A 144,179-nucleotide genomic window follows, 5' to 3' on the forward strand; every position below is an offset into this window, starting at 1 on the left:
CGTCTGTCAGTCTGTCTGTCATCAGTAACAGCTTTTATAACGACTAAATTAAGTAAGGTTTTGTGAAGCGTTTTACAGAGGAGAAAAAAACTATATCCATTCTCTCTGACTTCCTATGCATGAATGAAAAAAGATCTTGGCCAAACTATACATTCCAACTTATCCTAATATCCCACATACATATGACTTATGGTCACCCTAATTAGAAAGAGATGCAACCGCCCACTTTGACTTCTCATGTGGACACACTTTTTGGCCCGTGTACTCCATCCGGTTTATTAAAATCTAAATCCGTGGTTCGTGCGTATTTTCTTTTCTTCCTGTATGCGATTTACAGCCCTCAATCACACAAGAAATTATCACAAAGGGAACTTAAAACCATTACAAATAAAAACTCAGCACGTTTTCCAACAATCTTTCAGGAATAGCAACAATATAATTAAAATAAACCAAGATGACCGCTGAAACATCCCGAAATATTTCAACTAAAATAATACGACTATGTCAAGTTGTTACAGTTGTCACCTACCTGTGAAATAACGAACATATATTTTATTTGGCTGGATTATATTATAGAACCACATAGGACCATTTGACATTTCCCTCAGTTTATCTTATGACAATACTGAAAAAAACGAAAGAACTTGCGGATTGTTGTCTCACTCACTCATAGACAAAAAGTAATAACGTGTTGTGAATACGATATCTTTTACCAAGCTTTTATTTTTGCCCGGCTTCTTTGCTTTAGTCATTATTCTGAGGCTGGTAGGTATCATATAAATTATTTTTCTCAAAAATGGACGGCAAAGTCGACGTTGCCGGTTAAAAAGTAGGTCGCGAAGTGCGTACTTTATGATCAGTCAAAAATTAAAAAGTTAAAAACATTGCAGTCTCGATTTCGGGACTGCAATGTTGCATACAAATTCCATTATTTGTCGAGTTGCAAACTTTTTAAAAGTTGAAGTGACCATATCAAATGAAGGCATAGGTCCATTAAACAGCCAAACAGATGATCAGTACTTATTATTATAATGTTGGTACCGCGACTATTTAGGTGTCTCAAATAGGTTGGCGTATTTTCAGCAGAAAAATACACTTCCATTTTTAATATAAAATAATTTTTAAGAAAAAAAGCAACCGACTTCAATGGGGGATGCCGCTGAAAGCATTCTTAGATTCCAGACAATGAAATGAAAAAGACAGCATCTTTTGCCTAATTATGTAGAAAAGGTTTTATTTTTTTTTTCGTTGGAAAAATGCTTTATGCATACCCACACCCTCGGGGGAGAAAGTGCGGGTTATGTGGGACTCGGCAAAAGGCGCCACTACCCACTAAAAAACCAACGGTATGCCTGCGCGCCGCCAATGGGGCGTGGCCACGGGTTCTCTTAAGTACGCAACCGTGACCACGCCGGCGCCGCCCGCCACTACCACATGCAGCGGGCCCTTCTCTGGGGGGGGGGGGGGGCTAGGGAGTAACTTCTAACTTCCTCCTCCACGCGCGCCTTCTCTGCGAGGCCTATGTATCTGCCAGACCTCGCTACAGACCTCGCTAGGTGGGGGGGAGGAGATGGGCATACGGCCTCCTCCGAGCCCCTGCGCGCTTGCGGCGGATCGGGTGCGAGGCTGGGTCGGCCTCCCGTTCCCTCTCCGCTGCCTCCTTCTGCGACATTACATCCTCGCAGAAGGAGAGGACCGCTTTCCACGACCTCTCGTCGGCGACCATAGCCTTAACTACGGCCGGCAAGGAGAGGTCGTCCCCCACCACTGCCATGAGGTCACGGCGCTGCCCCGCCCAGGCTGGGCATTCCTCCAGGGTATGCTGCGCCGTGTCCTCGCCGCAGCTGCACTGGTGACACTCGGCCGTCACCTCCCGTCTTGCGAACCGGTGCAGGTAGCTCCCGAAGCAGCCTAACCTAACCTAACCTACTTTTCTGGTAGCATTTCGTTTCTGTAAGGGTCACAGCTCTAACCTAACCTAACCTACTTTTCTGATAGCAGTTCTGTTCTGTGAGAATCGCAGTTCAAAACACACCCACCCACCAAACCCACTTTTCTAGTAGCATTCCTTGGTCCGGGTCTGGGTCCGGATCCGAGTCCGGGTCCGTGTCCGGCTGTCCGGGTCCAGGTTTGGGTCAGAGTTCGGTCCGGGTCCGGGTTCGAGTTGGGGTCCATGTTCAGACCCGGGTCCGGGTCCGAGTCCGGGTCCAAGTTTGGGTCCATAAGGAAGAGAACAAATCGCCAAACGTGAACTATGTGTCATTGAATAGTTCCATTCTGATCATCATCAGCAGTTCCACTTCATCAAATGTCACTTTTTTAAATGTAAATGCTGGATTTGTTGATGAAAATACAAAAATCACTATATGTATGCCTTTCACATTTGAGGAGTTCCCTCGGTTCCTCGTGGGTCTCATCATCAGAACTCGAGCTTGACAAAAATATGTCTTAAAAACTTAAGTTGCTTAACAAACATAAAGAAGTGAACAAATCGCAAAACGTAAACTATGCGTCATTAAAGAGTTCCATTCTGATCATCATCAGCAGTTCCAATTTATCAAATGTCACTTTTTAAAATGGAAATGCTGGATTTGTTGATAAAAATACAAAAACCGCTATATGTATGCCTTTCACATCTGAGGAGTTCCCTCGATTCCTTATGGATCCCATCATCAGAACTCGAGCTTGACAAAAATGTTTCTTGAAAACCTAACTTGCTTAACAAACATAACGAAGAGGACAAATCGCCAAACGTGAACTATGCGTCATTGAAGAGTTCCGTTCTGATCATCATCAGCAGTTCCACTTCATCAAATGTCACTTTTTAAAATGAAAGTGCTGGATTTGTTTATAAACATACAAAAACCACTATATGTATGCCTTTCATATTTGAGGAGTTCCTTCGATTCCTCATGGATCCCATCATCAGAACTCGAGCTTGACAAAAATGTTTCTTGAAAACCTAACTTGCTTAACAAACATAACGAAGAGGACAAATCGCCAAACGTGAACTATGCGTCATTGAAGAGTTCCGTTCTGATCATCATCAGCAGTTCCACTTCATCAAATGTCACTTTTTTAAATGTAAGTGCTTGATTTGTTGATGAAAATACTAAAATCACTATATGTATGCCTTTAACATTTGAGGAGTTCCCTCGATTCCTCATGGATCCCATCATCACAACTGCTTTTTGACAAAAACGGGACCAATCTGTATGTATATACTTACAATCAAAAAAATAATTTTCAAAATCGGTCCAGAAATGACGGAGTTATGGAGAGCCAAACATTAAAAAAAAAAACAAAAAAAAAAACAACCGAATTCAGAACCTCCTCCTTTGAAATCTTGAAGTAACAAACATTGAAAAAAAAAAAAAAAAAACAAAAAAAAAACATACAACCGAATTGAGAACCTCCTCCTTTGAAATCTTGAAGTCGGTTAAAAAACGGCGGCAAAGCAAATCTTTTTACTAGTCATGCGCAAAATGTGTCACTAAAAAGAAAAGATTGATATGCATCTTTCATACACTGTGAAGTACTTCACTCTTTTAGTTCACTAGTTCAGTTTAGTTCAGTAACTCAAAAGATTCATCTATATCAACAGTACTGGTTTTCTATCTCTCATTCGCGGATATATTGAGTTGAATGAAGGATTCGATTGATAATTTCATTCAATATGAATCACTCAAATAAATGAATTTATGAATCAAGGTTTAAACGTGGCGTCCTTGTCACTAAGCGAATGAGCAAGTAAATGAAAAGACAATTAAACTGAACTGCTGAAGTAAAGAACTAAACAAATCCGAACTGAACTAGTGAATGAAAGAGTGTCATCAAGTGAAGTACTTCATTTGAATCTTTCATTCGCGTACTACTCATGTCTACTTTTTACTTTTTTCTGTGAAAATATATACATAAGAACGTTGCTTCTGTAAAATATTTCTATTATATTTGCATTTATTGCGCCATTTTTGAGAAAAGCACTATATATGACTCGGCTGGGGCTACTTGCTGGCGTTGGATTCAATTAAAGGGACTCCCAAGGTCGTCCGTTTAAAACGAATCCCTCAGCCAGCAAGTAGCTACAGCCTCGACAATAATGTACTATTATTTTAATTAGCTCGTTTTAGGGAGAGGTATGTATCTACCTATACCCACACTGATTTCTAGGGACAACTGAGGAAGAAAGGAAAAGGAAAAGGGCAGGTACAATATGTTTAAAAACATTTCCTTAAAATTTATAGAGGGGTCCACCCGCCATCGCTCACCCCAAATACATATTTTTATTACTAACAATGGATTAAAAATCCTGTCACCCAGTTAAGATTTAAGATGCCTTTGGAAACAGCCGGAACCGAGCCGGATACAGTCAGCCTGGACGGATATGTTATATGATACGAACTGTGCAGTGCACACGACAACCAACCCGTGACTCGTGAGTAAAGTGAAAGGTAAGTACTGAACGTAGTTCCGTCAATCCGTTTTAACAGTGTCTTAGACACACCAATTACTTATTATAGATAGTTGTAGATAGATAACCCCATGCCAAAAATCGTGGTAACTATCTAACTACGAGTATTGTAGAGTTACGAGATAGAGATTTAGATTTTTATTCTAGAAAGTTTCTAGACTAGTATTTTTTATACAATTTTGGTGTTTGACGATCCTTTTGTGAATTCTTATTATTAAGTTTGACATATCTATAATAATTCAATGTTTTTAAGAATAATAATAACTGCATCAATAAATTGCTCTGATATTTAGATTAAGGTAATATTTAAAACTTGACAATTTAAAAGTGCTTGTTGCTAGGCCTATTTGAATAAAGATTATATTGACTATTGACTATTGTTGTTAGCTAGCTCTTGCTACTTTTAGTAACTTAAGCAATAGAGGTTTTTAACTTTTTTGTAACTTAAACATTCGATCGTACTATGCATTCCCTAGTACCTAATACCTATAGCAACGGGGTGAATATATAGGTCATACTGAACAACTTTTACTATGGGATCAATCCCGAAATCGCGAAATATTAGTATAAGATTAATTTTACTTGAAAAATAAGAAAAAAATAACTAATTATCTTTACACATCTAAGAAAATAAAATAAAATTATAATATTACAAAATTAAAACTAAAGTTAAACCTAGAAATAGAATAAAAACAAACTATAAAATATATATATCGTTTACAGTCAGAAAAAGTGGTTTTTGATCACGACCCAGAAATCATCCTGTATACAGGAGGAACACTTTGTTTTTCTATTCGTGATGACGGATTTTTATAATGGTCGAAATGTTATTTTTTTAATATGTATACTTATCTATAGGATTGAAAGGTCGGTCGGAACCAAAACGGAACCTAGTGAGTAGAGACCGTAGAATTCAAGTCAAAATAAGTGACGAAACATAATTGTAATAAATGGTAAGGTAAGTATAATAAATTATTCATTATTCATTATTTTTTATTATACAATAGTTATTGTAGGACATCGTATCAGAATTTTGTTTATCTGGTACAAAGATGGATATAACTCCGTAATAGATGGATACAGTCTAAGGAAAAAACGTGCCTCGAAAATCAAGAAAATTTGATTCTCGTTCAGAGGGCGCTACTAGCTTTGGCCTACAGTCGTATAGATGGCGTTGACGGTTTCGTTTGTTATTTAACAATTTTAACGCATATCAGTGAAAGAACATGGGTCAAAATCATAAAAATAATTAATGCAAATAAAAAAAATCATTTATCCATATTTAAATACATTTTATCGTATTTTTATAAATCTTCATTTTTAGTTTTAAAGTGTGTCGACAGATGGCAATGAATTTACTGGGGTTACAAAATTTACTATGACAGTACCGCTCTAGTATAAGTTACTCTATGTCTGGTATAATCCAAACCCAAGTTATGAGGGTGCAAAAAAACGACGAAGCGCTTCGAGAAAAGGTAGGTCGTGCCCTTGCGCTTCGCTTTGCTCGTTTTGGCGGGGGCACTGCCGTGCCCCCAGATTAGTATGGATTATTTGCTTAAGTACGTTTCCGGGAATTTAGTCCCGGAAAAAATGTGTTATCGCAAGGCAGTCTCCACTTTATGACTTTGTTTTACCAAGTTTAGGTATTTATACTCTGCCTATTCCGATAACTGATAATTTGTTAACTCGTGCGAAGCCGGGGCGCGTGACGTGTCGCTACTCGCTAGTAGGTATATAATTATACCCAGTAGGACTAGGAATATATATATTTTGGTATTGGGGTTTGTGGTAGGTATTTATTCTTGCTGTCGTGGGTCGAGCAGAGAGCCGCCGCGCGTCCGCGTGCAGTGCTCTGCTCTCGCCGTGCGCGATATTGATCGTGACCCGACCGCCGGTGGCGCCGCGGCACGGCCGCCGCCCGCGTCTCCGCCTGATGCGCCAGCTGTCAAAGCGCGTGACGTAACGAATAGGGCTGCGCGCACACGGCAGCCGCCAGCCGTCCGCTTCGTACGTTCGTGCGCATCGCCCCCGTTCGCTCCGCGCGCCTTGTTGCACTCGCCGCCTTCCTACTGCTGCCCCGCGAGAGTGCATACGTTTACCATTCGCGCAGCAGGTGAGGTTGGGGCCGACGAGGCCCCGGCCGCTCGAAGTACGCTCGACGTGGTATTGATCGCATTCCGTCCCGTTGGACTATCCAATGTTTATAAACAGCCGGCCGCATCCAATCGCTCCTTGTTTTCGGTACGATTGTCTGACAGCGAGTGATCCGGACTGCCGGTCCAGAATGCGCTAAGGTTGCAACTCCAAACAACCGCCTGCCAAAGTTTAGTCATGTATGTATGCTCTATACCTATCTAGGTACTTACCTATTTCTTATTTATTTGTCAATTTTTCAGTAACGAAACATTAACGAAACTAACGAAACATTATGACGACATGGTAGTTATACCTACTTACATACCTTACCTATCTTTAGCTACATTAGACGCAAAAACAGAATAGAAGCAATGATGGAGGCAAGAAAGGTGGGCTTATTGAGTGTAATTGATACATCGGTGTTGTTTGGTGTGAGAGTGAGCCGACGCAGGGCGCAGCGCCGGCAGCCGCGGCGCGCAGGTGAATCGCTGGTGCATTCTTGCAACGGAAATGCAGCCTTCCGTCTGCTTCTCTGCCTAAATACGAAATCGACCTATTCTCTGAACACCACACACTGTACAACAGGATTCGCGTCACGAACGAACTAATTGGTACGTAATAAAATAACAAATACAAAACTAGAATTTTAACTACGCAACAAATCGTAATCAATGAATATTCAAATCATCATCATAATCGAACCATTTTGTAGGTATGAAAATCGAACAACAACAAAAATCGACGAGTGCGTATCGGTCTGGAACTGACTTGATACCAAAAACGTATTGCCAAATGGGGTAAATCGGGCGATATGGGATAACATTAGACAAGGGAAATACCCCATTAATATCAATGCGGCTAGCAGCGATTGTAGGTATTGTTTACAATCTTTACAATTTAAATCTTGAACTAATAAGAGGCGCTCCCAGAAAATCCGAAATAAGTAAGAGCTATAAAGAAGCAAATAACGAAATTTCGATTTTCTTTTTTCGCGGTAGGTCCTCACTTGTACTAAATATGGTCCGAGAGCTGGCAGAAATTTGGTTCAGTAGTTTCGGAGAAAATAGGCTGTGACAGACGGACAGACAGACAGACGCACGAGTGATCCTATAAGGGTTCCGTTTTTTTCCTTTTGAGGTACGGAACCCTAAAAACACAAAAAAAAAACAACAAAAAAAGTTATAGGGCTGTATCTCCTAAACCGTGCGTCGTAGCGCAAAAATAACCAAATAAAAAAAAATAAAAAAAAAATATGGCTGTAGCTTCTAAACCGTGCGTTGTAGCGGAAAAATAATAAAATTCTCGCCCCCTTTTAACATCCCACGCACTGAATAACCTTTCACATCAGGACATGAAACAATCATCATCATCATCATATTTGTATTATTATTTGTATTATTCAAGCATATTATACTAATTACAACACATTACTATTCTGTATTTAAATTGTATTATTTTACATATCAATTATATATTACGCGAGGCCGATTTTTGTTCATCCCATCAGATCTATAGTTATGGTCCGATTTTGATAAATGATATGTCATTAGATTCGTCTCAAGCTGGAGAGTTGTATAAAACTCCTGGATTTTTAATTTTTTTCTGAAAAAGTACTGAAAAATTAATTGGAAAATGTTAATTTGTGAGTTTGACCACGTGACATGTCACGTTACCAATTTTGACTCAAGATGTCAAGATGAACAAATAATAATAAACATGAATTGCACTTAAACCTGTAGTAAGTTGTTCAGCATGATGAAATATTATTTTTCTACTCGTCGAGTATAATCTGTGTATTACAACTTCATATGCAACACTACAACCTTACTCTTTTCAACGTTGTATAGTCTATGGCACTTCCGACTCAAGCATAAGAACTTTATCGATACGGTTTAGTCAAATATAAAAATTTTGAAAATAGAACTTCATACATTTAGATAAAATATTTCTTGTTTAAGGAGACACGATTCAATGCAAATGCGTCGCATCTGCTTTGTGATTGGTTGACCAACAAAAACATTTTATTTTATGTTGTAGTAGAAACAATAGCTTCATAAGTCAGAAACGCGCATGTGACACCCTTCATATAGCAACAACCATACCCTACGAAAACAGCTTACCGTTGCTTGTTAGTCTCCATAGGCTACGGTGGCCAAAATCGAGAAAAAACTGTCTTAAAATTGAATTTAGCAAGGAGCAAGTACCAGGGCCTCATAAGTTACGAGGAGGTGTCGTTGACCAACCCGCCGGGGGCGCCGGGCCCGCGGCGGCCGGGACGCGTACGAGTATGAAGGTATCGCAGGCTGCGGCAGCTCGCGTATCTTAGCTGTATACTTTTGGTTTGTTTACCTATATGATTCTACTAGTTGAAAGCATTATTTTTTGTCTCGTAGAAAAAGGATTGTATACAATAGTGATATAATCAAGCTTTTCAATCTCGTACCTTAACTTAAGCAACTCAGCAAGCTTCGTTGCTTAAACACAGGTCTCGACTGAAAAGCTCTCTATTATATTACGATTGTATAAAATACTATTTTGAGGGCAACATGATATCCGCAACACTTAAAACATGTACGAAAATACAAAAATGATTTTACAATTTGTTGACAATGAATGACAGTAAACATATTGTGTCAACTTTTAAGGGGACTATTATGTCAATACTCTAAATTGCCAGGTTGTTTTCATTTTAAAAATGTTGATATATGCAAACTTTTTTCGCATACCTATTTAAAATGTGGGGAACGGTCAAGTGCGAGTTGGACTCGTGTTCATAAGGTTCCGTGTCACTATAGCATTTTGATAAATGTAAAAAAACCGGCCAAGTGCGAGTCGGACTCGCGCACGTAGGGTGCCGTACCATTATTATCTTTAAAAACGGCAAAAAAATCTAAACGACCGACCATTGACGGCTGTTATGGCTATCAGATCTACAGTTATGGTTCGATTTTAATAAATTATATGTCATTGGATTCGTCTCATGCTACAGATTTGCAATAAGCTCTTAGTTTTTTGATTTTTTCCCGATAAAGTACTAAAAAGTTAATTTGAAAAAATTTACCACGACCTTTGTTCTGACTTGAGATTGAATTGAACTCGAACCTGTATCCAATGTATGTAAGGTATCCAATCCATTCAAATATTTGTTTGAAAGACTGTAACATGCATACACCACACTAAAAATTATATTAAAACAACATAAAATTTTATTATTGTGTTTGACAAACATGTCAGACATGTGTCATCCACATCGTACTCATCAAGATGACACATATTTATTTTACTGTTGCTTTGGCACATAGAAGGTAGGATTCTACAGTATGTTTCTGACCATGGGGCTTTAAATTCAGGGTTCGATTCTACTCGCTAAACTGAGCTACTTTTATTATGGGACCAACCCTAATATCGCGAATTTTTTTCTGGCTTTTCCATAGAAAACGTCGACATCTGATCAGCCAAAATGTATGAAAAAGCCAAGTTTTATATTTATTTCAAAAAGCACGTACGGCGAGAATTGTTAAAATAAATGATGTCGGATCTTTAAGGTAAACGGTCAGCCAATTTTCCGCATCGGGCCGCGACCTTGGTGCGGTGCGGCATATGTGCGATCGTGTGTAAATGCCGTAACAGACTACCGAACATCGCGCCACACCCATAAGTGAGAGCGAGAAAGAGAATATCTCGAAAAGCCGTAGTGGTGCGGTCAAAATATCTCTTTCTTGCTCTAACTTATAGCTGCGTCCTTAACGTACGTACGGTGACCACGGTGCACACTATCAATACGTGCGCCGCACCGCACCAAGGCCGCGGTGAGGTGTGGTAGTCTCTAACGGCTTTTACGATAGTCTGTTAAATACGGCTATAATATTTCTTTCTCGCTCTAACTTATAGCTGCGTCCTTAACGTAGGTACGGTGACCACCTTGCGCACTATCTCTTTCTCGCGCTTTAGGTGCATCGCACAATGACCTTGGTGCGGTGCGGTAATGTGTTAGGCGCTTAAGGTGGGCCGCCGTATGCTGAGAGCGAGAAAGAGATATTTTGACGGTACCAAGGTCGCGGTCCAGTCGTTGTACAGACTTACCGAAAAGTAAATTTAAAAAAAACTAAATTAGGTCCAAAGGCCTGACACTCTCTGATAGAGAAAGATAGTCTTATTGCGATTCCTATAAGAGGAAAGAGAAAATAGTGCCATGCTTTTGTCTTTATCACCGACCGGGCATTTTGTCATGGTCGGGTTATGGCATCATACAAAGATAAATATAACTCCGTAATAGATGGATACAGTCTAAGGAAAAAACGTGCCTCGAAAATCCACGAAAATTTGATTCTCGATCAGAGGGTGCCACTAGTTTTGGCCTACACTCGTATAGAGGGCGTTGACGGTTTCGTTTGTTATTTATAATTTTAACGCATATCAGTGAAAGAACATGGGTCAAAATCATAAAAATAATTAATGCAAATAAAAAAAACATTTATCCATATTTAAATACATTTTATCGTATTTTTATAAATATTTATTTTTAGTTTTAAAGTGTGTCGACAGATGGCAGTGAATTTACTGGGGTTACAAAATTTACTATGACAGTACCGCTCTAGTATAAGTTACTCTATGATCATAGCAAGGAAGCGAAGGCGAAATACCGAAATTTATAAGAGTGAAAGAGAAAAAGGATTATGCTGCCATACACGAAACTGTCAATACATGAATATGTCTTTCTCTTACCCCCGGTCGCTCGGTTTCATGTCTATAGTATTATTAAGTATTATAGACTATAACTACGTGTATATAGGTATATACTATGTCTATTATGGTCTACCGCGAGAACCGAAATTCGCAAATTGCGGGGATCTTCTCTTTTACTCCAATGAAGGTGTAAATAGAGTGACAGAGAAAGATGCCCGCAATTTGAACTTCGATTTTCGTTGTTATAGCCCAGACACGGAATGTCACGGAATGTTTGTAAAATGTTTGTAAACTTCAGTGTCATGAACTCGCGCACCGAGGGTTCCGTACTTTTTAGTATTTGTTGTTTTTGCAAATTTTTAGCTTGCCTCAAGGACCTACTCCAAATTTTTGCCAGCTCTCCGTCTAATAGGTCGTTCTTTCAACACACAATAATAGACATAATTTCATTAGACGTTTGACGTTTAAAATAATACTAGCACTGCGTATGCACAGAACTATATCAAGATAGAAGTAAAGAGCTCGGCAAATTGTAGGGAGACCGAGCGTGTAACATTTTGCGTAGGTACTTTGATGTCACGAGCGTAATTTAGTGATGAGAAACATAAGCCGCGCGAAACGATTTTAAAACATATATTGACAGATCGATTAGAACACGGCATCGATTCTAAAATATCGATAAGAACCGACAGAAGAAATGATAATTATTTTCGACAGAGGAAATGATAATTCACGTTGACGATTCAACGGAGCCACGACGTTCTATTACCAAAATAGTGTTTAGTTTTTAAGTTTATGAAATTTATATGTATGTCAGTCTATAAGGTATATGTAATATAGGCCTTGTTGCCTGAATTAAATTATAAAATAAAAATCACAGAACTATATCAAGATAGAAGGAAAGAGTTCAGCAATTTGTAGAGAGACCGAGCGTGTAACATTTTGCGTAGGAAACCATTTTTTACGACCAGTTGCTTCAATCTATTTATTTTTAATATTAGGATCATTCGGAAAACTTAAACAAAATTGCAATATAGCGGTAACCATAACCTGTTTGTTAATAATATTTGCTTTTCACTACGTACATTATATAGCTGCATAATAATATAAGAACGTAATTATCATTTCGTCTGTTTTCAAAATCGATTTTAATAATCGAGTAAGAAAATCGCAGTGTACAGCACTATTCTTACTTTTGACAGAAAAAATGAGAAATCGACCTTGAACGTGACTCGACAGTGCTCGACAGTTTGAATAGCTTATTTTTACATCGCTGGTTTTGAACGCACGCCAAGTCTGGCTCGTCAAATTTAAGCCGCAATGGAAAGCTAGCGTTGGCACACAATCGCCCGCTACTGTTTTGATGAAAATATTAAAATAAATAGTTTTTTAATCAATAACAGGTATTTAAGGACAAATTGTACTTACCATTGAAAGGAAATACCTCCATTAACAGCTCCAACTTTATTGGTAGTGTTTGAACAGTTAATTATTGCGCAAGAAACCATTTTGTTTTTAAAACCTGACGTCGCAAGCAGACATCGATCGGGAGCAGACTGAAGTTCGCGGCGAGCAATTGAGCCACCGGGTCGTAGTTTCGACACGCGAGGTACATACACTCTTTTCTTCTATCTTGATATAGTTCTGTGCGTGCGTATGCTATCAAAATCGCTGCAGACTTTTCTTGGTCTAACTCTACACAAGTTAATACTCCTAGTGAAAATTAAAATTGCTATCTAACGGAGCGATAATATACCAAAAGATATAGCAAAGCAAGGCATCTTAAGATATATTTTACGTACTATTTATTTGACAGAGTCCACACGGCACACACGAAGCTATAATATATATTTAGGTAAGTATATTATATAAGATATTTTAAAGCAAGGCATCTTAAGATACCGTAAGATAAACGAAATAAATATCATATACAAAGGAAAAAACCGGCCAAGTGCGAGTCGGACTCGCGTTCCAAGGGTTCCGTACATTACACAATAAAACAATGTATTTTTTATGTGAAATGTAAGTGAAATGTCTAAAAACCCGTAGGGGTCGGATCAAAAACTAAGTAATTAAGTCCGACTCACGCTTGACTACACATTTCTAATAGGTTTTCCTGTGATCTATAGGTAAAGAACTATTTTGTGTATTTTTTCATTTACCCCCCAAAGGTGGCCCCCGTGTTTAAAATTCATTTGTTTATGTTACATGTCCGTCTTTGGGTCACAAACTTACATATGTATACCAAATTTCAACTTAATGGGTCCAGTAGTTTCGGAGAAAATAGGCTGTGACAGACAGACAGACAGACGCACGAGTGATCCTATAAGGGTTCCGTTTTTTCCTTTTGAGGTACGGAACCCTAAAATTGACCAAGGCCTCCAGTGCCCGGGGCTGGAATCGAACCAGCGTCCTCCGTTTACGCGACAGATGCCTCAACGGCTCAGATGCTTTTTAATATTTGTAATTTTAATATTAATACAGTGCCAGAGTCACCGTTAGGTTTAGGTACTGTAAAACATGTATATGGACAAAGTGCTCAAAAATATGTATACGAAAGTCAAATTGGTTACCCTTTCGTATACCTCAACCTAAATATATTTTGGTATATATTTCGTCTCTCTCACATTGTAGGTGCTAGACAGAGCGATATATATTTTGGTATCGTTGTTGTGTGGTACTTAGCACCACAGAGGACCGACGACTTTGACGTATATCGACACAGAACTATATCAAGATAGAAGAAAAGAATGTATGTACCTCGCGTGGCGAAACTACGACCCAGTGGCTCAATTGCTCGTCGTGAACTTCAGTCTGCTCCCGATCGATGTCTGCTTGCGACGTCAGGTTTTAAAAACAAAATGGTTTCTTGCGCAATAATTAACTGTTCAAACACTACCAATAAAGTTGGAGCTGTTAATGGAGGTATTTTCTTTCAATTGTAAGTACAATTTGTCCTTAATTATCTGTTATTGATTAAAAAACTATTTATTTTATTGTTTTAATCAAAAGAGTAGCGGGCGATTGTGTGCCAACGCTAGCTTTCCATTGCGGCTTAAATTTGACGAGCCAGACTTGGCGTGCGTTCAAAACCAGCGATGTAAAAATAAGCTATTCAAACTGTCGAGCACTGTCGAGTCACGTTCAAGGTCGATTTCTCATTTTTTCTGTCAAAAGTAAGAACAGTGCTGTACACTGCGATTTTCTTACTCGATTATTAAAATCGATTTTGAAAACAGACGAAATGATAATTACGTTCTTATATTATTATGCAGCTATATAATGTACGTAGTGCAAAGCAAATATTATTAACAAACAGGTTATGGTTACTTCTATATTGCAATTTTGTTTAAGTTTTCCGAATGATCCTAATATTAAAAATAAATAGATTGAAGCAACTGGTCGTAAAAAATGGTTTCCTACGCAAAATGTTACACGCTCGGTCTCTCTACAAATTGCTGAACTCTTTCCTTCTATCTTGATATAGTTCTGTGATTTTTATTTTATAATATAATTCAGGCAACAAGGCCTATATTACATGTACCTTATAGACTAACATACATATAAATTTCATAAACTTAAAAACTAAACACTATTTTGGCAATAGAACGTCGTGGCTCCGATGAATCGTCAACGTGAATTATTATTTCCTCTGTCGAAAATAATTATCATTTCTTCTGTCGGTTCTTATCGATATTTTGAGAATCGATGCCGTGTTCTAATCGATCTGTGAATCGATGCTTTTGAATCGTTTCGCGCGGCTTATGTTTCTCATCACTAAATTACGCTCGTGACGTCAAAGTACCTACGCAAAATGTTACACGCTCGGTCTCCCTACAATTTGCCGAGCCCTTTACTTCTATCTTGATATAGTTCTGTGTGTACCGAGCTATGGCGAATATATTATCGCCCCTTCTGTGACGGGCTTCAATCAGAATCACTACGAAAACGCGCAACAATTTCTTTAAAGTGACTGGTAACGAATTTAGGTATGAAAAAACTATAAAGGTCACGACACGGCCGGCCATGGCGATTTTCGAAGCGATAAATTAACACGAGATTGAATCACGAGATCAATGACATTATGAAATTACGTGAACCATTTCTATTGGAAACTTAAGGCATGCCGGGCGTTAATATTTCCTTGAAAGAACTGAATGAAATGAGAACTATTTCCTTGCATCCACATATTTACGTGGGGTAAGCTATTTTTAGCTGTCTCATATGGTGAGGTCATGTCGTAACGATTTCTAGGTCAGTGATGGCAGGATGCGTGAATTTTCTTTGGCCGCGGTGTCCAGATCCAGACAGACGGTAAATGTAGGACGTCCTGCGTTGCGGGGCCCGGAGTCCGTGGACCGTCCCGTGTCTGTGCAGGCATGGCGATAGCGATACCGGAAACTGATCGATGCAAGGAGTTGTTCGAAGGCCATTTATTTTGAGACACGTGTACTTATTTTTTTGTTATCTAAATATGTAAGTCGCTATTCATAAATATTGTGCCTTCTGATAAAACATATTTTATTACAAGCACGTTTGTTATACCTGCCTGGCAGTTTCTTTTGTTCCCCATATCAATATTATCAATCACTTAAAGAGAGCGCATCACCGCGGACTGCCCATAAAATACAAGTGTGATCTGATGAACTACGATTGCGCGCAGCGCTGTAAGATATGTAAGGTAAGATAGTTATGTACAATATGTACTCATAATAGTACCTTACGATACAAGTGCTAAAAGTAGGAAATTACCTATTCGCACGTGTACATTAGTCTGTGCGGAAATGGGAACCAGTACATTTTACGGCACCTCTTTTTTACAATGTTTTACAGTTCCTACATATGGTCCTTTAAATCTTCGACATCGGCACGTAAATTGCTATTTACTGCACTAGTGCGGTAAAGTAGCACCTGTACTGTAAAATGCGCTTGATCAACCAGACAATTAACAATGGATATAACGGTCCTGTAATCCAATTTCACCCGAGAAAGTGACAGAAGGTGACGGTAGCACAATATGGCACTTTTGCGATAAGTAATCTGATAATTTGATACGGCTGATGCCGTTATAGTTAGGTACTTACCTATTTAATTTCTTAATGGGGTTGGCAACTGTCAAAGGTTTGCATAGATGGTGCCATCATGCCCCTTTTTCTATGAGATTTGGCTTAAAAGACTTGGCCATAGTTTCATTAAAAAAACAAAAATTTGACACAATTCTAGGGATTGACAGGGCAAGCTAAATACTTCGACCGGTCAACCCCATTTCGTTACCAAAATATCGTAAAAAACGTTAGCGATAACAGCGTAGGGCTAAGTAGAGACACTAGAGACACAAGACAATAGGGTATTTGACAACATTAAAAATACATAACGAATTGCTGTCATCCTGAAAGATAATAAACTAATACAGTATATTTCACTATATTTGAATGTAAATTATCTTTAGTTTTTGGAAAATAAACGAAGGAAAATTTAATATTTTTTGAATTTCATCAGGGACGTAAACGCTCTGTGATTGGTCAACGCTCGGATGACGTCACACGCGGGTAAACATTCTTGATTGTCTTGGGTGTTTTAGCAGTTTTATTTGTATTTAGTTAATTTTAGTTATTGTTCCACAGTTTTCTGATATATTCCTATTTATCCGTACATCTAGTGGCACAATATTCATAAGAATCTCAAAATGGAGCCGAAATATGTGAAAGCTGATAGCGGCAACCTACCAGACATAGACGCATTAATAGTTGCACTTTTCTTTAAAGATAATCCGGATTACTATGCTGCGGAACTTAGAAATGTAAAAACAGCTGTGTGGGTATACGTAGAAATTGTCTATTTACGAACATTTCGATTTCGATGATACGAATACGACGACGATCTCCATACTGCACTTTAGTTTGAAAGAAAAAGTATGCTACTAACTACCTACTAATGCTAAAAGAGCTATGTTATGAGGTTATGTAGTAATACAATTAATACGTAGATCTTGTTTCGTTAAATAACAAAATCCGCTGCTTTAATTACCATATTTATTTACAGTTAAATATTACTTACATGGAAGTGGTCTTCACACATAAAAACATTTGTATGCGCTAAAATGCTCTTTGGGGTCTCTTCGCGCTAGTTTTAAACACATTTTTCTTTTTTTGGGATTCGTTGGAATGGAAACAAACGATTTGTCTGGATTTTATATAGTCGTACTTGAACATTGCGGCACTATACACCATTTATATACCATTTTACAGTGAAATAATGAATTCAATGCACATAAACCATAAGATTAACTAAGGTCATTGACTGAGTTTACTTGCACGTGACGTCACACGTGTCACGTGATTAGCCCCTTTGCGAAAACAGCGGTTAAGGCGCGTTCAAAATAAATAAACTAACATTTTTTTTTATATATTTAATACAGGAAATTTCACGGAAATATCGATGTAGTGTAATTATTAAGTCCTAAACAATGAATTAAAACCATTTTCAAAAATTAGTCAAATAGCCTATAAGGGGCGTAGTCATTTTTTTTCTATGGATACCCCCTTTATGCATAAAACTTTACAAGCCACAATAAGTTAATTTTTGTTTTATCCCTCTCTTACAAATAATATTAGTCAACATTTTATTTATTTAGTCGTATGGCACAAGTACATAAAATATAGGCAATCATTCAGAATTTTCAGAGGGATTGTGTCTTCAGGGGATTACCACCCTACCTTTGTTCAAGCCCTCTGTCCTCCACGTATAAGGAGGTCATCCCAAGGTGACATGCACATTTGATCTGTGGACCCATGGTGGTGGGAAAAGTGGAAGCAGTTTGAGTCCTTCAGAATTCTCCATTCGAGTGAGTACAAATAAAGTTAGTTGTGATCAACTCCATAATGGCGCGAAACATTGTGGGTTTGTTCTTAACCATGCATTTGGTTCTTTGCAGGGTTGACTCCTGCTTGGGGGATGGGAGCGTTCCGCTGGTACCCATATTGCTATAGTAAGAAAAAAAATAATCCCCCCCCCTCCCTTTTTTCATTAGCGGGCGCCATTTTCAAAATTTATAGTATAGCCCATATGAGATGTGGTTGAATTCGTCAGAATTGTGTTAGTGACATAGGCTATATACATTTTGAAAATGGCGCCCGCTAATGAAAAAGGGTGTACCCAAAGGGTAAAAACGGGACCCTATTACCAAAGATAGATATAACTCCGTAATAGATGGATACAGTCTAAGGAAAAAACGTGCCTCGAAAATCACGAAAATTTGACTCTCGATCAGATGGCGCCACTAGTTTTGGCCTACACTCGTATAGAGGGCGTTGACTGTTTCGTTTGTTATTTATAATTTTAACGCATACCAGTGAAAGAACATGGGTCAAAATCTTATAAAAATAATTAATGCAAATAAAAAAATAATTTATCCATATTTAAATACATTTTAACGTATTTTTTAAATCTTCAATTTTAGTTTTAAAGTATGTCGATAGATGGCAGTGAATTTACAGTGGTTACAAAATTTACTATGACAGTACCGCTCTATCTTATTATATAGTCATTGCTATTACTAAGACTCCGCTGTCCGTCTGTCCGTATGTGTCTATCACCAGGCTGTATGTCTTGAACCGTAAGTATAAATTAATTTTAGTTTGTAGATTACCAGTTTAGTTTGTAGTCCATGTAGAATTTGAATTGGGCACAGGTAAAAGACCGATTCAGGACAAATTATGAAGTAGTTAGTTATTAAGATTATCTTGCTATACCCTATTCAGGTGGACCCTGTGCTGTTACAATTAAAATGATTATAACACCTATATGACCTATATGTACCATGGATTGCAGTAAATAAATGAAATGAAATGAAATTATTCAAAATGGAAAGGAATGACAGGATAGACGATTCAAAATCAACTTACCTGCGTACTTCGATAAACCTAGTTACCTAAATAGCATAGCATAGTGCATAATATAATGGGTTTGCGGCTCTATGACATTTAACTGTAGACTGTAGGTACCCAGAGTGTCCCAGCTCCCAGCGACGAACTCGAGACATAGACAGACATACATAGACATCATTTATTGGTAATTGTAATATTACAGGTCACAACTTACATTTCTGTATTATGTATGAAACAATAATATATGGAGCGTTCTGTTTAAAGTGTATCAATAATTACATGTATGTATACTAGTGGCAGAGCGTCCATATAACTATATAACTAGATTAATTCCCACCGGCTTGGCGCATACCTATTCAGACAATAGAGCAATCTTCGAGTTGAGCTCATGAAGGAAAGGCAAGCCAAAGTTTGGCTACGTGGTATTGAATATAACATACTTATTACTTACTTACTCCGTTGGCTTAGCGACCCAAAATGATACTTGGCCTCCGACACAAGACAGCGCCACTTTTCTCGATCCTGTGCGACCTCTCTCCAATTGGTGACTCGAAGTTCGCGCAGATCCGCCTCCACCCTGTCGCACCATCGATACCTGGGGCGTCCAATACATACACATACGGGTGAATTGCAGAAAATATGTACCTTTTGGATTTCGTTACTAAACTGAGAAATAAACGAAACTAATAATTGATGTATCGAAACTGATAACGTAAGGCGTGGGACACATGGAAAAAAATATGTTGCTGGGTTTCATAAAAACAGAAAATAATTATTCATGAAACATTATAATTCCAATCAACAATATTTATTATAAATTTACAACTTTAATCGTATTTTGTTTGAAATTAAGTAGGTAGGTAAGACACAAAGTTTTACTGTATGGACTAAGCCTTATATTTTATCAGTTTCGTTACGTAACGAAAAATAACGAAACTGAGAAGGATATATGAGAAATCATACCCTCAAAAAATATTTATCGTCATATATTGTTTTAAGACCTTGTAAATTTGTAGCAAGCAGAGTAAAAACAATCGTTTATGAATAAAACTGTGGACGATAATCAAAGTATTACCAGGGAAACTTGCCGTTAATCACCCTGAGATTTTTAAACCACTGACACCACGCATCCATCCATGAGCCACTTTGTTGGAAAAACAAAATGGCTGTCGCTGTGTTTAACGTTTTGACAGTTGTGCCACTGTGTTGCCCGAATAATGTGAAGTAATTCTATTAATATTTTAAACAATCTTTGGGATTAATCCTCCGTAACTAACCCTGAGTAACGAAAGTTCTATAAGTTGGGACAATATGTATTAATTCCAAAATGACATATAATTCCTAATAAAAGGAAATATATTCGTACTGAACATAAAGAAGAACTTATAAGGACTAAATAATTTACAATTAAGAATCGTAACAAACTTCCTCGATAGAAATACGCTCGACATTGGGACATGATTATATTGTTCTGAAGTTACTGCATGCATCACAGAAAAAAAAACTAAAAAATAAAGAAAAGCTATAATATAAAGCTATAATATATAAAGCTATAATATAAAGGATTACTTTAATTAGATTAACTTATTATTAACTCCGATGTGTCTTAATCTCAAAATATATTTTTAAATCCTCCGTGTTTTCACGGGACACTAAATACGCCAAAAGGTACATATTTTCTGCAATTCACCCATACATACTTATTATGATTAAAAACTTATTAATAGTTATTAATGTTCCTATAAAGAACTTTTTCGATCATTTGGACGGTACTAATAAATTAATGATGCAGCTATCCGCCAGACGGGGCCTGTTTGACTCGACAGAATGATAGATGTGACGTGGCACTTGAAATCCCCTGTACATATTGTAGGTACATACTTATACCTACAGGCCTGACAAAGTGAGCAAGAAAAATAGGTCAGAATGATCTGAATAATATGTCCGAAACTATAAGACCCAGGGCCCAGTAGTTTCGTCATAAGGTCCTCCCTGGGTCTTATTATGTAGGTAGTATGGCTTAGGCCTTTTAGTCTTGGTGCGAGCTTGGGAGGCCTATAAGTCGTCACGATTGCCATTACCTTGGATAAAACATCATTCGAATGCTAACGCCAAATAAAATATAAATAAACCTTATATGTAACGTTATTTAAAATCGGCATAGACCAGAAATCTGTTGGCAATTGATATAGCCACACTGCGCTGCGCGTAAATAGTTCACTTTCCGATTCATGCACGATCATCGGATATTAATAGTACAGGTACATATACCTATATACATACTGACTAGCTAGTCTAGCTACTGATACAGTTACAGATGCAGCGATGTGACCTTGCCGCTGCCGTGTGACGTCATGTGGACAAACAAAATAAACATTAGATGAACAACAATTGTGCCCAGCCCACGCCGTGGGCGCGTCGAATCATTTCCACCAGTACCTACAAATCTGAATGTTAGCTAGCTTGATGACCACTAGGTGAGGCCAACGCGTATTGTCATTCACGCGGTTGAGATTCGCGAGGTACTTCTTCAAAGGGTTACATTTTCCGCGTCCAGGGGGAAAAGTACACAAGTTATTAGGTACACTAATTGATCGCAATTTTTTTTTCATTCTTTGCCACATACACTAACTGGGGCACGACTTATTTTTTGTTAACATAATATAATAGCAATTAGATATTAAAAAATAAAGACTTGATTACCTTTTTGCGTGTCCATTTCAATTATCATAAAAATGTTAGAAAAAAAAACTAAGTTAGAAAACCCCCATGTCCTAAATAGATCATTTGTTTTAACATATATAATTACATAATTGCCTCACATAATTGTTTTAAAGAAGTATTATTTATTAACATAATAAATTTAACAATATTGACGAATTGGTCGAGCGGGCGGCCGTTGATAGGATAATTATTCAACCGGTATTCGGCTGCTGCTGTTAGCCAGGCCAGGCAAATTAAGCCGAAATGTCGGGCCCTGCTGAGTGTAGGGTTCCGTAGTTACCCTTCCCTTCCGTCACAATAGGCTAAACTGGAGCTATTAGTATACAATATTGTTAACAAAGGGATAAAATGAAGCTTGGTGCCTTTCTACCGAGTTAAAAATAGTTATTTGTTATACAAGGGTGCAAAGTTGTATTTTACCCGCGAGTGTGGAATTGAAACGCGAGTAAGCGAAAGGATTATATAGTTGAACCACGAGCGAAGCGAGTTGTTCTAAAATAGAATCCTGAGCGTAGCGGGTGTTTCAACACACGAGAAGTAAAATACATTTGCACCCGTGTGTAACACAAAACTTTTCCCCTCGCTATAGCGAGGAAAGTGCAACATCCACAGGCGTTAAATCATTTTCATCAAGGGAATCACTATTTTTTTACGATAATACGTTATTATAACAGAAAACTCTGGAAGTTGTGTATTTTTACGGGATTCGGTGAGAAAACTTTAAAGTAAAATTTTTGTTGACATTTAACAATGTTGACATTTGTGAGGATGCGTTTTGAAATTGCATCAACTCAACTTGTGCGTTCAACATCATTATAAAAAAAACAAATGTTTCTTATGGAATTTTATGGTTATAACTTAAAATCATTAAATAAAGCTAAATTTGGTATTTTTTATTAAATTCACAAACCATTTATCTAATGATAAATAATATCGAACGAACCATTATTATGAGCGTTTTACGTTTTGTTATCTGTCAAAAGTTACTTAAACACGCTCCATCCAAGGTCAAATTACTTTCCCCACTAGTGGATAAAATGCGTTTTTCCCCGCTTGTTTTAAAGGATAAAAGACGGCTTTCTGAGCTAGTGAGGGGAAAATATATTTTTCAATTTCAATTTCAAAAAAGACAATCAAATTTGTATAATCAGTAATTAAAATTAAAGTAATAGATGTATTGCCACGATTTGTTCTTTAAAACTTACTTTCAATCGGAGACTGCATGTCTTGTCATAATATAAGCTGAAACAAAACAAGTTGCCTCAACAGTCACAGAAAATCTCGCGTGTGCGTTCTGCGCATTGAACTATTATCACAATATTACTTACGTATAGAACCGGCACAGAGAACCAGCATTTTGCGCCATGCGTTGCTGCCGTTTTGGCATCAAACCAAAGAAACGGAGAGTGAATCTCGCGACCTAAACACGTAAGCGCCATGAAATTTACGGCCCTTACGAGATTTTGGTCGCGTGGTACAGGTTGTGATTGCGACAATTTTATTGTTTGGTATGTCGCCTCCAATGCCGGCCCGAGTCCTTGATCAGGGTAGAGCGAAATCGGGTTTTGGCGCTCTTCGTTGAAGCTTTTTACCCAAAAGAAAAACGAACCGTATTTTGGGCACGCGTCACACGCGCGTCTTTTAAAACTTTTTTTTTCTCATTTGCCATTTTGGCGCTCCCCTTGCCATCCGGCGCCTAGAGCGGCCGCTCCACTCGCTCTACCCTAGATCCGGCCCTGGTCGATCGCCTCTATAGTAATAATAACTCAATGATTCTATAACTCAATGATTCTGCGTCGTCTATCTTAAAAACGGTTGAGGGTATACCTATTATACTTACTTTACTCTTTGAGCGTACCTATGAACAAATGTATGGGATATACGAGTACTTGTCACAAATGTTATGCTTTACAATTCTTACCTATTAAAACATATTATACAAGGTGGTTACGAGGAAACCGAAAGATTCGTTACCAACTGATATGTTTGACGTCGGTGCCAAGCCAAATTTTGAACCATATATTCATAGTGATTTTGGTACAATTCGATAAGGATGCGGCTATATAAGTATGTACGTTGGATTGCCTAACGCAGCGTACTATGTAGGCGAACGACACGCGAACGCGAAGCGGCGCGGCACGGCGCCTTAATTAATCCTTTGATACCTATAGAAGTGTCCTACGTGGGCGATCTCGTTGCGAACGCGAACGCCTTGGGCCGGCCGCGCCGCGCCGCGTCGCTTCTCTTCGCGTTCGCGAGTGTTCGCCCCCTCACACTAATACCCTCTACCTTCACCTCTCACACCTACCCCTCACCTCTAGTCTCTTTGGTTGTTTCCAACACTACCTACATCAAAAATCATAATTCATAATACACATACGAGGGAAGTTCCACATTTCGTCCGTGGTCTTCATCATCAGTAGCCTTACCACGAGTTTGACATTGATATAATCGTTATCGCGTGCTTACTATTTATGCATCTCGCTCGTACTGGCATATTAGTGTACAAAGTAAGTTATGAAGACGCTAGCGAATATTTAATGTCAAACTCGTGGTTAGGCTACAGTTGCGCCACATCAAATTGATGGTTTTTGTGAGGAAATGCTTGAGTTACTTTAGAAAACACCGAAATCACCATACACGTGCCTTTAAAAATTGAGGAGTTCCCTCAATTCCTCACGGATTCCATCATCAGATCAGAACCAGATTAATATGGGACCAACTTGAAAGTAGTTCCTTTCGAACAAATAAAGAATTACTCAAATTGGACCACGGGTCTCGGAGTAATCGGTGAACATACATAAAAAAAATAGCCCAAACCGAATACAGAACCTCCTCCTTCTATGAAATTGAAGTCGGTTAAAATAGACTTTTACTTTTTTTCGTAAAACGTAGTTTTTACAAAGTTTTACCACAGATTAATAAATAGTTACTACGTAACAGATACATCATTCCCATACTAAAGCGAAAATACCTACGCTATAATAGCCTACAAAATCTTAATAATAATACCTGCTGCTCAGGACGAGAAGAAATGTACCATAAGTACGCGCACAAAGAGTCGAGACTGCCTTGCTCGCCGTGCGAGTCACGTGCCAACGCGTCATCGTAAAGAATGCGCTAGGGTTGTACTGTTACTTATGTTATTATTGTAATAAAACGAATGTTGCGAATAAACCATATTTTTTATTAGTCAATCAAATATAAAAACAACCTGACTCAAAAAACTCCTTAATTTACGATTTACCTACTTATGTTCAAAGAAATAAATGGTGACAAAATTCATAAAGATAGATTTAAAACACAACTCACCTTTCTTCGTCTCTCGGAAATGAAAAGACGACAAATTTTCCATTGTTTTTTGACTTTTACACCCATCTACTGCACAATAATTACGTGGTTTCGGCATTTCGAAGCGTAGGCGCGGGAAACGTGCGGTGCGAGCGCTCAGGCGGGCGTTCGACGGCCCTCTGTCGGTTGTATCATCGACGATACGCCGAGCGGTAGGCATATAGCGCGTGGCCTTGAGCGAGTGAAGAAGGCCTGGTTTTACTTGTCACTTTTTGACATCTATCAATATAGTACATTTCGATGCTAGTGCGGAAAGTATGTCATTAATTCACGAGTACCGAGATAGCAAGACTCGGGATGAGTGAAGAATGACATTTCCGCACGTGTATCGAACGACGTTTTTTAATACAGTTGCGAAAAAATAAGAAAAGCAACGTTTATATAATAAGCAATAAGGAATGGAATTCGAAACTTTTATGTTATTAATTCTGTGACATCATTGACATTGACATTGACATTATGAAGAAGTGTTTTTCTAGCTTTTATTCGACTAGAATAGATTTTGTTATTATTATTGAACCCACTTCAATGAAAGTTTTTTTTTCTAATGCATGTTCTTTCTATAAGACAGAAACAATTGTAAATATTAAAACATTGTACCATTATTACCTAAATATCAGGATTTATGATTATTTGTGTATCGTATATTTATACCTAAAGAAAGCCTAGGTACCGGTGGATCGACGAGGTCCAGAAGGACCTATGTGACATCCAGGCGGCTGAATGGCGTCAGATCGCACAGGATAGGAACGAATGGTGGTTTCGGCATTTCGAAGCGTAGGCGCGGGAAACGTGCGGTGCGAGCGCTCAGGCGGGCGTTCGACGGCCCTCTGTCGGTTGTATCATCGACGATACGCCGAGCGGTAGGCATATAGCGCGTGGCCTTGAGCGAGTGAAGAAGGCCTGGTTTTACTTGTCACTTTTTGACATCTATCAATATAGTACATTTCGATGCTAGTGCGGAAAGTATGTCATTAATTCACGAGTACCGAGATAGCAAGACTCGGGATGAGTGAAGAATGACATTTCCGCACGTGTATCGAACGACGTTTTTTAATACAGTTGCGAAAAAATAAGAAAAGCAACGTTTATATAATAAGCAATAAGGAATGGAATTCGAAACTTTTATGTTATTAATTCTGTGACATCATTGACATTGACATTGACATTATGAAGAAGTGTTTTTCTAGCTTTTATTCGACTAGAATAGATTTTGTTATTATTATTGAACCCACTTCAATGAAAGTTTTTTTTTCTAATGCATGTTCTTTCTATAAGACAGAAACAATTGTAAATATTAAAACATTGTACCATTATTACCTAAATATCAGGATTTATGATTATTTGTGTATCGTATATTTATACCTAAAGAAAGCCTAGGTACCGGTGGATCGACGAGGTCCAGAAGGACCTATGTGACATCCAGGCGGCTGAATGGCGTCAGATCGCACAGGATAGGAACGAATGGCGAAACCTAGTATCGGAGGCCAAGATCCACTTCGGGTCGCTGAGCCAGCGAAGTAAGTAAGTAAGTATATTTATAAAAACAATATCGAATGTTGCCTTTGGAAACTATAAAACATTCTTGCAGTAAGAAAATACGCCTCTTCTTTGACAGGCGTTCCGTTCCATTCAGACAACTTATTAAGAACGGTTTTTCAACATTAAAAAATAAACGTGTTATAATACTTATAATGATGAAGAGGTAAGTAATAAAATATGAAATATGCATATTTTTCGTATTCTTACATTAACAGTAGGTTTTTATGTTGATTACGACGTTAAAAGGAAACTAATATTAACACTCATCAATAAGTAGTCATGAATTGGAACAAGTAAAAATTTTAAAAAATTGGAAAAGTAAAAAGCACTAGTTCGCGAAAACCAACTTTCCGCACGCTAAACAGCCACGAAAAGTAGCACTTTCTGAGCAACTGTATTAAAAAATAAGTTATAATATGACTGTGTTCAAAAGGCGAAACAAACAACATTGGAGCTATAGCAACCTGAATATCCGCGAAAAACCGTTTTTTATGACATTTGACCTGAAATAACTTCTGACGTGCAAAACAGAACTCCATAATGAATGAATGATAATAGTAGATTGTAAAACCAAGGGCTGAACGGCACCCATTCCTGTCGAGTTAGTTTGGCGCTCGAACGCAGTGAGAACGCCAATAGTCCGAGACGGAAATGGTGCCTTTTATCTGAGTTAAACACTTTATTTTTCATATCGAATGCGAGGAAACAAAACAAGACGAGGCAATTTTGCAAAACAGTAAATAAAGTACCTAATAGACCTACGGCCATGATTTTGTTTTGCTTAGGACTTACTTGCAATCGGAGACTTTTCATGTGTGAAGATAAATAACCCCTAGCGAAAAACATTTAGTTTGCAATATTTACGAAAACACATATTTTAACAAACTGCAATTTTAACTGATTTGTTCATTATAACACGAAAATCAGTGGGATTGCCTCTTAATTTTGAATTTTTTACTTTTTCGTTCTAAAACTCCCAAATAGTCAATGGCAATGGCATCCCAGTCATTTAGCCAACATAATAAAAGTATTTAAAAAAAGTAAATATTAAATTACAATTTAATGAATAAAATAAGCAAACTATCTTTTATTTTATTTTTATGAATATAGTGCTAAATAACTTTCAAACCCATTTAATATCGTACAAACGTTTAACTGTGGCTGTATAAGATTCTGTCTTTGCTCATTTACGCAAGTATAAGGTTTAAAAAAATATTTTTGGTGTATTCCTTTTGGTTCCCTCTTATGAAATCGAGTATTTATTTATCGTATGGCTTCGTTACATGTCACTGGATACAAAACTTTAGAGAATACTAACAACTTAAAATTAAAATTTCGCCCTACTCAGGTAAGCAGCCGCTTCTTCAGCCAGGATATTAAAGTCATCCACATGGCCCGTGTATTTTGTGAGGGGACATTCCAGCACTATGTGTTCGATGGTCTGGTCTGGGTGCCCACACTCGCAGGCAGGAGAGGCGCTCCAACCCCATTTGTGCCAGTGGTGTGCACAGTTACCAATTCCGGTTCAAAAGCGGTTAAGGGCGGACCATACGCGGCGGGGCTCTTTGAAGCCGGTAGGAGGTGTTCGAAGTGTGAGATGGATGAGAGGGTTTATTTGGTCCACATGGTGCTCCCATTCTGCTTGCCACGCCTCCACCAAGCTCCAAGTGGTTTGTTGATTGGGCATCTGTAGAGCAGGAGGGTTTCTGGACTTTAACCTTTTATTGCTCATCTCGTTGAAGTCTCGGTGGATGGGAAGGTTAGAGCAACTGTGCATTTTGATGGCTTCTTGGTGAAGGCTTTTGTTCCTACGGAGGTGTGCAGGAGCTATGTTGCCCAGAATAGGGAGCCAGTGGGCTGGCGTAGGCTTTAAGCATCCGGTAATTAGGCGGAGTGTCTGGTTTAGTAAGTATGTGCACTGTTCATCCAGACTGGGGCGCAGTACTCAGCCGTTGAGTAAACCAGAGCCAGAGCAGTAGTTCGAAGGCAGGATGCAGTGGCTCCCCAAGTCGTTCCCGTGAGTTTTTGGATTATGTTATTCCTGGTCTTGAGTTTGCTTGCAGCTTTCTGTAGGTGAACTTTGTATGTTAGGCTTCTGTCTAGCGTAACTCCCAAGTATTTGGGGTTCGGGTTGTGCTTCAAGGTTGCACCTTTGAACCTGATGCTGAGTTGTTGTTCAGGTGGAAACAACACACTTCCGTTTTAGTTGGGTTCAGGCACAGGCGCCATCGGCTGAAGTAGTCATCCAGTGCAGCCAGGTCCTTCTCGAGGATTGGTTTAGACGCATCTATGCTTGGGTGTTGTGTGATAAGAGCCAGATCGTCGGCGTATCCAAACTTCCGGGAGGAGGTATCAGGCAGGTCATGCAGCCCTGTGGAAGGCCGTTATTTAAAACTCTAACACTGCCACTTTCTTTTCCGTGGAAGACTTGGACTGGCCTATTAGTTAGAATATTTCGATAAGCCGGTATATCTTTATGCAAGGAATAATATTTAGCAACTTGTAGAGCAATCCCTGGCGCCAGACTGTGTCGTAAGCGGCCATTAGGTCGATGAAGGCCGCTGACGATTTGAGTTGTTTGTTAAACCCGTTCTCTATATGAGTTGTGAGTGCCAATACTTGGTCGCAGCAATTTCGGTTCGGCCTGAAGCCAGCTTGATCGTCCGGAATGATTGCATTTATGGTGTCGTGGATCCTGTGGTACACCAATCTCTCCAGAAGCTTATAGACAACGCTGAGGAGGGCAATCGGTCTGTAGCTGTCTGCTCTATCGTTAGGTTTACCAGGTTTAAGAATAGCAATAACCTTAGACCGTTTGAGTGTAGGAGGCATCATACCAGAGTCCATAATAGCCGTGTAGAATTTTGCCATCCATGCACGGGTCTTTGGTCCACTATGTATCATGAACTCGGGAAAGACTCCGTCCTCGCCGCAGGCTTTCCCAGCAGAAATGTGGCTCAATGCCCGGGTAACTTTATCTGCGGAGAAAGGTCGACTGTAATCACTCTCAGGCGCGGCGCTGGATTTGAGTGCCGAAAGTTCCAGCCGTATCTTCCTGGAGTGGGCCTTGTGGTTGGGTGCCTTAGACAGCTTGACCATCCTGTCAGCGATAGCGTTGGGGCTTACAGTAGGTTTAGCCTTTGTCGTGGTAGAGCCATCGGTCAGCTTTCTTACCAAGTGCCATGCTTTTTTGCTAGAGTGCGTGAAGTTCATTTTCTGGACGGTTTCTTCCCATTTATCTCTTCGTGCCTGGTCAAGTGATGCGATGACTTCGTGTGCTGTGTCGCGATTTCCAGTAGCTTGGAAGTCTTGCCAGAGTGCTTCCGTGTTCTCGTTCCAGCAGGGGCAGCATCTTCGACGGAATCCTCTAGGAATAAATTCCATCGCAGTAGCTAGGATGAGTTTTCTGAAACGGTCGTAGTTGTCTGGAATTGGTGTAATCCATCTGACACTACTGTCCAGTTTATTTTTGAACTTTTCCCAGCTCGCCTTCTGGAAGTTCCATCTGGGGGCAGGGTAGGATGGTACGATGGGAACTTTAAGACCAATGTCAAGTAAAACTGGACGATGCTGGCTGTGGGGAAATTCTCCGAGGACAGTTCTGCGAATTGGCACTGGGTTGTCTAGGGCATCTTTTGTGATGAAGACCAGGCCGGGATTGTATTCCTTTTTCCAGCGCGCGGATCTGAAAGTCCCCCTACTCTTGCTGTCGAACACGAGAAATGTATTTGCGGCGTCAGCCCATTCTGTGATTTTATCACCGTTACTGTCGTTTTTCTTGTACCCCCAACTTGTGTGGTGGCTGTTGAAGTCTCCGACGTAAAGGGCAGGGTGGGCGCGTTTAGGGAGAGCTGGGTCTGGCCATTTACTATTTGGTGGTTTGTAGATATTGCAGATCTGCATGTCGTTAAGTTTTATGATAGTTGTGGCGATGTTGTCTGTACTTATGTAGTTTGTTATTATGGAGCAAGTAGGTGCGAGCATTTGTCGGACATAAATAGCCGTGCCGTATTGACCATGGTATGTGGCAGCGATCATATCATAGCCCTGGAGTGCTCCTCTGCGTGACAACTCAGTGGCATCTTTGGCGTGGGTTTCCTGAATAAAGGCAACGTCGATATCCTGGTCGAACAGGATTTTTGCATGCACTCTGTTTTTGATAAATTTATCCCTTCTATGTTCAAGGAACAGACTCGGACAGAGGGTCCTATATCCATTGTCGACTGGTTAGCGGCTTTAATTGACATCTTCTCGGAGGGTAATAGTAGTGGGAAAGCATATGAAGGAATCCAGTGAGCGCTGCGAGGTCCTGATGGGACAGTGCAGCTGCCAAGTTTGTTACTCTTTTAGCACCACCCGGGGATCACGTGTAGGGTTATCTAAGGTATGAAATCGAGTAAATACAATTCAACAAAAGAAATCAATTCTTGATTTATTTTAACAATTTATTTACATCATTTTTGATAAAAAACGATTCAATGCGGGATTAGTAAAATTAGAACAATTACCAATTGTTCCAGGCGGGGAAATAAGGACACTACTTTTCAATTTTGTTTCCACCCAGTTGCTCGTGGGTCGGGGACGCAGAGGAGTAAACCACTTTTCTGCACTAGAGCAGAAACGTATCACTTTCTGCGCACTTTTTAGAACAACAATGACCCACTTTCAGAGCATGAGATATGAAAACTTTATTTCAGACACATTAGGTATCCATAATGCCAATAGATACCAATTAAATTAATACGTTTTCGATATCATGTCGATACCTAGCTACGTCGAATGCTGCAGACACGGAATAAGGCCGCTATATTTACACGGCGAAGTGGAAGCTCTAGCCGGTAGGAATAGGAAATGATTGTGAACTTGTAATTATTTGTTGCCAATCATGAGCGTGTCCAGAGCACGGCGGCGCGTGAGTTCACTGCGGGCGACTGACCTTTCCTTGCCTCAGGAATGCTATTATATTGTCATTCCCACACAGAGGTTGAACATAACATTATCAAAAATAGGGTGCATTGGGGTAATTGCGAAATTGGGTATATTCCGAAAGTTAAAAAACTACCAAACGCAGCGATATTTTCTTACTAGCAACATTACTTTAGACGCCATTGTTATCGGCTTTGACGCTGCAGTCGCCGTTCGTCGCTGGCGTCGCTGCTAGCGTAAGTGAGTGAGCAACGTGTCGTCTCGACAGACAAGTGATTTTCGCGCCTTTTTGGGTGATTCGCAATAACCCCAACAATCTTTTCTCGGAACCCAGGGAACTTATTAAAATAATTGTTTTTTAGTATTATAGGTTATTGTCTTTTACTATTGATTGAGGGGAACACGCAGTCCACGTGTTGTTTTTTATTTTGTTTCGGAAATACCCCTCTGGGTTTATTACGATACACGTATGCATTCGCAATAATCACACCTCACACTTTCATAGAAATGGCCAGTGGTTCTCAAACTAGGTACATAGTTAGGATAAAGAAATATTTAAATATGTGAGGTTTATATTTTCTTGCAATATTCTATCGAAAGTATTGTTTGGAATCTGTAAATGTAAATCCGAAGTAATCAATCCGAAATGACCGTATAAGCGAAACTATTAACAAAGTTTACAATATTATAACTAAGGGGCAATTACAAATGAGAAATAAATATAAACCATCAGTCTATGAGTAGTAAGATCTACTTTTCAATTATTTCGGGCATATTTCGTATTTCCCTCAAATGTCCAAAAAAGTGAGACATGACAATAAATATGCATAAAAAAGAAACAACAGTGTATTTTTGTATGTAATGTCCACAAATCATAAGTCTGATTCATCAATGTTCAAGAGATACGAAAATATAGGCAGTACAATTTAAAAATAAAATATTTTTTTACTGAAATGCTGTTGTTTACTCAACTCGTCAAAATTTCTATCGTAATTACCCCAATGCACTCTACATATAATAACGAGTATTCTTAATTTGTGTCTAGTCTGAAAGACATGCTCATTTTAATTAAGCAAGCCCAATATCTGTGCGTGCCGTACATGTGACTAAGTTGTCCATATAATGGCAGCGGTTCTCGATGTCGATTTGGCCGGTAAATAATTTCTGTGTCATGTCAGGAATAAGAAAGGAAAACCAAAATATTTAGTACACACCCTTATATCTTCTACTTAGATATTTTTAAGTACCTACCTATTGTCTTTTTCAGATTGACCAGGAGACAGTAATACCTAGTCATTAAGTAAGAAATGGTCACGTGGACTGGGCCACGTTGCGAAGATAATAATAATAGGTAAGCAATAACTTCTAAGCATGTTGTTTACGCGTAGCGTAACTATACCGATGCCGGTGTCAGCATATTATATAATGGCTACACAATGTACCTATGTAAGTAGGTACGTATAGTACAATGTTACACTATGAAACCATGATTTTAGCAATCAATACAACTTGACCATCTGGACATATGGATAAGAACAGATATAAGGGAAGACCGTCTACAAGCTCTTAATTATTACGTTTGTACACATACCTACTCCACTAACCACTTACAGAAGGTCGTTAGAGTGAACACTTCCTTTCTGCCTATGAGCGACGTAACGTAGTACGTACTACGTAGGTACCTATACAAATACGAGAGTTCTTGCGCTGTGACTGTGACGTCTGTGACGGTCTTATTCCCAGCAATAAATATCCCATCAAAAACATTACATGTAAAAAGATGCAAGTCTCGCAACGCAATTCTTCTACTACAATTTTTTTTTAGATGTAATGCGAAACCAACTCGGTTATTTTAGTCAGTGTCACGGGGTATTAAAATTAAAACCGTATCAATATTATATAGATATCTTTAATTTGTAATACATATAATGACTTGGCAATCGCACATAAATCACATAATGCTTTACTCGTATCGTACTAGTTCGTAAATATGTGTAATGCTCAAACTGCATATGATTAGCGTTATGTTAAATTAGAATTGTTTTTAATAGTTGACGATGATCCTTATATAGTTATTTGTTATACAAGGGTGCAAAGTTGTATTTTACCCGCGAGTGTTTCAACACACGAGAAGTAAAATACATTTGCGCCCGTGTGTAACACAAAACTTTTCACCTCACTATAGCGAGGAAAGTGCAACAACCATAGGCGTTAGATCATCTTCATCACTGGAATCACTCATTTCTTTACGATATTATAACAGAAAACTCTGGAAGTTGTGTATTTTTACGCGAGTCGGTGAGAAAAGGTTTTAAGTAAAAAAATTGTTGACAATGTTGACATTTCTGATGTATGAAATGTCAACGATGCGTTTTGAAATTGCATCGATTCAACTTGTGCGTTCAGAATTATATTTAACATCATTATAAAAAAACAAACGTTTCTTATGGAATTTTAAGGTTTATGACTTAAAATTATTAAATAAAGCTAAATTTGGTATTTTTTATTAGATTCTCAAACCATTTATTTAATGATAATTAATATCGAACGAACCATTATTATGAGCGTTTTACGTTTTGTTATCTGTCAAGCTACTTAAACATGCTCCATTCAAGGTCAAATTACTTTCCCCACTAGTGGATAAAATGCGTTTTTCCCCGCTTGTTTTAAAGGATAAAAGACGGCTTTCCGAGCTAGTGAGGGGAAAATGTCATTACATCATGCAGCCGTGCGATGGCCAAGTCATTATACGTATTAAAAATTAAAGATCTAATATTGATACGATTTCAATTTTAATACCCCGTGACACTGAATAAAATAACCGACTTGGTTTCGCATTACATCTCAAAACTTTTTTGTAGTGGAAGAATTGCGTTGCGAGACTTTCAACTTTTTAACCGACTTCAAGATTTCAAAAGGAGGAGGTTATCAATTCGGTTGTATGTATTTTTTTTTAAATGTTTGTTACTCCATAACTCCGTCATTTCTGGACCGATTTTGAAAATTCTTTTTTTGATTGTAACTATTGTAAGTATATACATACAGATTGGTCCCGTGATCCATGAGGAATCGAGGGAACTCCTCAAATGTTAAAGGCTTACATATAGTGATTTTTGTATTTTCATCAACAAATCCAGCATTTACATTTAAAAAAGTGACATTTGATTAAGTGGAACTGCTGATGATGATCAGAATGGAACTCTTCAATGACACATAGTTCACGTTTGGCGATTTGTTCTCTTCCTTATGGACTCAGACCCAAACTTGGACCCGGACTCGGACCCGGACCCGGATCTGGACATGGACCCCAACTCGGATTCGGACCCGGACCGAACTCTGACCCAAACTTGGACCCGGACAGCCGGACACGGACCCGGACTCGGATCCGGACCCAGACCCGAAATGCTACTAGAAAAGTGGGTTAGGTTAGGTTAGAATTGTGACCCTTACAGAATCGAAATGCTATCAGAAAAGTAGGTTAGGTTAGGTTAGAATTGTGACCCTTACAAAAACGAAATGCTACTAGAAAAGTGGGTGGTTTTACCTCCTTTTCTACATTATTAGGCAATATTATAATAATTAGGCAATTAGGCAAAATTAGTCAAAAGATGGATTAGGATAATTACGCAAAATATGCTGTCTATTTCATTTCATTGTCTGGAATCTAAGAGTGCACCATCAACAATAAGTAAACTTTCAGCGGCATCCCCCATTGAAGTCGGTTTTTTTCTTAAAAATTATTACATGTAATGTTTTTGATGGGATCTCATCTCTGTTTGTAGGTAGTCTTTCTTTTCGGGTACTACTTTTTGTACGTCAGCTACCACTTTTCTCAAAGCTCATACTCATCTCACACTATACTCGTACTCATACCTATACAAAACTCAAAGCCATACCAAACTATACTTCTACTCATACCCAAGTACCTACCCATAACGCACCATACCATTCATATCTTTACCATAGCCATACCATACTCATACTATATACATATTATAACTATACACACCTTTATACTCACATCGTTCAACTTAGACCTTTATTGTCTACTATTTGTAGGAACTGCAAAAGTAACTTTTACTTTGTAATTTATAAAGGACTACAAACTTACTTAATGCAGTTCTTACATCTTTGGCTTGGTAAGCTAAAAACTACTTATGTGGTCTGCTAGAAGTACCTTAGAATTATGATGATCTTAAGTGAGTGTGTCAGTGACAAAACTAAGGAACTGACGTGCAATAATTCTTAAACTACAGGTTCAAATTGAATGATCTTGGGAATATATCTAAGCCATATTATGCCCTATATGTCACTGAAAATTCAGGGTTCTAGCTTTAGCCAGCAGAAAATCACAGGACGTCGAAAATGGCCTGAATGGCTTCGAGAAAAGGATGGTACGGCCGTGCCTCTTTGTTTTGCTCGACTTGGCTGGCACTGCCGTGCCCCCAGATTATATGCCGGTCTTCACCGTATTGAGGTATTGACCTTACTAACCTCGCTGATACCTATAGAAATCGACTGCACATCCCGCCTATGTGTATGCATTACGAGTAGGTATACTTATATGTATACGTCTGTTTATACACGGTGTAACATGAAGATACCTACCGAATAATTTTAACAGCGTATTCCTGAGGTCGTAGCACGGTACGCTTATCACACGCTTATCACCATGCCTGTCATGTTCTAACAAGTATGTGAGTGCGAAAGTGACGGACTTAGTGATAGGGGAACCATGCTGCGCGGGCTGATCATATTTATAGACTAAAATGTCCTATAAACTTTTCTGTAATTTCCTTAGTTTCAGTTAATACCAATTAAAAAAACAAGTTTTTATTGTTACATAGTGCAAAACGCATTTTTGATGTCGATATTGCCACTGTGGGACGTAGTCTAAGTAACCTTATTGATAGATGTCAAAAAGTGACAAGTAACACTGTAAAAACTACGTTTTACGAGTCGTGTATATTGCCTATTTACCAAATGGCAAGCGTAAAAAAAACCCATAAATCGTTTTCCAGTAGAAAATCGTTTTAGGCCAGGAAATAAATGCCCAAAAAAAGGTATAGAGGGAAATGCTTGGAACACAATTTTTTACTTCGTAGCTTTGTTTGGACTAGTTAGGAGGTTAACATATCAAAAGTCCCCGGCCATAACCCTGGTGCTGGGAGGGAGAGGGGGGTTTGAAGGTTCCATTTTTCGGTTTTTTGATTATATCTCGGAAACTATGCGTCTGAGCGACCTGGCCACTTATACAAAATGAAAAGATTTAATTTGTTACAAGTTTTATTCAGTCAAGTTTTTCGATATCTTGTATAGTTTTTGAGATATCCGCTCTTAAAGGTTTATTTAGGGCTCTCATTTTTATTTTATTTATTTATTTAAACTTTATTGCACAAGCAAAAAAAAATGTACAAATGGCGGACTTAATGCCAAAAGGCATTCTCTACCAGTCAACCATTAGGTCAAACAGAGACATAAATGTTGGTGCAGGATAGATTCATAAATTATAACGAAAAATAGAACCAAAAAAAAGTCAAATATTATGTATATATATATATAAACATAATAACGTAAACTAACAAAATTATCTATTTTTTTTATATTAATTTATCTATTTATATATATTTTTTTATCTTGATTATCTACATCAGTGAAGCTGCTAGGCCGGGTTTGGGATCGTTTTCGTATAAATCTGGGGTGCTGAATTCATTTATGGTATCAACATTGACACCATTCCTAAGTAAAAACAAAATTTAAAAAAATGTTTTTTTTTATAAAACTCCTCTTTACGCTTAAACCGCCGAACCGATTTCGTTGAAATTTGGTATAGAGATGGTTTGAGTCCCGGGACAGTACATAGGACAGTTTTTATAACCAAAATCATCTTTTAAGGGTGTGAAAAGTGGGGTGGAAATTTGTATGGGGAATCAATAACCGCTGAACCTATTTAAATAATATTTGTGATGGTCTACATGTTTGATTTAGTTGATAATGATACCAAACATGACTTCAAACCTAAATTTAAACACTATTAACCTAAGGAATTCAACTTCGGCGAAGAAGCTGAATTCCCCTCGCACCAAATTTGACACCTTCAAAGTATGATTTTTCAGATAAAAACTATATTATATCCTGTCTTGGGACTTAAAACACCTATTTACCAAATTTCAACTAAATCGATTCAGCGGTTTAAGCGTGAAGAGGAGTTAAAAAAAAGATATTTGTTTAAAGTTTATACGTTTTTACTTCGGAACGGTGTCAATGTTGATACCATAAATGAATTCAGCACCCCCGATTTATACGAAAACGTTACCAAACCCGGCCTAACAGCTTTACTGATGTAGATAATCAAGATAAAAATGAGAGCCCTAAATAAACCTTCAAGAGCGGATATCTCAAAAACTATACAAGATATCGAAAAACTTGACTGAATAAAACTTGTAACAAATTAAATCTTTTTTCATTTTGTATAAGTGACCAAGGCGCTCAGACGCATAGTTTCCGAGATATAATCGAAAAACCGAAAAATAGAACCTTCAAACCCCCCTCTCCCCCCCAGCACCAGGGTTGCGGCAGGGGAATTTTGATATGTTCATCTCCTAACTAGTCCAAACAAAGCTACGAAGTAAAAAATTGTGTTCCTATCATTTTCCTCTATACCTTCTTATTGCTTGGCCTATTTAATTTTGTATGAACTTGTACATAAGGGTTTTTTAAATCGTTGCATAAAATAAACGCGAAATTTTAAAGGATGTCTTTGGCAACAATTTGAGGCTTAATATATTTACCTAAATAAAAATTCAATCCAACATGTAAGAGTCATTTGCCTGCGATCGAAGAGTATGATTTTGAAAATAATTTTTGTATGGTGAAAATTTCGGGTGCCTATAGTAGATTGTTAACCAAGGTTTGAAATGATGCCTTTCATCTGAGTTAAACACTCTACTTTTCATTTCGAATACGAGGAAAGTAAAATGCATGTGCTTTTTTTAAAACATGACTAATTATACATTTTTATAGTATTTCTTGAGGGTACTTTCAATTAACAATTCAGGCAAAAGTATCGTTATTTATGGAATGGAGTCAAATATCAGAATGGAAAATGTATAACAAATCCATTTAAACTCAAATTTCAATTGCGTACCGTAAAAAAAAAAAAAAAATCGTACTTCGAACGTAAAATGCTCTAGTGCAGACACGTATCATTTTCTGCACACCTTTTAGAACAACAATGACCCTTTTTCAGAGCATGAGAAATTAAAATTACTTTTGAGCGGTAGTGTATGTACATGTATCTATGTATCACTTTTAAATGTGTATTTAGAAATTCTACCGTAAACTCCAGATAATTTAAAAAATATCCCTAAAATGGTTTCTTTGTTTCAGATCTCAATAGCGTACGAAAAAATTCGATTTTTAACTAGTGAGTGAAGTGATAATTAAGACTGATAAGGATATGAATTCGATAGATGGATTATTAAAGGGAAACGCGTGAAATGTCAGGAGATAATTAGAGAGACAGCGATGCTGTCGTATATGGTGCCAGTGGAGCAGAAGCCGCCGGTGGCGCCGGTAGCGCCGTCAGGCAAGTCGCGGCTGGCGTTGGAGCTGGCGGCGGCGCCCGGCAGCCCCGAGTCGGCGGCGCGGCGCGCGCTTAAGACCGCCATCTCCAAGGACTCGTCCACCAGCTCGTTCGCCAGCGACCTCACGTTGTCCTCCTCCACGCCCACGGGTGCGCACGACAAGCCCAAACACAAGCTGCTCTCCAATGGCACCAAACACACCTCTTTGAAGCGGTAAGTCGCTCACTACTTTTGACCATTCAGGGGATTTTATGTCACTGCCGTAAGGCTACTGAAACAGTGTGGAGGATACCCAGTAGACATTTTGTTTTATCACACATATATCTGCACAAAATTGCCGGCAGAGAGCCAACTGAGGAGTGCCACGAATGCGGCGCGGCAGTCGATACCGCACAACACACCTTGGAAGAGTGCCCAGTGTGGGGGCCAGAGCGGGCTGACATGATAGCCATAGTGGGGCCGGACCTGTCGCTGCCGGCCGTGGTCAAGTCCATGGTCGACAGTGACAGGTCGTGGCAAGCTGTAAAGACCTTCTGCGAGGACGTAATACAGCAGAAGGAAATGGCGGAACGGGCCAGGGAGATCGACCCAACGGCCGACCCACGGCCACCCATGCTCGACGCAGACGGGTCGCACCGCACATGACCGCCGCCTGCCTCCGTAGGTTGACCTCAGGAATCTCAGGATGACAGGCAAGGGGGCGTCGGGAGCGTTCCTACGGCCCACCGCTACAGCACAATGGCGGCAGACGGGGGGGTTGTTTAGTAGGTAGACTTGGGGCCCCATTAGCCCAAAACAAGGAGTCCCACATAACCACTCGGGCTCGTCCCCGTGCCCTGTGGTATGCGTAATTGCATTTTTCCCCTCCTAAAAAAAAAAGGTTAGCTAAGCTCCATACTTGACATATATAAAACTTGCCGAGGTTTGAGTCTAGTACATTTTTCACCTGTTTTAATGTTGTTACTGTTTAAATTTATATATTTTTTAGATATCTATCACGTTTTGTATCTCTTGATTAAATTATGTGTAGCTTTAGGAATAGCAGCCTTGAATCGGACTCACAACTAATACTTAACAAGTACTTGTAGGTAGTTACAAAAATAAAACACCAAAGGTCGCACAAGTACTTATAGGTAGAATATCTAAGACTATATCTAAGTACCTTTATTTTTCTTAACGTTACCTTTTCGGTATATGAAGTTAGTTACAGTCCGTTAACTCTCAGAATTACCTTCGGATTTTAGAAAGATACATCGGGTATCCGCGGTAACACACGAAGGTGATACTGCTGTTCTGCTTTCTTATTAACTCACAAAAAGTTTTAAACTTATCGCAAAAAGTTAAGGATACCTATTGTCTCAATGTAAAATAAGCCCTAATTTAATGACATTATGCTTAATATTCGGTTGATGACTATATTGCGATTTGACTTTTTGTCATAATCTAAATAAAATAGAATCAGAATTTGAAATACGAAAACAAATTTGAAATTCTATAGAGTTGATAATACCAGTCACATATTTAAATTCATATGGTAAAATTATACAATTGGAAAATTGTGATATAATTGTTATGGTGGTATTAACTACTCTTATATAGTTTAAGGCTCAAAAGACGACTGCACTCTTTGGGTGTTGGATTGCAACTAAATCAGTAAGTAAAAGGCTGTCATTTTCTATTACGCGATTACGTCCGATTTCACCCGAAAAACGAATGTCATTCTGAGAGCTAACGGACTGTATTTACCTGTATTATAAATAGTCACTGGGCGACCATAGTAACTCTAGGTTCTCTATAAAAATGCGGTGATACTGATATTTCTGAATAAAATAATAATAGATCCTTACCTAGACAATCTATACTCGTAGTAATATTTTTTTCATCACACTTGCTCGAAAAAGATCTTATTTCATGCAGGTGTACTAAAGGGTAAAGGCCTATATTGTTCCCGCGGGAGTTATGTATTATAAAAAAAGCTATAACTCCCTAGGGAGGGAGTAATAGCTTTCTTATTTTAATTATGTCACTAATTCATACGAACCAAGTATAATCCGCGCGCGAATTTCGTGCATGAATGAGGAATGTTAATAGGAATGTTGGACGTCATGACCGAGTGGTTTGATTTTGTCGATATTACGTTATCGATAATAGGCAACTTGTACTTGTACTGCTGCCGCGCGCAAGTTAACTAGGTACATAATTGTGTAAATAATGATTAACTACTTAGTATTGTTTTTGATAAAACAAGAATAAATACACTTTTTACTAAATTCTATATAATTTGTATAATGAAATGAAAATAATTGAAATATATTTATTGTCAGGCAATCATTGCCCTGTAGACAAATACATTAAAACTAGAATACCTACATATTAAAAATAACTTAAAAACAAACAACACACATTGCAGTAACAAACGTGCAGATGGTGCGTAACAAACAGTAAACTATACAATTTAATTGAAATTAAGAGTAGGTACAATCTAGATTTGGTCTATTGTAGCATTGAAGCTACAAGCAAATTTACACTAAAATAATGAATCGACAAGACTCGATAAACTTGCATTGTTATCGTTGTTAATGCTAACACTGGTTCCGGGCGAGTTCGGGGTGTGATGCGACGTACGGGCGCGGCGCACACCCTCCCACTTCCTCGACCTCCGAATGCACGGAATTGGCGCGCGGACAGTAGGTTGTACTTAATTTGTAAGTAAAATACTTAGTCAAGGTATAAGGGAGTTTTACTTTTAAAATAAAATACTGACGTTTATAATTTAATGTTTTTGCTTGTTTAAAAATATTTATTTGATTAATTTAATACCCGATTACAATATTTTTACACAATTTTCAATCGTGGCTGAATGCCGAAGGTCTATGCCTTCGGTGCCTAACCTGTCAAGAAATGACAACAATTATGGCGGTCCAAAAGCTCACCGTATTTAGTAATTATTTCGTTTAAAATTTAGGTTTTTCTTCGCAAGTGTGATGAAAAACGTTTGTAACTCCGGGAGTAAGAATATTGTAAACTCCAGTCTTTAATTATAGACCTCGTTTACAAAACCTCGCTTACCCCCCTGGTTGCACAATGTACTATTAACGGTAAATCTGCTGTAGTAGTTTTTGGTAATATACTTAAATTATTATTAAAAATTTCATCTAAAAATAAGTAAGTAAGTAGGACTGTATATCGACGACCGGTCTGGCCTAGTGCGTAGTGAGGTAGTGACCCTGCCTATGAAGCCGATGATCCGGATTCGAATCCCGGTAAGGGCACTTATTTGTGTGACAAACACAGATTATTTGTTCCTGAGTAGTCATGGGTGTTTTCTATGTAAGTATATAAGTATGTATTTATCTACATATCTACGTATGTAATTGTATATCGTCGCCTAGTACCCATAGTATGTACAAGATTTTATTTGCTTAGTTTGGGGCAATGTCGATCTGTGTAAGGTTGTCCCCAAATATTTATTTATTTATAGTTTTGTCAAAGGACTGTCTCATTTCAAACATAGACAGAGAGAATCATACTATATTTGTCTTACACTAGTACTAGCACCAAGAAAAGGATGAGTATAGTTTTTTTTTTGTTTTTATTTACTGACAATTTTGTTTGACCAACTATATATATATATATATAGGTAGGTGCGTAAAAATCAATCAAAATGTTTGAAAACTTCTGATAGTTGTGATGACTTGTTATAACACTCAGTGAAATCGATCCGTCTTGAAATAAGAGTAGGTATTGGTACATACGTAGGTAAGCTACCTACCTACTCGTAGAAGAAATAAAACGATGTTATCGGTCAGGCAATCGCTGTGCGGCTAAATTGGATGAAAGATAGAGCTAAAGCTAAAGCAACGAGTCAGCTGTAAAGTGGATCAATCAATTAAACGAAAGTTTTCTTTATAGCCACAGCTGTTGTATTGACCAATATTTAAGTCAGTATATAAATAAATGAAAGCATTACCGAGGTAGAAAAGTACGTAGAGACTGAGTGTCAAGCTACACTCGTATTAATGTTTAGCGATTTTCGGTCCAATGTAGTTTTTATCTTCCCAGGCATCAGGAAGTCTTAGAGGAGGTTTCGAGAGCCACGAAGTGTAAATTTCTAACTGACAGTCGGGCCTGAAATATATCAATCTGCGTTATTACACTTATTACGTCATCTCTACTACTAGTGATGTAACGTACTTGTGGGTAGGTGTACTTATACATACACCTACATATATCGTCTCGACCTTATCACAGTTATCATGGTATTACTTAGAGAATCTAAGAGATTGAATAAAAGTAATAAGGGCTGACTAACTAGCATTTGTTACAACAACATCACAATTAAGAACACGTTCGTCTAAATCACTAGGTTGGAAATTTCTAACTAGTGGATAATGAAAACTGTAATAGATGTCATATATTAAAGAAAAAGTGACGAAGCCCTCCAGTGGTGAAGGCCGGATTTGACCCGTGATTATTAGCAGTCACATTGCGGTGTTCTAACGTATTTGTTGGTGATATTTATCCGTTTTGGTGGTACTTTGAGAGTATTATAGGTGTAAAATGGAAGATATTAGCTACTAGAAAAGTGTGTTATGTTAGGTTAGAACTGCGACCTTCACAGAAAACAACTGCTACTAGAAAAGTGGGTTGTTAGGTTAGAACTGCAACATTCACAGAAACAAACTGCTACTAGAAAAGTAGGTTAGGTTAGGTTAGAACTGCGACCTTTACAGAAACCAAGTGCTACTAGAAAAGTGGGTTAGGTTAGGTTAGAACTGATTTTGAAATCAGTCAAAGTCAAAGTCAAAGTCAATATAATCTTTATTCAAATAGGCCTAGCAACAAGCACTTTTAAATTGTCAAGTTTTAAATATTACCTTAATCTAAATATCAGAACAATTTATTGATGCAGTTTTTATTATTCTTAAAAACATTGAATTATTATAGATATGTCACTTAATAATAAGAATTCACAAAAGGATCGTCAAACACCAAAATTGTATAAAAATACTAGTCTAGAAACTTTCTAGAATAAAAATCTAAATGTCAAAAAATACAGATTACCTAATATAGGTATTCATTGAATTATCAATTTCATCATTAGTAGCACAATACTTGCTAACCTTAAGTTGCTGATCAAATACACATTTTGGCTGACCAACTATATATTTTTGTTCATCAAAATAGGAATATTTTGCAGATCCATTAAATAACACCCAATTATTTTTAGCCATCTCAAATAGCTGTAAGTAGGTATTTGTTTCTTTTTTCTATGTCCACAGTGTGTTAAAAACCCTCATTTTGTCTCATTTAGTTTTTATTTCAAAAATACATACCTACCTAGTTTTAATCGTTTTAAGTAGCTCACAAGAACTCCGGCTTGCCAAAATTTTCTAGTTTTTAGGGTTCCGTACCTCAAAAGGAAATAACGGAACCCCTATAGGATCACTCGTGCGTCTGTCTGTCCGTCTGTCACAGCCTATTTTCTCCGAAACTACTGGACCAATTAAGTTGAAATTTAGTATACATATGTAAGTTTGTGACCCAAAGACGGACATGTAACGTAAACAAATGAGTTTTAACATGGGGGCCACATCGTGTTACATATCAAATAAAAGAGCTCATTGTTTAAATCTCAAATATATATTTTTTTATAATTTTAGGAAAAGCAATTTAGAGATTATTCAAGAAAATAGGCAAAAAATGACCATTCCCCCCCTTTATCTCCGAAACTACTGGGTCTAAAATATTGAAAAAAATACACAAAATAGATATTAACCTATAGATTACAGGAAACCTATTAGAAATGTGCAGTCAAGCGTGAGTCGGACTTAATTACTTAGTTTTTGATCCGACCCCTACTGGTTTTTTAAAGACATTTCACTCACGTTTCACATAAAAAATACATTGTTTAAATTGTGTAATGTACGGAACCCTTAGAACGCGAGTCCGACTCGCACTTGGCCGGTTTTTTTATATTATCAGATGTCAAAGTTGAAAGTTGTTATAGTTGAAGAAAATTGAAAAATAATTAATTGTCATAAAAAAAGCGGCCTATTTTATTTTATTTAATACACAAGTATTGTAAATGACATTGTAAACTTTCGTTACTAGACCGTGAACAGTTTAGGTGTATTGCTTTTCATGATCTTTTTTTTACTCCGTAATTCCGCCGTATTAGTAAAATATATTATTTTCGCGATTCCAATACAAAAGGATTTATTAAACATGTCTTTATTTACAGAATTAATATCACGATTTAATTCCCTGGAATCCAGAAGTAATAAGTATTTTAAATTAAGCCGGACTTTTCGGCTCTAGGGTTGTCACGTTTTAAAATCGACCCGGGTGTATGTTTTAAATACTAATTTTACTTTTTAATCCGATTAAAATATTTCGGGCATCCGGATATACGTAAACTATCAGTCCGCCGGACGATATCGGCCTGTCAGTTGTTCGGAACTGTCAAAAACTGACAGGCCGGTATCGTCCGGCGGACTGATAGTAAGTGAGCCCCTTAAGTGACAACTGTTTTGTAATATCTATACCGGGTCAACTTTAACATCTGATGATACAAAAACCGGCCAAGTGCGAGTCGGACTCGCGCACGAAGGGTTTCGTATCATTACGGAAAAAAACAGCAAAAAAATCACGTTTGTTGTATGGGAGCCCCATTTAAATATTTATATTATTATGTTTTTAGTATTTGTTGTTATAGCGGTAACAGAAATACATCATCTGTGAAAATTTCAACTGTCTAGCTACCACGGTTCATGAGATACATCCTGGTGACAGACAGACAGACGGACAGACGGACAGACGGACAGACGGACGGACAGACGGACAGCGGAGTCTTAGTAATAGGGTCCCGTTTTTACCCTTTGGGTACGGAACCCTAAAAACTATCGTTTGTCAAAGAACTGTCTCATTTCAGACATAGACAGAGACAATCATAATATATTTGTCTTACACTAGTACTAGCACCCAAAAGACAAGATGAGTAGGTATAGTTTTTTATTCTTATTTACTGACAATTTGGTTTGACCAACTATAGAAAGTTTTGGCAAGCCGGAGTTCTTATGAGCTACTAAAAACGATTAGAACTATGCATTTTTCAAATAAAAACTGAATGAGACAAAATGAGGGTTTTTAAAACACTGCAGTCTTCACAAGGAATAGAATTTCAGCTCCGTCTATTTAACGTTGGCACACGGAACTCATTTCGCATCTAATCTTAGCCTCGATGCAAAATGTCCTCTCCGTAAAGTAGAGGCTTGGATAGGGTAAGTACACATTCGTGTCGTGTCGTGATGCCGGGCGAGATGTTTTTTAAAAGGACGCTTTTATGTGAAACTTGAAAGCGTGCCTTACTTTGACAGACATCGATTAAAAACCTCGTTGGCACTGCAAAACTGAATTCAGTTTAAATTTTGCGAGCTCTTCAAAACTGAGCTACTTTGTTTGATATGTTAATGCATTAAAGTACCTATTGCGAATGGATAACTCATTAAATAATATCAAAACTGAGTAAATAAATGATAATGACGAACTTGGACGCGAGCCAGCCGATGGTGCCTGTGGAAGTGACTGGCACTGGTTTCAGGGTCTTGATCGTTTCTTCTTTCGACGCGACGTGGGGCAGGGCGGCCTCTACTTCCTTTTTAGCGATCTCCGCTTCTGCCTGGGCTTGGCTACAGTTTGACAGAAGCTGCAGTTAGGTACACATTGTTTTACAAAAACAGATTAATATAAATTTACCAAGTTCCATTATGTCAGCTCTTGTGAATCAATCTGTGTAATCGTAAATTTAAATTTTAAAAAAGGAGGTTTTTACATAAAAGGCAGGTACCTACATTTTCTCAGAACATTTAGCAAATCTATATTAGAAGTAGGTACCTTTACAGAGAAAATACTAACAAATGTCTGGCTTTCCAGACGACTCGTAATGAGGCGTTTTGATTGTGGAGCAAATAATTTCTTATTTTTACCCACACCTAAAAACAGGTGTTACTTAATCCAACTATTTACTATGTATTTCTTTTTGCTGTTGAGTGATAGCTGTGATAGAATAAGAATAAAGATCATTTATTTCAGCTAAAGGTTACAGACATACCAGGGGTCTCTGCACTAGGCAATGCTTGTATCGCGGGGAACCAATTTAGTAAGAAACTACTTACGTGTTTTTTCTAAACTGAATAGTTTGCGCGAGAGACACTTCCAAAGTGGTAAAATGTTGCCCGTGTGGTGCCGGGTAAGAATAGCACCACCCCCCCTCTCTTTCCGTGGGCAGCAGCGTCCTCCGAGAACTACCTCTATCAAACTGCGGTCGCCAACCCGCCTGCCAAGCGTGGCGAGGCCCTTGGGGGGGCCCAAGGGATAAAAACAAAAAAAATGTAGACACAATAAAACCCAGACCCCTAGTCCCCGGCAGCCCCGCTATTCCTGGCTCCGGTAGCGGCCAGGGTAATGGCGGGGCAGGGAGTGCTACAGTGAATCACCGGCAGAGGCCCGGCTACCATAACCGACGACCCTTGGCCCTGGCAACATACAACTGCCGTACGCTGCGGACCGACGAAAAGTTATTAGAACTGGAGGAAGAATTAAGCAGGTTACGTTGGGGAATCATAGGGTTATCGGAAGTCCGTAGAGAGGGGGAGGACATGATAACTCTGAATTCCGGCAACTTGCTCTATTTCCGGGAGGGCGAACAACGGTCCCAGGGAGGTGTCGGGTTTATCGTCCACAAGTCCCTCGTAAACAACGTGCTGAAGATCGAGAGTGTGTCGGACAGGGTAGCGTGCCTTGTACTCAGAATGACCCAACGTTATTCGTTGAAGGTCATACAGGTCTACGCACCGACCTCGACACACTCCGACGATGAGGTGGAGGCTATGTATGAGGATATCTCCAGAGCCATGCATAGCTCCAAAACTCACTTCACAGTTGTTATGGGGGACTTCAACGCTAAGCTGGGCAAAGGAGACGGTGAAGAGCTGAGAGTGGGGCAATTTGAAGTGGGGCGTAGGAATCACCGGGGCCACCTACTGGCTGGTTTCATGGAGAAGGAAGGACTATATGATGAACTCCTTCTTCAGGAAACGTGAGCACAGGAAGTGGACCTGGGTGAGCCCTGACGGTGCAACAAGGAATGAGATCGACTTTATCATGTCGACGAAGAAGCAAATATTCAGTGATGTTTCTGTGATCAATTCGGTCAAAACCGGGAGCGATCACCGTATGGTAAGAGGCACACTGAATATCCAATTTAGGCTTGAGAGATCTCGACTGATAAAGTCTACGCTCCGCCCGGCACCGGCCCAGCTCCAAAACCCCGAGAGCTTTCAGCTCGAACTTCAAAACCGGTTCGACTGCCTAGCTAGCGACCTGGACGATTACAACGACGGGTTTGTGGAAGCTGTTCATACGGTCGGGTCCAAGTTCTTCAAGACTCGTCGTACAAGAACCAAGAAACTCTCGAACTCCACTCTCAAGCTCATGGAGGTGAGGTGAGATGATTCTGCAGTCGTTAGATGACGTTTGTCGTTATAGGCAGCTCAACAGACAGATCTCGAAGTCTCTGAAGCGAGATATACGCCGATTCAATACTAACAGTATTGAAGAAGCTATCAAGCGCAACAGAGGCTCGAAGGTGTTTGCCAGAGATCTGTCTATTGGCCAAAGCCAACTGACAAAACTGAAGACCGACGACGGCAGGATCGTCTCATCCAAACCTGAGCTCTTGGGAGAAGTCGAGAAGTTCTATGGACAGTTATACACAACAACCCGAGCACCCGTCATGGATCTAGCTAGAGACCCTAGAGCTAGACTAACTCGACACTATACCGAAGATATCCCGGACGTCAGCCTGTACGAGATTAGTATGGCTCTCAAACAGCTTAAGAATGGCAAAGCCCCAGGTGATGACGGAATTACGGCCGAACTCCTGAAGGCGGGTGGTAAACCAGTCCTTAAGGCCCTTCAGACGCTGTTTAGTTCCGTCATGCGCGAAGGAAAAACGCCGCAAGCGTGGAACAGAAGTGTGGTGGTGCTCTTCTTCAAAAAAAGGTGATAACACCTTGCTGAAGAATTATAGACCCATCTCACTTCTGAGCCATGTTTACAAGCTGTTTTCGAGAGTCATCACGAACCGTCTCGCACGCAGGTTTGACGACTTCCAGCCTCCCGAACAAGCAGGTTTCCGTAAAGGCTATAGTACCGTAGACCACATACATGCGTTGCGGCAGGTTATACAGAAGACTGAGGAGTATAACCTCCCCCTTTGCCTTGCATTTGTGGACTACGAGAAAGTCTCCGATTCGATCGAGACTTGGGCTGTGCTGCAGTCTCTCTAAAGGTGCCAAATTGACTACCGGTATATCGAAGTGCTGAAGTGTTTGTATGAAAACGCCACCATGTCCGTCCGACTACAGGGCCAGAGCTCGAAGCCATTGCAGTCATTGCAGCGGGGAGTCAGACAAGGAGATGTAATCTCCCCAAAGCTGTTCACCGCTGCATTGGAGGATGCCTTCAAGGTTCTGGACTGGAAAGGACGAGGCATCAATGTAAATGGCGAGTACATCACTCACCTTCGGTTTGCCGATGATATCGTAGTCATGGCTGAGACCATGGAGGACCTCAGTGCGTTGCTCGCTGATCTCAGCAGAGTATCTGAACGAGTTGGTCTGAAAATGAACATGGACAAGACGAAGATCATGTCTAACGTCCATGTTGTGCCAACTCCCGTATTAATCGGAGACTCTGCGCTCGAAGTTGTTGACGATTATGTATACCTAGGACAAACAGTCCAGTTAGGTAGGTCCAACTTCGAGAAAGAGGTCACTCGTCGAATCCGACTCGGTTGGGCAGCGTTCGGGAAGCTCCACAGTATCTTTTCGTCCAAATTGCCGCAGTGTCTTAAGTCAAAAGTCTTTGACCAGTGTGTGTTGCCAGTGATGACATACGGATCTGAGACGTGGGCGCTAACAATGGGCCTCATAAGAAGGCTCAAGGTCACGCAAAGGGCAATGGAGAGAGCTATGCTCGGGGTTTCTCTGCGTGATAGTCAGAAATGATGATATCCGCAGTAGAACTAGGGTCACCGACATAGCTCGCAGAATTGCAAACCTTAAGTGGCAGTGGGCGGGGCACATTGCTCGCAGAACTGATGGCCGGTGGGGCCGGAAGGTTCTGGAGTGGCGTCCGCGTACCGGAAGACGAACTGCCGGTAGGCCTCCAACGAAATGGAGCGACGACCTGGTGAAGGTCGCGGGAATTCGGTGGTTGCGAGCGGCACAGGATCGGTCGGAGTGGCGAGCCTTGGGGGAGGCCTATGTCCAGCAGTGGACGTCTATCGGCTGACATGATGATGATGATGATGATGAAAATGTTCCCCCCCCTGTAACTTCTAAAATAGGAGAATGATAAAACTGAAAAAAATATATGATGTACATTACCATGCAAACTTCCACCGAAAATTGGTTTAAACGAGATCTAGTAAGTAGTTTTTTTTAATACGTCATAAATCGTAAACCGCAATTTACATTTCACTCACGTTTCACATAAAAAATACATTGTTAAAATTATGTAATGTACGGAACCCTCGGTGCGCGAGTCCGACTCGCACTTGGCCGGTTTTTGATCCGTGGCCTTGGTTTTCTGGGTGCATTGGTATATCTAATTAGACGTTAAAATCTCATGATCATAATTCACGAGATCCTACCTCATTCACACATCGTTTTACACGCCATAGCGATTTGCCATTGACATTGAATCTCCAATAACATTGTCAGCTACCTACCTACTACCTAGGTATGTTTATGATAGTCAATTTAATTTCCGTACTGAACACTCCCACTTAGATGTCGCCCCCCTCGCGGCGCAGCGTAGGCGGATAAATAGATGCACCTAGACAACTATGTCTACTTAAATGAACAGCTACATAGCTAATCTTATTCCTGCTAATACAAGCGAAGAAGACTTATGCACATGGTAATAGGGTTAAGTCGCCGATCATGTCGCCAGTTCAACTGGTCAGTTCGCCTCATAAGTGGACTGTGTGCTATGACTGCAGCTATGTGTGCATCGAGAGTTGACGAAGCGTACATGGCTTGACATCTAGTTGGAATATGGCCAGTAGAATGATCTAACGTTAGACATTGCCATTAACCATCTTCTATCTATACATATAATAAAGCTGAAGAGGGTGGAAAGTCTGTACGTGGAAGATACACAAAAAAAAATTGGCTGGGAATACTTAGAATCGATAACAGAACACGTTCCAACAGTTTTTAGAATTTTTAGTCTGTTTATCTGTTTGCCTGGTTATTTGACCGCGCATCACGTGAAAACGGCTGAACGGATTTTGATGCAAACTTTATTAATCTGTTGTGAAAATCCCCGGCCAGGTTATAAGGCTATAAAAATTCAAACCCTAAAAGGGCGGGGGGGGGAGCCACTCCACTACACTCGACAGAATGAGACAGTGACTGACGACTTGACGAGACGTGACAAGTGAGACATAGACTGTGAGACCTTAGTGTTGGATGATGTTGGACATTCTGAGTATAATATGTTTTGAAAAAAGATGTGTCCCGCCGAGTTTGTTGCCGGTCCCATATTGGGATACCCTCCTACAATTTAGGAGGGAATTAAATCTTCTCGGGTCCGTGGTGTAGGGTTGGAGCCGGCGTAGTTTTTATCGCGTATATATAGATATCTTTACTTGAAAATAATTGTACAACCAGCCTTAAAGTTTATAGTCTATGATTGTTCATTATTTTTATTATGTGGGTATTTTTGCACTTTGTAATTTTTCCTCAGTCACCCGTTGACCACGAACGCTGTAAAGGGTTCGAAACGTCGGGATGTATTATAAATTCAATATACGCGATATAATCCGTTTTCATAGTTTTATTTCGTACCTACCTTATTTTTTATCTCACCGGTAATTCGCCGGCTGGGACAACAAGCGCCACAGCGTTATGAAGTGTGTTTATTCCTATAAATAGAAGGTCATTTTTGTTTCGTTTACATATTTTTTCCAGTCGTAAATATTTTTTTCTTAAAAGTGCATTTTTCATTAAAAAAGGTTTTTCACCCCAGGTTGGAACATATATGTCACAGTTACCCCGTATTATATTTTATCATTTTCAAATTAAATGATAAAATAAAATATAAATTTTAATAATCATAAATGATGATAACTATCTAAATAAATAGTATAGATCAAAATTTATAAATTATCATCGTTTAGTATCATGGTTACTGCGGTTTAATATTAAAAAAGCGTTTCGTACATAACATAATTTTAACAAAGTATTTTTATGTGAAACGTGAGTGAAAGGTAAATTGCGGTTTACGATTTATGACGTATTAAAAAAAACTACTTACTAGATCCCGTTCAAACCAATTTTCGGTGGAAGTTTGCATGGTAATGTACATCATATATTTTTTTCAGTTTTATCATTCTCTTATTTTAGAAGTTACAGGGGGGGGGGGGACACACACATTTTACCACTTTGGAAGTGTCTCTCGCGCAAACTATTCAGTTATATCATTTTTGAAGACCTATCCATAGATACCCCACACGTATGGGTTTGATGAAAAAAAATTTTTTGAGTTTCAGTTCCAAGTATGGGGAACCCCCAAAATGTATTGTTTTTTTCTTCTATTTTTGTATGAAAATCTTAATGCGGTTCACAGAATACATCTACTTACCAAGTTTCAACAGTATAGTTCTTATAGTTTTAGAGAAAAGTGGCTGTGACATACGGACGGACGGACAGACTGCAGACAGACAGACAGACATGACGAATCTATAAGGGTTCCGTTTTTTGCTATTTAGCTACGGAACCCTAAAATTGTTGTCTAGCGTGCACTAACAAAGTAGTTACAGTAGTCACACTTACCTCATTTTGCTGGGGAAGTGTGACCCTGACTCTACTTTCATTAAAGAGCTTAAATCATCAAACGAACATAAAACACATTGATTTTAGCTAAAGTTGAACCATGCCATATTGTACCTTAGGGCACAGTTCGAAATCCAACTTTATGATATTGATTTATGTGTTCAAAGTAAACTTTTACAAAAGTATGTCACACTTACCCATATTGACCTTACCAAATTAATATTTTTTGGCAAGTACCTATATTATTATTGTCAATTTACATCAAATAGTTACGTGTGGCAAAAAAAATCATCTAACAATGGTTTATTGAAATTATGAAAAAATAATTCTTGACGGGCAAGTTTTTCTTTAACAAACTTATACCTACAGTAAGTTTGTAAACCACATTTAGATTGGAACCCGCGGCTTGGTTCTGTCGATTCGGCGCGCCCCAAATGTCTCGCCCCACGCTAATAAGGGCTCTCTGCCCCACTTTACTCGTCGGTATAGTACCTATAGTATAGTAGATGTGCCGATGATAATGTAATGTACACTGCGTTGTGCATTGTGAGGGGCCCTTAATGTGATGCCTAACAATATTAGCAATTCTTTGGCAAGCAGCATTTGCTACAGAATTGACTTAGGTTACTTACCGTTCATTTATTTAGGTTCATTTTTAAATAGGCAAGTAACATCTCTCTTCTTTACTCTACTATTAAGAGTTAAAAAAATAGAAATACATAATCAACTGAATCTGAATTTTAATGAATTTATCTTTTTTTTCTGAGCAACAAAAAACTAACATAAGTACCTGCTTTCATATTTATAAAAATGGTGGTGATTGCGGTGGGGGGGAGTTCATAAAAACTGTGTTTTGTAGTAAAATATAAATTTAATGACCTATGAATAGTTTAATTTCAGAATTGAACAGCTGCTTGAAGAAAAGTGTGCAATTAGAAGATTAATTAGTAATTACACTATATTATACACATAGAAGTTTTAACTATTCAACCCGCAAAAATAAATAAGATAAGTACCTACCTACCAAACCATCATTTGAAGAGTTGATTCCACTTCTATATTTTTACGGTTCTGTAGCCAAAATGGCAAAAACTGAACCTTTATACTTTTCTCATGTCCGTCTGTCCGTCCGTATGTCACAGCCATTTTACTCGAAAACTATAAACTATATTTTAATAAAATTAGGAATATAGGTGTTTTGCGATTTGAGAACCGCTACTTAGTTTAAAAGATAAAATTAAATTAAATGTAGTTTTATGGGGCACTCCATACATAAACTACAGGTATTATTTTTTTGTAAAAATCAACGTGAGGCACAACATTTGATAGGTCTTTAAAAACAACCTTATTAAGGTTGGTTAGTTAAATAAGATTGTTTACTTTGTTTTTTTTTTTATTTAATAAATTATACTAAATTACATTAAATTAAATCAAATATACAATTATACATCACAATAACAAATTACTCTTACTCTGAACTATACTATCCTAGAAACTATCACTAATAATAATAAGTCACATTTCAGCCGTCCCGTAAATCGTCCCGCGACCCCCCGATGCAAAGGTGCCCATCACGCTCGCCGCGTTGCCACGTTGAACCGCGATGGACAATCTTTGCATCAGGAAGGACCCAGAGCGAGGATCCAAACCTCTCTCCCGCATGCGTCTTCCCACTTCCCCGAAAAAGGCCTTGGCCTCCGTACACCAGCACCCCGTAATTTCCACTGCAAGAGGGACAAATAAATAGTTCGCCAGGACCTCATATTTCTCCCGCTTGCGAACTGCAGCTAACTCGGCTGCTGCCTCTGCCGTTCTCACAGTACGGCCAATATGCGACGCCGCGAAAGTGCGGACGCACGTTGCGTTCCACACTAAACATTTCCCTCTCTCCCAGGAAACCAAAGTCAACCCATCCGGTCTCTTCCCGTCAGAGCGACTGAGACCCGGAGGTTCCAGGACGCACGGGACGTTTGCAGAAACCAGCGCCCTTCGCACGATATCATTAAGCGCGTGGTGCCGTGGGAACCTCCCCGCACACCGACCATAACTCAACGCGTGATGACCGTTGCTCTCCAGTACCGCAGATGCAAACGTGGGGTTCACACACCGCACAGCCCAGGCGAAGAGCAACTGCAATCCGCGTCGAGTCGTTGTCAAGCAGTGTACCCAAGAAGCGCGTGAAGCCACGCTCCAGATTTCGGCTTAGACACTGCGATTACCCTCGCCCTGTCCACACCTACCGCACTCTCCACCAAGCCCCCCAGCAACCGCTTAACCCCCTGACGCTGACGATCCGGTCTCTCCGGCGCCGCTGCCTCCAGGTTGAGAGCCAGCCAAGCCTCCGTAGCTTCTGCAGCGAAAGGTATGGATACCCTGTCACCATATGGAGATAAAATTTGAGTGACAAGGTCCACGACCCCCGCCGCCGACGCCAGAAAGGCCGGCAAGCTCACGTCCCTTGCGCGCCTTACACCTAGCCCACCCGATCGAATGGGAAGGGAGGCCAGATCCCACTGGTCCGCATTGAGGGGTCTTCAGCAGTGTCTCTGCCGAGGCCGTTACTTTGTTTAGAACATCGATTAGTTTTTGTAAAAAAAATCTTTTTATTAAAAGTACCGAAAGTACGTAAGTGACGCGAAGGTAAGCTTTGCTTGGCTTTTTCTTATCTTATGGGGATACGGAACCCTCCATTATGCATAGCCTTTACTTACACGTACTTGATCGGTTTTTTATCTTATCGTATCAGAATTATTTCACGTACCTATACATTTTACATATAATATCAGTTGTATCTCTTTCTTTAATAATATATTATATAGAATCGTAAGTGACGCAACTTGTCTCGGCTGGAAAGAACTGGAAGTAGCTGTTCAAGATCGCGACAAATAGAGAATTGTCCCTAATGAGGGATAACAGGCACGCATCATCATCATCATCATCATCAAGTGACGCAGTGAATTGCTGGCATACCTAATATCATAACTATTATACTACGTACTAAAAAATAAGTAAGTGCATTCATTCCCGTTTCTAGGATTGTATTGAGCAACTTTTACTATGGGACCAACCACGAAATCCCAAAAAAAATCACCCTTCCATAGAAAATGGACCAGCCAAAATGTATGCAACAGCCAAATTTATTTTCGCGATTTCGTGGTTGGTCCCATAGTAAAAGTTGATCAGTATAATCCCAAAACCTCCCTGGCAACGGGAATACACTTATTTTTTAGCCACCGTGTATACGGTCGTGCTTACATCCTTTCGTCGAGCAGCCAAGCCCAGCGCTGGAACCACTGCTTGCGGCACATGTCCTGCTTCTTCCACTGCGCCCGCATCTGGAACGCCTCCGTGTTGGGGTCGAACTTCAAAGAGCGGGAGCCTTCTTTCGCCATTTTGATGCTTCTTATAAATCAAACAAATATACTGAAAATAATAATTAATAAGTCATTAATATTTCCAATACTTTTGCTTTTTTTCTATGGCATAATTAGATATTTCTTTTATAGGGTTACGTACCCAAAAACGGAACCCTATCATTAAGACTCCGCTGTCCGTCTGTCTGTCACCAGGCTGTATCTCATGAACCGTGATAGCTAGACAGTTGGAATTTTTACAGATGATGTATTTCTGTTGCCGCTATAACAACAAATACTAAAAAGTGAGGAACCCTCGGTGGGTGAGTTCAACTCGCACTTGTCCGGTTTTTTTAATGCTACGCAATAAAAAAACATTGACATTTCTTATATGAAAAAAAAAATTAAAAGGTAATTTCTCAAATTAAAAGGTAATGTGCAAAAAATATAGTAAACGCTCAATTACCGACTGCACATTGCTCTGATTATCAATGAGCGTAATGTCCCTAAGGCCGAAACTATAAATACCTACCTACCTGCATATAAACATAACGCATAACGTCATTGAATTCCCGTGAGAAAAATATGCCTACTCTCTTCATTGAAGTACCGTTTGTTGAAAGGTACCTTATATGGAAAAACCTTGTAAAAAATCTTATATTCCTAAATAAATTTCTATAATTGTTTCTTCCTAGTGAATCATCTGGCTTATTTCCAAGTTGCTTGCGCAGAAGAAGCCACTTACTCCACACGCTTTTGTTAGAAAGGTTCACCACAGCACATTGTCTGTCTCTCACGGTCAAAATCAAGACGCACGTACAAAATTAATAGTACTAGGTAATAATGTACTAAATGTAGTGCATAAAGCTTTACCATCGTCGCACTTAAACTATCGTGAGACATATTTCAAAATATTTATCAGTAGGTACGGTTTTTACTCACTATTATTTTTAGCCGCTTTTGGCGACATGTTTCTTTACCATCGTAGATATTATGACAGAAACGCACGAACGTGTTATGATATTTCAGTCAGTCTCTGTACAAAAAAAACCGGCCAAGTGTGAGTCGGACTCGCGTTCCAATTTTTTATGTGAAACGTGCATGAAATCTATATATATAAACGTAAAAGTCCTGACTAACTGACTGACTCACTTAAATCAACGCCCAGCCCAAACCGTTGGACCTAGAGAGCTGAATTTTTCACAATAGATAGCTTTTATGACGTTAGTATCCACTAAGAAGGGGTTTCTCAAAATTCATCCCCTAAGGTGGTGAAAAAGGGGTTGAAAGTTTGTATGGAGATCATAATTTTTTTTGAGTGCGGGACTTGAAACTTTGTATAAAGGCATATTATTAAAATACTAGAAAAGTAATTTCAGCGTTTTTGAAAATTCATCCCTTAAGGTGGTGAAAAAGGGGTAGAAAGTATGTATGGAGGTCAAACATTTTTTTAAGTGCGCGACTTGAATCTTTGCATAAAGGCATGTTATTAGAATACAAGAAAAGTGATTTCAGCGTGTTTAAAAATTCATCCCCTAAAGTGGTTAAAAAGGGGATGAAAGTTTGTATAGGGTTCAAATTTTATTTTAAGCTAGGAATTAGAAACTTCGTAAAAAGGTATATGATATACCTTTTTACGAAGTTTCTAATAATATAATAAAAAAAGAGTAGGAAACTGATTATAGCGTTTTTGAAAATTCATCCCCCAAGGTGATAAAAAAGGGGGCTGAAAGTTTGTATGGAGATCAAACCTTTCTTTGGGTGCGGGACTTGTATCTTTGTATAAAGGCATATTATTAGAATACAAGAAAAGTATTTCAGCGTTTTTAAAAATTCATCCCGTAAAGTGGTTAAAAAGGGGTAGAAAATTTGTAGGGGTCCCAATTTTATTTTAAGCTAGGTACTTAAAACTTCGTAGAAAGGTATTTAATTAAAAGGGAAGAAAACTTATTTCAGCATTTTTCAAAATTCATCCCCCAAGGTGGTAAAAAAGTGGTTGAAAGTTTCTATGGAGATCAAACCTTTTTTCGAGTACAGGACTTCAGTCTTTGTATAAAGGCATATTATTAGAATACAAGAAAAGTAATTATAGCGTTTTTAAATATTCATCCCCTAAAAGGGTTAAAAAGGGGTTGAAAGTTTGTATTCATTACAAATGCTTATTGAAACTTCTTAGAAAGGCATTGTATAATATTACAAAAAAGTTATTTCAACGTTCTTAATAATTATACCCTTAAGGGTGTTAAAAAGGAGATGTAAGTTTATATGTAGTACAAGTTTTCGTTTTAGCTAGGAACATGAAACTTGGTAAAAGGGCATTATATTAAAATAGACGAAAACTGATTGCACCGTGTTTGAAAGTTTGTATTAATAAAGTTTGCAGCGGGAGCGAACATTTTTTTTAAATTGTGGACTTGAAAATCTAAGTGTTGAGAGGGATTATATCGAGAACAATTTTTTTCAGTTAGGGGCTTGAAACTTGAAACTTTGTGAAACACAAATTTCATGCGCTGTATAATTATTAACAAATGATTTACCGTCCCTACTGATATATTTTGCTGCATAATGTTCTATGCTCATTTAAAATATATAACCACCATCATACAAATCCACGCGTACGAAGTCGCGGGCAACAGCTAGTCTATATACGAGTATATAAACGTAAAAGTCCTGACTGACTGACTCACTTAAATCAACGCCCAGCCCAAACCGTTGGACCTAGAGAGCTGAATTTTTCACAATAGGTAGCTTTTATGACGTTAGTATCCACTAAGAAGGGGTTTTTTAAAATTCATCCCCTAAGGTAGTGAAAGAGGGGTTGAAAGTTTGTATGGAGATCAAATATTTTTGTGAGTGTGGGACTTGAATCTTTGTATAAAGGCACATTAGTAGAATACAAGAAAAGTAATTTCAGCGTTTTTAAAAATTCATTCCTTAAAAGGGTTAAAAAGGGGTTGAAAGTTTGTATAGGGTCCAAATTATATTTTAAGCTAAGAGTTTGAAACTTCGAAAAAAGGTATTTCATTAAAAGAGAAGAAAGCTAATTTCAGCGTTTATGAAAATTCATCCCTTAAGGTGGTGAAAAAGGGGTAGAAAATTTGTATGGAGGTCAAACATTTTTTTAAGTGCGCGACTTGAATCTTTGCATAAAGGCATGTTATTAGAATACAAGAAAAGTGATTGCAGCGTTTTCAAAAATACATCCCCTAAAGTGGTTAAAAAGGGGTTGAAAGTTTGTCGTGGTCCTAATTTTATTTTAAGCTAGGTAATTGAAACTTCATAGAAAGATATATGATTAAAATAGAAAAAAACTTATTTCAGCATTATTGAAAATTCATCCCCCAAGGTGGTAAAAATGGAGTTGAAAGTTTGTATGGAGATCAAATATTTTTTTGAGTGCGGGAATTGAATCTTTGTATAAAGGCATATTATTAGAATACAAGAAAAGTAATTTAAGCGTTTTTAAATATTCATCCCCTAAAAGGGTTAAAAAGGGGTTGAAAGTGAATCTATTACAAATGCTTTGAAACTTCTTAGAATAATTGTATAAGATTCCAAAAAAGTTATTTCAACGTTCTTAAAAATTCAACCCCTAAAGGGGTTAAAAAGGGGATATAAGTTTATATGTGGTACAAATTTTCTTTTAAGCTAGGAACTTGAAACTTGGTAAAAATGGCATTATACATATTAAAATAGACGAAAACTGATTACTTACACCGTTTTTGAAAAGTTTGTATTAATAGTTTCGGGAGCGAATATTTTTTCAAATAGTGGACTTGTAAATCTTCTAAGAGGGTCGAGAGGGATTATATCGGGAACAATTTTTTTCAGTTAGGGTCTTGAAACTTCGTAGTTTGTGAAAGACAAATTTCATGCGTTGTATAATTATTAACAAATGATTAACCGTCCCTACTGATATCTTTTGCTGCATAATGTTCTTTCTATATTATGCTCATGTAGAATATATTACCACCAACATACAAATCCACGCGTACGAAGTCGCGGGCAACAGCTAGTGTCTTTAATAAACCCGTAGGGGTTGGATCAAAAACTAAATAATTAAGTCCGACTCACGCTTGACTGCACATTTCTAATAGGTTTTCCTGTGATCTATAGGTAAAGATCTATTTTGTGTATTTTTTTCAAAATTTTAGACCCAGTAGTTTCGGAGATAAAGGGGGGGTGCTCATTTTTTGCATGTTTTCTTGAATAACTTCTAAACTGTTTATCATAAAATTATAATGAAAATATATTTGAGATTCTTACAATGAGCTCTTCATTTGATATGTAACACGATTTACACGATATAGTTTGAAAAACTATATTTTTTTAATTTTCTCATTTACCCCCCCAAAGTGGTCCCCATGTTTAAAATTAATTTGTTTACGTTACATGTCCGTCTTTGGGTCACAAACTTACATATGTATACCAAATTTCAACTTAATTGGTCCAGTAGTTTCGGAGAAAATAGGCTGTGACAGACGGACAGACAGACAGACAGACGCACGAGTGATCCTATAAGGGTTCCGTTTTTTCCTAATACAGTAAAGCAAGAAATAAATTCTGGGTTAAATCGTTGTGCTTTGCCCCCTACCTCGGTACTGTGCATTTGTAAATTTCGAAATAATTTTAAGTAAGTTCATTATTTAAAACACACTACTACTTTATCTAGCCTCTCAAGCCTCTGATAAATTACCCCACCCGGCCGGTTTAGAGGAGTACCTACCCGAACTAGAGTGAAATATAAAAAGTTTGATATATTCCTAATAATCATATTAATATCGCCCTTTTCTGCGTGATTCAATTCAATCACAAACATTATAAGTATCCAAAGATACACACTTTCACATTAACATTTATTCGCATGAGTTGTCTTCGGTAAAGGCGCTCCATGTGTACCAGCCTTTGTCAATGTAGGCAGCGCATAACAAACATTAAGTATTACGTAGCGGCTATCGTCGACGTCGTAGCCATCAGTCGTCATCACTCTGTTACGGACAAAAGTTAGTGTTAAAAATTACGTGACCGCCGTAAAAGGCTGGATTCAACTATTAGAAAGTAATGAAAGTTAACTGCACTCTGTACGAGTCTTACAACGATAAACGCTATTCATCATCATCACAAGTATCACAACAGAATACTTCGTAAGAAAAGAATTTCCTCTATCTTTAAAAAAAACACTATTAAATTTGTCCGCAGAGATTCCCTGAATCCCTAACGCATAAGACTTTCTTTTAGGAACACTAAAAATACTTCCATATTTTGTTCTTTACCTAGATAGCAGTGTTGGGCGCAGTTAACTACTTTTTGTAATCTAACTACTAATTACGACTAAAAGTAGTTAACTACAAGTAGTTATAACTACATGTAGTCATAACTACATGTAACCTACCTACAATAATCAGGTTACATAAAGTAGTCGTTAATCTGAATACTGTAATCGAGTAGTTATAACTACTGACTATTTTAGTTCTAAGAATATTTTGTTTTGTGCCTAAATATGTAAAAGTGTTAATATTCCAGACTAAATTACATTACTGTATGAAAATTGGACCCGGTTATGTCCTCAAACTACGTCCAAAAGAGAGGTATGGGCACTGTGAGTCGGCAACGCGCATGTAACTCCTCTGGAGTTGCAGGCGTACATAGGCTACGGAGACTGCTTAACATCAGGCGGGCCGTATGCTTGTTTGCCACCGACGTAGTATAAAAAAATAGTAGATTAACCAAGGGATGAAAGGCACTCATCCCTGCCGAGGTGTTTTAATAGTCCGAGGCTGAAATGATGCCTTTCACCCGAGTTAAACACTCTACTTTTCATTTCGAATGCGAGGAAACTAAAATGCATTTTTTTTTTAAACATGATAAGGATAATTTTCTACGTATAGTGTCGTTATTTATGGAATGGGGAGTCAAATATCAGAATGGAAATTGTATAACAAATCCATTTAGTCAAAATTTAATTGCTTATCGTAAACAAATTAAAAAATCGTACTTCGAACGTAAAATGCTCTAGTGCAGACACGTATCATTTTTTGTACACTTTTTAGAACAACAATGACCCTCTTTCAGAGCATGAGAAATAAAAAAGTCCTTGACAGTATTTTGTCAGGAGGCAACAAAGTGCGCGCCTTCAATGCCTGGGTAATGCCCCTACTCACATACTCCTTTGGCATACTAAGGTGGACTCAGACCGAGCTGGATGCCCTGGATCGGAGGGTCCGACAGCTGCTCACCACACACCGTATGGTACACCCGCGCTCGTCTGTTATGAGATTGTACATCCCACGGAAATGTGGAGGTCGCGGCTTCCTAAACGCATAAAATCCCACAACCGTGAGGTGTACAATCTCAGGAATTATTTCCTTTCCCCAATAACGGGTGTAGGATATGCATCGTGATGTGGTGGCGGCAGACAGGGGCCTCAAGCCGCTCTCCTTGGCAAACGAGAACTGGCACAAACCTGTAGTAGTAAGCACCGAGGACCGCAAGGCGGTATGGAAGGATAAAGCAGCTACACGGGCGGTTCTACAAGGCCCTCGTGGGACCCGATGTAGACCTGCCCGCGTCGGTTAACTGGCTACGATTCGGGGACCTCTTCGGAGAAACCGAGGGTTTATTTGCCTGTGCAATTGCGGACGAAGTTATCATGACGAATAACTACCGAAGATACATTCTGAAGGACGGTGCGGTCGACATTTGTCGGGCATGCCGCCGTCCCGGAGAGTCACTCAGGCATATTATCTCCGATCCGATTGTTCTCATCTTGCCAACGGCGATTACTTGCACAGACATAATCTAGTAGCCAGAATTATTCATCAGCAGCTTGCTCTCCTATACGGCCTTGTGGACCGCGAAATGCCTTACTAAAGGTACTCACCTGCGGCTGCGCCAGTTCTCAAAAATGGTCGTGCATACCACGCTCTATTGGGATCGATCTATCAACACTGACAGGACTATTGTTGCCAATAAGCCTGACATCGTGCTGATAGACCGATCACCATCCCCCATGATGAGAATCTCGTGAAAGCCGAGAAGGACAAATCCAGCAAGTAAATAGTACCTAGACTTCGGCAGCTTGGGCCTTGCCCCGTATCACCCTATGTCAGGTTTTTTATAATATTTATGTTTTTTTTTGTATTGTTTTGTAAGTGTTTTTTATATTTTACTTTTATATTCATGTTATAAATGACCTAGCTTAAGAAGGAAAATAAATAAAGAGAATAATCAAGACATCAAGCGAATGCAAAACTGGTTCACCCTCAATGGCCTAGTCCTTAACCTTGTAAAAACACAAGTAATGCACATTAACTTAGGTGGTAAACCTCCTCCCCCGCGGGTTGCTCACCTTGTCGTGGTGGAGGGGCTTAGTAACCGTGGCTTGGTCACCCACGGTGAAGCGAAGAGGCAACCAGGGCCGGCCTGTTTGGGTCGCGGGCTGGCCCGAGGAGGACGCTCCAAGTGGGCTGGTTAAGCCCGCTTGTGATGCGCCGAAGGTGGACCGTCGAGGAAGAGGAGTGTCGGTATTGCGGTAAGCCGTTCTCCCTATCCTCGGCGGCCGAGGTGGGATCGCAGGGGAAGAGGAGTGATGGTATTTCGATGCGCCACTCTCCCTATCCCCTGCGAACTTGGCGGGGCCGTTCCGCTGTAGCGGCGTTGGTGGGGCTGCAGAGGAAGAGGAAAGTCGGTGTTACGTTGTGCCATTCTCCCTGTCCTCTGCAGCCGAGTTGTGGTTTTGCGGCAGAACCATAGACCTGATCTGTCGCCGGGCGCCAGGGAAATTCCTGGCGCCCGTGGCTTCCTTGTGGCGGGCTCGGGGGGGTCCGCTACAATACAGAATGGAAGCCGAGGAGGAAGGCGCGTCTTACCATCTGGCGCGCCTAGCGTGAAGGGCCTTCGGGCATCCGCGAAGGAGCCGCGCTCGTGGGCGGCTGCCGCCGGTGGGGTCGCAGATGACAAGCGCAAGCGTTCCTGTAACCCCACCAAAAGGGCGGCGAGGCGGCATATGGGGGGTTTTTTAGTGGGTACACCGTGGGCCTCATTAGCCTAGACGGGAGTCCCACATCACCACTCGGGTCACCCCCCGCACCCGGGTGGTATGCGTAATGCATTTTTCCCTCCTAACAAAAAAAAAAAAAGGTGGTAAACCTCCTAGGCCTTTATCAATTCACATTGACCACACACCCATAGAACAAATTCAACACGCAAAATTCCTGGGGCTAGCCCTCCGCCCTCAAATGGGACCAACAATACCAACATATAGACACCCTTTGTAAAAAGCTCTCTGGTGCATGCTTTGCTTTGGGAAAGCTTGCTCACGTACTACCTTACAAGGAACTACGACCAACCTACTTCTCACTTTTCCATTCTAAAATGTGCTACGGCCTGGAACTATGGGGCACAGCGGCAGAGTGGCATCGAGTTTTCGTACTTCAGAAACGTGCCCTAAGAATAATAGCTAGAGCTCCACCAGGTGTACGTCAGCCAAACTTTTAGTCGCTCCCAAGTTAACATGCAGTGTGCGACTTCGATTATGATGTACATTATGAAAATAAAACCGGCCAAGTGCGAGTCGGACTCGCGCACCGACGGTTCCGCACTTTTTAGTATTTGTTGTTATAGCGGCAACAGAATCAACCGTCTAGCTATCACGGTTCATGAGATACAGCCTGGTGACGGACAGACGGGTAGACGGACAGCGGAGTCTTTGTTATAGGGTCCCGTTTTTACCCTTTGGGTACGGAACCCTATAAATGATGATAATTACGATACATGGGCATGTTTTAATCTTTAGCTTACTCTCTTACGTAATCCATACTAAACAGAAAAGTAGGTATATGAAAGTCTCAGCTTACATGCGAATATTATGTACGTATTAGAATCAATATGTACGTATATAAACAACAGTTTTATCACAAATTTGTCGAATAGAATAATTTTAAAATGAATACCACACGAATACAGCTAAAACTGACCAAAAATTGACAATCACATATTTTTTTTTTTATAAGTACTCTTTGATTGACATACCTATTATACCTAACCTATAGAAGTCAAAACATAGATTTGTAAGGCATAGATTCCTAGTCCGTACATCCCTAGTGAAGCCATTTCAAGTGCGACGACACGTCGCACTCTCGCAGTACTCAAGGTCAAATCAGTTTGTGTACACCTCCCGTTTAAAAATCAAAAACACAGGAAAGACGATTGTTTGTGCAGTGAATGGGTACTACGCATCAAATCATAAAAACAAAACGCCTTATATTACATTTCAGTATCGAGTTTAATGTTATATTTTTACGTAATCGTAAATACAAAAATCAGCAAAAATCCAAATTTTCGTCAGCCGCCATTTCTTATAAATGTTGCCAGTGTAGTGAAAATTTTTTATTTTTTCTCCAAATGGGACGAACTTACATTTTAAAATGAATACGCTTAATAGGGGATATTACTGCAATGTTCTGCCACCAGAGTGCAGGACTAGCCTTTTTAGTAAACCATAGAGTAACTTATAAATACTGTACCTTTAACAGGTTTTTGACAAGTTTTCAGCAGAGATAATAAAATATGACATTGATGCATCAAGGCAATGCTTACAGAGGACCTAACGGGAACCGGGAATCCGGAAATTCGCTATCTGCCTCTTAATCGCTCGAATATGCAAGTGACAGAGATGTTACATAAATAAATTTTCTTGTTTCACGATAGACCCTCAGATTGTGGTAGTGGCGCCCTGGCGCCCCCTACGCAGTTTCGCGTAATATTCCTTATTGAAATTCCTTGTATAATTATAGAAAATTATATATTTTAACATTTTTCATTATTTTATTTTAAAAATTAATGTTTTTTAATCAAATAAGATTAATTATGTATTTAGTTTTTTTTTCTTATTTTTATTTTGTGTAATGTTCGTTTTAGATTTAAATTTCGAAAAAATTCAATTAAATGCCTACAATACGAAAAAAGTTTCACTTGAATCGTGGTTTCCTAAAGCAACACAAGTTTTTTATTATGTTATGCGCATTTGTTAAATAAAAAAATAGTATAAACGTATTAGCTTATTTATTAAAACCATATTTCACAAAGTACAGAAATACAATAAATCCCTAAAAGAAACATAAAAAGCTTTTTCTACAAAATCAAATCTACATATAGTTTGTCAAAGGACTGTCTCATTTCAAACATAGACAGAGAGAATCATACTATCTTTGTCTTACACTAGTACTAGCACCCAAAAGAAAAGGATGAGAATAATTTTCCTGGTTGTTACTGACTGAAAAATTTGTTTGACCAACTATACTTATAAATTATTAATAACCAAGTGTAAGGATGATGTTAAAATTTTCCTACGTCGAGCCTCGAGGGAAATAAATATATACTGGCAACATATTTTTGTTTTATGTGTGTGTTGCTGAGTGTCAAAATGACATAATATACAAAAATTATGTTTACTACACAGAAAACCACTAGGTTAACAGTTTAACCGGTTAACCCCGGGTTAGTGGGATGTTGCAAGTGGCGCTTATTGAGATGTGTAAGGATGGTATTCCACCTGTCCAATATTTGATCAAATGTGCATTGCATCTCACTCTCTCACTAAGCAACACATTTTGCTTAGCGAGATAGTGAGACGCAAAATACAAGTTTGATCAAATATTGGACAGCTGGAATACCGCCCCTAAAGGAGTTGTTCATGTCATGACCTGATTGGTGTTCTGTAGGGTCTCATTCGGGAGTTCTAAGGGGTCTATGGTGGAGACTCTGATCTACGAGAGCCCCCTTCAAGAGGAGCCCGAGTGCAGTCCCCCGCCAAAGTTGCAGGAGACTGCGTTTCCTTACACCCCCGTGGAGGACGAGTAAGTACCATAATAATTAATCAATAGGGAAGTAAGCGTTACATTTCATAGACATTTATTGGTTTAGCAAGCTACTTGTGATTGTAGCAAGCGTAGCCGTTATTTACAATAGTATATTCCCTTTTTACAAAAAAGCACGCTAAGATCATTTATTTAGCTAAGATAATTTACAAATTATGCTTTTTACAATAAGATAATTTATTTATTAGTAATTTTAATTCTATGATTTAAATCATAAAATCATAGAAAAGATTTAAACCATAGAATTAAAATTGCCAATAAATAAATTATCTTAGCGTGCTTTTTTGTAAAAAGGGAATATACTATTGTACAAATATTTTATTGCAGTGGCAACATTGTCGGCAAGCTCGGCCGAATTGCACCTTCGCATACAAATGTAGTTCCGCTCTCATTTTAAAACTACGTGTTGGATTGTAATGAAACTTTGCACATACAATGACATGAGGTATATCTAGGTCTGTAATAATAATAAGTTTTGTATGAAAAACTTATATTCGCTGTATTTTTTAACTATTAGTACTATGCCTTATGGGAAACGGTCGAAGAGATAGTTCAGATCCGGAAACCGCTGCCAAATTTTAGTATGTTGTTGGGCACGGTACTGGGTCTCCAAAACTGCCAGGAGACAGCGGCGCCGACCATCTACTTCAGCGGAATGACGTCATCAAAATGACTCCCGACTCGGCGCGAATATTGCATTTTGCACCCAAACTGCATTGCATATACACGTGTGGGGTAGTAAACGAAAGCCAATAAAATATTATATATTTCACTAATACACTATGTACCAAAATATACAATAGTTTAAGGGAAATTTAAAAATAAATAAAAATGATGAAAAAATATTTCGATTATTTGGGTTTTTCAACCAAACCAAAAGTCGGACGTTAAAGCAATGTACTACAAAATTAAAGCTGATGTCTCAAGCCATACACTGATATCAAAATAATCGCACTTAAACTATCGTGAGGCATATTTCAAAATATTTATCAGTACGGTTTTTACTCACCATTATGTTTAGTCGCTTTTGGCGACATGTTTCGGATTCTTTGGGAATCCATCCTCAGGATAAAAAACCGTACTTATAAATATTTTGATATCAAAATAATCAAAATCAGATCAAAAATGTGAAAATTATGCATCAAAATGTAGGTATTTGCTAGAACAAATGCATTAAAGTAAAAAAAATCGAAATTGGTCATTTTCAGGATAACTCGCATAAGCTTCTAGTATGTTATTAGCAATATAAAAAGGATCATAAAACTGCTGGGAGACAATCTCTATAGTGCCTGAGTGACAAATAATGGCGTCATACATGTGACCGCTGCCGAAATTTGCAAAATCTAAATTATAACTATACCATGAGTCATACATACACGTGTGCTATATCAAACGAAAGGTTATTAAATATATTATGATTCGTTTATACATTATTTATAAAAACAATGTATATTTTAGGAGCTACAATCAAAGAAAAACCACTTTTTTGAGAAAAGTTCTTGTATATATATTTTATAGCTCAACTAAAAACGTTATAACAATGTTGCGTCTAATATAAAAGAAACCAGTTATTCAACTATACGTCACAGCTTAAATTTTTAATTTCTGATAAAATGATGATGATTTTTGGTCTGATTTTGATTATTTTGATATCAGTGTATGTCTCAGAGACATCAACTTTAATTTTGTAGTACATTGCTTTAACGTCCGACTTTTGGTTTGGTTGAAAAACCCAAATAATCGATTTTTTTTATCATTTTTTTTTTTAATTTCTCTTAAACTATTGTATATTTTGGTACATAGTGTATTAATGAAATATATAATATTTTATTGGCTTTCGTTTAATACCCCACACGTGTATGTGCAATGCATAGTTTGGGTGCAAAATGCAATATTCGCAACGAGGCGGGAGTCATTTTGATGACGTCATTCCGCTGAAGTAGATGGCCGGCGCCGCTGTCTCCCGGCAGTTTTGGAGACCCAGTACCATGCCCAACAACATACTAAAATTTGGTAGCGGTTTTCGGATCTGAACTATATTCCCATAAGGCAGTGCACTATATGGTATCTGAAGCTACATAAACTAATTTCAGACATAGATATACCTTATCCTATTGTAAGTACAAAGTTTCAAAACAAACTAGCTAGTCGTTTTAAAATAAGAGCGGAACTACGTTTGTATGGAGAATCGAGCTTGTCGGGGACTCTTATGCCCCATTCGCACGAGAGCTTTTTCAACGCTTCTTCTTCTTCTTGATAAAAAGCGCTACCGCCATCGTGTGAACAAATACACACGTTTCCACATGTGTCATTCAAACGCTTTTTTAACGCGCGTTAAAAAAGCTATTGCTTATGGGGCCTTAAGTGGGGCTCCCATACAACAAACGTGATTAGTTTGCCGTTTTTTGTGTAATGGTACGGAACCCTTCGTGCGCGAGTCCGACTCGCACTTGGCCGGTTTTATGTTGCATTCCTTTAAGGTTTTATGGCGCTAAACATAGAGCGAGAAAAAGATATCGCTTTCTCGCTCTTGGTGCGTCGCACAATGACCTTGGTGCGGTGCGATGGTGTGTTACGGCCTTTAGTTTAAGCGTCGAGTTTCGATGAAATTATGACGTTTAAATAACACTTGCACGTCTTTGCTATAAAAATCACTGCAGTTATCTTGGTCTGTCTCTACAGCTTAATTTTGAAACGACATCAAGTAAAAGTATTTAATTTTACTTACTTTATATAATTCAAAATCACATTCTTATCGCAAATCATATTTTCAATGTATGTACTTAACTTATAGTAACGAGATTAACGAGTTATATAACGTTTCGTTCTCCATGAATTTCGTCACTAGCCGACCAAGTGAACGAACGATTAGAGTTGCTCCGTTCCATCCATTCGTATTGCGAGCTAGCAACTTTCGAGATCGATGCTTGTTGGGTTGGGTTGGTTGAAGTTGGAAACACTGACTGAGCGTCGAGCGAAAAGCGTCTACTAGCGAGCCAAACCCCGTGTAGCGCATATTGCGCTTTTGTTTATAAATTTATAATTCTATGTGTCAGTATATGTAATTGCGATTGATAACAAGTGGCCAGTTGTTGAAGTATTGTGATATTGATCAGGTAAGTGACCATTTTAACGTCATTCTTTGCGATCTTGGGTGTTAACTCGCCGTGTTCGCCGATGATATTTTGATTGTTTAAGGTATTACAAAATATTAATTTATTACATTTAAACCTTTATTTACTACACTAATCGGCCTATTAGACGTTAATGTTAATAAGAGATGTAACGTAGATAAACTTAAACAAATTTTCACGAGATTCCGTCATCATGACGTCACGAGGACTGATTTATAAACATTAAAACGACTTTTCGTTCCTTTGCCATCAAGAACACAAGGTCACTACTCGGCGTGTTATGTTCAAATCGTAAACATGAATTGGCAGACGTTTCGAAATCATAAGCTCTATTTTTATAATATTGGTATCAGTGATCGGCTTCCTTTATTGAGGAGCCGCACAGCCCGCCTGTGCTGTGCGAGGCGCGAGTAACTTTATTGAGGAGCCGCCCTGCCCTGCCCGCCTGTGCTGTGCGAGGCGCGAGTAACCTTCGCCGCCGTCGCGGCCGCGTCCTGTGCACGACCAATAATTCATATCACACCGGTTGCTACTATTACTAAATTTTCCATATCCATCACCATCACCAATCAAAAACATCACTTAGGTACTGGTTTTACTGTAAAGCTTACAGCTAGAAAATGTATTGAAATATACATTGGTGTCAAAATGTACTCCTAAAGAGCCCTCTGACTAGTCTATCAGTCCACCGGACGATATCGGCCTGTCAGTTGTTCGGAACTGTCAAATTTTTTGTTCTAACTGACAGGCTGATATCGTCCTGCGGACTGATGGTCAGTGGGCCCCTTAAGTGAGGAATATAGGGTAGTTGACTGACTAGTCTAGTAGTTATTTGAACTGTCAAAACAATTAGCCACTATGGAATCATGATGGAATCTATATGAAAAACGAAACAATGACATGACTTGTTCATAGATGACAGCACCGGTCTCTCTCGCTATAACGCAATTCCGTAAGGAATTCGTTTTGGTGCAAGCCTGCACTGATTGCCCTTACAACTGGTCAAAGACGCCTAGTCTTACTAAGATAGCATATAGTAGTGCTTAATTGGGACGGGTACCGCCAACGCAAGGTGGCCTAGGGGTTCATGGCGTTAGCCGTGATAGCTAAAGACGCCGGTTCGAATCCGGCCTTTACCACTGGAGGGCTTCATCACTTTTTCTTTAATATATGACATCTACTACAGTTTCTAATGACATCACAGTAAATTTCTCTTTATATTTCTTTCGGTTATATTAAATACTAGCAGCCCGCCCCGGCTTCGCATGCGTGCAATGCTGATGAATTATACATATAAACCCCTTGAATCCTCTATCTATTAAAAAAAAACTGGATCAAAATCCGTTGAATAGTTTTAAAGATTAAGCATACATAGGGACAGACAGCAGGAAGCGAGTTTGTTTTATACTATATAGTGAAGAAATTGTGTCTGAATATAACTGCAGTCTAGGTTTACCTAATATGCTTCTAGTGCTTTATTGTGTGCATGGTGTGAAATAATTTAATTTAAACAGGCAACATCCCTATTGTCAGCAATTTTCTCAAAACCATGTTGGTAAAAATATGTAACTACAACTGTGGCTGTTCACAATATACTAATTTCTTGTTGGACATGACCAAATATAATAATTATTCTGAATAGCAATATGACATCCGGGACAACCACCGGGACACTATGTGTGTTAGTCTAAAAGGCAACCCTTTATTAGAGTCCGGTAGTTAGGAGTCACCACTTAGACTAGCCTAGCAGTAATACTTCATGTTACATTGGCAAAGTTCTCTCTGTGTCTTAACTCTCTTTAACATAAATGTACCACCCAGTGGTAAAACAAGTGCAAGTCGGACTCGCGCACTAAGGGTTCCGTACCATTACGCAAAAAAAAGGCAAAATGGGAGCCCCACTTAAATATTTATTTTATTCTGTTTTTAGTCATTGTTGTTTTATAACAAATGGCAACAGACATACATCATCTGTTAAAATTTCAACTGTCAAGCTATACGGTTCATGAGAAACAGCCTGGTGATAGACGGACGGACAGACAGACAGACAGTTGAGTCTTAATAATAGGGTCCCGTTTTTACCCTTTGGGTACGGAACCCTAATAAAATAAAAATATATTAACTATACCTACTATTAAATAACATATTAAATGCTTCAATATACCTTGACTCACTGTCTCGCTTTAAAAAATAACAATTATCTTGTATGAAGAGTCCAAATTTTCAAAACTCAATAGCGACCGCTAAAACGTAAATAAAAAATGCACATTTGGTATTTATTGGGATGGAAGAGACTATATTAAGCGGGTGAGAAGTATACAATGTTAACTTCGACGAAATAACCAACACCCTATTACATACTATCAAAATACAAAATACAAATACAAATAGTTTATTATCATAAAAGTTGTTTACATGTGTATCGATATATCCGTCAGACTCCAAACTAGGCTGAGCCTGTATCTTGGAAGTCTGCGAGAGTGATTGACAATTATGTCCACGTTATTAATGTTATTATACATATATTAATACTAAAAGTAATTACTACAATACAAGCTAAAGAATACAGAAACTAAACTAAAAGATCTAAACATGATATTCAAGTTTGGGTGTGAGCGTGTGTTTGTGTGGGTGGTGGTGAGTGTGCCAAAAAGGAGTGTGTGCATGTTTGCAGGTTTGTATTATGTGGGTAGGTTAAGCCTTCGTTGTCAGTTTTTCCGTCTCAGCATAAGATAAAGTATTCAACCATCTTGTCACTTTAACTTTGACATTGTGAACCGACAATGATTTTATATCTAGAGCCCTACAAATATTGTTATAGGTGTACGGATGTGCGAAGTCTGGAGACTTTCTGGACAACGCAGACCTAACTGGGGGTAGACGGGCTTTGAAGGTGTTCTCTTTGGTAGCATCTCCTTATATGACGAAGAGTTAAGTAAGGATCGGTGGGTACGCGTGACTGCTTTTAGGATGTAGAGCTGACGCACCCTTAGTAACTTGGTCTCAGAGTACAGCCGATTCGTAGGGAAACGATAGCGTTTTTTGTACATAACTTTTATCACGGCTCTTTGTGCGCGTTCAAGTATTATCATGTGGCTTTTTGCTGTGCTACCCCAGACAGCCACTCCATATTGTATAACGGACTGGCACAGTGCAAGATATACGATGCGTAGCACTTCACGAGGCGCGCAATCCCGGAGTCTTTTTACGACGTAAATTAGTTTCCTCACTCTTGCGGCAAGGGTGGTAATATGCTGGTTGAAAGTGAGATGCTGATCAAATAGTAGCCCCAGATACTTGACAAATACGCGCCTCTCAATTGCTTGACATGAGCAAGGTTGTTCTGGTGAGATAGATGCGGCGACAGGGTTTGATAGACACGTGTGGTATTTAATGACACGATCTGCCGAGGGAGTGGAAGTTCGCGTTTTTGAAAATGTGACGAAGTTAGTTTTGTCTACATTCAGTGTGAGCAAGTTATTACTTAGCCATGAGGCGACTTTAATAAGTGCATTTTCCGCTTGACAGAAGGTTTTGTCCCATGTTTCGTCGTGAACCAGGATCACAGTGTCATCAGCGTAGCATAAAATATCTGTGTTTTTAAGTTTTATGTCGAAAATGTCATTGATATATATAATGAAAAGAGTTGGACCCAGGATGCTCCCCTGTGGGACTCCAAATAGAACAAATAGAATATATCAATGAGGATATAATAAGATAGAGCGGTACTGTCATAGTAAATTTTGTAACCACTGTAAATTCACTGACATCTATCGACATACTTTAAAACTAAAAATGAAGATTTAAAAAAATACGTTAAAATGTATTTAAATATGGATAAATTAATTTTTTATTTGCATTAATTATTTTTATATGATTTTGACCCATGTTCTTTCACTGGTATGCGTTAAAATTATAAATAACAAACGAAACAGTCAACGCCCTCTATACGAGTGTAGGCCAAAACTAGTGGCGCCATCTGATATTACGGAGTTACATCTACCTTTGATACTATCCATAAACTGAACTCTGTTAATCTAATTGATTTCAATATTAGTTTTAATTGGGTACTCATAAATAGAATAAGTGGCCCGGGAGTTGGGCTGTAGTAAACAGTGTGACCTTGCAGTCACAATTAAGCTGTGCAACATCCATTTTACCTTAAATAGGTATTGAATCATGACATGTAATGGCTAGCTAGAATGATGTCAGATGTTCACACTGTGGAGCCTGACTCAGGGACATTTCATACTAATAGGTCATGTGTGGGTGGAGGACCAATTTGTTGATTTTGCTTGTGTGATGTAACAACTAGTCTAGTTTTTGATAACTAGGATTTTTGATATCAATTAGGTTAGGTTTTGATGAGCTGTCGTACTGAATTATAACTATTATGACATTAGATTTACCTAGAGTAGTAATACACCAACTGATCCATCAGCTCTGCTTTTGTTAATAGATACTTATGAGATTTTTTTTTCATCATTTTTATTTATTTTTAAATTTCTCTTAAACTATTGTATATTTTGGTACATAGTGTATTAATGAATTATGACTATTATGACATTAGATTTACCTAGAGTAGTAATACACCAACTGATCCATCAGCTCTGCTTTTGTTAATAGATACTTATGAGTAAAATGCACTCATTTATCAGCACAGTTTCAGGAATGAAAGCAGTATCTATGATATCTCAGTCTGTGTGACCCAGCTCTTTATACAGGGTACATATCAGCACAGTTTCAGGAATGAAAGCAGTATCTATGATATCTCAGTCTGTGTGACCCAGATCTTTATACAGGGTACATATCAGCACAGTTTCAGGAATGAAAACAGTATCTATGATATCTCAGTCTGTGTGACCCAGCTCTTTATACAGGGTACATATCAGCACAATTTCAGGAATGAAAGCAGTATCTATGATATCTCAGTCTGTGTGACCCAGCTCTTTATACAGGGTACATATCAGCACAGTTTCAGGAATGAAAGCAGTATCTATATATGATATCTCAGTGTGTGTGAATCAGCTCTTTATTGTTATTGTAAGTTTATTACATATTGATGTCTGTATGTGTCATGTGGAACACCTACCTACTTGATGTGGTACAGTCACCCGAAATGAAAACCTACCTTCCCAGCATAGATAATATCTTTGCTGGATAGAAACATTTATATAGACATATAACTACAATACATATATGTAGCTGTTGTAGCACCTCACCATTAGAACTGTTTGTTGTTCACACATACATACATTCAAACAAGCAAATGCAAGGCTGAGCTCTCGCTGCATATTATATATGTATGTACCTATATATTATATTTGCATCAAACAATTGGGTGTTGGGTTTAGTTGACCTTTTAATAAAAACGTCACCAATTAAAATTAGCTTTGCTGCTTTTGTGCTCTAGCTTAAATAATAAGTCTAATGCAATGCCGCAAAGCGAAATATTTTGTTAAATTTCATATGTATATTCTCATCGTCTTCAATTGTTTTAGCTGAGCCGAGTTTATCGTTTATCGGAAATAATCTAATTAGTGTTCCGTGCAAAACTTTGTTTTGACAAACGGAACACTTATGGGATCACTTCGGTCTTGCAAATCAGTTAAATGTGTTTTTTTTTTTTCATTTGTAATACAGAGTAGTACAGAGTATTTGTAGTACAGATATATGTTTTTAAAGGCCCATTACATACATATAATTATTTAAAAAAACTCAATACCTACACCCTTTTTGTACTAATTACGAGGCAAATATTATGGCAATGAGTACCACCAGATACTTAAAAAATCAAATGTCTTAATTGCAACTTTTTTTCCCCGTAATTAGTATACGCGTGAACTAAGAATTTGATAGTATGTTCTGTAGCCGCGTCAGTGTACCTATTAGCGACGACATTGCCGTTTTCATGGATGTCGTTCGATACTTGAACATAATAGCCGAACTACTGTGACCAATTATGGATTTATGGAGCCAGGAATAACATTTATAAGTGTAATGCATTTCAGTTCGGAGCGCGCCAAGGTCCGCGTTTCGTTCTACCAGGGCGCGCGCCCGCAGTGCCTGTCCCCGCCGCCGCCCGCCTCGCACGAGTTGTACGCGGCCCTGCTCGCGGCACACACCGACATGGCGGACCACGCCGCCTACAACCGACAGATCAGGTAATGTTCCAGCTCCAGCTGGGAGCTATAGTCAGTCTTACTACTAGCACTCGCGTCCGCCTCGCTCGCACGAGTTCAGGACTCAATGCCACTACGATCGTGCGCGTTCGTTGAGTCATTCGCGTTCATTATGTACTTTATTATTAATTGATTACTTCAAACAATTAGGGTTCCTTAAATTATGAGCCTACATTTCTTATGGCTTTATATTAACGAGTTAAGTTAAATAGCCTATTTCAAATGACCTTGCAGTACAATAATACTGGAGACACTTGCATCCTTTTAGATCTAGGCCCGTTGCTTGAGCGCTTTGTTCGGCGCCAACACCGCAACTAATTTCATACTGATGCTTACCGTTTTTTACCACGAAATCGAACTCTGTAAAGTAAGTCATGTTTTAACGTTGTTCGAACGTTTTTAAGCAACAAAAAGTAGGGCCTGTACCCGTACCACGAGTCACTGAGAGCAAAGATAGATATAACTCCGTAATAGATGGATACAGTCTAAGGAAAAAACGTGCCTCGAAAATCACGAAAATTTGACTCTCGATCAGATGGCGCCACTAGTTTTGGCCTACACTCGTATAGAGGGCGTTGACTGTTTCGTTTGTTATTTATAATTTTAACGCATACCAGTGAAAGAACATGAGTCAAAATTATATAAAAATAATTAATGCAAATAAAAAAATAATTTATCCATATTTAAATACATTTTAACGTATTTTTTTTAAATCTTCATTTTTAGTTTTAAAGTATGTCGATAGATGGCAGTGAATTTACAGTGGTTACAAAATTTACTATGACAGTACCGCTCTATCTTATTATATCCTCATTGCTGACAGTGTCAACACTGACATATATATATATACGCTAACGTCTCGTCTACGTAATTTAAATATTTCTATACACGCTCGCTCGTACTAATATGCCAGTACGAGCGAGATACATATATAGAACGTAAGTTACGTTCATGCTAGTGTTTATGACAGTGCCAAATTGGTCATAGCTGTACAGTCTGGCACATAGATCTAGCATATTTTCTATAGATGCGGCCTACCGCGTGCGCCCGTAAGGGATAGACATAGATGACGTCATAAACGTGGGGATACCATATTGGTAAAAATTACCCCAATATTTGATATCACGTTGGGGCGATTACCCCGGAGCAGTGCCGGCCCGAGTCCTTGATCAGGTTAGAGCGAAATCGGGTTTTGGCGCCCTTCGTTGAAGCTTTTTACCCAAAAGCAAAACGAACCGTATTTTGGGCCCGCGTCACACTCGCGTCTTTTAAAACCTTTTTTTTTTTTCTCATTTTCCATTTTGGCGCTCCCCTTGCCATCCGGCGCCTAGAGCGGCCGCTCCACTCGTTCTACCCTAGATCCGGCCCTGCCCTGGAAGCAAAGTTAGCTTATTGTTTGACGGTATTAAAATTGTTGAATAAAATGTCAATGGGCCGTTCTTTTTGGGCGTATGAACAAAGAAATACCTCCTATAATTCGCGCAGGTGGTACAAAACTAAACATGTTGAGTAAATAAAATGTATTATGAGTTTTAATTTTAAGAAATCACAAATCGCAATCACATTATCCAATTAATGTACACCACATTTAATCTTCACAACATTTGTTTTTTTTTTGTGATTAGAAGTACGAAAAAATTCGAGGTCAAAATTAACCATAAAATTATGATATTTTCTTCTGGTATCCCTCTAACATGATTGTTATGCAGCTAAATTAAGAAGAAGTTTAAAAATGGCTGACCTCAGACTCCTACCTACCTACGTAATTTGGGCGGATAATTTTACAAATAATGTTTTGTTAATTTGCGTCAATAATTGTGATATTTTTATTGAAATCGTTTGATTCTACATTGCTTTGAGTGTACTCGTAACGTAATTTACGATGTTATTCTCACATATTGCGTTGAGAGGAAGGTGTAAAATACCGTACTTACGTGTGAAAGGTTATGTTCTCATATTTTTGCTCAGAGCGGCTATTACAGCCGATTACAGAACAATTCACCATTATTTTATCAATTCAAAACGCTAACCATCACTATGTTTTATAAGAGAAAGCACAATTTCATAGAAAACAACAATAATTAAACAAGCATGACATGTCACGTACTTATTTGTTTGCCACAAATTCGGTTGTGGCAGCGGTGGAAAAGTGAAACTATGACAAAGACAAAAAGTAATATATTGCTCTCTGTCACTACTACTGAGAGATACATAAGACTATCCCATTCGCTCATTTCGCCCCACCTAGGGTTGCCAACTTTTTTCTTTACACAAAGTATTTTTGTCAAAATATTGAAATAATATAGTATTTACTGGGAAAAATAAAATAAAAATAGGACGCCGATTTGAGGCGAATTAAATCCAATTCGCATACGATGTGATGTCGGTGACATTTGTATAAGTAACCCTTTCTTGAGTTATGAAAATATAGTATTTTTCGTACTACGAGTATATTGTTTTTGTATAATATATAGTACAGTTGACTAAAATATAATACGATACTATATGTATTATAGTATGGGTGGCAACCCTAGCTCCACCCCTCATGACCGATCCAGAGTTAATACCAGGGGGGTGTCACTTCGCAGTTTAGGTACATTTGACCGGCGCGCCTCCCGGGCAAGCGTATGACAATGGGCTGCCGCTCGACTCGCGCAAAATTGAAAATACATAATGCCTTCGAAACCTAAATCTATAGATATTGTTCTGTTTACGAATGTCTGAATAAGCGGAAGAACAAGGAAGCAGAAATTACATTTTTTTAAATTCCGGACTATACCTATATTGACCGATATATTTTCAAAGGAATAAGTACTTCTGTGGCATACTTACTTCCGTGAGAACCAGACATACTATCTCCGGATAAAAAAATTATGTTTACAGAATCAACGTTTGTAATTCCTACATATTTATCTTAAAAATAATAAATCAGTAGGTATAGGTACAAAAACTTGTCAAGTGACAACCCCCTGCCGACACTCACAGCTCGGTCATAAAACTGCGGCGCGCAAAGAAGTTCGTGCGCGGTTATAAATTTCAATTTTGCTTGCAGGCGGCGAGTAAAGGTGTAATTTTATACCTAAATCTGACTTTTGTGAAGGAGTGGACTTTCTGTACGGTAGTACTGTTAGTTATTCTGTGTTAATACTAGATTCATGGTCTGGCAAAAAAGAGTAGAAATTAAAAAGTGCCAAAAAAATTAAAAATAAAGTTTCAAATCAATCTAAGAAAAACGAGACGACACTACAGTGTTGCCACTTTTTAACCGACTTCAATTTCACAGAAGGAGGAGGTTCTGTATTTGGTTGTGGCTCTTGTTTTTTTTTGTATGTTCACCGATTACTCCGAGACCCGTGGTCCGATTTGAGTAATTCTTTTTTTGTTCGAAAGGAGCTACAATATTCGCTAGCGTCTTCGTAAATTTGTATACTAATATGCCAGTACGAGCGAGATGCATAGACAGTAAGTTACGCACACGATAGCGAATATATCAATGTCAAATTCGTGGTAAGGCTTACTGATGATGAAGACCACGGACCAAATGTGGAACTTCCCTCGTATGTGTATTATGATTTTTGATGTAGGTAGTAGACCTGTACCGCTGGCTATATTTTGACCCCTAGGTTATAAAAATATTAAAATCAATTCTGTTTTCGCTTATGAATACTTTCTTAAGATGTAAATCTTACATTTTGTTTTGTGTCATATATATAATTAGCTTTTTTAGTAATTTGTTAATTTGTGGTAATTATTTTTTATTTTGAATTATTTTGGAGAAAAACCATGTGGTGTACCAAATGAAAGGGCTTTGTGAGTAGATTACAAATATATAACATACTCTAACATTTTCACTAGTTGGTCTAACAAATTATTAGAAAATGATCAAAAATTTCACAATTCAGAGTTGACTTTGAACTGCTCTAATTTGAATATGGCTGAATGGATTAGTCCAAATATTATACAATATGACTGTAAATATCCTTTATATCATGTTTAAAAATAATTAACCAGATATATCCAAAAATAAGAAAAGTACATCAAGTTGAATAACACTATAATTTTCTGTTATACTATACCAAAATAAATACATACATTAGACCAGAAAATTATACTGTTATTCAACTTTATATACTTTTCTTATTTTTGGATATATCTGTTCAATTATTTTGAGATATAATATAGAGGATATTCACAGTCATTGTATATCCATTCAGCCATTTTCAATTTAGAGCAGTTCAAAATCAACTCAGGATTGTGAAATTTTTGAGCGTTTTCTAATAATTTGTTAGACCAAGTAGTAAAAATCTTAAACTATGTTATATATTTGTAATCTACTCACAATGCCCTTTCATTTGGTAAAAAGGTAAAAACTTTGTACTGCCGATTTTGTGACGTCACAGTTATCCCCCCCACACTCTTAGAAAGTGACAAGTTGTTATTTTGTACTCAGTAGAGTCTACCGAACACAACGATACCACTTGTCGGTAGTATACTGTCCAGTCACATCGAATGGTGTTTTAGGCCACCTGGCCGCTGTACTAATAGTTATATCGTTCTATTGCGGTTTGTAGGCTTAGAGCATCTAGAACGGGACGGAAAAGCAAGCCCGGTTGCAAGCCGACGAGAGCGAGCAGGATAGCTTTCGCGCGGAAGAGGCGCCACGGCAAAAATGTGCAACGCTCGCGCCGCGGTCTGAGCGCTGTGGCTTCATAGACCTAGCATTACATAGACCAGCTATACGCGTGCGCCCGTAAGGGATAGACATAGATGACGTCATAAACGTGGGGATACCATATTGGTAAAAATTACCCCAATATTTGATATCACGTTGGGGCGATTACCCTGGAGGCAAAGTTATCTTGTTTGACGGTATTAAAAAATTGTTAAATAAAATGTCAATGGGCCGTTCTTTTTAGGCGTATAAACAATGAAATACCTCCTATAATTCGCGCAGGTGGTACAAAACTAAACATGTTTAGTAAATAAAACGTAAAATAAAATGTATTATGGGTTTTAATTTAAAGAAATCACAAATCGCAATCACACCAATTAATGTACACCACATTTAATCTTCACAACATTTGTTTATTTATTTTTTGGAATTAGAAGTACGAAAAAACTTCGAGGTCAAAATTACCCATAAAATTATGATATTTTCATCTGGTATCCCTAACATGATTGTTATGCAGCTAAATTAAGAAGAAGTTTAAAAATGGCTGAACTCAGACTCCTACCTACCTACGTAATTTGGGCGGATAATTTTACAAATAATGTTTTGTTAATTTGCGTAAATAATTGTGATATTTTTATTGAAATTGTTTGATTCTACATTGCTTTGAGTGTAACGTAATTTTACGATGTTATTCTCACATATTGCGTTAAGAGGAAGGTGTAAAATACCGTACTTACGTGTGAAAGGTTATGATCTCATATTTTTGCTCAGAGCGGCTACAGACGATTACAGAACAATTCACCAGTATTCTATCAAAGTTCAAGCATTCAAACCGCTAACCATCACTATATTTCATAAGAGAAAGCACAATTTCATACAAAACAACGATAATTAAACAAGCAACGAACAAACATGACATGTCACGTACTTATTTGTTTGCCACAACCTCGGTTGTGGCAGCGGTGGAAAAGTGAAACTATGACAAGGACAAACAATAACAGCGCTTTCTCTGCTACTCCTACTGAAAGATACATAAGACTATCCCGTTCGGTCATTTTCCCCCACTCCTCATGACCGATCCAGTTATACTAGATTCATGTGTGGCTTGAATTTAATAATACGGGCATTACGAGTTATTTTGGCGCGCGGTTTAAAAATATATTGATCTTATCACTACGTAAGTTCGGTAAGGTAACTAAGGCAAGCCCGGCTTTTGGGCTTGTATGGAAGTACCGCCACTGGGCCCTTGGAGAGCTTTAATGTCATGTATAGAATGCCTGCTGGAACCCGTTCACAGGCGCAACAATAGACACCCAAGAACCGGTCGCAGCAGGCATTGGGACTATTGTAGAAAAAGTGAACAGTATACCGGTCTATGTATTGAAGTTTGGGTGGACAATGCGACTGGGCTATTGGAGAGTCCTGCGGGTCCCCTTGGGGTCCACTCCCACCGACGAAGACACGCCGGAGACGGAGACCCTGACCGACTCTCGGGAGCACTCGGGTCCGTGGGGTCGTTACTCCCCAACAGCTAGCCAAAAGCTGCCCTGCGGGCTTATTATTATTAATCTCTGGAACAATTTTTACGCTAAGTACGCTAACTTACGCCCGCATACTCGTAGGTTTGTAAACGTGGATTAAGACGTAGCTGGACAAACGATGGGTAACGCTAAATACTTTTACGGTTTAGAGACTACCTTGTTTTTAGTCACTCGCACGACATTAAAAACAAGTTTGTTCTAATGTTGTTTTGTGGAATTAATTTAATAAAATATATAGCGTCTAAACCGTAAAAGTATTTAATGTTTAGTATGTCTCACAACAGTATAATTCGATGATGGGCAACGCTCTCTCATTTTAAACTAGTATGGGAGATATTCTTGGAGAGCGTTTGGGCAGGTAAAGTTTTTTGAAGATAGGCAAATTATATTTTTATCCGATAATATTCGTCATAACGATTCCGGAAATGCAGCTCTTTTATTATTATTTCGTATTATTTATTAAATATATTTTTTAAGTGGCCGAGATGACGTTTGTGAAATTTAATAGCAGATCAGGCACTAATGCCTGTGCACGTGATTTAATTAATGAGATAGAAAAAAAAAACGATGTCAACTGTCAGTGTCACTTAGCTGTCATTGCCGAAAAATGTTATCAATAAAATGTTTAATGTATGTATTTTACGGATACGTACAGGAGGGCCTTCGCTCCTCTAATTTCGGCGGCATTGTGCTTATCACTGTTATGATAATAATTTAAAATCATAACTAGGTCCATGTGGGGCAAGTTTGTAGAATCTGCTCGCATAAACTCGCTCATCCTTCCTGCAAAACTCAGTCCAAAATGTGTTAATATGCGCTCAGTGCAAACGGTGTCGGATTGTTGTAATATAAATAATAGATTACTTAAATTGAGCATGTTATGAACTTTCCTATGTTGTTGTTATATTTTATTATTGTATTAAATCTACTGCGGATGGTGTACCGAGACAAACCTTACTGGTTTAACGGTACTTTTGTAATTAAGTTGCATATTATGTGTATTTACCTGATTAAAATAAAATAATAAAATAAATAAATTTAATAGCAGATCAGGCACTAATGCCCGTGCACGTGATTTAATTGATGAGATAGAAAAAAAAAACGATGCCAACTGTCAGTGTCACTTAGCTGTCATTGCCGAAAAATAACAGACATAACGGCCCAACCCTTTCTGTTACCTTGCGATTTAGTGTTATCATATGGTTATCATTGAGATTTTTGACGACCTCAGCACGACCCAAGGACTTCTGAATCCCCACGACATCTGCGAGTATTTGGACAAAGATTGAATCTACTTTCGACAACTTGGCACTGCTTATTAGACTTTTTCTTCCCTTACGACGACCCGACCCCTGCGCTGACCCTTGGACTGAGTTTTGTAGGAAGAATGAGCGAGTTTATGCGAGTAGATTCTACAAACTTGCCCCACATGGACCTAGTTATGATTTTAAATTATTATCATAACAGTGATAAGCACAATGCCGCAGAAATTAGAGGAGCGAAGGCCCTCCTGTACGTATCCGTGAAATACATACATTAAACATTTTATTAATAACATTTTTCGGCAATGACAGCTAAGTGACACTGACAGTTGACATCGTTTTTTTTCTATCTCATCAATTAAATCACGTGCACAGGCATTAGTGCCTGATCTGCTATTAAATTTTACAAACGTCATCTCGGTCACTTAAAAAAATATATTTAATAAATAATACGAAATAAAAATAAAAGAGCTGCATTTCCGTGATCGTTATGACGAATACTATCGGATAAAAATATAATTTGCCTATCTTCAAAAAACTTTACCTACCCAATTTTGTATTTGGTCAATAAGTGTAAGGCCTGAGTGGACGCTCGAAGCGGAGCGTTCGGCGGGCCGTGAAGCGTGGCGTCGGGGCCGTCGGGCTCACAAGTGATTTGAGCAGCGTGCACTAAGGCCGCTTCTAAACGTTTGCATTTGTTTAACATGCACGCCGCACGACCACGCTCAACTCGAGCGTCCTCTCAGGCCTTACACTAAGTGCCAGTTGTACCATCCGCACTTGACAGACTGATCAACGTCACCCGGCGCGCCGCGGCGTTTTACTATGAAACTTTCCATACAATAAAATTTAGCGAACTCTTTAACGATGGCAAACAGTTTGGTGCAACCGACCCTAAGTGTAACGCTCGAAGCGGAGCGTTCGGCGGGCCGTGAAGCGTGGCGTCGGGGCCGTCGGGCTCACAAGTGATTTGAGCAGCGTGCACTAAGGCCGCTTCTATACGATTGCATTTGTTTAACATGCACGCCGCACGACCACGCTCACTCCAGCCAGCGTCCACTCAGGCCTTACACTAAGGGTTCCATGCTGTCAAGTGGTTACATAGTTCTGTGTGTTGCAGCACGGAGAGCGGTTGGGACAACCCGTTCCGGCCGGACGGCGACTTGAGCCGCGAGGCGGACGAGATCGTGTCGCTGATCAAGGGCGGGAAGCCCATCACGCCCACACCCACTGCGCTGCCGCAGCTCGCGCCGTGCGAGGAGGAGGAGAAGCAGCACGCTAACAACCTCAGCGTGAGTACCGACAGATTTAAGCAAGCCATTACTGATCTGACTAGGGCATAACGTCCATCTTCATACATATGTGTAGGTATACTTCATTCCAGATAACATTCGATTCTGGAAGATCATAGACTCAGAAATTCGAAACCTTTTCTGTGAAGTTGTACAGCAAACGACTTCGATTTCGATACAACGTGAACAAATACAAAAACAAATTCTAGTAATGAAATGACACCTGACATCGAGCGTTGTTGACCTCTGCTTCTTTAGGTGTTGTATAGAGGCCGTGCGCGTTGGAGGGTCTGCCGCCTTGTGACCTGAAGGGGAAACATAAACTGTACATTGACACTATACACGCCAAAGCAAGTGCTGCCCTCTATAAGCTCTACTTGCATTGTAGGTTCTGCCATCTTGTGGGTTATATTGTAGACCAAAGAGTAAAGTAAGTATGATGTAGACTTAAACTTGACATTTACACTTCGCGCCAATAAATACGCTCCTGCCCCCTATACCTATAGTTCATGATCATTCCCTTATAAACTGCAATTAAATTATTGTATTATTTACAAATTATGACTTGAAAGTCGCTTATATGACTAATAATACATAAATTAAGTACGTATGTATGTCTATTGTCTGTGTGTTTACGAAAAAAAATCTATTCTATTCTAAGTAGACATATTTTTTTCTTCGAAATTTTATTTTGACCTACATTTGAAGCGTAGGCATAATTGAGACATGTTATTTATTGAATGACATCCTAATAATTGCAATACGAAGAAACATTAAATTTTTCCTTCTGTCTAATCCTATCTTGAAAGGAGTATAGACGTAAGCATTACCAGGTGCGCGGCACCTATATGACATGATAATGTACTAAAGCGAAGTGATAGCGCAACGTCTTTTAATAGCGTTTTTTTAGCACAACTTTTTTTAGTTTTTTTTGTAGTTCACACTCTTGTGCGAAAGCTATTTCTCGGTAATAAAAATATAGACGCGGTGTAAGAAGCGTTCGATTTCATGTTCCTCTATAAATGAGATGCTATTGTACTATATTAAAATAATGTGGATGTTATTATCGTTGTAGGCAAAGCCCTCTTCGCCCCAGACGAAAGTATCGAGTCCGGTGGTTTCGAGCACCCCGAAGGCGAACGGCACTAAGAACGGCGCGGCGGGCGAGCCGCGCGTGGGCGCCGTGGAGGTGAGCCGCGCGCCGCCGCCCGAGGCACAGCAGCCCGAGCACGTCACCATCAAGAAGAAGCCCAAGTGCAAGTGCTGCGTGCTGCAGTAACCGCGCCCCGCGCCCCGCGACCCGCGCCCCGCGCCCCGCGCCCCGCGCCCCGCGCCCCGCGCCCCGCGCCCCGCGCCCCGCGCCCCGCGCCCCGCGCCCCGCGCCCGCTGCACTTCGCACCACCCACGCGCACCGTACGTTCGCTTCTCTATTCTCGACCTTGATGTTTAGACGGTGCTATTTCATTTTTACCCATGTTCACAATTTTAACGTTTCGCGATGGATTTCTATAATTACGTTATTTCCGACTATCAATATATTATTTGTGATATTTTACTATTATTACAAGTTTACAAATATTTGTCTGCTACTTATGTAATGTTAGTTAGGGTTCCGTACCAAAAACCTATTGGTACAACTAAGTATAATCTATCACTAACAATTAAAACAAATAAATAAAATCCCGCATTTACCGACTACAACACCTAAAATTATTAGTAAAAAAAACTTTCTTCTACAAAACTTCTAATAAAATGTATGCTTGAAAGTTTATAAACCCTAATTCAAACTTTACTTAAGACCCACTTCCTTTGATTGAGTTGTATGTAAATAATTATGATATACAATGTTTCTTAATAAATACTATTTACAGCATATAGCGATGACTACAAAGTACGGAATCCTAACCGAGCGAGTGTAACTCGTAAGAATATGTTTTACTTTAATTTAGAACCTTATTTTTAACTGCATTTTTTAAATACTTTCATTTGTTAATTAATGTAATGACGTTATACATATATATATATCAAATTAAGGTACAAAGAAAAGTATTTATTTTATTTAGCTAGTTTCACTGAAAACGTACGATTTTAATTTATTATTGATTATACCGATAAATCTGTTCGTAAATCCAGTGATATGCCGCACTTGTACAGTACTTGATGTCGCTAATCGCTATCCGAATTAATAAAAATATGAATCTCAGGATTATTACTTTTAAGTAAATAACAGAAGAGAGAACATTAAAGCGGTTAACATGTCAAATTGTTACTAATATTGTGCAGAATACATATACATTAAATTTACTGGCTCATTTCAAATTGTAAAAGAATATAGTGTAATAATCGTGTTACAATGAATGTCATAATATTGGAATACATAATTTATTTTAGAACTGTTACTTTAGAGTTGAATGTGTTAAATAATATTTAGACGTAATCTTAATGTATATTTTTTATATGTTTATTTAAAAAGTATTATGAAACATACAGAAATTGAAATGTTTGTATATTTAAGTCGCGGGCCGCACCAATGGCAATGGCACCTCATCCGCTACTTAGAGCCACAACTCACTGAATGGAACTTTCTTTCGACATAAATATGCTCTAAATATAATAAATTTATCAATTAATGTTACGATTGTTGTTACGATATTAATGTATTCCTCTTAAATAATTTACGCTTGCGTCCACTAGTGTTTTGTAAACATACATGCTTTTTACAATGATGTGACACGAATTAGGTTTTTACCTATTTTTTAAGATAATATTAGATGCATTTCGATGCTCAAATTCAATTCTGACTGACAATCAATATCATCAATATCATTTGAAAGGTCTTTGCAATATATTTGTGCTCAAAATATGTTTATTCAAATCTGTAACATATGAATATGTAATATATTTGAGCATTTGATCTAAGGCAGCGACATGAGCAACGTAACCTGTTCCAATTTTGTAGTAGAAATGCCGCAGTTTTACTCTAGACGCAAACACTTTTCTTGGATTTCTTGGTCTGAAATAACACATGCCTACAAGGAATGACTTTGTTTTTAAAACATCATAGTCACTTTTTTTTATATAGGAGTTTTTTTTATTGGGAGTTTGCAACATATAATTGAACTTATTAATTGTAAGAAGCAAATAATGTTGCTAGTCGATGTAAGAATACGACTTGGAAGTGTTCTTCCTTGTAGATGTAGACTATCGACATCGCTACGACCTGTTAAATTATATCACATATTCTCGAGCACCGTGCTGACATTAATGAAATAATGAATTGAATGATATTTAGCATTAGATTGTTTTAGTACAAGATACTCGTATTTTATTAGATGCATAATTAAATGATTGCATTTCATGATACACTTCTGTGCTACGATACATATTTTTACCATGTTTTATGTCGAATACACGTTTACTTGGGCACACGTAAATGATCTAACTTTATATATTACACTGTCTTTTATTTAAAATTAATTGTGAAAAGGCGGCTATTCAATATTGGATTACGAAATTATGATTTTAGAAACAAAATTATATTTTTATTACATTAGTTACAATAGTACTTATTGTAAGTCAATTAATCCACTATTGCAAATAGTCGCCTTTATAATGTTTGATAAAATCTGTATATAACATACATTAAGGAAGAATTGAGGGGTAAAATGAGGTCTCTTTGTGTTGTCGAGTTGGTAGCCGCCGCCGCTGACAGAGAGCTAGGCTACTGACGCTAGACAAGGGGTGCCGAGAGTATGAGGCGGTCGATTGGTTTATACTTTTTGTACCATTGCTCTCGGATTATTATTGTTAATATCTAAATCTAAATAGATACATATGTAGATTATTTATAATTAGCACGACCTAGCTACATTATTGTAATAATATTGAAGAAATAGGATACCTGCCTTTGTTATAATTGCTTAATTCATTTACATGAATAAGTTATTGATATTATGATAAAATCATAAAATCAGAATGAAAAGTAATAATTTGTTTTCTTTTTAGTCTGGCAAACAAAAAGCATAGATGGAACCGAAATGTAAAATAATGTTGGATGTCGTAACTTATTTATCTGCTTGGCGTGATAATGGTACTTGGGAAATGTGGAATAGCAGCTCAAAGTGCACTCTCAGAGCTGCGACACAAATGTAGAATAGCAGCTCGAAACGCACTCTCAGAGCTGCTACACAAATGTGGAATAGCAGCTCTAAGGGCACTCTCAGATCTGCTGCACACATGTGGAATAGCAGCTTGAAGCGCACTCTCAGAGCTGCTACACAAATGTGGAATAGCAGCTCAAAGCGCACACTCAGAGCTGCTACACAAATGTGGAATAGCAGCTCGAAGAGCACTCTCAGAGCTGCTACACAAATGTGGAATAGCAGCTCGAAGCGCACTCTCGGAGCTGCTACACACATGTGGAATAGCAGCTCGGAGCGCACTCTCAGAGCTGCTACACACGTGTTCACATGATTTTATAATTTAAAGGCGCGGTTAGACGGTTATGAAAGAATACTATTGGCGCAATCAGATAGATGTTGTTAACAATTAAGTTATTATGATGGGTGTCAAGTATTATTATTTATTCTCACTAGTAGCTCGGCAAAATGAATAATAAAATACGGTCGAATTGATAACCTCCTCCTTTTTTTTAAGTCGGTTAAAAAATCGCAGATCAGTCCATTTAAATAAATTAATATTATAGGACATTCTTACACAGATTGACTAAGTCCCACGGTAAGCCCAAGGAGTCTTGTGTTATGGGTACTCAGACAACGATATATATAATATACAAATACTTAAATACATAGAAAACACCCATGACTCAGGAACAAATATCTGTGCTCATCACACAAATAAATGCCCTTACCGGGATTCGAACCACCATTTGTTGTCTGTATATGGATTGTTGCTGTGGAATTGCACACTATACACTCAAAAATGTATATATCTCATGGTAACGTTCATTAATTAATACAGAAACAAGTAATCGCATCCATCAGATAAGGTAACTCAGACCAAGATTTAAGTTTCAGTTAAGAGTTTAAAAGTTCGTAAATTTTATTAGGATTTACATTATATTTATTTCATAAAACAATAAAATAACAATGTGGAATAAGCTCGTCAATTTGACCGAATCAATATTTTTTCTTTATTTACGTAATTACACTTAATACTTGTAGGCCACGGTGTTAGTGATGCGGAATTTAGCCTTAGCACTCCGCTTTTGTATAATAACTTGACGAAATTTTATTCGTACACGTAGGTACGTACTGCAGAAAACTACAAATTGCCTACACGACACTGATTTGGTCAACGCCGGTCCATTAATTTTGCATAAACAATGTCAGTTAATCAATCATAAGTATCATAATCATCAATAGTTAAGCTTTGCTTTATTAGTGGAGAGTCAACGCAGCGATTAACTAAAGAGTAGTAGCGTAAAACCACGTAAAATTTACAGAATATACGTATCAATTCTAACAGTCTTCTATCAGGATTGCAATAGGTGGTATTATATATGAAATTTTAATGGATAACATTTTACATCGCAGCCTGATAGCGAAAGATCCGAGATGTCGCGTCGAGCCCTATCATTTGAAATTTGAGTATGTTGTAGGTCACCGAGAGTGACGACGGCTGGAGTCAGTTCGCGGTTAGGCTGCCGTATAATATTCATCCAGTGTAAACTCTAAGCCCTTATCACCTGTACGAAACATTTCCTTGGAAACTTATCATCACATACCGTGGGTCCTTAGAGCGTTTTCACATTGCCAGATCCGATATCGGATGTAGGATCCTACATTCGAGTAATCGAGGCGCCCGGGCGCCGTCTTTAGCGGTCACGCACACTACAAGCATTATGCCTACACATACGCACACAAACAAATATTATCGGTCCGACAGCTGACGAGGAGCTCCCGACATGGCTGAATTTATCGGAAGCACCTTTCCGATATCGGGTGTCGGAAGGCGCCTATGACAAAAACAACTGCAGGAGAGTGCCATTGGCATTAAGTTCGCCTTTTTGCGTTATTTATCGTTTTTTTAGTAATAATGATTTATTAAACGCATAAATAAATACAAGGAAACACATATCTTACATTTTACTTCCTTCCGACATCCAATATCGGATCGGACAATGTGAAAACGCTCTTAGGGATCCATAGATTTATTTAATATCAACAGGACGTTTGCTTGTTGCTACAATTATTCTGTACGATTAAATGATTTTATAATAAGTCGATGCTTTCAATTTGAGATATCCCGAGGGGAACACCCCAATTTGTGGTTGTATTTAGTTTATCATAACATACTTACTTTATATCAGTAGTTCAGTAAGTGTTAGTTTTGTTTTGGGTGTTTTGAGCTCAACAATAATAATTGATATTTATAAAAATAACTTAGTTGGCTTATTGCAAAGGAACTAATGGGAGATATCTAAATTATCATATGGGCAAATAATCATTTTATAACTACTTATTTTTTTTTGTATATATGGTGCTGATATTATGGGTCTCTATTTTTTATTTATTTTATTTATAAGGAAAACTTACAGCTGAAGTAACACGTTAGGTAATAACATAGAAGCAGTGAGCCAATTACAAGTTTCCACAGATAGAAACTGCGTAAAGTGCATGGTGTGCGAAATTACAACTAATAATACTTACTAACTTATAAATATACTTTACTTATCTTACTAGAGAGGGAAAATTGGTTTAAACAGTTAACAAGAAGAACAAAAGAGAGTAAGATATTGTTTGACATAATTATTAAAGTAATGTAATGATTGTCATATTAGCGTTAGTCATAATTTGGATTTTCTCAGAAACGCGTAATTTTGCAGGATTGCCATTAAACAAACCTAACCTAACCTATCTATAATAACGAGGAAAATCCTGAAAAGTTAACGGTTTCAGAATTATGACTAATGATAATATGACAGTCATTACATTATGACTTTCAATAATTATGTCAAGCAAAGGGACCCCTGATATTATATACATCGCATTATCACCACCACCATATGATGTGACTGAGCAAACCATGGTTAAAGTATGCTGCCCCATTCAATATGTATTTGCCACATAGTGGAAAGCATTTATTATACTTAAATAAGTAGGTACCTATAGGGGCCTGTTTCTCAAAAGCTAGTAACTTGTAATACAAGTGGAAGTCCCTTTCTAACAAAAGCTGTAAAAAGTGACATCCGATTGTATTACAATTACAAGTTACAAGCTTTTGAGAAACGGGCCCCTGGTACCAGAGTACGTAATAAATAATAATTTATTATAATAAAACTATAATAATTTTCACAGTTCATCTGGTGCTCCATTACGACACCCTACGTCAAAAACATAATGGGCCATTATGTACTGTAAAAGGTACGATACACGTGCGAATAGGTAATTCGCCACTCGTTGCGAATTTCCTATTTTTCGCACTTGTTTCGTAAATAACTTGTAGTATGATATACTTATACCAGTTAGGTATACATATTAGGTACTTATTTTCTATCTTGTGCATTGTTTTATACTAATATCACCGGTTATGATCTGCAGGGTGTGTAATTTATTTATATTAAATATTTCAATAAGTGTTGCAAGTTTTCATGGTAGTTTATTAGCATTAAATCAAAGTAAATGTATAAAGGATAACATTGTCGGCTATAAAACTCCCTAGGGTCGAAAAGTGTCGATTTCAGCCCGTTTCATAAATAAACAACGAGCCTGCAATGATCAGAGCATGAGAAATAAAAAAACCGACCAAGTGCGAGTCGAACTCGCGCACGAAGTGTTCTGTACCATTACGCAAAAAAAATCACGTTTGTTGTATGGGAGCCCCACTTAAATATTTATTTTATTCTGTTTTTAGTATTTGTTGTTATAGCGGCAACAGAAATACATCATCTGTGAAAATTTCAACTGTCTATAGCTATCACGGTTCATGAGATACAGCCTGGTGACAGACAGACAGCGAAGTCTTGTAATAGGGTCCCGTTTTTACCCATTGGGTACGGAACCCTAAAAAGGTAACTGTCAAAAATGTTTTTTTCCCCTCACTGGCTCGGAAAGCCGTCTTTTATCCTTTAAAACAAGCAGGGAAAAACGCATTTTATCCACTAGTGCATGGAGATTATATAAAGGAGCCAAATCTCTATGTATGAAAAGTGTCCATCAAAAAACAGTAATTAGGCGGCGCCACCATACACCGAAATACTACCAAAAACAACCTACGTAATTTGGTCGGGTTATTTGTTGCCTTATATGGTTCATGTTATACTCATGTCCCAGAGCCTAACTAGCGCCACCGGAGAGATTAGGAACTATTATTTAAAGCTGAAAGCGGTCACTTTTGCAACAATTCTGCCATAAGAAGAGATTGGCATCCTTTCTATACCATCCATACACTAGTGGGGAAAGTAATTTGACCTTTGATGGAGCGTGTTTAAGTAGCTTGACAGATAACAAAACGTAAAACGCTTATAATAATGGTTCGTTCGATATTAATTATTATTGAATAAATGGTTTGAGAATTTAATAAAAAAGACCAAATTTAGCTTTATTTAATAATAATTTTAAGTCATAAACCTTAAATTTCCATAAGAAACGTTAGATTTTTTATTTATATAAATATAATTCTGAACGCACAAGTTGAGTCGATGCAATTTCAAAACGCATCGTTGACATTTCATACGTCAGAACAGAAATGACAACATTGTCAACAAATTTTTTACTTAAAAATTTCTTCCTGACTATATTCAACGGACAGGACTTCCGGTTCGAGCGCCATCTTGATAGTTAGCATCGTGATTAATTACTTTGTTTTTTGCTTATTAATATTGTTTAAAGTGTAATATCGATAGCTTATTATACAGTAAACTAATGTGGTAGTGTGCAGTGAATGGAGAATTAATTTTGAAGCGCGTTTAACCACCATCTTGGAGTCAACGGCCGGTAGTCCACGTGCTTCTTGTAAAGACTAGCTATCGATTTACAAGAGCTAACAAATCACCGTACACTGTCTTGTACAACCGTACAATTTTTGTCGTTTGTAAACCTCTCAATACCTTGATACTGGCGAAATAGTCCCACTGGGCTGAAGCCATAATTTTAAAAGAAGAAGAAGAAGAAGAGATATTCAACGTCCTGTTAACATAAACCATATCCTTACTTTGGTTAACACTACCTTTGTTTATGTCCTTGCTAAGTTTATGAAAGATTTTAATATCAAGCTTTAGCTCCTTTTAAAAGTTTTTACCTGTTTGTTTACCCAAACTTTCCTGTAATGTTCCTTTAAAAAAAAAAAAAAACTATCCTGGCAGTTGGCTCATTACTTTCTATAGTTTCTATTGGTTTTTCTGGCCGTCCATTTTTTCTATTTTTATTCCTATAGTAGTTTAGATTCTTCAACCGATCAAGCATCTACACGGACTGAATCAAGTTCTGATACTGAAATTCTGCTCCCACAACCTTGATGCTGGCAGAATTGTCCCAATGGACAGATGCCATTAGAACCAAAAACTGAACTGAACTGAACACTTCTCGCCGACTCACGTAAAAATCAGAATTTCCAGTGTTTTCTGTTATAATATCGTAAAAAAATAAGTGATTCCAGTGATGAAGATGATCTAGCCTGTGGATGTTGCACTTTCCTCGCTATAGTGAGGGGAAAAGTTTTGTGTTACACACGGGTGCAAATGTATTTTACTTCTCGTGTGTTGAAACACTCGCGGGTAAAATACAACCTTGCACCCTTGTATAACAAATAACTATTGATACACACTTTTATTGCTAAGTGTACTTCCTCTCTGCATGTCTGTCAAGTGCTCTTCGAGACCTTAATTTCTAATGAGAGTACAATGCGTTTGTGTGTTTATCAGGGAGTTCCTTTGGCTCAATATTAGCGTAATGATCAAAATTGTCACCGAAATAACGTCAAATTTGAATTCACTCGGAAACCGGAGGCGATTAATTTTTTTCAATTCAATCGGAAACCGGGAAGGGGTATCAAATATACGTAGGTATAGTTGGTCAAACCAAATTGTCAGTAAATAAGGACAAAAAAACTACTCATCCTTTTCATTTGGGTGCTAGTACTAGTGTAAAACAAAGATAGTATGATTATCTGTCTATGTTTGAAATGAGACAGTCCTTTGACAAACTATATATGCATATATATACGGAGGGAAGCTAGTGTGTGACATTAGCGGTGAAACGTTAAAAATTGAAACAAAGATAATTTCTCCTTCGGGTCAGGGCTCATCCATTAATTACGTCACGCGTTTAAGGGGTGGGAGGAGGTCAATAAAATGTGACAAGGGGGAGGGGGAGTCACAAACTTTGTGACGTCACTTTAACTTCAACTGTAACCGGCCTATGGAACTCCGCGCGAGCTATACCTACGACTCGCTTCCCACCGGCGGTAGGCGGTACCAAAGCTAGCCAGTTGGTAGCCACACGCACGCACGTCACCGCGCGCTATGCCTAAGTAATGTCTTCATAACGAACAAATAACACAGCTTGTAGTGTGGATGGATGCAGAAACAACAAAACAAATAAAGAATATAGTTTTTTCCTCTTTCGACAGATGAGGGTAAGCAGACATTCTTAATATAGGTAGGTATTACACTACTGTTATTATTTTGACGATAGTTACAAGCTACGTAGGTACTATTAAATTGTTTTAAAGATGTAGAGGTAATGTTTTTTTACGACACATTTATAATTAGACATCTACCTAAGACACCTAAGTGTTTGAAAGCAGCGTCGGCATTCGGCAACCCTAGCGTTGTGTCGGCGCGCGCGGTGCGGGAAGCGGCGCATCTCCATTGTTTTTTTGTGTAGGTATCAAAACGGTAGGTATTTGCGTTTTCTTTGAGAGATAAGTATCTGTTCGTAAGAACTATTATATAATCTGTGCCGAAAATTATTTTGATTTTTTTGTTCGCTGTACAGCTAAATAACAACTCTGCAATGATAATCGTTTATATTCATGCCAGTTTTATTCGTAATCTGTTTCGTATTATAAAATTCCTAACATGCTTGCTTGCCACAATGCTTTCTTCAAAAAAGTTTTTTAATCAAATAATGATAGGTACCTATAATTCGAATTACCGATTTTGTTGAAAACTAAATTGCCAAATATGTGACGTCACACCAGGGGGGGAGGGGTTTGCCAAATGTGACAAGGAGGGGGAGAGGGGTAAAAAAAATCATGAAATTCGTGACGTAATTAATGAATGACCCCTCATGAGGAGCATGGCTTTAGTTTACAGTAGTTATTACGGCAGATTTTTGGCAATGACTATAGAGATAGATCGCTGCAAGCCCGGCGTCGGCGATTGCTGTGCCGTGAATCCACGCAGGACCGAGAAATATGGTGTCGGAGGCTCTGTCGTCGAAGACTGTAGTAGGTAAGTACATAGTTATTTTTATGTAAGTAAGTAAATACTAGCTTAGGGAGGTAAGGTATGGCACAGCGAAATGTCATCATCCTACTTCGTATCTGGAGCAGCTCAACTAGCGAAGTAGGTAGGTACATCCTAGTCAGTTTCAGCCCATAGTATAAAAGCTGATTTTTTTTCTATAAATGGCCCCTTAATAGGTAAAACGATCCCTTTACCTATCCCTTTATCTTCAGTTTTAATGAGGAAACTTGTTGGAGCTCATTGTACATATTGACGCCGAGCGTTCTGCTGTTCTCTTTAGCTGTCAACGCAGTGAATCCTATTGTGCTGGCAACGCTCAAGTGACTAGGCGCGTGGAAGAACTATTATATAATCTGTGGCGTGGAGCCTGATCCCCGGCATGCATACTGTAACAACCCTAGGGGTCCATAGGGTACGGTGATAGCTTACCCGTCACCAACGGTTTGTTTCTTTGACTCCGCACCAGACGTTCGTGTCTTAATAGACGAAGATAAGTCTGCAACGATTTTGATAGCACACGCAGTGTAAGTGTTACCTATATACGTCATATCATTTTATGAGAATTTTATAGACACCCGCCCTATCAAACCGCTCAAAACCTGACGCAAGGTGGCTTCAATATGACGCTCAAAAAAGGTGAGTGGCAATCCAACCTGCCTAACCCCAGCCTAAATACCTACGACCCTACCAAAAAGCCGTGGGTACACTACATAAATCCGAAATATGTCGAATAGGCTATTTGACTAATTTTTGAAAATGGTTTTAATTGATTGTTTATGACTTAATAATTACACTACATTGATATTTCCGTGAAATTTCCTGTATTAAATATAAAAAAACAATGTTAAAGTTTATTTATTTTGAACGCGCCTTAAACGCTGTTTTTGCAAAGGGGCTAATCACGTGACACGTGTGACGTCACACGCGAGTAAACTCAGTCCATTGTCTTAGTAAATCTTATGGTTTATGTGCATTTAATTGATTATTTCACTGTAAAATGGTATATAAATGGTGTATAGTGCCGCAATGTTCAAGTACGACTATAAAAAATCCAGATAAATTGTTTGTTTCCGTTCCAACGAATCCCAAAAAAAGAAAAATGTGGTTAAAACTAGCGCGAAGAGACCCAAAGAGCATTTTAGCCCATACAAATGTTTTTATGTGTGAAGACCACTTCGATGTAAGTTATATTTAACTGTAAATAAATATGGTAGTTAAAGCAGCGGATTTTGTTGTATTTAACGAAACAAGATCTAGGTATTTAATGTATTACTACATAACCTCATAACATAGCTCTTTCAGCATTAGTAGGTAGTTAGTAGCATACTTTTTCTTTCAAACTAAAGTGCAGTATGGAGATACTATTCTCGTCATCGTATTCTATATATATATCGTCGTCGTATTCGTATCATCGAAATCGAAATATTCGTAAATAAACAATTTCTACGTATACTCACACAGCTTTTTTTACATTTCTAAGTTCCGCAGCAGAGTAATCCGGATTATCTTTAAAGAAAAGTGCAACCATTAATGCGTCTGTGTCTGGTAAGTTGCCGCTATCAGCTTTCACATATTTCGGCTCCATTTTGAGATTCTTATGAATATTGTGATGTACGGATAAATCGGAATATATCAGAAAACTGTGGAACAATAACTAAAATTAACTAAATACAAATAAAACAGTTAAAACACTCAAGGCAATCAAAATGTTTACCCGCGTGTGACGTCATCCGAGCGTTGACCAATCACAGAGCGTTCACGTCCCTGATGAAATTTCAAAAAATATTAAATTTTCTTTCGTTTATTTTCCAAAAACTAAACATAATTTACATTCAAATATAGTGAAATATACTTTATTAGTTTATTATCTTTCAGGATGACAGCAATTCGTTATATATTTTTAATGTTGTCAAATACCCTATTTTATCATTCTGATTTTTAAATGCTCGACCCATCAATATTCCGATTGTCGCAATTATGAATGATGAAAATTGTATGAATATTCTTTCAAACGACACCTCACACCCGATCGGTTCCATTATAGGAATCAAGATGTGAACAATTATCAATGATGGTCAGCCGTCATCTTTACCCCCTTTTTTTGACCCCTCCCCCTCCATAAACTAAAACAGGTCAATTCGTATTCTAGGGACCACGAGGAACACATCCATACCAGATTTAGGTATTTAGAAGAGATATCGACGACTTTTTTCAAAACAGGCCTGTTTCCTCCATATTATGAAAGTCGGGAATAGTATAGATTGTTAACCAAGGCATGAAAGGCACTCATTTCTGCCGAGGTATTTTGGCGCGCTCGCAACGCAGTGAGAGCGCCAATAGTCCGAGGCTGAAATGATGCCTTTCACCCGAGTTAAACACTCTACTTTTCATTTCGAATACGAGGAAAGTAAAATGAATGTTTTTTTTAAAACATGACTAAGTATACATTTTTATAGTATTTATTGAGGGTACTTTTAATTAACAATTCAGGCAAAAGTATCGTTATTTATGGAATGGAGTCAAATATCAGAATGGAAATTGTATAAAAAATCCATTTAAACTCAAATTTCAATTGCTTATTGTAAAAAAATTAAAACAATCGTACTTCGAATGTAAAATGCTCTAGTGCAGACACGTATCATTTCCTGCACACCTTTTAGAACAACAATGACCCGTTCAGAGTATGTGAAATGGAAAACATATTTCGGAATATTTGGGTGTTCCCATGCCGGGGTGCTTTGCTGCATGGCTACTTGTAATTAAAATAAAAGATAATAATCACACTGAAAATATAGTTATATTTCTTTCGTAAGTATACCTTATTTACAATTAGTCGTTAAACGTAAGATAATATTGTCTTTAAAGAGTATTCTAAACAATTATCTATAGCGTTAAAATTGCTCTTGTTATAAATTTCCAACAGACTTAATTTTAATACATTTTTTAATACAGTTGCTCAAAAAGTGCTACTTTTCGTGGCTGTTTAGCGTGCGAAAAGTTGGTTTTCGCGAACTAGTGCTTTTTACTTTTCCAATTTTTTTAAATTTATACTTGTTCCAATTCATGACTACTTATTGATGAGTGTTAATATTAGTTTCCTTTAAACGTCGTAATCAACATAAAAACTTACTGTTAATGTAAGAATACGAAAAATATGCATATTTCATATTTTATTACTTACCTCTTCATCATTACACCGATTACACGTTTATTTTTTAATGTAGAAAAACCGTTCTTAATAAGTTGTCTGAATGGAACCATAGAGTAACTTATACTAGAGCGGTACTGTCATAGTAAATTTTGTAACCCCAATAAATTCACTGCCATCTGTCGACACACTTTAAAACTAAAGATGAAGATTTATAAAAATACGATAAAATGTATTTAAATATGGATAAATGATTTTTTTTTACTAGCCCATTATGGTGTCCCACTGCTGGGCAATGGCCTCTCCCCTTGTTTTCCACGACTCCCGATATAGTGCCTCCGGCCAGTTGTTGAGAAAGGTGTCTAGGTCGTCCCGCCATCTCCGTCTGGGCCTGCCGGGTCCGCGCCCCTCTTCTGGCATCCATTTGGTGGCTATGCTAGCCCATCTGTCTGGATGCATGCGGCAGACGTGACCGGCCCAGTCCTATTTGAGCCTAGCAGTCTTCTCACCGACGTCAGCAATGCGGGTTTTTGCGCGCAGCGTTGTGTTCCGGATACGATCGGTCCTCTTCACACCTAAAATGCTGCGCTCAATAGCCCGTTGGCATACCTTCAACTTGAACTTCTGACTCTCTGTGAGTGACCATGTTTGAGCACCGTAGGTTAGGACGGGCAGGATACACATGTCGACGAGTTTTCGCTTCAGTGACAGTGGAAGGCTACCCTTCATCAGCTCTTTCATGGACCAGTAGCTCTTCCAGGCGTTTCGACACGGCGCTCGATTTCTTTGTCTTGCCTGTTGCTGAAAGAGACTAACTGGCCCAAGTAAATACACTCGTCAACATAGTGTATAGTCTGCCCGTCTGCCGTAACCGTACGTTTCCTGCTGTTGGTCATCACTTGAGTTTTAGTTCGATTCATTTGAAGTCCAACTTGAAGGCTTGCATTGCTCAGGTCTTGGAGCATTACCTGAAGTTCTGCAGCGGAATGGGCAAAGAGAACGATGTCATCGGCGAAGCGAAGGTTTGATAACTTCCTGTCACCGATGACCACTCCTCTATCCTGCCAGGAAGCTGCTAGGCTCTTGAAGATTTCTTCCAGGGTGCTTGTAAATAATTTCGGAGACAACGGGTCACCCTGCTTAACACCTCGCTGTATTTGGAACGATGGACCGGATGACTGTAGCTTAACGTCCGCTGTACTATTGTTGTATATGGCTTTAATGAGATTTATATAGGTGGAATTAATACCTTGATTTTCGAGTGCAGTTACTATGGCGGAATGTGTAACGCTGTCAAAAGCTTTGGTGTAGTCCACAAATGCTAAGTATAGGGGAATCTTGTATTCAGTAACTTTTTCTATGATCTGGTTAAGGGTGTGTAAATGGTCAGTGGTGGAAAATCCAGGGCGGAAGCCAGCTTGATTTGGGGGTTGGTGTCGGTCGAGTTGTCCAGCAATGCGACTCTCAATAATTTTAATGAATGTCTTATAGACATGAGACACCAGGCTGATAGGTCGATAATTGCTAATGTCGCCTTTATCGCCTTTCTTGTATAGCAGTACGATATTAGAATGAAGTAGCTTTTGTGGAATCTTACTTGTTTTTAATATGTTATTGAATAGTTTTGTCAAGGGGAGTAAAAGACTAGTTTTGCCAAAAACGAGCGCTTCTGAACTAACACCATCTGCTCCAGGGCTTTTTTCGAATTTTAGAGTAGATAGGGCTTTAGCTACTTCATCGGTTGTAATTGGGGTGACACTGACTGTGTCGGCGCAGAAGTGTTGCTCATTGATGTGTGTTTTGTACGGATCTGAATATAGGGACGTGTAAAATTGTGTACATATATCCATTAGTTTGGTTCTGTCGCTGTATTTCTTGCCATCTGTGTCTTTTAGGGATTTTTTTATTTGCATTAATTATTTTTATATGATTTTGACCCATATTCTTTCACTGGTATGCGTTAAAATTATAAATAACAAACGAAACAGTCAACGCCCTCTATACGAGTGTAGGCCAAAACTAGTGGCGCCATCTGAACGAGAATCAAATTTTCGTGATTTTCGAGGCACGTTTTTTCCTTAGACTGTATTCATCTATTACGGAGTTATATCTATCTTTGATGGAACGGAACGCCTGTCAAAGAAGAGGCGTATTTTCTTACTGCAAGAATGTTTTAAGTTTCCAAAGGCAACATTCGATATTGTTTTTATAAATATACGATACACAAATCGTAAATAACGATATTTAGGTAATAATAGTACAATGTTTTAATATTTACAATTGTTTATGTCTTATAAAACATGCATTTGAAAAAAAAAACATTCATTGAAGTGGGTTCAATAAAAATCTATTCTAGTCGAATAAAAGCTAGAAAAACACCTCTTCATAATGTGAATGTCAATGATGTCACAAAATTAATAATATAAAAGTTTTGAATTCCATTCCTTACTTGTTGCTTTTCTTATTTTTTCGCAACTGTATTAAAAAACGTCGTTCGATACACGTGCGGAAATGTCATACTTTCCGCACTAGCATCGAAATGTACTATTAAAGTTCTTAAATAAGATAACTAGTTGCAAATATTTTATGAATTTTATGTGTTGTGTAAGAAAGTTGCATTTTATTCACATGTGAGGCAAAGTACCTGTAGCACTTGGAAAATAGGTAGGTTAAAGAAAGTTGTCTTAATTACTATTACTTAACATCAAAAATTTAAGTCCATTGTGTTCTATCAAGATGTAAAAAATATACGTAATAATTAAAGTTACTAATTACTTAGGTAGGTAGAGGTAGGTAATGTACCTACTATGTTTTGGTAGTTATTTATTTAATTTTAAATTGTATAATAAATATCTTGACAATTAATATATAACATTAAGACCTGTGCCGAAAAGAAAACCTGTAAATTTCAAAGGGCTGTAATTTTATTTCTAAGCAAGATGACGACGGCTTTCTTACCGCAGTTAAAAGTCCTATTATTAAATTATATATTTAAATACAAAAATAATCTGGTTTTACTTAATTTTATTTCTGGTTATCACTGAAATTTGGTCTTTTAAATCTAAATAGCAAGAAAATGTTCAACATCCTCCATGCTTGCTTTCGATACACTTAGAATTACCTCGAAGTTTCGTGCATTTCATTAGTACATTGTGCATCATGGGGTGTAAGTCAAACATTGCAAACGAGAGTATAGTTAAATCGCGACGGCTTGCCGGAGCGATTTATAGACTCGAGTTTGCAATATTATTACGCCCCGAGTTACACACAATGTTTTTCATCACAGTTGCGATACAAAAATGAAGTATAAAGACAAAAAACTAGGAAAAACGCTTTTTCTATAGTTCCCGCTAAGCCTGCGTGCAATTCCACATTTATTGAGCGAGTGTGATGAAAAATAAATAACTAATTTAGTACGTTTTTACAGCCACATTTTTAAGTCCTAAACAGTTTTCCTCCATTTATTTTAGTAAATATGTATTGCATAGCACTCGTGTACTAATTATGGATCTACTGATGTATATTTTATTGAAATCCACTCAATAGTTAAGGCGCTAGAAGTAAAAATATGATTTACTATTCGGCGTCCTCTTAAGGCGGCTGTATTGATTTTTCTTTAATAAAACAGGTGTAAACAGGTTGTGAAGGTAAAGAGGAATCTACCGATATGTCATTTAAAAAAATCCGTCCTGTATCCTGAGCTACAGAATGCACTGATTTTCAGTATTTAAACCCATAACCCTACTTTCTGTTTAAGTCGCAGTCGAGTAAAATGTTGATATTGGGGTAGAACGTGTACAAATGTATAGACAAAAGTGAAATTCATATTCCTCCAAGTTTCAAATTAAGAGAATATCCCCTGAAAGTGTATAAGCGCTAAATCTGGATTTAGCTATTATTTTCAACAAGATGTATTTTATCCGCAAAGATATCTAGGACTTTTTTGTGTAGAATTTATTAAGCTTTAATGTTGCCTTACACCATACATAGAGAACGTATATTTAGAGTAGTCCCCAAATGTCAAATAGTGTGGACATGAAAAAGAGACCTTTCATTAACATACATACCAAAATTCATCTCTTTGGAAGGATTTCGAGGTGAGACTTAATCCGATTGTGCTATAAAGTAACCGAAAAATTGCGTTATTAATTTCTAGGCCAATTCGAAATACAATTTCCTTCGCACAAAAAGTAGCATTTTGTAGTAGACGTTGAGCAAAGTAAGACTACCATACGTCCTGCAGTGGTTCATGGGCTCAAATCAAGTGTATTAAAAGAGAAGGATAAAAGAGCCAAAAAACTTTAACAACTCCAGCAGGTGTTGGGATGGTGCAGGCAAATATGGAAAACAGCTTCGTAAAAAGCTCCCACTGAATGCGCTAGGAAAAAGCTGCTCACTCCTACAGAAAATGTAATAATAAAAAAACTGATAACTATTGTATTGTATTTAAATTAAAAGTAGCTTCATATTCTAGTAATCGTAAAATCATCTTATCAATTGCATCAGTTTTTTCATATGAAGTTTAAAGAATTTTTTTTCGGTACACCTTTACAATCTACGTATACATATAATAAAGCGGAAGAGGGTCGAAAGTCTGTACATGGAAGATATTCGAATAAAAAAATTGGTTGCGGATACTTAGAATCGATAACAGAACACGTTCCAACAGTTTTTAGAATTTAGAATTTGGCGTTGCGTGAACAAAATATTTCCTTTGGCAAGATTGGTCCTTAGGACCCAAGCATGGATTTAAGAAGTGGAGCCACCAAGATATTTTATGTAAATTTTTACCGCTGAACCAATTTAGTTTTGGTATATAGGTAGAGATAGTTTGAGTCCCAGGGAAGAGCATGGGATAGTTTTAATCTCAAAAATCACCCCTTAAGGGTGTGAAAAGGGAGGTGGAAATTTTTATTGAACTGAAGACTGAGCTGAACCGATTTAGATAAAATTTGGTATAGAGATAGTTTGAGTACCGTAGAAGAACAGGATAGCTTTTATCCCAAAAAAAAACCTTTAAAACTGAAAAGGAAGGTGTAATATTGTATAGGGAATCAATAACGGCTGAACCGACTTAGGTACATGAAATCTACGTCTACGTCTTCTGATTTACTTGAAAATGATATAAATTTGACTTAGAACCAAATCTTAAACACCCCCACCCCCAACTGCATCAAAAATCTGGGTGGTTCCACTTCTTAAATACATCTTAGGAACACAAAGATTAATTCTGCCAAAGGAAATGTTTTATTCAGAGAACGCCGTGTTCGACGTTTTTATCGCATGAGCACACTCGACTAATTAAGTTTGCACCTGAATCTTATTAATCTTAATCTCGCTACTTAGGAAGGTGCAAACTTTTTTTTAAATTTCAAAGTACCCTGCCAAACTAACAGATGGCGCTGAAATGAATACGTTGTTATATGAATAACTCACCGAGGAAGGATTTTGCCAAATTAACTCTAATTTTAGAATAGGGGGTACGGATATCAAGATATTTTTTTTATTGAACAATAAATGAATTGCCACACATTGCACAGTGCCATCTTTTGGGGAACAAAGTAAACATTAAGTAATCAAGTAAACTAAAAATGACATAGTTACGTAGTGGTAAAATCAACACACATATCAACACGCGTTTAATTGCATAGGTAATTATTTAAAATTATTAATTTTCTCCATCATGAATTATACCTAATCGTAATTATATTATATTATATCGCATCCATATTCATACGTATCGCCTCTTTTAAGCACAAGACGAAAGTGGAGGACCCGCGCGAAATCACCTTTTCATACAAATTATCCATACTTAATATTATAAATGCGAAAGTGTGTCTGTCTGTCTGTCTGTTACCTCTTCACGCTTAAACCGTTGAACCGATTTAGTTGAAATTTGGTAAAGAGATAGTTCGAGTTCCGGGCAAGGACATAGGGTAGTTTTTATCCCAAAAGTCATCCTTTAAGGGAGTGGAAAAGGGGGGTGGAAATTTGTATAGGGAATTAATAAAAAGCAGATTGGATAAAAAATAAGCTACCCAAATTACTAATTCCACGCAGACGAAGTCGCGGGCAAAAGCTAGTAACTAATAAATGAATAAATATACACCTAAAAACATCTAAATCGCGCATATTGTAATTAATTGTTGTCTAGTTTTCCTACCAAAATGTATTAATTGAAAAGCAACATGCAAAGTAGGGTAGAGTACTCGTATGGAAGATGTATTGTATTGTAATGGAAGCTTTGCGGCAGTGTAATACAATTAATAATCACGTGGAATTACTTTGTATGGAAACTTGGAACCGTTAGGTAATTGTGTTGTGTCAGTCAGGGTAATATAATAACAGCGCGTCAACATCATTTTGGGCAGTCGCAATCATCTTGTATATACTTAAATAGTGGACGGCGCACGACACGAGCCCAAATCCAATGAAAAATCGCAAATCGATGTACAGTTTAGCCATTTGGCAATCGCAAACTAGAGGCCAAAACAAAAATTTTGACCCGCAGTTCTTAAAAAAATGACCCCTCCATTTTTTTTTGGAAACCTATCGCGTGTGGTATCCTATGAAAGGGCATTTTGAGGTGATTTTAAAAATATACCACATCATTATATTCCAGCCTTTTTAGGGTTCCGTACCCAAAGGGTGAAAACGGGACCCTATTACTAAGACTTCGCTGTCCGTCTGTCACCAGGCTGTATCTCGTGATCTGTGATAGCTAGACAGCTAAAATTTTCACAGATGATGTATTTCGGTTGCCGCTATAACAACAAATACTAAAAACAGAATAAAATAGAGATTTAAGTGGGGCTCTCATACAACAAACGTGATTTTTGACCGAAGTTAAGCAACGTCGGGCGGGGTCAGTACTTGGATGGGTGACCGTTTTTATAGATAATGGTACGGAACGGAACCCTTCGTGTGCAAGTCCGACTCGCACTTGGCCGGTTTTTTTTTAATTATATAAAAATAATTTTCAAAACATACCAAGTTTGGGCTCCTGCTCCTCCAGATACGATATGGGTGTTTTTTTTCTCTACAATATACCACGAAGGCACGAATGATACGTGCTATCCTCATATCTAACCCCAAGAAAGCAATTTTGAAAATAATTTCATTTTCAGTATTTTATTTTTATTTGTAGGGTTTCATACCTCAAAAGGAAAAAACGGAACCCTTATAGGATCACCCGTGCGTCTGTCTGTCCGTCTATGACAGCCTATTTTTTCCGAAACTACTGGACCAATTAATTTGAAATTTGGTACACATATGTAAGTATGTTTCCTTTATTTATGTGTCGTATCAGGCTGTCAAAGAGAGGGCAGAGGACCGCGAAACATGGAAACTGCTCCACCGAAAAGAGACTTACTCTTAAATATATGATGATGATGATGTAAATATGTGACCCAAAGACGGACATGAAACGTAAACAAATTAATTTTAAACACGGGGGCCACTTTAGGAGGCCAAATGAGATAATTAAAAAATAAAGTTTTTTAAACTATATCGTTTTACATATCAAATGAAAGAGCTCATTATGAGAATATCAAATATATTTTTTCTGTAATTTTAAAATAAATAGTTTAGAAGTTATTTAAGAAAATAGCCAAAAAATTACCACCCCCCCCCCCCCCCCCCCCCCGCTTGATCTCCGACACTACTGGGTCTAAAATTAAAAAAATATACACAAAATAGTTATTTACCTATAGATCACAGGAAAACCTGTTAAAAATATGCAGTCAAGCGTGAGTCGGACTTAATTACTCAGTTTTTGATCCGACCTCTACGGATTTTTTAAAGACATTTCACTCACGTTTCACATAAAAAATACATTCATAATTTTAAAAGTAACGGGACTTAATCGCGTACAAACTTACGTTTATTTATGGCCTGACGTTTCGAACGTGACGTTACGTTCGTGGTCACAGGCAGACTGGCGAGGAATTTTATTTGGCACTTGATCTTGATTATTAACTTATACGCTAGGGTTGTCACTTTGCCTACACACAACACTCACGACATCCGATGGTATGTGGTTGGATGTTTTTTCCCCCTTACATTTGCTAATCACTGGATTCCACGAAGACGAAATCCCCTACAGAAATCCGAAATTATGAGTGAAAATCGTGTTAGTTTAAATCAGTATATAAAAAATACATTGTTAAAAATTGTGTAATGTACGGAACCCTTGGAACGCGAGTCCGACTCGCACTTGGCCGGCTTTATTCAATATTACAGTGACACAGTTCTACTACAGTACCTATTTTACGAGACTTATGAAACTGTACTGTAGATACGGTACATATTAATCATAAATTGACACGTCATATCCATATATCCAACGGGGAATACCTCTTTAACCCTTTAACTACGGCTTTTCATCAGTTGGTACAGTTTTTGAAAATAGTTTCATTTAGTTTTTTTTATGTTTTATGTGTATACTTTTTCAATATTACAAAGTAAATAACTCAAGTCGAATGAATATTGTACCTGCTTTTTTCACTCATTATTACATTGAAAGTTTGTACTCGTAGATATTTATTGTATATTTTTACGGCAGTACTGTATTGAACTTTGTTATTTTGTTTATTATTGGTGTTAATCTAAGTAATAATACATACATATAATCATTTCCCGGATGGGTAGGCAGAGACCACGGATTTCCACTTGCTACGATCCTGACATACCTCTTTCGCTTCCTTCACTTTCATAACATTCCTCATACACGCTTGCCGGTTTAGGGTGCTCTTGACCTAGCCTTTCTTCAGGATTTCCCCGATCTGATCAGAGAAAGTCCGCCGAGGACTGCCCCTTCCAACTCCTTTCTACCTCTTCCTTATACACTCTCTTTGTTAGCCTTATTTCACTCATTCTTTCCACGTGTCCAAACCATCTCAACATACCTAAGCAATAGTAAATATTAGATAAAATAATTTTTAAGAAAAAAAAACCGACTTCAATGGGGGATGCCGCTGAAAGTTCACTTATTGTTGATGGTGCACTCTTAGATTCCAGACAATGAAATGAAAAAGACAGCACCTTTTGCCTAATTATGCAGAAAAGGAGGTAAAACCACCCACTTTTCTAGTAGCATTTCGTTTTTGTAAGGGTCGCAGTTCTAACCTAACCTACTTTTCTGATAGCATTTCGTTTTTGTAAGAGTCACAGCTCTAACCTAACCTACTTTTTTGATAGCAGTTCTGTTCTGTGAGAATCGCAGTTCAAAACCCACCCACGCACCTAACCCACTTTTCTAGTAGCATTTCTGGGTCCGGGTCTGGGTCCGGATACGAGTTCGGGTCCGTGTCGGCTGTTCGGGTCCAAGTTTGGTTCAGAGTTCGGTCCGGGTCCGGGTCAGAGTTGGGGTCCATGGCCAGACCCGGGTCCGGGTCCGAGTCCGGGTTAAAGTTTGGGTCTGGGTCCATAAGGAAGAGAACAAATCGCCAAATGTGAACTATGTGTCATTGAAGAGTTCCATTCTGATCATCATCAGCAGTTCCACTTCATCAAATGTCACTTTTTTCAATGTAAATGCTGGATTTGTTGATAAAAATACAAAAATCACTATATGTATGCCTTTCACATTTGAGGAGTTCCCTCGGTTCCTCGTGGGTCTCATCATCAGAACTCGAGCTTGACAAAAATATGTCTTTAAAACTTAAGTTGCTTAAGACAATCAACAATTATAAAGAATTTACAATCATAAAGAAGAGGACAAATCGCCAAACGTAAACTATGCGTCATTAAAGAATTCCATTCTGATCATCATCAGCAGTTCCACTTCATCAAATAACACTCTTTAAAATGGAAATGCTGCATTTGTTGATAAAAATACAAAAATCACTATATGTATGCCTTTCACATTTGAGGAGTTCCCTCGATTCCACATGGTTCCCATCATCAGAACTCGAGCTTGACAAAAATGTTTCTTGAAAACCTAACTTGCTTAACAAACATAACGAAGAGGACAAATCGCCAAACGTGAACTATGCGTCATTGAAGAGTTCCGTTCTGATCATCATCAGCAGTTCCACTTCATCAAATGTCACTTTTTTAAATGTAAGTGCTTGATTTGTTGATGAAAATACTAAAATCACTATATGTATGCCTTTAACATTTGAGGAGTTCCCTCGATTCCTCATGGATCCCATCATCAGAACTGCTTTTTGATAAAAACGGGACCAATCTGTATGTATATACTTACAATCAAAAAAAGAATTTTCGAAATCGGTCCAGAAATGACGGAGTTATGGAGTAACGAACATAAAAAAAAAAAAACATACAACCGAATTGAGAACCTCCTCCTTTGAAATCTTAAAGTAGGTTAAAAAACAGGAATAAACATCTTTCATTCAACTTTGAGCCCCTTTTTTAAGTCAGTATCAACCACAAAAACTAAACAATCTATACCAAGTGATGAAAAGGTGCAGTACCCTTAATTAAGGGTTAAAGAGGTATTCCCCGTTGGATATATGGATATTACGTATCATTAATATGTACTGTATCCACAGTACAGTTCCATAAGTCTTGTAAAATAGGCACCAGTAGAACTGTGTCACTTTGTAATAAAAAATAATAAAAAAGAAACAATGAAATTATTTTCATAATTGCTTTATTGGGGTTGGAAATGAGGATATCACGTATCATTTGTAGTATTTTGTACAAAAAAAAAATAGCCATATCGTATCTGGACGAGTCCAAACTTGGCATGTTTTGAAAAATATTTTTGTTTTAATAAAAAAAATGGCTGAAACGTAATGATGTGGTATATTTTTAGAACCGCCTCAAAAAGCCCTTTCATATGATAATTTCCTTTTAAGTAAAATGATAACTGGAGTTAGGTACCTACATAATAAGTTTCTGCAAAATTTATTACTGATTTTACTTTTAGGCTCTGCTCGTCAAAAGGAATCGTATGAGCCCAAACTCGAGGGGTCTACTAGTAGAGTAAACACTGAAGAGTTCTACTCTATCTTATACTTGTAAGTTTTTATTACATTATTTGAAGTTAATAAAAGTGTGTTAATAAAAATGGGTTGACATTTATTATTTTTGTACATTTAACTACGAGTAGTTAACATTTATTACCCACTTGTTTTAGAAATTAACGTGAGTAAAATGATTTTATGTTTATATACCAGTTAAAAATAAGAGTAAAATAATTAAATTAACTTCTAGTAACTTCGCAAAATAAATAAAAAGAGTCACTTTTCACAATCCACCTTCGTCCTACGGGTCTGATAATTATTATTTAGAAACAATATAATTTATTGCTTTATTTTTATTACAGTTTATTATTATCAGGGAGACGAAGTGAAACGTAAATTACGTATGCTTGGTTATGGCGTTCTACTTGACAGGGCTTTGCCTAATTAATTATTAGACGCAGATTCTGTTAAGACGAAAGTGGAGGATGGAGGACCCGCGCGCTATTTCTGTTGCCGCTATAACAAAACAACAAATACTAAAAACAGACTTAAATTAATATTTAAGTGAGGCTCCCATACAACAAACGTGATTTTTTTGCCTTTATTGCGTAATGGTACGGAACCCTTCGTGCGCGAGTCCGACTCGCACTTGGCCGGTTTTTTATTGTCTTTCTGATATGAAGGTGATATGTTACTACGAGGGTTGATCCGTATGCACCACCCCTGACCTCTTTGCTGTCACTTGGTTATTAAAACCTTTTTGCTGTAGGTTTATAGACATTTAGAGGTTATTAAAAAAATACAACATTTTTAAATGTCGAACTATTATTGAGTTACAGCTTACTGTAATTGTTGAGTCGTGTTTTTTTTGTATGAAAATGGATTTTGTTGAGCAGAGGGCGGTAATAAAATATCTACAAAAAAAATATTTTACATCAACTCAAATCCATCAAGATATTGTGGCAACTGTAGGGGAGTGTGCAGTATCCTATTACATAGTGAAACGTTGGTGTCGAGAGTTTAAGTGCGGAAGATCAAGTTGTAAAAACCAACATGGCGGTGGACCACCTGTAACGGTCACTCCAGACGAAAACATTAATAAAGTTCACGATATGGTGTTACAAAACCGGCGAATACGTATCAGGCAAATTGTTGAAGAGACTGGCTTGTCATATCATGTAGTGCAACAGATACTTACTAAAGAATTGGGTATGAACAAGATCAGTGCAAGATGGGTGCCACGAATGTTGACCATTGATCAGAAAAGACATAGAGTATTGATTTGCCAGCGTCTGTTGGATATGTACCAAGCTAATAAAGATAATTTTCTCCATAGATACGTAATCATGGACGAGTCTTGGGTACATCACTATGATCCCGAAAATAAAATTCAAAGTAAGCAGTGGAAACACAGTGGTTCTCCGCCACCACGTAAATTTAAAGTGGCATCGTCTGCAGGAAAGGTTATGCTGTCTGTATTCTGGGATGCTCAAGGAATAATCCTGGCTGACTATTTGAAAAAGGGAGAGACTATTACAGGGGCCTATTATGCAAACTTAATTCTAAAATTGCGAGAGGCTATTAAAGAGAAACGCCGGGGCAAGTTGACAAGTGGCGTACTCTTCCACCAAGACAATGCTACCGTCCATACGTCCTGTGTCGCTAAGGCTGCCATACACCAAGCAGGCTTGGAATTGGTGGAGCACCCACCGTATTCGCCTGACTTGGCCCCCAGCGGCTACAGGCTATTCCCAAAATTAAAGGAATTTTTACGTGGAAATTTTTTTTTGGATAATCAAGAGGTGATATCTGTTGTGGAGGAGTGGTTTTCAGAGGTCGGACATTTTTTTTTTCAGGAGGCTATTGAAATGCTGGAGCACCGATGGAATAAGTGTATTAGTGTTGAGAGAGACTATGTAGAAAAATAAAAAATAAATCTTGAATGTAGTTTCATTGTAAGAGGGTTAGGGGTGGTGCATATGGATCAACCCTCGTATAGTGGACATTTACTAAGATCACATATATAAATATCTACGAGTACAATACAAACTTTCAATGTAATAAAGAGTGAAAAAGTAGGTACAATACAATATTCATTCGACTATTTATAAAATGTAGCAACATCTTACAAACTTCTTTTAAATTTTGTCTCTTTCTAACAAACAGAAATGTCAAAATAACGATTGTCAACGGTTTGTTAGATTTGGCATAGGTACGTTTATGAATGACGCCATTAGTTTCGAGTTTGATGGACAACCCACATACCGCGAGCCAGGCGCAAATTTCCTCAGTCATCGCCTCCCGGGCGAAAACACGTATAGCGGTTAACGGCTATGTATGATGAACCCTCGTGAACGTCAGCTGCCGCTCCGTTGGTGGGTTGAGGAATAGCAGCCACCGAAACGCGTAACACGGTCTTTCCACCGCGATACAACCGGCTGACGATTTGTTTTATTAACAATAGCCTCGAAACTATCATCTGACAAAGTATCAAACGGGAGGCCATGACGCCGATGACTGAAAATAATTTTCTTTTTTACATGTTCATGTGACCAGCTGACGGTCTTTCCACAACGATACAATCGGCTGACGATTTTGTTTATTTACAATAGCATCTAAACTGTAATCTGACAAAGTATCAAGCGGGAGGCGATGACTAACATTTTTTTATAGACTTTATTTGCTGCCATTCCTCAACCCACCAACGGAGCGGCAGCTGACGTTCACATAGCCGTTAACCACTATACGAGTTTTCGCCCGGGAGGCGATTGGTCATGGAAATCTGTTCCTGGCCCGCGGTCTAAAAGGCATTATTACACCTGTAGGCCGAGCACATGATTGACGCAACAGTATCTCGCCGCGAGATACCCGTCTTTTACTAACTGTATGAATTAAAGGGGGACAGGTAGTCTATGTCGCGGCGAGATACTCTCGCGCCAATCATGTGCTAGCCCGGCTGGGGCGCGAATTTACGTCAATGCTTTAATGTCTATGGCTCAAAAAAATGCAATGGTAACTTCTTTCATTTACGAGATATATTCGTTCTTCGGAGTAAGTCCACATATTTCTCATATTAAATATTTCGATTAACAACTAAAATTGTCCCGGCCGTCTATATCACTTGGTACTTGGTAGGCCTAAGACCCCTTTCGTGCTTCTAACCGATAGTTATGTATAGCTACATTATTTTCTTAAATTTAAATAAACGCAAGATTTTAAAATAAATTCTCCAAACTTACGTATTAAATTGTCAATGTAAAATCTTGTAAAATAGGTATCAAATACACTGTTCACAGAGAGAGAGAGAGAGAGAGAGAGAGTTATTAATTATCTCTGCGATATTTCAACAGCCTTGTTAAGTATAAGAGAGACGTCCATGGGCGGGAAGTTTTGGAGTAGTTTGACGTTGTAGGCGAAATCACCGTTGAGCAAACTGTCTTCCACGAGTCTGTAATTAATTTTATTTAATTAATTAATTTTCCGTAATTTAATTAGGCCAAAATAAATAAATACTTATTGAAATATACTAATGAATTAAGTATTTGAATTTATTTTCCACGTACAGACAGATCTACTAAACAATATTTAATTTTCCTGAAATACAGTCAACTAACGAAGTTTAAATAGCAAATGAACGCAGTTATAACCGAAATATAAACCAATTATACGATTATCCCACAACTAATGGGTGAGGCAAAATGATAAGTTAATAGAATAAAAATAAATAAAATATGTATATGTACTCACAAAATCATGGCACAGCAAATGTATATAAGAAAATCAAATCTCATCGTGTCTGCGAATAAAGAATCCCACAGCCTTTCTACATCTGGCAGAGAAAACTCTTGAGACAGCAGTAAGGTTATCCACCTGAAAACAAGTAATTGTGAGTAGGATGTTTTTGTTTATTAATAAAGAATGTGTCATTCACTCAAGTAGTTTACCGGAAGCTATAGTATTGAGGTTTAAGCTCCAGCACTTCCATTCGATGCCAAACTAGGGGCCCATTCTTCTTCACACAGTCACAGAGCCGGTCCATCATGTAGTTAATGCCACTTTCAGTCTCATCCAGGGTGCGAATGAAAAAGTCACGTATTTCGGACATCAAGTTGGTAAAGCAAAAGAAGCAGTCTGCTTCTGCATGTTCTGAAAAGTAATAAAAAATCGAGTTTAAACTATCGTGAGACATATTAACTTAACTAACTTAGCGGTTTTATCCAAATATACGTGAGTGAAACAGCTAAGTTAGTTAAGTAATAAAAAACGTTGAAAATTGCAACCTGAAAAGGGCTGCATCAGGCAATTTATTTTTAAGCCCCATGCACTCCATGGATGCCATTGCGATGAATGAACGCCAATATCATCAATAGGGAATATTACGCAAAACTCTGCGTAGAGTAGAGGGCGTCACACGAAACACGAAAATCGAAAGTTCGGTTTCTGCCTCTCCATCACTCTTGCATATTCGATCAATAGAGAGGCAGATAACGAAATTTCGATTTTCGCGTTTCGCGGTAGGCCACCTACAAACAAATCGTCTTGATGCATCAATGTCATAGTGAAAACTTGTCAAAAAACTGTTTAATTTAAGGCATAGTATGTATAAGTTACTCTATGGTTTAGGATGTGCACTAGTGCTGCACTCTGGCGGCAGAACATCGCAGTAATATTCCCTATTGTCACATAAACCTTAAGGTTAACGTAGGTAGGTACTTGTGGTATTTAGGGTCAGCATTACGGAATGCAAATCGGTTTTTATTTGTATGAAATTTCGAGTAATAATTGTTTTTTTCATACAATTAAAAACCGGTCCCTAGTCAGTATGTGGTGTGGTGTGGATAATACAATAATACGGCGATGTAATGTACCTATCCTACCCACGAAGCTACAGCCGTTCCACTTATTTATAGAAAATCTACTGATTTCGCGAAGGGCAAAAAAGAAAGAGCAAAAGAGGAAAGCAAAGGATCGAGTCGAAATTTCTTATAAGAAGATCTCTATCTCAAATAATATGATATAAACAATATTCACTCTCTTGTAGGTACTTATAAGAAGTTACAAGCTTTCGTGGAACAGGTCTCAGACCCGCATGCATGGACATCATTTAGAGTACTCACGTCGGTATTCAGAATTGGGGTCAGTCGCGAACGTGTGGTAAATGGGCCCTATGATCTCGTTCATGCCCTGCACATAGCCCTGGCCGGGGTTGAGCTTGGCGTAGAGAAACAGCATGCGCTCCACGACCTCCCAGTGCGCCTCGCAGCCCTCGTTCAGCGGCTCGTAGTCGCCGGACGGTTGGCTGTCTGATCGCCGGATCTCGTTACTCAGCTGTTAAATAGCACAAGTATTACAATTAGGAAGAGTAAAAAGTTCAATACATTTTTTGTAGGTCAAATTTACGATTGAAATATCAATGACATGTGTGTGTGATTTCTAATCGAGATTTTATAATAGGATTTTTTATTTCAAGTAACCAGTTGACTGTTGGCTATTAGTAAAAGGTTCTTTATTGCGATCAAAATGTAAGTACTCTTATGAAAGTTTTACTCCCAAAAGATATTCCATAGATCAAATTAAAAATAACCCTAATTAATATAGTTAAATTGAAATATATGGACGAATCAACTATTCCTTGTATCCAATTAACTTTTTTTACAAAAAATAATAATATTGATTTTTGATAACAATTTAATTGAATATGGATAATAGCATTCTTATAGATTACAAATATATCCAGAGGCTCTGGATATATTTGTAATGTATAAGAATGCTCTGGACCAGAGCATCGCTCGTTCTACGTTTACTGGCTTATAAACATGAATTTCATAACAAACTCACGTAAAACGTCTACCTACTGGGTCACAGACTCAAGTTTGAGCATTTTGTATAGAAAACAACTTTTAATTGAAGAAAAAAATGTTTTATATATTAAATTAATCCAAAATTAACACAATGGCGTTAGAAAAGGAAACAAAATTCTATTACATAGTTACATACAGGTCGACCTAATGAAAGTGTGGTAAAAAAGCAAACATTAGAAAATAGATCTAAGTTTGTGATTGTGATCTTACAACATATTAAATTAATATATAGTAGCAGTTAATGTTTTCCAAATGAACAGGACAGGTTTATACAGTAAATAGTTTATTGGCCCATCACTACGTACGTTTGTTTTAACAAAGCCTGCTGTCTGTCTGTCCCCGTGTATGTTTAGATTTCTAAAACTACGCAACGGATTTTGATGCGGTTTTTTTTAATAGATAGTGATTCAAGAGAAGGGTTTATATGTATAATACATCAGTATATCACCCGTGCGAAGCCGGCGCGGGTCGCTAGTATGTTATAAAATAATCACCAGCGTCCCAGGCAATGTCAAAAATAACGATCCATACGTAATTAACGAACTGTTTAATGGTATCACGGAAAATATTGACATGTATTGTTGCCAGATGGCATAAAAATAGTTATTTACGATACAAGTGCGGAAAAGAGGAAATTCGAAACAAGTGGCGATAAACTAAAACACGACCGCAGGGAGTGTTTTAAATCGACACGAGTTGCGAATTACCTATTCGCACGTGTATCGTACAACGTTTTACAGTACATATGGCCCTTTAAACTTTCGACATATGCACGAAAAGTGCTCTTTTCCGCACTAGTGCGAGAAAGTAGCACCATATGTACTGTAAAGTCAGTTTAGAGCAGTTTCATTTGTTTTGTATTTTCTATTGACATCTGAGGTTATATTTTAATCAGGCTGAATATGTGAAACAAAAGTATTAAGATTTTTTTTGACAAGACAGAATAAGTGAGACAAATGAATAGGTTCGCACCTTAGCCACTCCCAGGCCTCTTCTTTCAAGAGTAGAGTACTTCAGCATGGATTGTTCTACTCTTTTATGCAGTCTTTTCACTCCATTGCTGTTTACAATCTGCAATTTTAAAATACTATGATAAGATTTAAGAGGATATGGCACCACCAACTTTTTGAAAAACTGGTAGATAGCCATATATTGGTGTCCATTGGTAATGGGAATCCATTCGTCCCCACCCCACGTGACCTGTTCATATATTGGTGTCCATTGGTAATGGGAATCCATTCGTCCCCACCCCACGTGACCTGTTCATATTGGTGTCCATTGGTAATGGGAATCCATTCGACCCCACCCCACGTGACCTGTTCATATTGGTGTCCATTGGTAATGGGAATCCATTCGTCCCCACCCCACGTGACCGCCGCCGCCGAAAATGGGATTGATTTACTTATATGAAAACACCAATTCCCATCAGTGTATGTCCTTCTTTGAGATTCAAAGCATTCACAAAATTCTCATACCAAATATCATTTAACCTGTTTAATAATAATAATAATCAAGATGTAAGATGAAAGATAAATAAAGAAAATAATAATAATAAGCCCGCAGGGCAGCTTGTGGCGAGCTGTTGGGGAGTGACGATCCCACGGACCCGAGTGCTCCAGAGAGTCGGTCAGGGTCTCCGTCTCCGGCGTGTCTTCGTCGGTCGGAGTGGACCCCAAGGGGACCCGCAGGACTCTCAGTTCTGGCTTGCCTTCATTGGATGTCCAGAGGGGAGTCGTAAGAGCTATATGCTCCAGGGGTGGAAGTGTTAAAGGGCATAACGCCGCGAGTAACTTCGGAGAAAGCGCAGCACACCTGTGTTGCGCCTGGCCGTCTTTACGATGGCGCATCAGGTGCCCATCTAACGAGTGGCGAGTCACCGCCTGCCTCGATAACTTGTGCAAGCAATGTTATGGCAGGTGTCCGGACTTCTTTGCAATAGCCCAGTCTTTTTTCCACCCAAACTTAAACCATAGACCAGTACTCTGTCCATATTCTCTACAATAGCTTCCAATGCCTGCTGAAACCGGTTCACGGGTATCTATTGATGTACCCATGAATGGGTTCCAGCAGGCGTTCTACATGACATCAAATCTCTCCAAACGGCCTCTACGTGTTGGATCTATATCCCCACGCACGCCTTATAAATGACCGGGATCGAAAGACCCGAGAGTTTTAAAACGGAGATACACATAATAATAATAAAACGCTTTAATGTGCACACTACATGAAAAAAGATACAGACATTGAGAAAAGATATTAATTGGTAGGTAACAACAGGCGGACTTATCGCTAAACAGCGATCTCTTCCTTACAACCTTCAGAAAGAGAGATGGCAACCGAAGCGGTAGTTATCGGGTGGTGCAAAATAAAGAAAACAATAAAAACATAATATAATACATATACTACACATACATAGTTAAATTAGACTACATGTAATACTATATACAAATATATATATATATATAAATGACAAAGGAAGCCATAATAACGACAAATAAATTAAAGGAAAACAGGATCTTTATGAAATTGACAAATAATGATCCTTTAATAGGTTTTTAAAAATGGGGAGTGATTTAGCACGTCTAATATTAATGGGCAGATTATTCCAGAGCCAGACAGCACGAAAACTGAAAGAGTTGATGTAAAATTTTGAACAAGAGGGAGCAAGTAGCAGATTTTGAGAGCATCTAATTGAGGAAAGAAATTTAAACCGGGCTTTAAGATAGGAAGGAGTATTAGGGTGAAATAGAGTGGCATAGAGAAGAGAAAGAATATGTGTGTTGCGTCAGAATCGGATGGGCAGCCACTTAAGCTGCGAACGAAAGCTTGAAATATGGTCGAATTTGCGCAACCCGAGAATGAACCTAATGCAGCTGTTTAGGTGTTTTAGAGCACAGAGGCACATTTGCATTCATAATAAATATTAGCATGGAAGGGATAATGCACCTGGTTCTAATTTTAAGACAATATCAGAAAGAAAACAAATCAAAGAGGCATAGCATTGATAAAAATAAAACATTTTGTGAATGTTGAAAGTTGTAAGTTGTAGTCCGGTTATTCTAAAAGAAAAGAAAACACTAAAAAGCGGCAGATCATTCCAAAAAGGGACTTATTACAACAGAATATGAGTGATTATTGGGATTACCCAATCTCCGAAATTACCCAAATACACCTTATGCAGAATTCATGTAAAGATTATTTTAGTGTTAAAAGTATAATGTGTTATGAATACATGCCTCTGGACACGGGAATTCAGTAGCCGACTGAAAGAATGATATATCTGGACACAAGCGCCGAACATCCTTATCAATTTGTAACAAGACTTCATTGTCTTTGAAGTAGGTGCTCCAGGAACTGTCGGGACTGATGTTCAAGGGATGATCACTGGGCCCTCCTGGTGATACTATAATCTCATCTGGAAATATTTTATTTTAATTAAGGTTTTTATGTATTTTAATCCCTCGAAATGCAGGAACGTGGATCCGCGTACGAGGAATCTATTTAAGAAAAAAATCCCAGCACACGAGAGGTTAAACTCCATTAGGATGACTGCTATAGTTATTGACGATATACCTACGTCTAGTGGGTAGCGACCCTGCCTATGAATCCAGGTAAGGGCATCAATTTGTGTGATGACACAGATATTTGTTCATGAGTCATGGATGTTTTCTATATATTTAAGTATTTGTATATTATATATATCGTTGTCTGCGTACCCACAACACAAGCCTTCTTGAGCTTACCGTGGGGCTTAGTCAATTTGTGTAAAAATGTCCTATAATATTTATTATTATTATTGGGCACTATAAATGGAAAGAGATAGGGGAGGCCTTTGCCTACAAAAGGCATACAGATGAAAATTAGATATATATATATACATATATGTTAACAAATTGTACTTACAAAACATAGTCTGAAATAAAGGCCATTATTATTATTATTATTATTGGGCACTAAATAGTAATTGGCCACTCTTAACAATAAGACTTCTATTGACTCGTTTCTTTATAATTTGTTACGAGTAGCCAATTACTATGTATTAGTGGCCAATAACTATAGCAGTCACCCTACACATAAGCATAAAAGTATTACAACAAACTTACTTATGTATTGCTTATATAGCTGTCGTTTACTAACTAGAGTTGTATCTCTGATATTTTTTTCTTGCGGTACATAGTGCAATAATATCTTCCATACAAGGGACCGTAAGCCTTTATCATCTGGTATACCTAGCAAACAAACATAAAACATAGGTACCTTAATTATTTCCTTTAAAAACTAATTGCCTTAACCTCATAAGTTACAAATTAGAAAATTTGTGTGTTACCTATGGGATTCTAGCATATATATATTAAGATTATTTTACCATTGAAAGCTAACTTCCTTAGAGAGGTGATGTCAATCACTTCGTTATTCAACATCTCTTCAAATAGTTTAATCCTGTAAAAAATAAGTAAGTACCAGTCCAAAAGTAATGATATATAAAAAAAACAGGTAGGTGGATTAAATGCAGTTATACAGAATTCCTTGTACATTAATGTGCAGAATTTATTGCTATGATTCTTGCGCCCATCAAAGCTTCAATTTTTCTAAATGAGAATTATTTAGACAGAAAAAGTAAAGTGTAAGTAAGTAGTACGCCCTTCGAAATAATGATAACAAGTGAACGATCAAATTTAATAAAGTAATTACGAATATTATCCCGTACAAAATATGGAAAAAACAGAATTAAAAAAAAAGTATTACCATTACCTTGCTTTATGTAAACTCATTATAGCTAATAAGGCGCTATGATTTAGTAAAAACAAACTAAAATTCCGCTTTACTTTACGACACAGTTTCCGACTTTGGAATAATTGGAATTGTCATTGTCAAGCAAAGAGTATAATAATATATGTATAGTAAAAAAATAAGAGCCAACTCGTCGCGAGTAAATGTCAAAAAAGCATCAAAAAAGAGTAAAATAAAAACGTCTAAACAAACGCCCCAAGCGGATACTGGATCAACTAACCTTTACGTGTGTGCGTGGCCTAGAGATGGGTAATGAGTAAATACTCAAGAGTAAATACCGAGTAAATTACTCAGTATTTACTCAATTTACCCGTATTTACTCGTTTATACGCAATTTGGTGGGTATAAACTATATATTTAGAGTGCTGACACTGCTGACAGGGTATAGAAATCTGTAATAAAGGTGTATTTTGTACTGGATTTAGTAATCCAATTAGTAAAAGACATATTTTAAGAGGGGCGTTCCATACATGTAACTAAGTGTCACAATAAAAAAATCTGAAATTACCAACGTGTGGCACAACATTAAATTGGTCTCTACAAATAACTTCAATTTTATTATGCACTTTTTTCGCTAAATTTAATACTTTTGGGAAAAAACCGTTTCCAAAGAAAAAAATAATGTTCATCCCTCTATAACTTTTGGAACAAAGTTTAATAAAATATGAAAAAATATCGGGAGAGTAGACCCTAGAAAATACTTTGAACATGATCGGATGGGTCATTTTTGAGTTTTCATTAAAAAACTCTTTATAAAAGGACGTAAGTGCCGCGTCAACACGTACTTTTGCGTTTACGGGGATTCAGGATTCTAAAAGGCGGGCCTGTGGATTCTATTCACATACATACATACATACATACATTCTAGTCACTTATTTTAATGGGAGAGAGGAACCCAGCGTGGAACGACGCTTTCTAAGCAGCAGTTGACCGCAACTAGATGGGTAGTTAGTAAAAACCCACCGAATATTTACCTAAAGTACCCGTATTTGCCCTGTACCGTAACTATGTATTTAGTGTGGCTAAAATATGATTTAATTATCAATTTTCAGGCTGGCCCTTTCGGTTCTTTGTCTATTGTAAGTAAAACCGCAAGTGCTAACCTGCAAAAAAAGAATCGCTAACTTTGACCGCGTATACTATATGGCTATACTATGTACTACAGTCGTTAATTTTTAAGCTGGCCCTTGCGGCTAACACATTGTCTATTGTAAGCAAAACCGCACGTGCTACTCACCCAATAAAAAACGGTTCGGTCAATTTAACCGGTTATTAAATTACAATTTCTATGGAACTTGCAATAAGATTCAAAATGAACTACGGAAAAATATCTTGCGAGGCTGTGTACCCTCCCTCTACGGTTACTGAGTTTCGGAGAGTCGAACGCTACAGAATCAGTCTAAAATGTGTCAACGAGATGCGTAACAAAGGCGCGTTATCCGATATAAAATGTATATATATCGGAGAGCGGTTTTTGAGCGTTGGCCTAGGGGTCATCCATAAAATAAATTACATCACACAAATATCGTGATTTCACATTTGGCAATATCCCCTCGTGTGACTTCACATATTTTGTCAATTTTGTTTTCAACGAAATTTGCAAATTTAATGAAATATAGTAATTTTAATAAAAATATTTTAAATAATAGGAATATTAGAAATTTTATGACACGAAACCGATACGATATATCGTTTCAAAAACTAGCTTATTTAGTTGTATCGCGAATACAATCAAAACAATTTTCGACTACAAGTGAAGTTAAAGTGACGTCACAAAGTTTGTAACTCGCCTCCCCCTGCGTCACAACATGTCACATTTTCTAGACCCCCTCCCTCCCCCTAAACGTGGGACGTGGTTAATGATTTTCCATTGTAATTGGCACGTATTTAACCGGTCAACTAATTAATCGAATTTGGGTAGTTTAAAAAAATAGAAATGGGTCCAAAAATAATAAATTGGCAACAAAACCGGAGCCTTAAATTAATCAATATGAGTTGTATTTTTATGAATTTTGGCCACATTGCCAGGAAAGACAGTGATAACCTGGAAAAGCTGGAAATCACTGGTAAAATCGAAGGCGATAAGCCGAGACGCAGGAGCCAAATGCGGTGGACAGACCAAATTCGCTCAGCCCTTGATGTAACGCTCCACGGTGCCCTACACTCGGCGACAGGCAGAAAGAGGTGGCGGCAAATTGTCCAAGAGAAGCTAGAAGTTACCTAGAAGTGACCATGACCCTCAGTGATGAGGAAACCGATGCAAGGAGGAGGAGGAGACCACATTTTAAAAAGAAAACGGCTATATATTTGAGGCTAATATAAATTATTGGCGCTAAAATATTAGTACACAGCCTAATTATATTATTATATGCCCAATGAATATATAATAGCAGTACTTCCAAAGTAGTGCACGACCAAGTCCTAGGGGAACCAATTCCAATGACTGCAGGAGTTAAACAAGGCTGCCTCCTGTCGCCACTACTCTTCATCATCTTGCTTGACGACATCATGCGGAAAGTAACGGAAACACCTAGGGGCATCACATGGAACGAAAGCTCACACCTGGAGGACCTCGACTACGCAGACGACATAGTGTTGATTTCGTCTTCACTGCCTGACCTTCAAATGAAGCTGGACTCGTTACGAGAGGAAGCTCAAGAGAAGGGCCTACGAATCAACGCTAAGAAGACCGTCAAAATGCGAGTCCAGACGTGCGACAAGCGACCCATCACACTCAATGGCACACCGTTGGCATCTGTCGCAAAGTTCACGTATCTCGGCAGCACCGTGACCAACAGTGGTGGCTCTGATGACGACGTCGACGCGAGGATCAAGAAAGCCAAAGGCGCTTTTGCCCAGCTAAAACCGGTCTGGGATTCGAACGTGCTCACACGGCGGATCAAGATTTCCCTCTTCGACTCCATTGTGAAGTCTGCTTTGCTCTGCGGCTGCGAGACTTGGAAGGAGACAAAGGGTCTGATGGGCAAGCTGCAAGTGTTTGTCAACAAATGCCTAAGATCCATTCTGCGCATATTTTGGCCGAACACTATCAGCAACAAGGATCTATGGAGTCGATGCCATCAAGTCCCGGTCAAACAAGAGATCGCACAACGGAAGTGGAAGTGGATAGGGCACACCCTCCGAAGATCAGAGGACAACACGGCCAGGATTGCTTACAAGTGGAAGCCGCACGGGAGCAGGCGACATGGCCGGCCGGCGCACACGTGGCAGCGCACTGTCGACGCTGAGCTGTGGGCAGCAGGACTGAGTTGGAGGGACGCGGAGCGCGAGGCGCAGGACAGGAGCGGGTGGCGACGTCTCACGAAGGCCCTTTGTACCAATGGGGTACCATAGGACGACAACATGCCCAATGAAAGTTCCCGTTCAATATTTTAGATTCCCAAATATAGATAAGCCAATAGGGTATTTGACTGTAGTATTTAAAATTAATTATTTTACACCAGGCATGAAATAAAGCACCAGAAGATTAATAGAGAAACGTAGACAGCAGTTATTTTTAGACACAATTTCAAAGACAGTATAAAAGTATAAAGAGTAGGTAATTTGATTGTGACGTCACATGCTAGTGTTACATATAAATTCCATAGTAGCAAAATCGTTTTGACAGTTCGAAAAAAGAAACTGATTTGACTAGTAGTCAAATACCCTATTAGAATTATATGCCTATGACCGAACCTTTTTTGCAGGTAGTAGAACGTACGGTTTTACTTACAATAGACAAAGAGTTAGCCGTAAAAACAACTATACATACTATGTAACAATCGCCGCGCTATCTGATAAGAGCTATAATATTGTAAAGTATTTTCGTGGCAGTTTTACACAACTGGTTAAAAACAGTATAATATGTGAATCAGCTTGCAACATGCACATGTACTTATGTAGAACGTAATAAGTAATTAAGTACCTTCTTATTCAAAACAAAATTGTTAACAATGCTTTATCACGTCTATATCCGCTAAATTCCAAATTACCTCTCACTGATAATCACCTTTTTTCTAAAAACTAAGCGTAATAAGCTTCTTATAACATAAATATCATTAATACACATAAACACAATTAAATAAAAACCATCCTCACCATTTTAAATATTTTGTTAATAATCTTTTTTACTCACCAAAATGAGTAAATACGAGTATTTACTGTATGCTTTGAGTAAATACCGAGTAAATACTCAGTATTTACTCACCCCTATCCATCTCTATGCGTGGCACACATGCATACTAATAAAAACTATGGCGCCTTTTTATTTGACCGTTTACAGTGAACTACAATGAGGATTCCATTCTTTCACCTTATTGCACAGCAATCACGTGAAAAATGAATACACCTCATTGTTATGTAGTGCACTGTACACGGTCAAGGAAAAAGGCGTCAATATGTAATACCTATTTAGTGGAGTCAATATAAAGTTTAAGTTACATTAAATGCACACTTAAATTTTTCTACATGGGTGAATTCTATATCATATTGAACACCCGTCTGTAAAGTAACAACTTGATAACAGTTCCCGTTTTTGAGAAATAAAACTTTTTTTTAAATCTTTTATACTACTTAAACAATAATTCCCACATAAGATATTTTTCGTAGAATGGGTTATGAAGCTTATACGTCTACACGGTCAGAATATCTCTCGACAATAATGTAAATTATAGATTTATTGAAACAAATTATTATTTTGTAAGTTTTTCATGACCGAGGAACTCTCACACCGAGAGAAAAGTTTACTATGGTGGTTATGAAGTAGTTGTATCGATCATGTTTAAAAATCTCCCTAGTCACTACTATATTTGTAGAATAGCAGCAAGATTTTGGAAACAAACAGCAAATAATGTTCTGCACAATTAATGGACATTTCTAGTTTTTTGCCAGTAACTGCACAAGTTATGGAAGAATAACATATTCATTTTTCTCTCGATAATTAAATCAGTTTCCAGCATAAAAAATTTAAAAAGTATGCGGTATTTCCAGGCATTCACAGAGGCCAATTCGAACTTTATTTAAGATGTCAATAATATATCATTTTGTTATCATTCGCCCGACTGTCTCGCTCGCACCAAAACATATTTTAACTAGTACGAGCGAAATGCACACGCAAATGAAAAAAATGACATCTTTAATAAAAAAGTTCGAATTAGCCTCAAGGTATATTAGGAAAGTATACCTTATGGCTTATGGCATTGCGTTAAGGTTCAATAGTTCAATGCATTAAGTGTCTGTCTTTATATGAAAAACGATAGCTGTCAAATTTTTATATCTATTTACAAAACGTTTAGAATACTGGATGCTGTGTCAGATATAAATAGACCCTTGAAGTCTTACAACTATCTATTATGCTTGATCTGAATCTTACTGGTTAGTAAGGACCGTCCACTTAGTTATACTTCGAATAGCCGCCCGGACAAATTATAAAGCTAATTTCGAATTTTAAATTTTGACAATTCACGAGAAGAGTAACGTAACGTCAAACGATATGTTTGTCCCTTTTCAACGATCCTGTCATCCGATGCTTTTAGTAGCGGGAGCTGTGAGAGTGAAAAAACGCAAATGTCAGCAATTCTTACCGCTTGGTATTTGTCAGCGAGCGCATCACGACATGAAACCAGTGTGAACCTGGCCCTCGATTACGTATAATTGTAAGGAAACTTGGGATCAAGTTATATTAGTCTAAGGTCTAACAGTTGAGAATAAGACGTGCTCTGAATATACAGTGTGGAAATTTTTTATGGGCCCTGAAGGGAAAGTGCCTTAAAACCTTAAGTTAGCTCATTTTATTTTTAAAAAGGAACAAAACTGCATTCAAAGGTTTTTTGAAATTCGCTTGTCTCGCCTGGGAATCGAACCGACTAAAAATTCCAAACAATAAACAATCCCTATTTTATTCTACTAGTCGATACAGTTAATGTTAATGATAAAATTTCTTCAAGAAACTTTAGGTCTTACACTCGTCTGTCGTACAAAATTTCCATAAAATCGAATATTTAGTACTCAAGAATATTTTTAGACAAGCAAAATTGAAAAAAAAAACCTTTGAATGCAGTTGTTTCTTTTTAAAAATAAAAGAATGCCTCCTTTAAGTAAAAGGAGGTAACTTAAGGTTTTCAGAGAATTTCCCTCCAGGGCCCATTAATTTGATTATTAAATTATAGTGGTAAGTAAGCGCATTGAGTATGCACTTTTGTCTCAGGCGATGCCGCTTGGCACGATTGATTGTTCCTTAGGGCAAATAAAACTGATTCAGCCCGGTAGCCACGAGATCGTAACGCCCCCCAAAAAGGGGGTGAAAGGGTCGGCTCCCTAAGTCCAATACCTGCTATATTTCTTCCTGTTCTTAGCAACTAGGACAGTTTATATATCATTTTCGTATAATTTAGGAACGAGGAATTCATTTTTAAAATAATTATTAGACCTTTCCATACAAAAAAAATGAGTTGTTTACAAAAAAATTAAATATTATGTAATTTTTTGTGACAATTTTCCCTGTTACAATTACAGTGTGGCGATTTGCACTAAATAAAAAAATGGACAATGTCGCCCATTTATTGTTCATTCTGGAAAATATCACTTTAAAGGAATAGCTGCCGAAACGCCTGTCAAAAAAGAGGCGTTTTTTCTTACTAAGCGGCGTTTTAAGTTTCCAAAGTTTTTATTCCTTACTTGTTGTTTTTATTCCTCACTTGTTGTTTTTATTATTTTTTCGCAACTGTGTTAAAAAACGTCGTTCGATACTCGTCCCGAGTCTTGCCAAGATACCTATCTCGGTACTCGTGAAGTAATGACATACTTTCCGCACTAGCATCGAAATGTACTATTTATTTCATTTGGGCACCAAGAAGTATGTTGGTAGTAAACATTTTAGTGCGAGTAAAATAGTATGTAATAATGATTTAATATAATATTGTTAATTTACTAAAGTTTCATTATTGCGTCATTTCATCTCATAACCCTACTACCCATTGAATTGAATGACCTTTTTCACGTTTTCTGCAGCAATGCAGTCGACTGCAGCAATATTGAAGCGCGACATTGCTGTCGACTGCTACGGCAGTAGCCGTAAATGTCAAAATCAAATTTCCCGTCTGGATTTTGACGTTCATTTAAAATAAATAATCAAAGGGGATCATCGATTTTGGGCCCGGAGGACAAACCATCGCGTATATTATGGTACACTACACAGACGGTTACAGTAATTATAAACGCATTTGATTACGGAAAAAGATATAATATTGGGTGTAAATGAAACGGGAATGTATTATACAATAAAATAAATTATATCTATTATTAATTTCCGTAAATCACACCATCATCTTTATTAGCATAGCATAGCTTAACGCTCAATTTCGCACAAACCGTGAGGTTTTCACTAAGGAGTTTAAAATTCTCTTTGCACTAAACTTTATGGTTGGTAGAAAAGTCTGTATTCTAATTTGGCACTAACTGCCACTGTGTGTCATTGCTATGTCATTGCTATGTCATAGCCTCATAGCTGACATACGTGAGATATATGCCGCAATGTATGCATTGCGCGTTTTATTAGAACTTTGCCTGAGGTGTGTTAAGTAAGCGCGCAATCAAAATTAAACATGCGTAAACAATCGTTACGCGTACCGATGAAACTGGGTAAGTTAGTCATGGGAGAATTAACGGTGGTCGACCGTTAATCGCGAACTCTCGGCAGTTCAAGCGGACCGATCGTCTACCGCGAACATTGAAGTGAGACGGAGATATGGAAGTCGATCAAACGTTCTCTACAGTGAATCAGTACCCGTCAGTTAGTGTCTGCGTGGGTAATTTAAATAGCTTGGACGTCGTAATAATTATGGTTGTATTCCATACAATATTACATATACGTGAGAATTTTTTTGTTATTACACTAACATGAGTAAGAGATTTATAAAGGTGAAACAAAAGTCGAGTGTCCATTTTCTATAAGCAACAAAAAAAAGTTCGAAACAAAGATGGTTAATAGTAATAGTAACGGATTCATTTACGTTAGAGATTTTTTTTTAGAATATAGTAAATATAAAGAGCTTAATTAACATGTAATTTTTATGTACACATTAGTTGTTATTTTTATGTAAAAAAAATTTTTAATAAAGAAAGTTATTGGGGGCAGGTTTCTGTGTCAAGCTGGAAGAAAATATAAATACTTAATGAGTGTATGCTTGAGAACAGCATATTAGAAAATGTTTAGTGTGGGGATTGATGTTTTGGTTTAATTTTCCATTTTAGTAATAAATTGGATTTATAAAAAAAATTGACATATTTAGTGGAGATTTTTTTCAAAATATATTATTTGTAACATAGGTAATCACATCTCAAAAGATCTCTAATGTGAGAATTAATGTAGATTTCTCATACATTTTGAACTGTGCTGACCGGCCTAATTCACATTCAGTGACGATTTACTATACCAGTCTATTATAAATGGTATCACGAAACAATATTTTAGTCGCAAAAGTAAAAACACGATGTGTAAAAATGTCGTTTATTTTTCATTACTTGCATAACAAACCAAATAGATATTTTCTACGGGTAACACTTATAGTAAATTAGTTCGAAGTAATATAAATCCACTATTAAAACTGGGACGTGAATAATGTAACTAGTTAGCACGAGCCACGAAGCATTGACGCGTTTCGGAGTAATATTGGTTTAATTCGCAGTCAAAGAGGCAAAATCGTTTCTTTCTCCCAGGTGCAGTCATTTTCAACAATTTATAGTGATTATACTTAAATTATTAATTAAAATTCATATTTTTTAAATTTTCTGTTTGACTTTTATAGTTTGACGGTTATTACCACAGAACAAGGATGACAAAGAACAACTGTCAGGCTTTAAAAGTGCGACAAAAAATGAAATGCAAGTGTGTGCGTAAATTGTCTATGTGAGATCAAAACTAGTGATGTCAAGTTACAACATATTAATAATCTATCGGTGTTTGACTGCTTTATCAACTACTCTTTCAATGTTTCTTTATTATTAAAATAAAATGAATGAATTGAATCCTAAACGAAGCGAAGAATGATATAATAGAATCCCGAGAGTAACGAGGGATTCTAAAGTAGAATCCTGAGTGTAGTGAGGGATTCAAGTGTGTTACGCCCAAGATGGAAATAATTTTGCTACCATGTGACACATGCTGCTTTTCACATCACCTATGAGGTAATTATGACGTTTAAAAATATTATTTAAGCTAAAATAATAATGTGCAATTTTTTTTCAAATAGTGTCCTAGAACAGAAAAGTTACTTTGATGAAAACCCCTTTTTCACATCACCAATTCGAAAAAGGGATTTTTCTTACCTGCTAGGAGGGATCAAAGTAACACTTTTCTGTTCTAGGACACTATTTTACATTTTTTACAGCTTAAATAATATTTAAGAAAATCATAATTACCTCATAGGTGATGTGAAAAGCAGTATATATCACATGGTAGCAAAATTATTTCCATCTTGGGCGTAACACACTTGAATCCCTCACTACACTCAGGATTCTACTTTAGAATCCCTCGTTACTCTCGGGATTCTATTATATAATTCTACTATTTCGAATTGGTTATGTGGAAAGATATATATTATGTAACTCCGTATAAGATAAGTAAAGTCTAATGATAAAAAAAGCAAGCAAGCGTTGATAATAGCCGTAACATACTACCGCACCGCACCGTTACAGCTTTAAAGCAGGTTTCTCGTCGAATGCGTGTGTGTGGTGCAACGTCGTTAACACAAACACATGCTAACAGTAGGCGCAAAGAGTTGACTTACCACAGAAAATATTAATTTCGCCACAGAATAAATAATAGTACTACCGTACAGAAAGGAAACTTCCTACAAAACCAAAGTTGGACAGCGGTTCAGGGTCGAATCACGATGTCCCTTTCTAATATATGGCAATATCCCTTTCGGCTATTTAGGGTTGTCAAAATTCAGATCATTATCTTATCTGTGACCACTGTGTGCACGAAAAGGGACGTCAAATTGTGCCAACCCTAATAATTGCTCGGAGCAATGCTGAGCCGAACAGAACCGAGTTTTCCCGAAGCTAGGAGTTTCGCACCCCTGATTTTGCGCCTTTTTCTACTGACAAGTTGGATTGGGTGTGTATACGCTGTGTGCAAGTATACGCTGTCTTGCGTTACCTTGTGTTAGCGGCAAAGTCGTGGAAAAGTGGCAAAAATGTAAGTAAGTACCTACTGTGTTGGAAAGTGAAGTTTAAATTTACCGCTAAATATATGCACCTTCAAAAAAGGTATTATAACAATCGTTATTATTTTAACTCGGTTATAAAGGCTAATATCCTAATGATGTTAAAGAATAGTTAAATATATATTGTACCTATTATACCGACAAGTTATCGATACAGTCATATGAACATTTTTGTCAAGCCCTAGCGTATAGTAACAGTTTAAGTTTTTACACAAAATATTCCAAATTATTGACTAATATGATAAAATATTAGCACACAATTGAAGAAAAACTTATAATTAATTGTATAAACCGGCTTTTTACACTTTTTATGCTGTTAGTTTGACAAAATATCGTTAAGAAAACTTCGCTCGGAATATCATAATTACCTGTGAAATCAATGTTTGCCTGGGTTATTTCGCACTGTGATACTACAATCCGGCACACTACACGACACCATCTTCGCTACATTACTTTATTGTACGTTTTCTTCCTGATTTCTTTTTATTTTCAAGATTAAAAAAATACGGCAATGCGCTCCGGGTCGAGTTGGGCCGCCTGTCACTCAAAAATGGTTACGTTTTCTCATTTGTAGCCTGACTCTTTCGCACTCATTGGATGTTTATATACGAGATGGCTTCCCTTTCCCACACTTCATTTTTGACGTTCATTTAAAATAAATAATCAAAGGGGATCATCGATTTTGGGCCCGGAGGACAAACCATCGCGTATATTATGGTACACTACACAGACGGTTACAGTAATTATAAACGCATTTGATTACGGAAAAAGATATAATATTGGGTGTAAATGAAACGGGAATGTATTATACAATAAAATAAATTATATCTATTATTAATTTCCGTAAATCACACCATCATCTTTATTAGCATAGCATAGCTTAACGCTCAATTTCGCACAAACCGTGAGGTTTTCACTAAGGAGTTTAAAATTCTCTTTGCACTAAACTTTATGGTTGGTAGAAAAGTCTGTATTCTAATTTGGCACTAACTGCCACTGTGTGTCATTGCTATGTCATTGCTATGTCATAGCCTCATAGCTGACATACGTGAGATATATGCCGCAATGTATGCATTGCGCGTTTTATTAGAACTTTGCCTGAGGTGTGTTAAGTAAGCGCGCAATCAAAATTAAACATGCGTAAACAATCGTTACGCGTACCGATGAAACTGGGTAAGTTAGTCATGGGAGAATTAACGGTGGTCGACCGTTAATCGCGAACTCTCGGCAGTTCAAGCGGACCGATCGTCTACCGCGAACATTGAAGTGAGACGGAGATATGGAAGTCGATCAAACGTTCTCTACAGTGAATCAGTACCCGTCAGTTAGTGTCTGCGTGGGTAATTTAAATAGCTTGGACGTCGTAATAATTATGGTTGTATTCCATACAATATTACATATACGTGAGAATTTTTTTGTTATTACACTAACATGAGTAAGAGATTTATAAAGGTGAAACAAAAGTCGAGTGTCCATTTTCTATAAGCAACAAAAAAAAGTTCGAAACAAAGATGGTTAATAGTAATAGTAACGGATTCATTTACGTTAGAGATTTTTTTTTAGAATATAGTAAATATAAAGAGCTTAATTAACATGTAATTTTTATGTACACATTAGTTGTTATTTTTATGTAAAAAAAATTTTTAATAAAGAAAGTTATTGGGGGCAGGTTTCTGTGTCAAGCTGGAAGAAAATATAAATACTTAATGAGTGTATGCTTGAGAACAGCATATTAGAAAATGTTTAGTGTGGGGATTGATGTTTTGGTTTAATTTTCCATTTTAGTAATAAATTGGATTTATAAAAAAAAATTGACATATTTAGTGGAGATTTTTTTCAAAATATATTATTTGTAACATAGGTAATCACATCTCAAAAGATCTCTAATGTGAGAATTAATGTAGATTTCTCATACATTTTGAACTGTGCTGACCGGCCTAATTCACATTCAGTGACGATTTACTATACCAGTCTATTATAAATGGTATCACGAAACAATATTTTAGTCGCAAAAGTAAAAACACGATGTGTAAAAATGTCGTTTATTTTTCATTACTTGCATAACAAACCAAATAGATATTTTCTACGGGTAACACTTATAGTAAATTAGTTCGAAGTAATATAAATCCACTATTAAAACTGGGACGTGAATAATGTAACTAGTTAGCACGAGCCACGAAGCATTGACGCGTTTCGGAGTAATATTGGTTTAATTCGCAGTCAAAGAGGCAAAATCGTTTCTTTCTCCCAGGTGCAGTCATTTTCAACAATTTATAGTGATTATACTTAAATTATTAATTAAAATTCATATTTTTTAAATTTTCTGTTTGACTTTTATAGTTTGACGGTTATTACCACAGAACAAGGATGACAAAGAACAACTGTCAGGCTTTAAAAGTGCGACAAAAAATGAAATGCAAGTGTGTGCGTAAATTGTCTATGTGAGATCAAAACTAGTGATGTCAAGTTACAACATATTAATAATCTATCGGTGTTTGACTGCTTTATCAACTACTCTTTCAATGTTTCTTTATTATTAAAATAAAATGAATGAATTGAATCCTAAACGAAGCGAAGAATGATATAATAGAATCCCGAGAGTAACGAGGGATTCTAAAGTAGAATCCTGAGTGTAGTGAGGGATTCAAGTGTGTTACGCCCAAGATGGAAATAATTTTGCTACCATGTGACACATGCTGCTTTTCACATCACCTATGAGGTAATTATGACGTTTAAAAATATTATTTAAGCTAAAATAATAATGTGCAATTTTTTTTCAAATAGTGTCCTAGAACAGAAAAGTTACTTTGATGAAAACCCCTTTTTCACATCACCAATTCGAAAAAGGGATTTTTCTTACCTGCTAGGAGGGATCAAAGTAACACTTTTCTGTTCTAGGACACTATTTTACATTTTTTACAGCTTAAATAATATTTAAGAAAATCATAATTACCTCATAGGTGATGTGAAAAGCAGTATATATCACATGGTAGCAAAATTATTTCCATCTTGGGCGTAACACACTTGAATCCCTCACTACACTCAGGATTCTACTTTAGAATCCCTCGTTACTCTCGGGATTCTATTATATAATTCTACTATTTCGAATTGGTTATGTGGAAAGATATATATTATGTAACTCCGTATAAGATAAGTAAAGTCTAATGATAAAAAAAGCAAGCAAGCGTTGATAATAGCCGTAACATACTACCGCACCGCACCGTTACAGCTTTAAAGCAGGTTTCTCGTCGAATGCGTGTGTGTGGTGCAACGTCGTTAACACAAACACATGCTAACAGTAGGCGCAAAGAGTTGACTTACCACAGAAAATATTAATTTCGCCACAGAATAAATAATAGTACTACCGTACAGAAAGGAAACTTCCTACAAAACCAAAGTTGGACAGCGGTTCAGGGTCGAATCACGATGTCCCTTTCTAATATATGGCAATATCCCTTTCGGCTATTTAGGGTTGTCAAAATTCAGATCATTATCTTATCTGTGACCACTGTGTGCACGAAAAGGGACGTCAAATTGTGCCAACCCTAATAATTGCTCGGAGCAATGCTGAGCCGAACAGAACCGAGTTTTCCCGAAGCTAGGAGTTTCGCACCCCTGATTTTGCGCCTTTTTCTACTGACAAGTTGGATTGGGTGTGTATACGCTGTGTGCAAGTATACGCTGTCTTGCGTTACCTTGTGTTAGCGGCAAAGTCGTGGAAAAGTGGCAAAAATGTAAGTAAGTACCTACTGTGTTGGAAAGTGAAGTTTAAATTTACCGCTAAATATATGCACCTTCAAAAAAGGTATTATAACAATCGTTATTATTTTAACTCGGTTATAAAGGCTAATATCCTAATGATGTTAAAGAATAGTTAAATATATATTGTACCTATTATACCGACAAGTTATCGATACAGTCATATGAACATTTTTGTCAAGCCCTAGCGTATAGTAACAGTTTAAGTTTTTACACAAAATATTCCAAATTATTGACTAATATGATAAAATATTAGCACACAATTGAAGAAAAACTTATAATTAATTGTATAAACCGGCTTTTTACACTTTTTATGCTGTTAGTTTGACAAAATATCGTTAAGAAAACTTCGCTCGGAATATCATAATTACCTGTGAAATCAATGTTTGCCTGGGTTATTTCGCACTGTGATACTACAATCCGGCACACTACACGACACCATCTTCGCTACATTACTTTATTGTACGTTTTCTTCCTGATTTCTTTTTATTTTCAAGATTAAAAAAATACGGCAATGCGCTCCGGGTCGAGTTGGGCCGCCTGTCACTCAAAAATGGTTACGTTTTCTCATTTGTAGCCTGACTCTTTCGCACTCATTGGATGTTTATATACGAGATGGCTTCCCTTTCCCACACTTCAGCTGTCTTTATGCGTAAGCATAAATTTTAGGTCTGTGGTTATTACTATGACCAAATAGTATAATAGTATATGTATAGTAAAAGAGAGCCAACTCGCGAGTAAATGTCAAAAAACGTCTACACAAACGCCCCAAGCGGATACTGGATCAACTAACCTTTACGTATGGTGCGTGGCACACATGCATACTAATAAAAGCTATGGCGCCTTTTTCCTTGACCGTTTACAGTGAACTACAATGAGGTTTCCATTATTTCACCTTATTGCAAAGCAATCACGTAAAAAATGAATACACCTCATTGTAGTGTACTGTAAACGGTCAAGGAAAAAGGCGTCAATATGTAATATCTATTGACATTCAATGACGATTTACTATACCAGTCTTTTATAAATGGTATCACGAAACAATATTTTAGTCGCGAAAGTAAAAACACGATGTTTAAAAATGTCGTTTATTTTTCATTACTTGCATGCATAACAAACCAAAAGATATTTTCTACGGGTAGCCCTTATAGTAAATTAGTTCGAAATAATATAAATCCACTATTAAAACTGGGACGTAAAAATGTAACTAGTTAGCACGAGCCACGAAGCATTTGTTGGAAGGTGCCTGGCTGCAGCACTGTCTATGGTCATTTTTGAATGTGACATATAAAGGAACATTAATTTTTCATTTTGATGATTTAATATCAATGGCATAACATGTAACAATTCTCTCTAAAATAAATATATTTTATTATAGCATCAACTAATGCTTATTCTTTAATCACTGCTTTCCACCATCAGTGGTAGCAGGTCGTGGTTGTGTAAAATAAAAGTGATAATAAGAAAGAATAAAAAAGTGTAAAAGTGAGAGAATCAATAATGGGTTCGAGCTTTCGTAACTAGAGTTGTGCCGTTCCCGGTAACATTACCCATTTTGTATAGAGAATGTTACCGAACGAGCAATTTCCCCATACAAAATGGGGAATGTTACCGGGAATGGCACAACTCTATTCGTAACATCCAAATATTAACGAAATCCAATTACGACACATGGTGCCTACAAGCACAAGCAATCTTAATAAAAAGCGACTTATGGGAGTACGCGAGCGGCGAAATTTTTTTATCGGCGACTGCGACTGCTGAAGAAAAGAGTGTTTTTGAAAAGGAAGATAGAAAAGCAAGGTCTGAGTTACTACTGCATATATCTCCAGCAGAACTCAAGCAAATTAAAGGTTGCAACACGTCAAAAGAGGTATGGGATAAACTAATATCCATCTATCAAAGTTCGGGACCAGCAAGAAAAGCTACCCTATTAAAACAATTAGTCTTGAAGAAGATGACACCTCAAGAAGACGTAAGAGACCATCTTAACAACTTCATGGATGTCGTGGGTAAATTAGAAGACATGAAAGTCACTATTAACTCAGAGCTGTTAAGCATAATGATGTTGTACAGTCTACCTACAAATTTCGATAGCTTTAGAACGGCGATTGAATCGAGAGACAGCTTGCCTAGCCCTGAAACTCTCAAGGTAAAAACCCTATACTACCTTGAACTTGAAGAGCCGACAGAGACAGCCAATTTCACGCCTGTAGTAGAAAGCGAAATTATGAAGTGGCATAAAAAATTGGGTCACGTCAAGGTAAAATGTCAACTCTACTATTTCAAAGCTATGGTGAAATATTCTCTACTGAGCCTCTACAGATAATATACAGTGATGTATGCGGTCCTTTCGAGCATCAATCATTAGGAGGTTCGAAGTATTACGTCACGTTCATAGACGACTTCACAAGATACTGCGGTGTATACGAGTACTTCATGTCAGAAAAAAGTGAAGTTATCGAAAAATTCAAGGAGTATAAGAAGAACGTCGAATTATTCCACAAATCCAAGATACAGAACCTCCATACAGACAACGGTGGTGAGTACCGATCAAGAGCTTTCGACAACCTCCTCAAAGAATACGGGATAAACAGAAGACTGACTTCACCCTACACACCTCGATCGAACGGGTGCAGCGAGAGAAAAAATAGATCTCTGATGGAAAAAACAAGATGTCTAATGCTTGATTCCAAGGTCCCTCCATATCTGTGGGCAGAGGCAGTGAACACTGCCAACTACCTGATAAACAGAAGCCCAGCAAGAGCTCTGAAAGGAAGCTCACCCTAGAGAAGTGGACAGGAAGAATACCATCAGGAAATCACCTACATGTATTCGGGAACAGAACGTTTGTTTTACACAAAAATAGCAGAGGAAAATTGACTGCGAAAGCTAGCGAGGGAGTATTTATAGGATATGCGAGAAACTCAAAAGGTTATAAAATATACATACCGGCGAAAAATGACATTGTTATCAGCAGAGATGTACGAATAATGGAGAAGATGCATTTCAAAATCAATACTGCTGAACAATATGAAAATATTCAACGGGAACGTTCGGAACCTGAAAAAGAAGAAATGGAAATTGAATTAGAATCATGTAAAACTAATAATAACTTACCTTTTCAGGAACCTAATCAATTTTCTTCCGATTCAGAGTCTTCTTTCCAACCTGCTGTTGCTGATCCAGAAATTACAGAGCCACCTGAGATACCTGAACGTGCTCCAAGTGAAAGACCAAAGAGAGTAGTGAGGCCGCCAGGATGGACACGAGATTTCGAGCTAAGTAGTTGCATTACTATGTCTGCGTCTGAAAATAAAACTGACTGCTCGTTACTTACGTATAAAGAAGCTGTGACAGGCACAGACAAGCGAAATTGGGAGAAGGCAATCCAATCTGAAAAGGATTCACTCGAAAAGAACAACACGTGGGTAATAGTTGACAAGTCAGAAGCCAAAGGACAAGATTCTGTTCAACAAATGGGTATTTAGAATAAAATATGACGGTACGTACATGGCGAGATTAGTCGTACGTGGCTGCGAGCAGAAAGGTAATCTGGATTTTGAAGAAATTTATAGCCCAGTCGTAAGTCAATCTGCTCTTAAGACATTATTAGCCGTTGCCGCATCTAACAATTATTACTTCATGACTTGATGTCAAGACTGCTTTCTTATACGGCGAACTGTCAGATGAAGTTTACATGAAACTACCTGATGCTATGATACTGGTCGAAATGGAACGGAAAAAGTTTGTCGATTACGAAAATCACTATACGGATTAAAACAAGCTCCGTTCACATGGAATAAAACCTTTACCCGAGCGATGTTTGATTTAGGTTTCAAGACAATAAAAACCGAAAGATGCGTATTCGTAAACGAAGACAAGTCAATAATAATCGGATTGTTTGTCGACGATGGACTGGTCATAGGAAAAGACCGAAAAAAGATAGATTGCATATTGAAAAAACTTGAAACTAAATTTGAGATGAAAAGAAATGAAAATCCAAATACTTATCTGGGTATGGAAATTCATAACTCCAAAGAAGGAATAAGGTTGACGCAGAAGACCTATATTAACGATATTTTGGAAAAATATAATATGAAAAATGCGAAATCTTGTGACACACCTGGAAGCAACGATCCAAAGGCGACACAGGAAACTCCCCAGGAGAAGGAATACCCTTATATAGGTAGAGAGGCAGTGGGGAGTCTTCTGTATCTATCGACCAGAACGAGACCTGACATTGCACAGGCTGTCAATTTAGTAAGCAGAAATGTTGAAAACCCGACTAAACAAGATGTCATAAAAGTGAAGAGGGTATTCAGATATTTAGTTGGAACTAAAGAGAAGGGCATACTGTTTAAAAGAAATAGCCCGTTGGAAATTATAAATGCTTACTCGGACTCTGATTATGCGGGAAACCCGAAGACGAGACGAAGCACATCTGGCTCAATACTTATGATAGCAAATGGACCTGTTTCATGGGCATCCAAGAGACAACCCATAGTGGCCCTTTCATCTACTGAAGCTGAATTTATTGCTGCAGCAGAATGCTGTAAAGAAGCGTTATACCTAAAATCGCTCTTAAAGGAAATTACAGAAACAGAAGTAAAAGTAAATCTGCATGTCGATAACCAAAGTTCGATACAGCTTGTCAAATCTGGTTCCTGTAACAAAAGATCGAAGCATATAGATGTACAATACCATTTCATACACGAACACTTCGTGCAAGGGTTGATTGATATAAGCTACTGCCCGACAGAAGTACAGTTAGCAGACATAATGACAAAACCATTGGCTTAAGTAAAGTTTGCTAGACACTGTGAAACGTTAATGTGTGGATAGTGCCATACCGCAGCCACATGAGCATCCATCAGGAGAAGGTGTTGGTAGGTGCTGGCTGCAGGACTGTCTATGGTCATATTTGAATGTGACATATAAAGGAACATTGTTTTTTCATTTTGATGTTTTAATATCAATCAACATGTAACAATTCTCTCTAAAATAAATATACTTTATTATAGCATCAACTAATGCTTATTCTTTAATCACTGCTTTCCACCCAGCATTGACGCGTTTCGGAGTACTTAATATTGTTTTAATTCGCAAAGTCGAAGAGGCAAAATCGTTTCTTTCTCCCAGGCGCACTCATTTTCAACAATTTATAGTGATTATACTTAAATTATTAATTAAAATTCAAAAATTTTAAATTTTCTGTTTGACTTTTATAGTTTGACGGTTACTATGACTTTTTTAAATGTTTCGTTTCACGTAGGCAGGCCTCCTTCACTCGCTCAAAGCCACGCGCTATATGCCTACCGCTCGGCGTATCGTCGACGATATAATCGACAGAGGGCCGCCGAACGCCCGCCTGAGCGCTCGCACCGCACGTTTCCCGCGCTTACGCTTCGAAATACCGAAACCACGTAATTATTGTGCAGTAGATGGGTGTAAAAGTCAAAAAACAAAAGAAAATTTGTCGTTTTTTTAGGGTTCCTTACCCAAAGGGTAAAAACGGCACCCTATTACCAAAGATAGATATAACTCCGTAATAGATGGATACAGTCTAAGGAAAAAACGTGCCTCGAAAATCAAGAAAATTTGATTCTCGTTCAGAGGGCGCTACTAGTTTTGGCCTACAGTCGTATAGATGGCGTTGACGGTTTCGTTTGTTATTTAACAATTTTAACGCATATCAGTGAAAGAACATGGGTCAAAATCATAAAAATAATTAATGCAAATAAAAAAAATCATTTATCTATATTTAAATACATTCTATCGTATTTTTATAAATCTTCATTTTTAGTTTTAAAGTGTGTCGACAGATGGCAGTGAATTTACTGGGGTTACAAAATTTACTATGACAGTACCGCTCTAGTATAAGTTACTCTATGCTATTACTAAGACTCCGCTGCCGCTGTCCGTCTGTCACCAGGCTGTATCTCATGAACCGTGATAGCTAGACAGTTGAAATTTACACAGATGATGTACTTCTGTTGCCGCTATAACAACAAATACTAAAAAGTACGGAACCCTCGGTGGGCAAGTCCGACTCGCACTTGGCCGGTTTTTTCATTTCCGAGAGACGAAGAAAGGTGAGTAGTATTTAAAATCTATCTTTATGAATTTTGTCACTATTTATTTATTTGAACATAAGTAGATAAATCGTAAATTAAGGAGTTTTTTGAGTCAGGTATTATAAGTGTTGTTTTTAAATATTTGATTGACTAATATAAAATATAGTTGATTCGCAACATTCGTTTTATTACAATAATAACATAAGTAACAGTACAACCCTAGCGCATTCTTACGATGACGCGTTGGCACGTGGCTCGCACGGCGAGTAAGGCAGTCTCGGCTCTTTGTGCGCATACTTATGGTACATTTCTTCTCGTCCTGAGCAGCAGGTATTATTATTAAGATTTTGTAGGCTATTATAGAGTAGGTATTTTCGCTTTTGTATGGGAATGATGTATCTGTTACGTAGTAACTATTTATTAATCTGTGACGTAGGGCACTTGGTGAAGTTGGTGAAATGAAACTATTTAGTTACTTGTTGTTAATAAAAACGTTTATATTATGTTCATATAAATTAAATTATATTAAAACTATAAAAAAAGTGAGGTACCTTAATAACAAAAAAAAATTAAACGTGTACTTGAAACGGAATTTGTGTTAAAAATGCAAAGACAAAGTTTTTTTTCTTTTTAACAATTATGGCCTGGATGCGAGTTTTTTAAGCCACCACAGATTAAGGAGTAAACATGTTTTTCCGCGGTGACACCATCTGTTTGATTTCTTTGGAACCATCAGGTGAGGAAATTTTGTTGGGAATCTGATGCCGACGGCGCTAGCTTCCATGTATAAGGTACCCCCCTTTTAAGTTTCGCCCCCCTGACTATGACTATTTTTAACGTTTCGTTTCACGTAGGGCACTTGGCGAAACTATTTAGTTACTTGTTGTTGATAAACACGATTATATTGTTCATATAAATTAAATTATATTAAAACTATTAAAAAATGTGAGGTACCTTAATAACAAAAAAAATTAAACGTGTTATACTTTTAAGTTTCGCCCCCCTGTTGTCAAGTCAAGTCAAGTCAATGTTGCTATATAGATGTAGATGTATTTTAATTTATAAATGTTAGTCCAGAAGGGATGATCAAATCGACCTATTTGATCAAAAATAAATGGCGTCAATCTCCAATTTTAGATTTATGGTGATATTTGACCACTCTAAATGAAATAACCTCCTTTTTGGAAGTCGGTTAAAAACGCCCCCAAACGCAATTACTTACTAGCGTTACAAATTGGTGTTCTTGCGCCCGCACCTCCATTTTATTCATAATCGGCGAGCCAAATTGGCGTTTGCATCCACACCACCTGATTTGATTAGACAATTTAATCAGATTAGCGAAAAATTGTTCCCGTCCGGACTGGCCATAGAGGTACAATAATATAGAGAGGAAATGGCCTCTCCCCCATTTGACTGAACGAGATGCTCTTATGGAACTTTCAGTAGGAGTAGCAGAGAAAGCGTTATTATTGTTTGTCCTGGTTACAGTCTCACTTTTTTAGGGATCCGTATCCACAGGTTAAAAACGGGACCCTATTACTAATACTCCGCTGTCTGTCTGTCTGTCTGTCCGTCTGTCACCAGGCTGTATCTCACGAACCGTGATAGCTAGACAGTTGAAATTTTCACAGATGATGTATTACTGTTGCCGCTATAAGAACAAATACTAAAAACAGAATAAAATAAATATTTAAGTAGGGCTCCAATACAACAAACGTGATTTTATTGCAGTTTTTTTGCGTTATGGTACGGAACCCTTCGTGCGCGAGCCCGACTCGCACTTGGCCGTTTTTTTCCCCACCGTAAATTTGTGTGGTTTATGGTGGGCTACAAATCTACTCGACCAATCATATTGCATTGCGTATGTTCTGTCCCTCACGGGCGCACGCGTATATAGCACATATGTAAAATAGTAAGTAAAGGGGTGGCCACACGTAAGCCAAGGGCCTCTACAAACCTCACCGATAATTTGCATCATGAATAATAATTAATGGTAGATAACCTTTTTTTAAATAAATGAGTACTAAAGAGATTGTGTACGTTAATTTATGGATGAAATGAATTACATAATAATAATCGTATTAAACTTTTAATAAAATCAAATAATGACCTCTTAAGCGAGGTTTATACTGGCAAGAACTTGCATGCAATTCTCAATACATTGCGGTATTTGATAAACATTTTGTATGCAGTTAACCTTAGTAGTCAGCAATCTAACGTAAATTGCATGCAAGTTCTTGCTAGTCTAAACCGGATAAGAGTTAATCTTTATTAACTTTAGATTTTTCTAATAGTAACAAAAGATACATAATTAGTTACAATATTACGTTAATTGTCCAATAATCACATGCACAATCGAATTTACTAGTAGATCTCCCACTCCCAGTCATATCTCACGGCGGCGTCTTCTACAATATCCTCCGGAGA

The 144,179-nt window shown here is 37.8% G+C and overlaps 3 protein-coding genes and 1 long non-coding RNA gene across 5 annotated transcripts; 2 read left to right on the plus strand and 2 right to left on the minus strand.

Moving 5' to 3' along the window:
• Window positions 1-33,055: 33,055 nt before the first annotated feature.
• On the plus strand, window positions 33,056-86,866 carry LOC134754389 (uncharacterized). The gene is made up of 6 exons (XM_063690694.1): window positions 33,056-33,073; window positions 39,112-39,521; window positions 67,290-67,424; window positions 76,591-76,743; window positions 85,357-85,528; window positions 86,604-86,866. Exons 2-6 carry the CDS (start codon window positions 39,250-39,252, stop codon window positions 86,805-86,807), a joined length of 936 nt encoding a protein of 311 aa, XP_063546764.1. The 5' UTR covers window positions 33,056-33,073; window positions 39,112-39,249; the 3' UTR covers window positions 86,808-86,866.
• Window positions 43,104-56,636, minus strand: LOC134754450 (uncharacterized). Of its 2 annotated transcripts, none has more exons than XM_063690781.1 (3): window positions 56,471-56,636; window positions 46,859-46,999; window positions 43,104-43,451 (listed from the first exon to the last, which is right to left on the minus strand). In XM_063690781.1, the coding sequence occupies exons 1-3, from the start codon at window positions 56,605-56,607 to the stop codon at window positions 43,325-43,327; spliced, it is 405 nt and encodes a 134-aa protein (XP_063546851.1). In that variant the 5' UTR covers window positions 56,608-56,636; the 3' UTR covers window positions 43,104-43,324. The 2 variants fall into 2 exon arrangements, with proteins under 2 accessions (XP_063546851.1, XP_063546852.1); XM_063690782.1 differs by having other exon boundaries at window positions 43,124-43,436.
• Window positions 86,867-86,876: 10 nt separating the features above from the next.
• On the plus strand, window positions 86,877-91,770 carry LOC134754502 (uncharacterized). Its single transcript, XR_010128907.1, has 2 exons — window positions 86,877-89,618; window positions 89,934-91,770. It is a non-coding gene; the product is annotated as an uncharacterized LOC134754502 (long non-coding RNA).
• A 22,052-nt stretch (window positions 91,771-113,822) lies between these two features.
• On the minus strand, window positions 113,823-121,807 carry LOC134755248 (TBC1 domain family member 13). Its single transcript, XM_063691765.1, has 9 exons — window positions 121,652-121,807; window positions 121,266-121,339; window positions 121,003-121,128; window positions 120,136-120,314; window positions 117,872-117,970; window positions 116,156-116,366; window positions 114,983-115,184; window positions 114,786-114,908; window positions 113,823-114,486 (listed from the first exon to the last, which is right to left on the minus strand). Exons 1-9 carry the CDS (start codon window positions 121,669-121,671, stop codon window positions 114,366-114,368), a joined length of 1,155 nt encoding a protein of 384 aa, XP_063547835.1. The 5' UTR covers window positions 121,672-121,807; the 3' UTR covers window positions 113,823-114,365.
• Window positions 121,808-144,179: the final 22,372 nt, after the last annotated feature.

The sequence above is a fragment of the Cydia strobilella genome, chromosome Z (assembly GCF_947568885.1).
Source record: "Cydia strobilella chromosome Z, ilCydStro3.1, whole genome shotgun sequence".
In the NCBI taxonomy this organism is placed as follows: domain Eukaryota; kingdom Metazoa; phylum Arthropoda; class Insecta; order Lepidoptera; family Tortricidae; genus Cydia; species Cydia strobilella.

Bases quoted from the DNA above. Each gene is read 5' to 3' on its own strand.
- LOC134754389 (XM_063690694.1), top strand. From the start codon at position 39,250: ATGCTGTCGTATATGGTGCCAGTGGAGCAGAAGCCGCCGGTGGCGCCG. The intron at 39,522-67,289 runs GTAAGTCGCTCA...GGTGTTCTGTAG, and splicing joins AAACACACCTCTTTGAAGCG to GGTCTCATTCGGGAGTTCTA. The intron at 67,425-76,590 runs GTAAGTACCATA...AATGCATTTCAG, and splicing joins TACACCCCCGTGGAGGACGA to TTCGGAGCGCGCCAAGGTCC.
- LOC134754450 (XM_063690781.1), bottom strand. From the start codon at position 56,607: ATGGCGAAAGAAGGCTCCCGCTCTTTGAAGTTCGACCCCAACACGGAG. The intron at 47,000-56,470 runs GTAAGCACGACC...GTCAAACTGTAG, and splicing joins TGGCTGCTCGACGAAAGGAT to CCAAGCCCAGGCAGAAGCGG. The intron at 43,452-46,858 runs GTTCGTCATTAT...GTAATAACGCAG, and splicing joins ATCGGCTGGCTCGCGTCCAA to ATTGATATATTTCAGGCCCG.
- LOC134755248 (XM_063691765.1), bottom strand. From the start codon at position 121,671: ATGAGTTTACATAAAGCAAG. The intron at 121,340-121,651 runs GTAATGGTAATA...TATTTTTTACAG, and splicing joins ATGAGTTTACATAAAGCAAG to GATTAAACTATTTGAAGAGA. The intron at 121,129-121,265 runs GTAAAATAATCT...TTTGTTTGCTAG, and splicing joins AAGGAAGTTAGCTTTCAATG to GTATACCAGATGATAAAGGC.